The sequence below is a fragment of the Rhipicephalus sanguineus genome, chromosome 1 (genome assembly GCF_013339695.2).
Source record: "Rhipicephalus sanguineus isolate Rsan-2018 chromosome 1, BIME_Rsan_1.4, whole genome shotgun sequence".
Lineage (NCBI taxonomy): Eukaryota > Metazoa > Arthropoda > Arachnida > Ixodida > Ixodidae > Rhipicephalus > Rhipicephalus sanguineus.
Window position 1 is genome coordinate 260,825,811 of NC_051176.1, and position 144,179 is coordinate 260,969,989.

General features: G+C 45.4%; 1 protein-coding gene, 1 long non-coding RNA gene and 1 pseudogene across 2 annotated transcripts; 1 reads left to right on the plus strand and 2 right to left on the minus strand.

Moving 5' to 3' along the window:
- Positions 1-21,381: 21,381 nt before the first annotated feature.
- Positions 21,382-22,772, minus strand: LOC125757335 (exonuclease V-like; annotated as a pseudogene).
- Positions 22,773-23,138: 366 nt separating this feature from the next.
- On the plus strand, positions 23,139-101,356 carry LOC119388045 (uncharacterized). The gene is made up of 2 exons (XR_007414673.1): positions 23,139-23,256; positions 101,144-101,356. It is a non-coding gene; the product is annotated as an uncharacterized LOC119388045 (long non-coding RNA).
- On the minus strand, positions 97,879-99,048 carry LOC119378840 (exonuclease V). Its single transcript, XM_037647868.2, has one exon. It carries the CDS (start codon positions 98,921-98,923, stop codon positions 97,895-97,897), a length of 1,029 nt encoding a protein of 342 aa, XP_037503796.1. The 5' UTR covers positions 98,924-99,048; the 3' UTR covers positions 97,879-97,894.
- Positions 101,357-144,179: the final 42,823 nt, after the last annotated feature.

The window sequence follows — 144,179 nt, forward strand, 5'->3', positions numbered from 1 at the left end:
CTCACTGAGATGCACTTGTAATCTTTCTAAGAGTTTCTGTGCGAAAATTACTTGCGGAGTCGGTAATCTGGGTCACTGGTGTTTAAAAAGTGATGTCTGCTGATTAATAAAAGCATACCACGACCTTCTCTGTGGTGATGCATATATTTTTAGGGAGGTTCGTACTGTTTCGGGTGTGGAACCATGCAAGAAGGGAAGGCAACCGTCGTCAGAACAAAACTGAGCGCCATGCACTTTCTTTTCCTTCTCTTTTGTATACTTTTGTGTGCTACGTTACACGTCTGATCTTTCACAATCTGCTTTAATTCTCGCTCTGATACTGCAAGTAGGGCAGTGTGCGTGCGTGTGTGTTTCCTTGTGGAAGATGCACGTGATGGACTTGTCGAAACTGCTCTTAACGCAGTAGCGTGACAACCCATGCGACACGGTCATCGGGCGCTCACCCCTCGGTTTGCCGCTTACAAGCAAAATGAAGTTTGCCCTAATTGATTTTTTCTATTTCTTTCTTTCCTTCTTTCTTTGTTTCTTTCAATTTGTTCAATGCACTTTTATCGCCCGGGCATCGAACCTGCGACATTGACGTCGACGTCACTGCCGCAGCGGTCCCTAACACCGGTCCCCGCCGGTGCGGTCATGCGAGCGGGTCCCCCCGTCTGCAGCATCTTGCTCTTGGTGCTCACCCTACAGCGTGTTCTTGTCGCCGATCGTGGCGCAATTTGAAGGCCCTTCGCTGAGACCTGCCTTTCGCAACGGACCTATCTCCCAGATCAGCCCAAATCACCGGCGCAACGCGGCAGACAGACACAGCATCAGCCAATGCGAAGATCACAGAAGAAAAAAAGGTAGGTTTGTCTCCCTTCGGCTACGGACGGCCAGCGGTGTGGCTTGCTGCACGAAAGAGAACGAAGGAGCAAGGGACACGTCGGGGCAGAGACCGAACGCTGGTCGGAACGAGGTGTCGCCACTGCGCGGCCGTGGCAAATAGCTGCGCACCCCGAGAAAAAAAAAAAAAAAAAAAAAAAAAAACGAGACAGCCGAGTAGGTGCTGCGGCTCGGGGCCTGAGCCGCGGGCATGGAATCGTGTTGCGCCTCCGGCGGGCGAGCGGGATCCGGTTCGATCGGGCCGCGATCATTCAATCAGCGTTAAAATAAGAACTCTTATTGCACCGCTTATTTTTCTTCATTGCGTCGCCGGTTTCGGAGTGTGTGGCTTTGCTTAATACCCGCATTTGGGGAGGCACTCGTGGACGCGGGAGTGGAGGCGGACCGCGAAGCAGCCGGAGCGCTCGTGCAAAATTGAGATGGATCCCTTCGCTGCGAGAGCTAACGGTGCGGCGTCCTGGCACAAATCCGTGTACATAAGATATGTTCGAGAGAAGATTCCTTTCGCGCTCACAGTGATCGCTCCGCGTGTTCTGACATCGCGGTCAGGTGAACGACACTCCAAGGAGAGCAATCGGGATGAAAGAATCATTTCTTGCGGTAATCTAGGCTATAAAATATATTCAGTCGTTCGTTTATTCACTTTTCTTGCCTTCGTTCCCTATTACTTTTTTTTAGTGCAAACTGTCATCTTGCACTGCGAGAAGTGGCAGAATTTGGTGAGTACAGGTTCCAGGCAAGCACAAAACAGAGAATGTGCAGAATTGGTATGCTCCATTGCTATAATAATAAGGAAAAATTACGTCATGAAATGTGATTCGGTAAAATTTTTATACAAACGCATAAAGTGCTGAGCCATGAAAAGAATCTCGTACGTTTTTCAATCGTTCGATGACGGTTTGTTTATACAAAAAAGTGCAGTTTGAAGATTGCCAAAGCGGTAAGATGTTCAAAGGGCGGGTACATCGAGTATGTACATTGCAAATGGTTCACAAAATAAACAGACGAGCAATTTAACCAAGGCAAATGATTCACCCGTATATTTTCCGTTCTTTAGGGTAGAGCAGGAAGCGACCGTTTACAGATATCGTATACATGATGAGGGCCGCCATGCAGAAACAAAAGAACTTAAGATAACTTGCCATGTCATTTTCTTTCTGTTTTATGTACTTACACATAGGCACCAAAGAAATGAATAGTAAATGTACTTTAGGACATTTTTTTGTACGTGCATTCTCAGATCGGACCGCGTTTTGAACAAAGCGAATTATGCCTCTCAAGAGAGTCGGTGTCCTTAGGCCACTTCCAAAGAACTCCAATTTGTCCTCTCCTGCGCCAGCTGATTACATTTAATGCCTGCAAATTTCTTAATTTCATCGTTCCACCGAACCCTCTGCCCTCCTTGGCGGCGTTTCTCATCCCCTGGTGTTCATTCCATCGCTTTAAATGATCTCCGGTTATCTGTCCTTCACCTTTCGTGGCCAGCCCATCTCCATTTCTTTTTCTTTTTTTTTCGCTTAATGTCATCTAGGTTATCAGCTACCCCTGTTTGCTCTCTGATCCGCTCTTACGCCTGTCATCCAAACGCATTTTATGCTACGCCACCTCTTTGGGACAGAATAGAACGCCAGGACAGGACGAGCGTTTTGTCCTGTCCCAAGTTTTTTTTTTCTTTAATTTGTTCGCGCTACTAATTACCGTATTTACACGAATGTAGGTCGACCCCCCTAAAGTCGAACGAAAATAAAAAAAGAAGCTCGAGCACATTTCTTAGAGAAAATTCATTTACGATGTCGCTGAAGAAAACAAACTCCTCTGTGGAGAGATGGCTTCACGGCAGTGCCTAAAAGCTATGCAGAAAAGCAAGCTTCGCGACAACTCACGGGAATCATTAAAAAAAAAAAAATCCGCGAATCGTTGCTGAGGGTGCGGGTTATAGACCTTTGCATCGGGCGAGGAGGACCGGTCTAGCAACCAGTGCTTTCCTCCTTTCTGGCTCGTGGGCGACGGCTAGGAGTACTGTGCGGGCTGGTGCTTGGATGAGTGGCGTTGGCGAACATTTTTTGCGTGTTTTAGGTCGACCTGCGGATTTTCTTCTCATTTATGTCGATGTCAGCCAACGAAAGGTCAACGGGAAGCCACTGTGCCGTTTGTGATTGTTCTAACAGCTGCAGAAAAAAAAGAAAGAAACTGCTGTGTGAATGAGTATGCGACGCGCATCGCCAAACGCGGAGTGTTTTCAGTTGCGGACTCTTCAAGGTACGTAGATCGTTTGCGTTACGTTACAGGTTCTAAATCGGCAAGCGCCGCAATATACCCAAAATGCCCAGTGTTCCGCGCAGTCAAATGACAACCGGTTATGGCCAGATTGGCGAACAAACATAAGCGGTGAAGTACGGCCTTGTCCGCTAAAGTGTGAAACATCTAAGCACTACTCCCTACTCGTGAACTAACATTCCTGAGTAGCCACCTGTGTTGTTTTCGCTTCCGTTTATTATTATATTTTAATATGGCGTGTTTGTTCTAACAATTAGCCTCGTAGATCGGCTCAACACGGTGATCGCTGCAGTTGATGCAACGGTATTAGCACGGACGAGAAACCCCTCGCTTCGCAGCAGGGTAACCGGCATCGTATACGTTTAATTTGTGCTCCGCACCGGCCTTGTAAATCCCGAACATTTAATGAACACTACATGAAAAGGACGTGACGAGATCTTTGTCGTGCGGTTACAACTTCCGTAAGACAGCGGGGCGAAAGCCGAAAAGCGATAAGAAAGCCGAAAAGCCGACAGCGATAAGAAAGCCGAAAAGCAAAAAAAAAAAAAAAAATGTGCCGCTTCGTGAGTAGAGCAACATTTTCTCACTACCTCAGGAATACAATTTTAGGGGCGAAGCTCCTTATGCCGTGGGTCTGTCCATTCTCCGTTTGTAGCGTTGTAGTAGCCACCTCTAGCTCGTGAGAAGCGCGCGTTCTGGTATGCAGTAGAAGAAGAAGACGACGTTGACGAGTGAGACTCTCGTACGTGTTCGCCTGTGTGGCATTCTTTCTTCTTTACTTCGCGCGTTCTGGTATGCAGTAGAAGAAGAAGACGACGTTGACGAGTGCCCAACAACAAATGGCTGCGCAGCCACGCACTGCCCGGTCCTAGACAGTCCGTGGTCCTGCCCTGAGCTTCCTTATCCAAGTCGTGTTCACCCTCAGCGGTTCCTTCAAGGGTGTCTACGTGCATCCTACTGCGGGGGTGCGGCCGAATCGGGCGGTGCTCTTAGACATTGCAACCTAATGTCTCTTTCGTCTCCCGGCCAGGCATATATTGCCTGGTCGGCTACCCTTGCTAACAATGACCTGCCAATCGATCTTTTTTTGCGCAGTGGTCTGAACAGCGTTCCTGTGGCCCTGGTTCCAACCAATGGGGAATCCATTCGCATGAAAAACCCGAGAATAATTCAGGAAGAGCTCCGGAAGATAACTGATCATTTCCAACTGATCACCGAGGTGCGTCAGTTTGGACGTGGTGGCATTCTGTGCTGCTCGCCGGACCAGGCCTGCATCACAGATCTTCTGAAATGCACAACGTTTGCCTCTCATCCGGTGGGCTGTTTCGTGCCGGCCCATTTGGCCTGTGTGAAGGGTCTAGTTCGTGGCGTGGACTCGAGCCTTACACCACTAGAGATACTAGAAATGTTTGCCGTAGCAGGAGCAGTGTCCGTATTCCGGTGCTCGCGTAACGTTGAGAACAAGAAGGTCCCTACAGAGTCGGTGATCGTGACCGACTCTGTATGGCCGGCACGACTCGTCCGACCGAAATTAAAGCATGGCCTTTGATTTATCGTGTTGAAGCGCTATCCCCTCGCCCACTTCAGTGTAGAAAATGCTGGAGGTACGGACATACCTTCAAGGGATGCAGATCGGAGGTGAGGTGCCGTACATGCGCTGAACAACACAATACTAATGATTGCTCAACCCAAGAAGTGAGATGTTGTTTATGTAGTGGACTTCACGCAGCTGATGATGAAGGTTGCCCTATGAGGACACAGGAGTTGCAACTCCTAGAGATAATTGAACAGAAACGATGCTCCCGGCGTGAGGCCCGATCTGTTCTTCAGAGCGCTCACGTGGCTATGCCACCGCTGCCAACCGGGCCAATCAGACGCTCGACTCGTCGCTGACGGATATAATAGCATCAACGGTGGAAAGATCGATGACGAAGTTGATGGAAACTTTATTTGTGAGCCTAACCGAATCATTGGCACAAGTAGTGAATACTCAATTGACACAAATCTTGCAGGGAGGTAATCGATATGCTGAGAATCCTTTACTACCTTCTCCAGGTGAGATTACTGAGGTTTCATCTGAACCAGGCCCTTCGAAACCAAAGCCAAGCACGTCGAACACAGGCCGTAAACTAATTGTACCTACTGAACACGAGGTAGATTAGAGCTCTGACTCCGGATCCCATGACTCGATGCCGGAAAAAATGGACCTTGATTCAAGAAAAATGAAAAGACGTGCTTCCCCTGAAGCACAGGGGTCTTCACAGAACTCCAAAGCAAAGAGTAAGAAGTACCAGAAGGAAACCTCATCAAAAAAAGGATTTCTTGAAGGATAGCATTCTGGAGAAAGCAGTGAGTGCTGCTGGTATTTCACCAAAATAGGCAGTCTAAAAGTATTACAGTGGAATTGCCGTTCTATTTTTTCAGCAACTACCGACTTATTCCATCTTTGTGATCATTATTCCCCCGATGTTATTGTTTTACAAGAAACTTGGCTTTCAGATAAAAAGTGCTTTAAAATTAAAATTACCGCTCATTTAGATTAGACCGGCCCTCTCGCGGTGGCGGTTTGGCAATTTTTATATCCTCCAAAATTGCTCATAGAGCGAAAATTACATATCAGATAATGACTTCAGATAGCGAGGTTCTAGCATTAGACATTACTATTCCGGGATACCTCCCATTTTCGTTAATTAATTCATATTTTCCAGCGGGTGTTCAAAATCTGCCGTTCTAGATACCGTAGTTTCAAATTGCCGCAAAGATATTATATAAGTGGGGGACTTCAATTCTCACCATATTTCGTGGGTTTTAAAACTGACTTGAATGGGAAGCGTCTGTGGGATTGGGCTAATAAGAGTAACTTGATGTGTATCAACACCAGAACTCCCACGTTTGGGTATAATCAGTCTTATTCTGTGCTTGACCTGACTTTTTCTGTGTAATTTGTCATCTCAACATGGTCTGCTATTAATTCTGGCACAGTAGCGACCATATGCCTATATTTTTAGATGGTATGCCCAGTAACTTCCATGATTCGACCATCGGTTTACGCATGTAAATTTCAGTACATTTGGAAAATTACTACGAGCGGCTATATCTAACCGAGCAGATGATAGGGAACCAGACGCTATCAGATAAGCGACATCCTAAAAGAATCGTTGAATAAGTCCAAATTCACCATACACAGCTCCAAAAGCGCTTCGACCAACCCTTGGTGGAATGCGGACTGTTCGCGGGCGTGTATATTAAGAAAGCTGCATGGAAAAAATTACTTTTCAACCAGTGCCCTCGCAACTGGAGTGACTATAAGTATGCCACCGCGAGTTTTAAAAGAACCGTTGCCCATTGCGAAGGACAAATTTGACAGTGAACGTTCTGAGTTTCATCTCAAGACAGCAAACAGAAAAGCACTATTTCGCTTTCTGAGAACCAAGAAAGTTCTTCCAGTACTGAAAACCGTATAATCTGTAATATCAACACCAAGTGAACTGAAGTCCTTTCTCGAAGACATCGCTCAGGGCCTAGAGAGTCGCTTTACGACTGTTCTCTTATACCACCCAGACCCCTAAGAGGGGTGAGGATTTTGAGGAGGTCACAGCTGCTGAGATAGTAAATGTGGTAAGAACGCTGCCTAATTCCGCTCCAGGTCCTGATGGTATCACGACGTCGGTAATAAAAGCAGTACATAAAATATACCCCCTTGGCCTACTCGAAATTGTGAATCACTCAATTAGAAATTCTTGGATCCCAGCTGATTGGAGAGTTGCAAAAGTTATTCCATTATTAAAAAAGCAAGGCGCGGGGTTTACCTTAGATAATATCAGGCCTATAGCACTCACATCAAATCTAGTAAAACTCGTCGAGAGAATTTTACATAGCCGGGTAGATCGCTGGATGTCAGAAAAAATGACACTGAGCCCATGTCAAATTGGTTTCAGGCGTGGTTGTTCCATTTGGTGTGCACATGTTGATCTAGAAAGTAGAATACAGCTTGCTCGATATCAGAAACAATATTCAGCTTTAGTAACCTTAGATATCACCAAAGCCTATGACAGTGTGGAGCATGTGAAACTGATAAATTCGCTTCAGAACTTAGGACTGCCAGAATACTTTGTGGCATGGGTCTATGCTTTCTTGAGGGATAGAGAATTTTATTGCTCGCAATCTGGTGTCAGTTCTTCAAAATATAAGCAAACGAGAGGCCTCCCGCAGGGTTCAGTGTTATCACCCTTGTTATTTAATATTCTACTATGGCGCTGCTGACGTCCGCGAACCCTGAGGACCAGCTCCGGTTGGTGGACAGGGCTCGAGCGTCAGCTGCAAGCCATGGCTACCTGGAATGAGGAAGTCACCCACCTCTGGGCGAAGAGCACGCGCGCCTGGTCCCTCAATAAAGTTTAATTCTCTCTCTCTACTATGTTCTATTCCCATACAGCAGAACGTGCAGGTGTATGTGTATGCCGATGATATCGCTTTTTTCGCTACGTCAGCAGACATTCACACTCTTTACCAAACCCTGCAGAAATACATGAATAGCCTGGAAACGTGGCTAGAGGGTATTAATTTATCGCTAAATATTAATAAAAGTGCAATTGTGGTTTTCGCACAAAATGTACCAGTGCAAATTTCATTACTCTACCGACAAGCCGTGATACCTCAGGTCGAGTCAGTTAGGTATTAGGAGTAACCTATACCGACAAACTTGACTGGAGACCCCATATAGAAAACATGGCTACTAGGGAGCACGCGCAGTAGGGATGCTGCGTAGGCTCAGCAATAAACGTGCCGGTTTGCGCAGAGACGTGCTCGTCATGATTTATTGCATGTACATTCGACCAATTCTAGAATTCGGCTGCGTTTTGTTTTCTGGCGCTCCGGCTTATAAAGTTCGACCATTGGTTTGTTAGAACGTGAATCATTACGATTATGTCTGGGGCTACCAAAATTTGTTGCAAACAATATTCTATACGAAGAATCACGCCTGCCGTCTCTTATCAAAAGATTTCATATTTTAACAGTACGTACATTCCTAAAAATCTATGCTTCTCCACAGAGGAGGTCACAGTATGTCTTCATTAACCAGCAAGCCTCATTTTTTAACCACCAATGGTCTAGATTACGTTGCCCCCAGGTTATTTTTACACAGAGACTTTTGGACCCATTAAAAGTTCACCTCTGGGAAGTCCAGATACTCAGCACTGTAGAAACAATTAGGATTGAATTTGATGATATATATCCCAAGAACACGAAAAATTTACCACATAAATATCTAAATTGCATTTTGGAAGATCATCTGGCCACTTTAGAAACAAACACTGTGATAGCGACTGATGCGTCCGTTTGTGAAGAGAAGGCAGGTGTGGGAATTGTATCATTCTCTCTAGACTGGTCATTCTCGATTCGGTTACCGGACTTCACCCCTATTTACCAGGCTGAATTGCTGGCAATAGTCCTAGCATTGAGTAAATTGCCCCAGTGTCTATCAGCAGTGGTTGTACTAACAGACTGCCTCTCTGTCTGTTCTGCGTTAAGTGCACCTAATTTATCGAGTACCATACAGACGTTCTATTCGATGATTCCCAGGCATGTACGGCTGGTTCGATTAGTGTGGGTACCAGGCCATAGAGGGCTAGCACTCAATGAATATGCGGATGCACTGGCAATATCATCCCATGATGGCCCTATTTTGTCTGTATTGCCCACGTCAGCATATGTCACAGCAGCGAGATTTGAAAAGCGTACCACGGCCAATAACTTCGATAAATCTCCTTTGTTTTCATCAGATTTCCCACAGCTAAAGTTTCCTTGGAAGAGCAGATGGTGTTCATCTAGGAAGGAAGAAATACTAATTACAAGGCTACGCTGTCGAGTCCCCCCACTGAACTTTTACCTTCACAGGTCGGGTCTGGCTCAGTCACCGTTATGCCTCCACTGTAATGAGAGGGAATCTCTGGAGCACTTCTTTTTGACGTGCCGAAGATTTAAAACACAAAGAAAAAGACTACTAGAAGAACCCCTGCGGAAGTTGGGCTTGAATTTGTCACTTCCGGTGATTCTTTCATTTGGGGCAACCATATTTGGTTTTAGCCACAGGAGCGTTTTCAACGCTGTCTCTAATTTTTTACGAGAATCCAAAAGAATTGAATGTTGAGTGTAGCCTCAGTTGTCTTATATGCAACTGTATATATATTTTTTTATTGTTCTTGTTGTTGTTTCCATATAGGCGTTTTTTTTTCTTTCTTTTTTTCTCTTCTGTAAATCTTGCGAGTTTATATGTAAAGGCTAAACATTTCATTTCAGCTTTTTCCTTCACGAAGTGAATTAGTTTCCTAAGCAAAGCACCGTCCGCTTCATGGCCTATCCCCCGCAGTGGGTTGAGCCAAAGTACTGAGGAACCAACCAACCAACCAACCGACACTCTTGGCACGCTTTCTCTTTAGCTCGGAGTCGCCAGATGGAAGACAAGGCTGCGGAGCGGAGGGCACGGAAGGCGGCGGCAGCGCGCGCTCGCAGACAGAATCTTGAGGTGACTCGTGAGAGCCCGCGAGGCCGAAGCTGCACGTCGACGCCGCGAAGCAGATTCCGCCGTTCGAGCTCGCGAAGCCGCAGCTGCTCGACAAGCTGCACGGCTGCGGCGAGAAGACCCCACCGTTCAAGCCCGCGAGGCCGAAGCTGCTCGACAAGCTGCAGGGCTGCGGCGCGAAGACCCCGCCGTTCGAGCCCGCGAGGCCGAAGCGGCTCGAAAAGCTGCACGGCTGCGGCGCGGAAGACCCGCCGTTCGAGCCCGCGAGGCCGAAGCTGCACGGCTGCGGCGCGAATCGGATCTTCAAAATGTGAAGGACCGTGAAGTTGCGAGAAAGCGCGCGTACCGGCAGGCAGAGCCCGAGGCTGTGCGAGCATGTGAAGTGGCTGCAAAACGCATCAGGCGGGCTCTGCCCGAAGGCGCCGACGCGCGCTTCCAGCGGGACTTCCTTGATAACAGTTTCGGCCATAATTGCGGTGTGTGCAACAGATTGTGGTTCTCAAACAATCTAGTCACAATATCTTCCATCAAGAAGGACCACGCTCGCGCCAATGCCATCGCCGTGCTGCAGCGCGAGTTCGCTTCGTCCCACTCATCATCATTCACCACGTGGATATGCCGTGGTTTTTTTTACGTGGTCAAGAACCGTGTCCGACAATTCGTGCAATTATATACAACATAGTTAATTCTCTTCTAAGCAACAAAACAAAAGCCACGTTGTTACGCTTCTCTAGTGTTTTTTGAACTGCTAATTTTGCTGCTTAGCTTTGCGAGCAACAGCAACAATTTCGCAAGAATAGTCCATCTGGTAGATGAAGTTATTACAAAAATGATAAACGCGAATCACCTCCGATGACGATCATATGCTCCAGTCCGCGCGCTTCGTGCCTTTACGGGCAGAAGAAACTTTCTAAATATCTTCATATTATCGCCGCCAAAAGCCAGTCAAATATCGCGACTCTAAAAAAAAAAAAAAAGGAAGGAAGGAAGAAAGAGAAGCGCGACGGCATGACAACATCAGCATCGTTTTATGTACCAGCATCTGCCTCTAAAAACAGCTATAGTTTCGTCCACATCTGCGGACAATAAACTAGCGAGTAATAAGCGGTCACTTAGAAGTTGAGAAACAAGACAGACAACAATTTGTGAGCAGCAAAGTCGAAATATTGGCGCGTTCTTTCAACACAAAGGCAGTGCCGAAAATATATGACATCGACCACTTGCGACACGTTCACGCCGCCGTATATCATTGACCCTCAACGGATCAAACCTTTTCAGGACGTCTCACAGACTCATTTCCTGCCGAGACTGCATCAATTGGTACTAAATTCAGCGCACCAGAACGAATAGCTTGCACGTGACCAGGGGCGTAGCCAGGTGGTGGGGGGTTCAACCCCCCCCCCCCCCCGAAATTTTTCAGTTTTGCTTGCGTATATATACGCGCACACATACAAACGCACGCACGAACATACATAAAGTATGGTTGAACCCCCCCCCCCCCGAAAAAAACATGGCTGATCCCTCTGTCATAGGAATCGGTATAACACGAAAGTGAAACCTGTCTTCACAGACGTAGTTGAGCGTTTGTAGCGCATTTTTTCGCCCCAAGCAATGAATGCTACAGCAACAAATTGTAATGTCACGCGAAGAACGGCAAGCAGCTCGAAACTTGCAACGCGCTGCTCAAGCAGAAAGGAGCACGGAACGAACATACACAGGATGAGAGCGAACTAACTGTCACATTTGTAACTTATTTCTGCGTGAGCACCGTGCTCCTTTCGCAAAAGCGGCCGCTGCAGTGAGCCAAGTGACCTTCGTGCTCTCAACGCGAGACGTACAAACCACCGCGATCACGAGATAAGCGCACGCACAAGCGACCACGCCCTGTAGAAGCGGGCGCCCGTCGCAACGGCGACGACCTTTCAAGCGCGCTCTTCTAGAGTCACTGTATATGCTACCTTTAGGTAGTAGCATATACAGTAACTCTACGCTCTTCGAGCCCTTCGTGCCATCTCGCTAGTGATAACAAAAACACGCTGTAACACAGATCTCTGAGTACAGCCACCGGCAAATGGTGTATATAAATAGCTCGCCGTTAGCATTGCGAAGAACATGCTGTCCGTGGCCGAATCGTTTCGCGCTGCGGAGCGGGGTCGTAAGTTCGATTCCCGATGACGGAACTTTTTTTTTCTGGTTTTTTTTCTTTGCCCACTGTTAGTCTTTATATTTTATAACGTCATATCCGTGACGGAAATACGTCAATGGAGCTGTGATGGACCCCGGAATAAAACACTTTCGTGTTAAAAAATTTCTAGCTACGCCCCTGCACGTGACGTCAAGACCCAATGGGCATTGAAACTCCCTCGGACATCCGAATAAAATCCGAACGTCCACGTCCTAAGCAGTTGTCCAGGGGACATCCGATGGATATCAATGTCGGATTAAATGTATAAGTCCGTTTGCTTTTCTCCATCGGACGTCCTCGGGACATAATGTGCAGGATATATCGCCAGTCGCGTACGCTTTTAACTTGTTTCGGGCTTTATTTGCGAACTTCTGATTTTCGGTACTTATGAATCAAGGATGTGTCTTCGAGGGTCATCATGCGCGCGATAGGTCGAATTTTCAACAGAAAATGTGATGTACATAATTCACTACCCCTTTCAAGTACTTAATTACAGCAGCCAAACCTATATATCGCTTTCAAAAACTCCTGGGTCATTTCTTACAGCGCAGAAAGCGCGCCACGCCCGAGAAAACCCGCATGCTGCCAGTATGGCCACCACGGGTGTTTATTGAATCGCCGCATCTGGCTCAGCGTCGAATTTTCAGCACAGCACAAAAAACACTAGCATTTTCAGCGCAGCCTCAGAAACACTACGGTCTTTAGAATTATGTATCGATATATTTTCTATTAAAGGAACGCACCATCTAATACATACGTATTCATGTTGTGCCTCAGATATGCGTAATATTTGCTTTTTGATCGAGAATGTTCACAAATATGAACCCCGCTACCAGTTCAAGATGGCTGGGCATTCAGAAAGTAGTTAAACTTTAGCAGGGTGGCTGAATATCGGTTGATAGACGGACACCAAAGTATCTGCGTTTAAGACTATCGTCTTTAATATTTGACGATATGGCGTGCAAATTAAGTCACGCTGAGGTGGCGACGCCCTTTAAAACAAATTACACATATTTTGAAGCCGCAAATCTTACTCGATCGTTGCAAGCGACGAAGCGACTACGGTTGATCTGCGGTTACCACGCGCATATTTTCCCCTCCATGGCAATGGAAATATAAATACGATAAAAAAGAGCTCCTGCGTCCGTTGAACCTCCGAATATCCGACCTAGACACCCGTGGGACACCCGCTGGATTGCCAATTAGTGTGCGCCTTATAGTCCAGCGGATGTCCGCTGTACGTCTATCGGCTATTCGCGGATGTCCACTGGACGACCAAGACATCCAAAAGTGGACATCCACTGGACGCCCGCCGGAGTTTAAATGCCCATTGGGGACTAACTTGCAACTGACGACGGAGTTCCCCGAGAATAACAAGCTTAGGTTCTTAGACCTAGAGATTATGCTCCTGCCAGAACATGTGTGTTGGCAATACGCTCCCAGAAAGCCCTGCTTCCTTTTAGTTCCGCACACTCCAAGCTTGTAAAGCGAGGAATTGCAAAAGCATGCATGATGGCATCACTGTCAAGGTCCTGCCATCACCAGGTTAACAGCAGTTTTGGTAATCAAGTTAACCGACTTAAGACAGCAGGCTTTCCTGACCATTTGCTCTCAGGCATAGCGGAGTCACTTCTTAAAGACTTGAAGCACGGAAAGAATGCAAAACACGCAACTCAGGATGAGCCTAAGCCGAAAGTTTCTGCCATACCTTACGTGCACAAAGTATCGCACTGCCTAAAAAGAATTGTTGAAAAAGCAGGGGTGAGGGTTGTGTTCACGGCAAGAAACAAGCTTGGGTCCCTATGCAAAAGAGTGAACTCTGAAGGCTCTTCAAGTGTTGGGTGTAATAAGAAGCATGCAAAAATGTTTGTAGAATGTATTATAGCAGTTGTATATTGCATTTCCTTATCCTGTGGTCGATGCTACATCGGACAGACGGGGCGCTGTCTGAACGATCGCCTCAGGGAGCACGCAAATCTCATGCGCGGATCAGTGGGCAGTCACTTGGCAAGTCACTGTGCCAAGTGTGGGTGCACCCCCATGTTAGATGATTGCAAGGTAATGGCAAGATATAGGGACAAGAGGGCACGTGAAATTCACGAAGCTTTTTTGATTCGCAAGGCAGGAACTGATTGTGTGAGTGCCCCGTCTATCAACTTGTTGGACAATGAATATGAGTATATTCTTAGTTGAAATATGATTTCAAGATGTGAAAAGATTTTTTGCACGTGCGCCATCACTTTCCCTTTCTCTCTGTGTCATCTCCTCGCCCTCACGAGTGTATATATTTTCGCGCCATCTGAGCAATAAAATGGTTGTAAGTGTGCGCTCTGTCCTATCATTCTTCTTTTCTGAAACGTTTTGCGCACAAAGAACGTATTTTTCCTTTTAGAATGCAGTACCAACCAGCCCAAGTAGCCACCCTGTTGTTTCTTTATGGCTTTTCTATATATATATATATATATATATATATATATATATATATATATATGTATATATATATATATATATATATATATATATATATATATATATATATATATATATATATATATATATATATATATATACTTATACATATGCGGTGAATGACGGCGACGGGGACGGACATTTTCCAGCCGAGACTGTCCATATAATTGCTATCGCAATAAGCAATCTTGAAACCGTCTATTCGCAATGCCCATAGACTGTCGCGCCGCCAAGCGGAATTCAGGAGCGTCCTCTCGAGGAGGGTTAGTAGACGATAAAATGGCAGCACTACGCAGTCGCTCCTTTGTTCGGCTGTGCTAACCTAAGTGTTAACGAGTTGGCAGTACGACTTTGCATGTTCACTGCATCAGTGAAGAAACCGGGCCCTCCGTGACACGAGAAATCTGATTCGTTCTTGCGGGACGCGAAGTTTTCGTGAAAATACGTGGCAACTCGCGCTTTCAATGCTAGCCCACAGCGTACGCATACTATATCAGCGTCGCGAGGCTTTCTGTAGCCACGTAGGTTAGTTAAATGTTATTGTCTGACATATTCAGTTGAAGCTCACCCTGTTTTACTTGCATATAGCATTGGTCAGTGTTTCTTGTAGTGCATGAATCCCATAACACTGTATGCGGGAGGTCGCGCGGGCTCGCGATGTGCTCTTGTAAAACTGAGCGATCCCAAGTTGTCGATACATTAAAATAGGGCCTCTATCTTTTGTCAGCAAAGCGCTGTTACTAATCGTGCGAGCAACGTTTCGATCATTCGAGGACGCGTCTGCTCCACGCCTTTCGTGGAGCGAACGATTCCACGCCGTCCTTCGCCAGTGTGTCGGTTTCGTAGCCACCGCTGCGCCGCTTGTTTTTGTACGTTTGTTGATAGTGGCAGCACACTGCAAGCGATTTGCTTGTTGACCGGTCTGAGAGCAAAATGTTCTCCGCACCCAGACGTCTCTCTAATTGTAAACGTGGTGATGCATAGTGGTCGAAGTCGTTCGGCGGAGGAAATTCATCAGATTGCTTTCAGCTGTGATGTTGAAAGAAACCATCTCGACGACGAGGATTTTCCACTGGACGTAGAAGACTGTGAAAGAACCAAGAGTGACAGCGACGATGAACGATCAGCTGCTAACTCGAAGAGCGAGTTGCACTTCACATCCCCTCGTGTGTTAATGTTCTTTCACGCTCGTAAGTCACTTTGATTGTATTTAATGTATAATATCCTTGAGCGAGATCAAAATAAAAGCATAGTTCCTCTAGTGCATGTATCACAATTATTGTGGATATTATGGAGCGCCGCATGCCGCCAACACGCCCAAGCTCGACCAGCGAAGCGAAATGGTTAGAGCGATGGAACGTGCAGTCACGGCCACAATCCATGCCTCTCGGCTAACTTCGTCGACGTTGCGAAAAAAATATGTGTGCATTCTCTTCGATATTCATGTTTCGATCGTGCTGATCGAGCCTGCAACATGCTAGTGAAGTGAATTGCACACGGCTAGAGTCTCAGCATGGCTGTGACACAACTACTGAATGGGATGTTAAATGCTCGTGTTCCGTTGTAGACGTAACTCCGCGTTCCCGACTGTGCAAGTAATGACGACGGCGTATTATGTTTGCAAACTATCACCACGTTAAACGTGCGGTCCCGTGCAGTGCAGCGATGGCGCTACTCGCTGGCGGCCTACTACTGCGGCAAATCCGTCAGGCAGGCTCGGTACGTAATACTTCGGAGTGCCGTTCAGCTCATACGTCAATTTTAGTTCATGCAATTTTATGTAGCACGCACAGGATTTCGCAAAGCATCGTTATGCACGGTAACGGAGCTGAAATATAACCTTTCACACCGCAGCAAATAATTAGGTGGCGAGTACTTAGCACTTTCCATGGTTTGGGAAAGTATTTCAGTCCCATATCCAATTCAGCGCAGCTCATGACTTCATCCGGTGAAAGTGGCACGGGCCATACGTCCGCACGTACTATCTGTTCCTATGCTAACAAACGGGTTGACCCTCCTCCTGGCGCCATCTTGAAAAGCACGGCGCGCCACCTATAGTTCGTGGGCATTGCGAATAAGTGTAAATGCCCACAGTCTTTTCAATAGAATGTATGAACTGAAAACTGTCCTCCAGACTTCCTTTTTGGACATGGCATAGTTCATACATACACTTATACTTTCTGAACTGCTTTCACAAAGCTGCAATACTATCAGGGTCGTAGCGAGAAATTTTTTTCGGGGGGGGGGGGGGTTCAACCATACCTTATGTATGTTCGTGCGTGAGTTTATATGTGCGCGTGTATATATACACAAGCAAAACTGAAAAATTTCGGGGGGGTGGGGGGGTTTGAACCCTCCAAACCCCCCCTTCTGGCTACGCCCCTGAATACTATAAGTGTTCTGCAACACTTTTCGAGCATGCTCAAAAAGCGCTGCCGATCGGTAGTCGAGGCTCCCGAGAACACGCGAGCCAAATATTATAGCGATGCGCACGGCCTGGAATTTACAATAAATTCTCAAAGTCAGCTGAAAATCGCTCCCTCTTCTCTCGACAAATGATGTATTAGTCCGCAAAATATGACGCGATTGTCGGCAGTTCCACCATTGGCTGATGTTATAATCACGATAACACCCTCATTATTACTTTCGTTGTTAATTTTGAGTTCAATAAGTAGATAATATGTATGTTTATATTCTGTTATCGCGTTAAAACACCGAACAAACATTAATATTAGCACTTCCGGTCTCACCGACAGCTCGTCTGCTCGTAGTTGCGTGGTTCCGTTTTCTTCGCCATGCGCAGTGCCGAAAACGTGAATATTTCTGTGCTTTTGACCATCGCCGGTTGCCGTTGAGAGTGGCAGCCGTTCGAGTGTTGCCTCGTCAGCTGGGAACTGCATCGTCGGCACGTTCTCACGACCGACCGAGGCAGCCGTGCAGCATGTCTCCGATAACAATGCTGGCGTCCGGTAATGGCGGCGCTTCGGGGTCGTCTGCCAGTGCCGTCTTACGAGGCGGTGTATCGGAGTATGGGCCGAAACCGATCTCGGCTGTCATTCATTCCAAACGAGCGCGCAGGTTTGCTTCCATGGTTGGCAAAGCGATGAAAACACTACGGCGTTCGAGGTGCACACCCAACATTACCAAACCGACGCGCAGTTTTCAAGCACGCGCGATACGGCGGCTCCGCTCGACGAGAACGACGCAAGCCGAACGGAAGTGACGGCACAGACCACGTGGTTGCGCCCAGACGTCAGAGAGAAAAAAATGAAGAAAAAATTTCCGCCGGCGCTCTTGGGCGGAGCCTCGCTCGTCTGCGCTCCCTCCCTCGACTCGCTGCCTAGCTCTCCGCGCGCTCGCTGCGTTGAGTTGAGGGAGAAAGCTGCGGAACGTGATCTCTATAATTTGGTGACACCACTTAGACTTGACGGATTCGAAAAATTTTTGCGGCATATGACTCGTGAAGAGTCATACGTCAATAATGAGACTATTCCAATATAACTAAGAAAGGTGTTGCAGGGCCCCTTTCATGTCTCCACTGTAGGCTGTAGCTCTTACATCCATTTCATTGCACTTTGACAAACTAGTCCGTCTTACCATATTGCAGAAATAAGTTGATGCAGCAAGTGACAGAAAATGAAGTTCAAGAGGAGGGCAGACCATAAGGCGTCAGTTTGGTGCAAATATATGTGAACGATGAAGGTGGTTCCCATTAAACTGGCTCAAACATAAGAGTAGCAGAAGTATTCAATGATAAATCAGCAGCAATTGGCAAAAAGAGAGCCATTCACCATTTCTGAATTCAGTTACTATGCAGTGGAACTCGTCCCCAAATTCCTTTGAGCAGGATGCGTCGAACGCATGAGAGAAGTGTAATCAGCCTGAACAGGAATTAGCAAGGCTGCTATACTCAGTGATCACAATGCAAGCTCTGCCAATTAAACTATGCCAAATGTTGCCAAAGCAAGGGCAAAATGAGAACTGTGAAGAAAAAAAGAGAAATTTTTTTAGAAATGTAAACGTTTGGAAATTGTTTGTTCCAGTAGTAGATGTCATTTTAGCTTTTTTTTTTCCCAGTCTTACTGATATTTATTTTGTATTTGGTAGCTATATGTGGCCCTTTCATTGTGCTTACAAAAAATGACCACTGACAGCCAAATTTTTGTGACCTAAAATTCACCGTAAGTGCTCTAACATGGCATAACTAATGGTAGACTAATTAATTATGATCAGTCGTGGCATCACTTCAAAAACGCTCGCCACAAATCATGATAAACTGGTGCACACCAGGCAGTTGTAACTGACCGACATGGAGTCGCATGCGCTCAAACTTCAATGACATTGAAGGGTGTGCTTTTGAACTGCATCCGAGAAGGAATGAAAACATATGGATGCCACTGCTGTGAACCAAGGAGTAACCTATCAGGCTGGAGCCCCTCCCTAAGTCTGTCTGCCATAGTACACCTAACAGAAAACGACATGCAAGACATCCACCTGCCCAGCTCCCACTTACCAGTGGAAGGCTCGTCCCCTCTATAAAACGAAAGGTTGCTGGCTACACCACTTAAAATGTTATTGGCATGAGCAGCCAGAAAAACCTAAGGGCAGAGTGAGTGAGTGGAAGAATGAAGGAGCTCATGAAGCTTATGCACTATGCTGTAATGTGCCCCGCAAAACTATCTGTGACGTTAACAATGCTCACACAACAGATGAAATGTTTAGAGAGAGTGGTGAACAGCCACTCAACCCACCGTAGTGATGTTGCTGCCAGATCAGATAAGCACTGGTGCCTAATTTAAATACATAAAGTATGTCCAAGGCAATGTTCACCATTAATAGTTGGTCAGGGCACCTATATGCACAAACAGAATCGAACACAGATGTCTCGAGTTTGAAATTTTGGTCTCTGTGGTCCTAAAAGTGCTGCATCAGAACTTGAATGTTCACTAAGCAGTAGCGCAGTGTGCGAATAGTGAAATTTCATCTCGAATCGAAATAGTGCCAAATAGTGGCCAAAAATATCGGATATCGAATACCAAAGATTTTATTGAAAATTGAAAGCCAGAACAACGGTAATGTTGTGCTTCATCGTCATGAGTGCTCCGGGCTCAAAAATCTTTGGACACTTATTCACAGCAGCGTTTTAACTGCGCGTCGGAACGATGGGAGTTTCTGGACAAGTGGTGTTGTGCGGCAGCGACGCAGCATGAACAACGTTTTTGCATGTGGAGACATTCACCAAAGGTTTCACGGCCAAAGTCAGGACGTTTTACGGCGTTTGCGGCCTACGCGACCGAAGTACGCAAGAAGTCCGTGCTTTCGTCTCAGAAGCAAAGTTGCAATGGGCTTGACAGTTTTCTTGTGTTTTTTTTATGTGCTGAAATGACATGATTGATCTCCTTTAAAGTAAACATGCGCTCTCCTTTGAACCAGGATATCAGTCAAAGTTTTAGCGAAAGGCCGACTATAACGACGTCACTGTTACTTTTAGCCACCTTCCCCTAACCAAGTTGCACCATTTGACCTTTGTCACGTTTAAATATTCGCCTGTCGAATTATTCTATATTAGCTATTCGAAAGTCGAATCAAAGTATTTGATTCGAATTCGAAACTCGAATATTTGCATACCCCTACTAAGCAGTACACTTGTGGATTAACTATCTCCAACAACTCTGTCTTATAATGAACAACATAATAGAATGTTTTAAAAGCATGGCATGCTCGAAATGTTTTACATCTAAGGCTTAACAAAGGAAGCTTTTCTGGAGCAGTTTTGGTATGTGCCATTTTGAAATGTAATATACTCCACATAAAGCTTTGTCTTCTGCATTGCATATGTGTTGGTACAGTACAAACTCACACAGACTTTTTACACTTAGCTTTACCGTGTTAAATAAATTTGTCACTACTTTTTAGGTCACTTTTCATGGTGAAATTAAGTACAATTTCAAAAATACGTTTCCTGACATTTTAGACAACCTAATCAATAAAGTTGCTTGTGTGGAAAAAAAAAGGGGAAATTTTGAGCCCGGCAGTGAGGAAAACCAATGCAACATTCTGGCAACACTGAATCCACCATAGCTGCACCACCATGGTCAAAAACATAGCCCCCCAAAGACACTAATATTGGGTCGAAATTTACCTTTGTGGCAACATCACAGAAATGGCACATCTATACAATTTTCAAGTCAGACTATGTTGTATTTGCAACTTAGGTAGTCCTTGCTGTGCTGACACACAGCAAGATTTTTAATGAAGACATGAAACAACATGTGAAAATACTGTAATTTTAAGTAGTGTTTGCCAACCACATTTATAGCAGGTACGAAGAACTAATGCCCGAGCAAATGTGTGGTAACATAATTCAAATTAGCTTTCCACACTTTATCAACACAGTTGAAGTCCAATGACATAGGCACATTCCAACAGTAGCACAAAATAAACTGAAATAGCAAATTTTGTGGCCTGGGGGATCTCAAAAAGCTGCGATGACATATGTTTGCCCTGTCTGCAATAAAATCCACAGAAATAAAAATGACTCTCGCCATTTTTTGTGAGTGCAGCAAACAGTCCAGCAGTAGGCACGTCAGTCCACTACTTCAACAGAGATGTACCTCGCCAGCTTGATGCTCCCAGTGAAACAATGTTAATGAGACAGATGAAATGCTAACGAGACAGACGAGATGCTTTCTTGCCTCTGTATTCATGTGCAGGAACCTTAATCAGAGAGACGGAACAAGTATGGCCACAATTACACAATTGCTTTTCATTCATTTCAATTGCATGTGTAATGCAACAACAAACTTATCAACACACAATTTTATCCACATTTTCTTAAGAACATCCTGTTGCTGGTCGACTCTGTCACATCTGTTGTTTGTTTCCCTCACCTTCTAGGCGAACTTCTCTGCACTACTTTGTAGCTTTCAATTAGCTACGGGTGCCACTCCACAAAAAAAGAGAATTTCAGTTGTGCGATTTCCTGCGCATGAGAGTTCATCCATCCATCCACAAGGGCTTATTATTTGAGATTTGACTGTTTTTGCTTTTGCTTTTTGCACGGTTGGGTGAAGCATGGGCACACTCTCAGCAGGTTAATACATAGCATAATGCTCAGCAAACCAAGGTACTTTTTCCGGTGAGGCCAACTCTACAGCACTATAACAGCATAGCTCAATGCCAAGGGCAGTGACTTTTACACTCAACCAACTTCTTCACTCGCCAGTAGGGCGCATTCCCCTACTTTGCACTTTTATGACCACTTGATAAAACTCTACTAGACAAAATTAATGAATGAGAAACATGATGGTACAAATAATAGGCGGTACAAATAAAGAAAGGTTGACATGCAGCTGCAACCATTTCATTTTGTTTGCACAAAGCATCTTGAGTTGCGCTTAATGCATTCGGCTTTGGCCTGACGCCATTCACATATATTTTGAAATGGGCAACATTTACACTTCCATGCATCTTCAATGTCATGAACTCCTTCCGCAGGCCTCTCGCCAGTCCAGAATGGAAACAACATCTGCAGAGTGCCCATCAACCACTTCTGATCATACTCGACACCTTCAAAACACAGCGTGTTGTTGGTTTCCTGACTGAAATACTCCACAAGCAATTGGCTGGGGAGAGGCAACGCTTGAACAGCACTCAATACGAATGGCACCACATGACGCAAGGTGTTCATATGCCGCTCATCCAGCGGCAATAGCTCAAGCACCACAGAGCTCAACTGCACATCCAGAGTCACCCGAAAGCCTTTTCAATGTCGTTCACGTCCACCTTTCCTTGAACAAGGTTACTCAACAGATGGTGGACAACATGACTTGTAACCGATGCGAGCGGCGAACCGGTGTGCTTGGCAGTCTGGTGCTCCTTATCGTTTTCAATTCAACGATGTCGACTTGAAGTGTATCTCTATCGCAACGCAGTTCATCTACGACTCCGTTGACAAAGATGTCGCCGCCAAAGGCTCTTCCAAACACGGGCACTTCTCTGGCAATAGGTTCACCACACAGCAAAGAGCGAACAGATTGCAGTAAATTCAGGAATAGGACGGCAATGTTATCCTCGCGCGTCTCTGTGTCCACCGTAACCACATCTTGAACTTCAAGCTGCCTTGCCATGTGGATATCTGAACCACGAGTGACTTGCGGGCTCTCACCTTCTTCAACGTCGTAGCCCATTTCCTTCAAACGAGGTACTCCGATGAGCGAGTACATAGTTCTGCTCGCAGTACATTTGACTGGACAAATCCGACACGTAAATCCGACCATTTCGACTTATAAAGAGGAGGTCTTGGGTCGGGGGCACCGTCACACTGAAGTTTTGCGATGAGATCGTCACCTTCGGGGTCGTCCCAAGCACTGCTGCATCCATCACTACGGTTTCAGCAGTCTGCAAAGCGCACTGTAAAGGCCGATCGGCTGTCATATCAAATATTACGGGACAACACAAAGCAAAATTTCGTACTAACGCTACAGCAACGCTACACTAACGCGCATTATGGAGCGCGCGCACCACAACTTGTTCAAACTTGTTGTTCCATAGTGGCCAGCTGGTCAAATATTATTGTCGGAGTTGTCCACGCCCGGTGATCCAAAGCTGCATTTTTTTTACGCTCCCGCTATATCACACAATAAAATTGCAAAATAAACACAAATATAATAAAGTTATACAACAAAATAATGAATATATAGTGTGAAGTATTTAAAAACCTTGAACCCTAGGCAGTGTGCTGCGGCGCTGTCGTAAGTAGTCAGTAGCGTGGGCGTGGCGCTTATTTTTTGACTCAACGAAGCATGGAGGAAAGAAACAAAGAGGTTTACAATTTCATTTCTCATTACATAGTGCACTTATCGATGCCTGATGTTGTGAGAAAATACCCCGTACGCCTCAGCAAAGCTTGCCGAACCAGGTATTTCAAACAATAGGAAACTCTATGTTTCAAACTATATTTAAGCGCATATGTATGGCGCCGGAAGCAAACTGCCTGTTGACGAACACCTCGAGCACTCTGTCTACAGCTACCTAAACATGTGTTAGCATTTTTGCAAATGTCAACGTCGGGACCACTGATTTAGGGGAAAATGGCATAGATATATGTGGCATGGGATGTTTTCCATGGCGTCAAATGCATAAACCGCAAACATGCCTAAATTCCGACATCAAAAAATAAAAGAAGCATATCCCAGCTAGAAATTATCCGACTGGTTTTAAGTGGGTCTGTCTGGTTTGTTGGTTCCAGTTGCAAACTTCAATGGCTTTGCAGCGAGATCCAAGTGGTAGTTGCAGCGGTTGCAGCAAGCGAAATAAAAGCATGAAACTAACAAGGGAAATAAGTGCATCTGACCACGAGCATGCACTATGAGAAAATGATTAAGCATGCGAAATAAAAAAAAGAAAACTACTTGAATGTGCACAACCACCGATATCCACACGTTCTTTCTGGCTGATTCTCTATCCAAACAATATGCACGTAATCCAATGATTAACAAAACCGAATGCATGTACACGCAAAACATGACGACAGTTAGATAGGGAGAACGGCGAATCCTTTATGTTGTGGGCCGACGAGCAGGCTAGTGTTGTGTGCGACACAACACTAGCCTGCTGACCAAAAGGACGCGGGTTCGATGGCTGCGGCGGTCGCATCCCAATGGAGGCGAAATGCTAGAGGCCCGTGTACTTAGATTTAGGTACGCGTTAAAGAACCCCAGGTGGCATTTCCAGAGCCCACAGCTACGGCATGCCTCATCATATTGTGGTTTTGGTACGTTAAACCCGAGCAATTTACAAGTGTTAGTTTTATGCCAGTAAACTAATACAAAGACCATATGACATGATGAAAAATTCGTGGACACAGGGCGCCGCAGGAGCCGACGTTTCGACAAGCGTACTTGTCTTCTTCGAGGCTGCAACTGAAAAGGCAAGTCTGCTTGTCAAAACATTGGCTCCAGCGACAACGCCATCTTCACGAATTTGTTATCTCTTCTATCTTCCGTCTTCCCCTGATGTTCTGCCTTTTAAAATGACATGACATGTATGTTGAATAAAGAAAGGGAATTTCGAGGGCTCGTTTGTTTTGGTGGCACAACCTTAATGAAAACCTGCTGGTTTTTCATTAAGGACATGTTATGTCGTGTGTAATGATATACCCTGCTGTGTACTGCTCGCACCGTTGCCTAGGTGAAAAGGCAGGGCGATGAACTCGGAAGAGCATTGAAGGGTTGCAAACTTGTCATAGCCGTGCAAAGGGCGGCAGCCAGAATTGCCTGCCAATCGGCAGGTGATTCCGATTGAATGCAACATGGCGCCCACTACTCTCGGTACAGGGGCGCTACAGCGCCACGCCCTGTGGAGTACGCAACATGTCCCATGTAAAGAAATGACTGCAATGACAGTTTGTCTTTTATGCCACTCATGACATACCATTCCTGCAATGTCATACCATTCATGTCATGACATTGCCATTCACTGCAGCATCTTTGTGAAACAGTGTAGGCGCACTGCGGTATACTTTCACAACTCTGGTTGAGAGCTGGCGATTGCATACTAAGTTCATGCATTTTGTACTGGTGCAGGATCTCGAGAAGCTGCGGTATCTGCCAGTTCCTGTGGTGTTTCCAACCCTGACGTAGCAGAAGCAGAAGAATGCAGCAGTCACTTTTATTTGTGATGGTCTCATTCTTCATGTTTTCCAAGTGAAAAGCAACTTTGCTAAAGTTTTAATGTACATTTAAGCTCCTAGTCAATTGCAAAACAACAAGTGTTTTTTCGAAATAAATTGTTCAGCATGTTCACATACCATCTCAGAGGTTGTCTGTTTTTGAAGACTGCATGCTTTTGAAGTTGCAGAATTTGTTTTGTATTTTCTTGCTTTAACATTTTCTCTTGCATTCGACATCCATATCGCTGCTCATAAAAGTGTGCTTGACCATTTGCAGTAAAATTTAGTGTGTGTGTATGCTGACCGACTGTGTTCTTGATTATTTCAAATTCCTAAATGTTTTACAATACATACTTGAATTTTGCCATATACTAATATATACAGTTGTAGTCATGCAACTTTTGAATTAAAGAAATAATTTGTCTATGGCATTGTGCCAGTCTGTGAAATTGCTCTGACACAGCTATCAGGTGTGTTGTTGGCTGATCTATAGCTAAACATTTCCAGAAATCGCACTTTATTGTGCTACATTATCTGCTGAAAACAATTTCCAAGCCCATGATGTCGAAAATTATGTAAAATAAGTCTATAGAGTACATGCATTTTCAGTCTTGCATCATTGAAAATTGCAGCACAACATAGGACCGAAAGGGGAATAGCACAAGTGCTTACAGTCAACTGATGGCTTCGTTATGTCAGAAAGAACATATATATCCAAACACTTGTACTCACCACTTATGTGCACCATTCGTAAGTGCAAACACAGTCCAGTACCTCGCACCACATCTTTTACTTAGCCCTTTCCTTAAGAAGGGCACTTCCTTGATAAGGGGACTCAACTTTATCAGTCAATTGTCAATAAACATTTCAGGCAACGTGTCACTCAACAAAAGGGGCTATATAAAAGATGTGGTATGTGGCATTGGCCTGTGCTTGCACTTAGGAACGGTGCACATGTGCAGCAGGTACATGTGCCCTGGTTCAATATGTATGTTCTTTCTGACATAATAAAGCTCTCAATTGATTGTAAGCACTGATGTCATTCCCTCTTCTTGTCCGGTTTGTGCCTTAAAGGCAAACTCCGGCGGTTTTTTGGCCATGTCAAAGTAATGGTGCTTTTATGTTCCTGAGACGCTCCTGTTACGGGCCCGATCGCAGAAATACTCGGCAAATTGGAGAATAATTTAAATAAGCAAAAAAGCGCAACACCGAAACCGAAACCCTACCGAGGTACTGTCTACGTATGACGTAGACGTTGTTATGACCGAACCGGAAGTCGGGCAAGGCATGCGGTCACGCCGGCGCGGAGTATGAAAACTATGACAGCCGGGACGGACCAGCGAAACGCCGGCCAAACCAACGCTGTCTGTCGCCTTGTGCACAGCAGACGCTCGCTGTATCGGCCTAAGCGCGAAGTTAGCAGTGCCCTCGGCTGTGTCACTTCCGCCGCCTTGCCAATACTGAACGTCACAGACGCAATGTTGCCAATACTTGTGGGAAGCCAGGAGGGCGTTTGCAGACAATCTTTAAAATTCATTTGCAAACAATCTGCCCATGTCTCAAGCCTGTAATTTGGGCATAAATGACGGAAACGTGCAAAGGACGTACCCAGCGAATTTCACTGAGATCCATCGACCTCGAAAAATCGCCGGAGTTGCCCTTAATGTTTAATAATAAGCCAGAACTCGTTCAAGCACTAGATTTCTACACACCATCTAAAACATAGTTGCCAAGACTTCTATAGCACCAAATGGCGGGAGCATTAGCTGAGCTATCAGCCAGCTTGCCGACGTCTAAGGCTAGAATACGGCAAGAAAGCTGCAAGACTTAGCCGTAGCTTGATCAAGCCAAAAAGTAGACGTTACTAGCTGACTTTGCGTTACCTGGGTTGCGACCAAGCACCTGATGTTGCATTCAAAGAACCATTTACTTCCTATATTTACCCCCGGAAGGTGAGTACAAATGGCAGGCCGTTTGTTGAGAAGCGCGTCATTGCTTCATTTTCATTTTTGCATCCATTGCAGAGCTTGTTTTCTTTCGTGACTCTACCAATTTGGGAGGAGCTGCAGGTGACAACTTCGGACCCCCCTAACGGAGAACCCTTGCGCATGCTATGTCTACAGGTAACCTACTACGACTGCAGCTGCAATAAAGGAAGATAACAAAAAGAAGCTGTCCTAGCACTAAAATTGGGAATAAATGTACGTGCAGTCATCATAACCAGAATTTTTTAGGGGTGAGGTTCAACTATCCTTATGTGTGCAAAATTGAAATTTCAGGCGGTTTCAACACCTCCTCTGGCTATGCCATGGGTGGTCATTGTTTATGTAGCCATCACCAGTGTGAAGTCTGCGGTCTTTGTGCAACAGAAACCTGTCACGTTACAGTGACCCGTTTCATGCAGAAGCACATACAATGGGGTGCAGTGTTTTGGTGCACATGCGATGCATTGTGACATCACCGTTGCATTGGCATTAACTGATATTTTTCTACTGCTGGTGCATGTGAATGAGTGAGTTTGCATGACGACAGTGCAGTGTGCATAGTGTAGTGTTGTGGTGTCGCAAGTGGCGGCATGATGCGGTGGGTGGTGGGTGGACACGACAGCAGCACCGCGCAACAGACACGTTCGTCGGACAGAAGAGCACGCTGTTGGCGGGGACTGGTACGAGTGAGCAGATGAGGTAGAAAAGAGCCACGACCAATTAGAAGGTGGCACGTCTTGTGTAGAGGCCCTCGGGCTCCCACGACATTTACCAGTTGCTGCCTCCCTCGCCAAGGCCCGTGCCTGGCCGCTGTCGCCCTTGATGCTGCGGCAAGCATTACACCATGTGGATCGACCGCATGGGGACTGCAGTGGGGCAAGCATCCCCCAGAGGTTGCGGAGTCATCTGGCCTCGCGTATGGGCAATATCTGTTCTCCGTACGAGGATTTGGTACCTCAGCACCCTAGAACAGTGCAGCCTCCACCAACAGGCATTGGACATACAGTTACAGTTGGAGAGGCTAACCAAGAAGCTGTTGCTGACGTGTGGGCATTAACTTTGATGCAAGGATATGTGCTCCCCGTAACCAGTACTCCTCATCATGGCAGCGTTGTAACCACGTCCAACCGTATGTGCTTGCATCCATCTTACCAACACACTTGTTTAGTTGGTAAGCAAGTGTTTACTGCAATGTGTACCACGCACATAACTGTGAGCCTTACCTTGTGTACCATTGAGATACTTTTCCACTTGCTGCGTCAGTCTGCTTGCCCTTCAGGTGACTTGTACTTCAAGCTATTCATCCATCCTATAACCTCCGTCTTTTTCCTTCCCCCCTTCTTTTTCGCACTCTGAGCAAATCGAAGCAAAGCCATTTTTCAAGGGTGCATCACTGCTGGTTCTGATGACACCTCATCTGGGCAGCTAGCAGCATGTTCTGGCATCCCTGGAACAAGGCAACCAAGCAGTGTCCTGCACTCCTCACTCTACGAAGATGACTTCGCTGAAACCACCAGTAAGCAGAGTACAAACCAAAGATTTCAAACAAAAAATCAGCCACACTGTATGCACTGTATACGTTTGTACATGCACATTGCCAGTCAGCAACTGGTTGTCAAGAAACTATTCTTTAATTTGAAGACAGGAAAATTCTTGAATGCATTACAAAAATGACTTCGTAAAGGGCTTGATTGATCTAGTTGATAGTCCATGATAGTATGTCTTAGCAAAAACTTTTGGACAAAGACAAAGCGAAGTGCCTCCAGCAACATCCTGTGTTCAAGAATTTTCACTTTTCAAGCTTCCCCATCTTCCCCTGAACTTATGCTTTTTTACAGTGAAAGCTGTTATGAGATCAGAACAGCCAATTTTGGTGGCATAGTTGTCTGCCGCCACTGCCACCACTGGTGTCTGTAACTGCTCTGCATGCAATGAAAAAAAAAAAAAATACAGGATTGAGCATTTGAACAAGGCCCACTGCGTGGCAGTTGAGTATTCTACCACAGAGCCACACGGGGCTTGAAACTCCTTTGCAAAAAGACCCTATATGTACAGGCATCATTCAGGTCAAGGAATCGTGTTAGCAGATGTAATATAGCATGGTAGAAGAGTGAAATAACAACCAGGCGCCACACAATGGGATTGCGTAACAAGTGGGGAGTTTAAACTTCCTACCCATTACAAAGTGCTCAGCCATAATTCATCGTCATCGCACAGATGGCACACAATGCCTTACATATGTGTATTGGGTACCTCGCTTCTACACAGAATGAATAATGGCATAGTTGGTGCTTCCCTACTTCACAAAATTATGACAATTTATGGCATAGTGGGTGCCTTGCAGCTGTACCCCAAGAGAGCTTAAAACGGGCTCTAGAAAAGTTGTGTGTTGTGCTTGAGTAGAAGTGGAGCAACGCCGGCACACAATTTTCTTTGTATATATATATACGTCCCAATAATAAATTAATAATTCACCTGGAAGTTCGACACTTGTATGTGTCATCTTCGTTTTGTTCCTCGTCCAAAAGCTTTTGTGCCAAGACATACAATGTGTCTTCTGTTGTAGCTTTCATCATCATCATCATCAGCCTGACTGTGCCCACTGCAGGGCCAAGGCCTCTCCCATGTTTTCGTGAATCAACCCAGTCCTGTGCTTGCTGCGGCACGTTATCCCCGCAAACTTCTTAGTCTCATCTGCCCACCGAACTTTCTGCCTCCTCTTTGCACGCTTGCCTTCTCTTGGAATTCAGTCTGTGACTCGATCTTAATGGCCAGCGGTTATCTTGGCCTATGCGTTACATGCCCTGTCCATGCCCATTTCTTCTTAAACTTTTTCAATTACGGCTTTACTCAACGTGAAAACCTAACAAGAGATAGACATTCGCCACCTATACAGGTGGCAATCGTCACTGCACAAATGACATCAACTGGGAGAATACGTCGTGCTTATATCTTGCCGTAAACATCCGGCAGAGGGCCACGATTGCTATTGCATGCAGTTTGATTACGGTGAATGAACCATGATTCAATCAATTTTCTTGGTCCCCATCGTTGCTCCCGCATCAACGTCGTCGCATTATCGAGATCAAAAACGTGTCCTTTCGTCAGGCAGTGGTCAACTAATTCAGTCTTGGCACGTGTTGCATGTGTGGCTTTGTGACGTCCCTTGCATGTTCCTTGAGACGAGTGACGGCGTCGTCGCCCCCCTCGCCGATGTAGCTGGCATCACAGTCCATGCAGTCCACCTTATATATAACTTACTTTCACTTTGTTCGTCCGGGGGGGGGGGGGGGGGGGTGGGGGGGGGTGCGGTTTTTTTGGTTTTGGGAACAACATTGCTAGCATGCGCATGAGTTTGAAAACAGTTCGAACACCCAAAGGCTGTTAGGCCCTACGCACTGCTTTGACACACCGCGAACATACGGGATGCACAGAGAAGAAGTTGCCTTAGTGGTCCTACTCTCGCGAGGTCTTCGCATGCGGCGTCACGTATCGTCGACAAACCTCTGAGGGTAGCTACGTTTATTCAGGACACTGGCAACATTTCTTTCTTCACGCTTCCTCAGGGTCTGCGTCGACGACAGCGCGTCGCATTGTGACCAAAGTGTATGCACAACAGCATGCTTGTGTTCGGCAGGATAGTGCGAGTCAAAACTCAGCACACTGCCGCTATCGCAAAATTTTCGGTATACGGCTGTCTCCAATGAACCGCCCTCGCTCCGACATACCAGAACATCTAAAAGGGATAGAGTGCCACCATCCTCCATTTCGTAAGTGAATTGGATGGCCGACCATGAAATTATTTAGCGGCACATGCATAGCATGAGATTTTGCTTTTCCACAATGACGAAAGTGTCATCTACATAGCGACAGTACGTTTTTACAAGAAAGGCTAAGGTCGACAAAATGTAGTTTCCACGTGTTTGCATTACAGGTCTGCCACGATTACCGACACGGGACTGCCCATCGGTGCACCTTCTATTTGATGGTATACAATTCCCGCAAAAAGTGAAATCTGTTTGCTTCAAACAGAACCTCAGCAAATGATGACGTCATCTACAGTCAGAGAAGTGCGGCCTTGACAATGTGCAATCATCGTGTGCAGTCGTCTCTCAATTATATCTCTAGCCACTTTTATTGCCACATTGGTGAATAAGACACGACATCGAAAGATACCATACACATCTTTCATCACCAAGCTGCTGCTGACGTATCGCAGTAACAAATTCTTTGAATTCTTAGCCGCAAGCGCATTTCCTTCCGCAAGTGGCTTCAAATTTTCAACTAAAAACTTCGACAAGTTGTATGTCAGGGATCCAACAAAAGAAACAATACACCGCAGGGAGCAGCCATCTTTGTGAACTTTCGGCAGTCCGTAAGCTCTCGGCATCGCCCGTCAGACGAAAAAAGACAACGGTTATAAGACTGGTCAACCATTCCTTTCGTTTTTAGCCTGCGCAAATATTCAACCAACTGCCTTTCACAACTTAAAGTGGGATCCTGCTGCATCTTTTGAAAATGCAAAGGTCATCTAAAATGAGTTGCATTTTGCTTCATAGTCCTTTCGGTGTTTGGGATCACGACAGATGGATCAGACCTCAAGTCTTCTAGCGCAGCACGTTCACCAAAAGTGAGATTCGACCGAGGCGTTCGAGAACTAGCCAAAATGTTAACAATGCGGCTACGAGCAAGGCTTACAGCCGCAGTGTCTTACATGTGACGAAAACACTCCTCAGTCTCTGACGATGTCGTGTTTTGTAATCACCTGCAGGGCTTTAGCCAAAGTTCATCCCCTTTGAAAGAACACTCACTTGGTCCGGGTGACAGTAGTTTCTGAGACAGGTTATGTACGCTTGTGGCCTCAGAATGTCCTTGCGGAAGATTGGGTAGCAGCATAGCCTTTACCCACGAGCACGGCTAGCGTGTTCCCAAAACCAAAGGACCGCACCCCCCGGACGAACCAAAGTGGAGTTATATATAAGGTGGACTGCATGGACTGTAATGCCAGCTACATCAGCGAGACGGGCGACGACGCCGTACTCGTCTCAAGGAACACGCAAGGGAAGTTCGAAGGCCACACATGCAACACGCGCCAAGATAGAATTCGTTGACCACTGGCTGACGAAAGGACACGTTTTTGATCTCGATAATGCAACGACATTGGTGCGAGAGCAACGATGGGGCCCCAAGAAAATGTATTGAATCATGTTCCTTCACCGTAATCAAACTGCATGCAATAGTAATCATGGCCCCCTGCTGGATGTTTACGGCAAGATATATGCACGATGTATTCTCCCCATTTGATGTCATTTGTGTACTTACGATACCACTTGTACAGGTGGTGAAACGTGTATCTCTTGTTATGTTTTCATCTTGAGTAAAGCCGGTGATTGAAAAAGTTTAAGATGAATTCCCCTGGCTTTGGAACCATTTCTTCTTGATTTCGACTAAAATTTCCTTAATACCTCTTTGTTCCCTGAACCACTCTGCTCTCTTGTTCTTTAAGGTTGCCCCCTATCGTGTTCCTTTCCGTGGCTCGCTGCATCGTCTTCAATTCAAGTTGAATCCTTGTTGTAAGCTGCCAGGCTTCTGCCCTGTAGGTAAGTACCGGTAAGATGCAGCTGTTATGTATGTTTCTCTTGAAGGGATAGTGGTAAACTACCATTCATGATTTGAGAATGCCTGCCAAATGCGCTCCATGGTCACTACATGTCCTAAGTTGACGTATTCCTTTACCACTTCCAGTGCCTGCTGCCTATCGTAAAGCGCTGTTCTCTTCCAAAACTATTGAACATTACTTTAGTTTCTGCATATGAATTTTCCGACTTGCCGTTCTGCTTTCCTTGTCCAATTCAGTTATCATGATTTGCAATTCATCCCTGAGTTACTGATCAAGGAAATGTCATCAGTGAATCACAGGTTACTAAGGTGCTCTCCATTAACTTGTATTCCTGACTGTTCCCAATCTAGGGCCCTGAAAACGTCTTGTAAGCACGCGGTGAATAGCATTGGGAAGATGTGTCTCCCTGCCTTACACCCTTCTTTATTGGAATTTTGTCACTTTCTTTATGGAGGACTATGGTAGCTGAGAAGTCGCTGTAGATTTCTTCCAGTATTTTTATACATGGTTCACCGACACCCTGATTCCATAGAGCCTGCATGATTGCTGAGATTTTGACCGAATAAAATGCTTTTTCGTAATCTATGAAGGCTATATATAGGGGTTCGTTATGTTCCACGCATTTCTCTATCACCCGTTTGATAGTGTGAATATGGTCTATTGTGTTGTGGAGAAGTGGACGGACACAGGCGCACAATTTTCTTTGTATATCTGTATGGCCCAATAATAAAGTAAAAATTCACCTGGAAGTTCAGCACATGTGCGTGTCACCATCGTGTCGCCTGTACGAAATCCTGCTTGGTCGTTTAGGTGATTAAATTCTCAGGTGGTCCTAAATGTATTAGCTATTACCTTTGTAAATAGCCTGTAGACAACGCGATTTGCACATAGCTTGTAAGCTGATCGGCCTGTAATTTTTCCAGCCCTTGACGGCCCCTATCTTATGGATTAAGATGATGTTAGCATTCGTCCAAGATTTTGGTACCCTCACTGTCAAGAGACACTTCGTATACAGAGTGGCCAGTTTTTCTAGCATAATCTGTCCACAGTCTTTCAACAGAGCTCATGTTACCTGATCCTCACCAGCGGCTTCGCCTCTTTGCATTCCCTCCAAGGCTTTCTTTACTTTCCCTGTTGTTATTGGTGGGGTGTCTAATTCCTCTGGGATACTACTACTTCTTACATTATTGTCCTCGTTGTCCTGGCTACTGTACAGACCTCTGTAGAACTCCTCAGCTACTTTAACTATCTTATCCATATTGGTGGTGAAGTTGCTTTCCTTGTCTCTTAGTGCATACATCTGGTTTTTGCCTGTGCCCAGTTTTCTCTTCACCGCTTATAGACTTTGTCCATTCTTTAGAGCATGTTGAAATCTCTCCATATTATAACTTCGTCAGCTACCTTATGCCTATTAATTAACTTCGAAAGCTCTGTCAATTCTGTTATGTCTGTTGGGTTTGAGGCTTTCATGCTTTGACATTTCTTAATGAGGTTTTTCGTCTCCTGGGAGAGTTTGCCAGTGTCATGTCTAACGACCGTAGCTCCGACTTCTGTTGCACACTCCGTAATGATATACTTGTCAAATTATCATTCATTGCGTCAATGTTAAGGTCGGCTTCCTCGGTTAGAGCCGAGTATCTGTTTCTGGAGCAAGATCCTTAATCCTGTACTTTCCCTTTCTGTGCTTACTCATTATTTGGCTTCTTAGTACCAGTTTCTCCCGTTCCTTCCTCAAGTCTAGGCGAATTTGAGACCTTACCATCCTGTGGTCACTGCATCGTATCTTGTCAAGCAGTTCTACATCGTGCATGATGCCATACTGTGCACACAGTATGAAGTCTATTTCATTCTTAGTTTCGCCATTAGGGCTCCTCCACGTCCACTTTCAGTCCTCCCGTTTTCAGCAGAAGGTATTTTAAGACCCGTAAATTATTGCATTCTGCGAACTTTAGTAACTCCCCTCTGGTATTTCTAGAACGGATGCCTTATTCCCTCACTGCCTGGTCTCCGGCCTGCTTCTTGCCTACCTTGACATTGAAGTCGCCCATTAGTGCAGTATTACAGTGAAATCTTGTTGATACGATTCTGCATAATACGTTTTTCAGTATAATACGGTTTTCTTTTTGCTCCCGGCCAACATTATTCCTGGCCAACCTCTTTGGTTAGTACGATTTTTGCATAATGTTTTATTTTCTGGTTCCCGTGAAAAACATATCAATGAGATTCCACTGTACTGTGTTTTTACCGTATTCATTGCTGATTTGACGTCCTCATAGGAGCTTTCAACGAACTGGTCATCATGGCTGGATATAGGCGCGCAGGCCTCTTGTACCTCTTTATTAAGTTTAATTACAAAACTTGCCGCCCTCTCATTAATTCTATGGTATTCCTCTATTTTGCTAGCTCTATTTTCATGGATAAGGAACCCTACTTCCACTTCTCCTCTGTCAACTAAGCCACGATAGCATAGGACGTGCCCATTTTTAAAGCAGTGTATAGGCCTCATATGTTGTAGCTGTAGTCATCCAAAAGTGACTGCTGCGCATTTCAGGCCACTTGAGCTCTGGCACCTAGAGGCAGAAAATAACAAAGAGCTGAGCTAGTTGGTAAGTATTCATATTAAAGAGACAGGGCGTGCAAACACGGGCACAAGGGAGAAGTCAAGACACCACAAATGCAGGGATCGAAACCGGGATTAATGTTTTTTTGGTGTGGTCGCTCTACCAGTTGAGCTAACCAGGAAGCTAGCAATTGGCAGCGCGAGGGCTAATTAATCGAAAAACTCGAAATGCACGGACACAGAATATTGCGAATCGGTTCTATGGAATCCCGCAATGTGGCAGAAGGGTCAAGAAATGGTAATTGACAACCATCTGTCTGTAGCATGAAGCCATGAGGAAATCCATGCGGATTTCTCAGAAAGAAAGCTTCTTAGTGGAAACTCCCTTTTCAGCTACCTTGCAAGATTCCGCAGAACCAATTCGCAATAGTATTCTCTGTTCGTGTGTTTCGAGTTTTTGATTAATTAGCCCTCGCGCTGGAAATTGCTAGCTTCCTGGTTAACTCAATTGGTAGAGCGACCACACTGGAAAAACATTCATCCCGGTTTCGACCTCTGGTCCAGGACAAATTTTTTGGCTACTAAGAAGCTTTCTTTCTGAGCAATCCGTATAGATTGTCAGAAAGATTTTCTTGTGGCTTCATGCTATATAAACAGGTAGTTGTCAATTTTCCTTTCCTAACCATTCCAGCACCTTGCAGGATTTCGCAGAAACAGTTCGCAATTGAATTGTTTGTTGGCTATGTCCAGGAACCTGCACACAAAAGGCATAGAGAAGTGAAAAAACTTCGTGGACGCTTGAGCTTCGCTTTCAAGGGTAGAATGCGATAGCGTAATCGGACTGTGTTCGTATCTCCTTCCCAATTGCAAGCCTGGCTTCACTTCTCAGTGGACACCTAAACTGTGCTGCAAGGAAAGCCATAGTGCGTACGCCCTGCGGTTCCTATATCCATGCATGCGGTGCGACGAAACATGGTGGCACAATGCCGTTTAAAGTGCACCTATGGGCCCCTTGCGCCATCTCGCGTGTGATAGTCAAGCCTCTGCCACTCTGAAGCACCTTTGAGATGTGTGTACCACTATCGGTAAATGGTGTATATAAATAGCTCGCCGTTAGTATGCTAGAGGATGTATGCGTGGTGGCCGAGCGGCTAAACGCACCGTGCCACGGAGCAAGGGATCGCAGGTTTGAATCACCGGTCCCACTCAAACCGAAGATTTTTTGTTATTTTTTATTTGCATCCACCTCGAATTTTCACTCACAGACAACGATGCCATCGCCGACACTGACGCCGAGACAGACACCGGAATTTCTGTGAAATGAGCTCTTTAACACTATCGCATTAAAATGTTTTTATCTAACAGACACATGTACGAGTTCACCAACAATCAGAATGCTGGCCTGGCCAATACGGAGACACAGGAGGCATGATGCACACCATGATATTTGGCTTGATGTCATTCCATCATGTCATGGGCAGGAAATCTAAAGGAAACAAGATGATACCACAATGGGAACATCAAATCCCATAGAAAATTTTTAGATTATCTCACAATAAACAGGAAATAAATAAATAGGAAACAAATCCACAATGCCTGTGAAATAGCTAGTTTATATGTGATTGTGTTTATGAGTAATATATTAGTTCCTTAGCACGGTTTACATTAGTATAACTTAGTTATATATTAATACTGCAGCATGGTTGAAGTAATACAGTTAAAACTCGATCTAACGAAACCTGATATGAAGTTTCTGATCTAACTAAGCAATTTCCATCCCCAGCAGGTACCCATGGGGATCAATGTTGTTATCAACCCGAATATAAACGAGTATAACTTGGCACCAAACCTGATTTAATGAAGTTCCTGAAGTAGATGAGTGAAATAGCAGTGGTTTCTAATTTTGACACAGACGGGTTTTTCCTCGAGTGTGCACTGTAACATTATCCCGTTAAAGCATCTAGCTGCCCTAGTCACGACCCTAGTATTATATCATTGAAGCTGCACACCACGCCAATGTACGAAACAGTGGATTTGGCAGTCGGTACCACTCTTATATATCATGATGCAAGGTGCTGTGGTGGTTTATTGTCCCTGTAAATGCTCCTATAAGAACACTACGGTGGGTGCTCTCATTAATTTCTGGGTGCTCTCGATGGCACTGATCACCTCCTCGCAACTTTCTTGCTTGGCCACCTTGCACGATCACCGCATTCATTCTCTCTGCCTTTGCATATTGCCAGCTTGTAGCTTCACATGACCCGTGTGAAAAGTCCTTGAGGGCAGCCCAGATGTGGAGCTTCCCATGTCTGGGCAATCCAGGCCTGCCCTGGCCTGGGCTGGATTGCCTGGACGTGGGAGGCTCCACATCCGGGCCGCTCTCTGGGACTTTTCACATGCGCAGGCGAGGGTTAGCGGCAAATAAAATGCAGCGGTAGCTTTTGGGCGTCGCTCCTAGGTGTGCGCACAGGGGGGAGCAGGGGTGGCGCAATGTCTGCCTCATACATCGACTTTGTAGGGAATGGAGGGGCACTGTGATAAACCTTCACCCCCCCCCGATGAAGAACCCATGCTTACAAATGCAGGTTTCAAAAGACCAAAGAATCCCTTTCTCGATTTTACGAACTTCACAATTTTACGATGTAATTCTAGTGGGGACATCACTTTGTTAAATTGGGTTTTAACTGTATTACAGTTAAAACCCAATTTAACAAGTTACAGTGTAACTTAAATAATAATGCCACCATTTCGAAAGAGCATTTGAACTTGGTTGAATAACTAAAAAATACACCATTTCAGCTGTCCAGAAGCACTTAAAAAATGCGATGCCTTATAATTGCTACTTTATTTGAGCATTCTCGGACATTATTGGTATGATTATGTTCTTTTATGCAGCATCAAATAAACCAACAAGAACTTGCGGAGAACTAGGAATTGAATAGAAAATCTCCAATGGATGAAAGTGGGCTGGCATATCTGCTGCAGGTTGCTTAAAGGGATACTGAACACAAATGGGAAAAAGGACTAAAACATTGAAATTTGACTCCTAAGGCGTGTCTGTTCCGATAAACAGTGTTTATTTCACATATTTTTGAACAGATAGCTGTACTTTTGGAAGATTGTGAGCGTGCATGGAGCTGTGCGTCAACGGATGTGGCATCAAGCGTGCTGGCGGCGGAAGTAGCAGCAGCAGAGGAGGGCAGCTGGTGCATGCTTTCCAGTTCTGCTACTTCCCTATCTTAACCTCCCCTTTACATCCCACTCTCCCCCTTCCACAAAGGTGCTGAGACTGGTTCTAGGGACTGTAGTACTGGTGTACTGGTTCATACAGTTGGAGCAGAGCAGGTTCAGAGCATTTGAGACACGGGTGATGGCTGGCGATGTTCGTGGGTAAGCAATTATGCAGGGAGCACGGATGGCACGTCAGTTTCAAGCTAGTTAAAAGCCACTTTTTCTAGTTCACGGTACGGCTTTTAGGCCTGGCAGTTTATGAAAAATGCATTAAATTCATTGTTTTTCAATAGTTTCTTCCTGAAAACAAGGTTGTGTCAGCCAATTTCAGCACCCAAACTTTCAAAAATGGGCTGAAAATCTTGGCAGCAAAAGTATCCTTTAATGCTTTAAATCAGTATACCTTTAATGCTTTAAATTTAGGTACAGAAAGTTGCAGTACATCATGGTGTAACATATTCAAAGATGGACACGTGATGTTGCTGTTGTTATACTTTGTTTGGTTGGCTCGTCAGTGAAAGAGCATGTGGTTTCACCGTCACAACACTCCACAACACAAAGCGTTGACAGGCACATATAATCTATGCTTTGGAAATTTGTGCTATAACCAAAAAAGTGGCTGTCACTTTCGTGACATTGCTTCGGGATGGTCTGGCAGATAACCAGTCCAACTGCAGCATCATTTCGGTGATCTTTCTGTTGACACGATAAGGCACTGATGGCTTTTCTTTTCATTTGTTTACAGAGAAACGCACTTTCACATGGAAAGACAAAAAACTGGAGGACGCTTGAGCTTCACCTTCAAAAGTAGAACGTGATAGCGTAATTAGGCACTGTTCGCATCACCTTCTCATTTGCTAGCCTGGTTTCACTTCTTAGTGGACACCTACATGGTGCTGCAAGGAAAGAAATGTCCATGTGCCTGTAAATTTGCCCTTTCAAACTATCCTAGAATGCCTACTGCAAGTACAGTTGCGAAGTGCCCACTGCGACATAATTCTTCCTTTTGTGAGTTGGCTAGATACCCGCTATGCGTCCGTAACGCAACACACACACACCTGCGGAGCTGCACACATTGATGCTGTTGTTGATAATGATAATTAATTATGCCTGTGTGCTTTTTTATTAGTGGTCCTTTAAACCACGCACTTGCTGCGCAATTCACATGTTTTGACGCCTGGTGCGATTCTTCGATTCTGCCATGCAATATTACATGCGTTAAGGAGACTCCTCCCACTACATGACATTCTTATAGCTTTTTTTTATGAAGCAGTTTCAAGCACTGGCGTGGCTTCGAGGTAGAACACCTCCTTGCCACACAAAAGGCCTGGTTTCAATTCTCACTCGGATTGAATATTTTTTATTCTTTATTTTTTGCATCTATCTCGAATTTTTCGCTCATGGACAGTGCTGATTTTTCGCTCACTACCAATGACGCCGACACCGGAATTTCTGTGAAATGAGCTCTTTAACACTATCGCATTAATACTATTTGACATCATAATGCTTCTGGACCTGCACAGTTTGCAGAAGCAAGTTTGTTGGTGACACACGCTAACATTACAACGAAATGAGCAAGGAAGAACTTTGTAGAAAGTGTCTGTTAACCATGTGACATATTGATCTCAAGCAGAACCTCTGGTCTGGATCACTGTAATTGATGAATTGGCAAAACTGAAGGAATTTTGACACATCATGTCAGCCAAAGTAGGCTTACACGTTTTGCGTATATTCTTTTAGGATGTTGTATTAGAGCGTAAGTGCCAACTGTGGGGGGGGGGGGGGGGGTTGCGCAGTATTGCTTGTGCCGCCCCAGACTGTTGGCCATCATGCCTGGCAACTATTTCATAGGGGCCTGATTATTCCTACTTCCTTTTCCTTTCAGGCTTTTAAGTTTTGAATTTTGCCTCAGTGACAGGTCAGACATTCAGTGGGAAATGCCCCTCAGACGGATTTATATGTGTAGAATACGTTGCCTGGATGAATAACTGAGGTGCCTGCTTCAGCTATGACAGGCTAAAAAAATAGTCTTGAATCGCTTAGCGACACTTTTGTTTTTTAGACAAAAATATGTTTGTGAATAGAAAGCATTCCCAACACAATGAGTCAGTGAATGCTTTTACAGACTTGCTCACCAAGAAAAAAACACCAATTTTTTGGATGTCTGCAAATGGGTGCCCTTTCAACCTATCGATAGAAGTGCCAAGGAAAGAAGATGGTACACATTTTCGATTGGTCAGTAAAGGTTTTTACTAGTACTTCTGTCACCGAAGAGTGACTTGAATACTCATCCAGAAAACAAGTGTTGACAAAAAAATGTGTGACCCCCCCCCTTCCCCAGGAAAATAACTCTGTGCCTGTGATTTAGAAGACAAAATAAAAGTTGAGGACATTTGAGCTTCACCTTCAAGAGTAGAACATGATAGTGTGATCGGGCCCCATTCGCATCATCTTCTCATTCGCTTGCCAGGCTTTGTCTAGTGCAATTCTACGCTTCCGCCACACAATATTAGATGTGTTAATTAACGGGACTCTTCGCACTATGTGATGCCTGTATAAGTCTTTTTTTCGAAACGGTTTCAAGCACTGAAGTTTTGATGCCTGGTGTGATTCTACGACTCTGCTACACTGTGCCTGGCTCTGTGGTAAAACACCTGACTGCCATGCAGGAGGGCGGGGTTCGAATCCCATTCAAACCAAAAGATTTTTATTCTTTATTTATTTGCATCTATTTTGATTTTTCACTCACAACCAACGACGCTGATACCAAATTTCTGCAACAAGGCTCTTTAATGCTATCGCGTTAAAACCAGAGTGGTTCATTAGTCAAAATAGGTGATTCCCACAGAGTGTGCCCAGGTTTGATTCCGGTGGAAACTTGGGCCTTCATTTTTTTCTCACTATGCACGATAGCTGCGATGGACACCGGCAGTAGATGTCAGCTTGGGAAATTAGCTTATAACGACTTTCGCTGTAAAGATGAATTGCTTTTGCCACTGGTGAAGGGCTTAAAGGGGCCCTGCAACACCTTTCACAGTAATCATTGACTAACCTGCCACTATAAGGCGAGCTAAAGTCTATCATGTGTCCATGCGATAGCGAATTAACGCACGGTACTCCTTAATACATACTACTGACGAAATACCGCGTGAGCTGCATAGTTGTGTCACGACAAAATTTCGACGTGCGAGAGAAAAGGGTACCAACCGGAATGAAATCACAGCTTGTGCACGTCGGTGTTTCTCCCATGAAGGCTGGCCCCGAGGGAAAAACCTCAGTAAAATACATTTTTACATTCCCAGCTCTCATACCTCTCGCTCTTTGTATGCATACATGAGGGGTATATGCGCAGACAAAACAATCAAATTAGGCACCCTAACAGCAAGTCAACAGTGCTAGCACATGTCACATGTAGACACATATCAAGTAGTACTACAGCAGTGCAGCATGTCTTGATGTGCGATGCTGAGGTGAAGTTGACGGTTTGGGGGGTCTGAGTATGACCGCGTATGAGTCGGCCCGCAGCATCCGAGCCACAGTGAATGATCCACCTATGCCCAAAGAACATCTATCTGTGGCGCTGTGGTTATCTTTCCCAGTGGATGGGTCGTACTCGAGGCGCAATGCTTAGTGCAAATGTAGGCTTTAGTCTAGCCATGATCGCTCCTGCGCTGGACAGCCATGCTGTCTGGTGAGTCACCCTGCACACGATCACTGCACTCTTCAGACTTTAGCCCGCAGAGTGCAGTGATCAAGTGAGTAAAATTGTGTTGTGACTTGAACAGTGAAAAGCAGAGTTTTAATCTCACGGTCAGGCATGGAATGACAGACAAGGACAGCTTGCACGAGGAGGGTGAGCGAAGGTCAGCCGGCAAGAAAGAACATTGGGGCAGACGAGCAAGGATCGGCTACGGGGTGGATGTCGGCAGGTCGTGATCGGTCGAGCCGCAATGCATGAAAGGACTTTCGAGAGACATTAACGTCTGATAGTTCTTCCGCTCCCACTGACCAGTGATGACCTCCTGCCGTTCACTGCCAAATACTGTGTTATGCGACACAGCCACGTCAGCTTTGAGGGTCAACACCGCCGAGCCTTGAGATTTATGTGCTTCTTTACCCCAGCACCATGGGTACTGTAACATATTGAGCTGCCAGTGTTTCAATACTTGTGTGCTCTGGCGCAGCTGTACTGAGGGCTCCTGGAGACGCACTTCTAGCACAGACTGTGCATGGCCCTGGAGTCACCGGCATGAAACGTGCAGCTCGGGCCTGTGTACCAGTCCGCTCGCTGTACAGAGTGCCGCAGCCTGGAAGCTAGGACGCTTCTGAAGTGCAGACCAGCCAGATGCCCTTGGTGATGACGATGTCACCAAGCCACCCTGCCAATGGCTCGCCTCCATTTCCCTTTAATCTTCAACTGGACCGCCACCAATGCGCAAGGCAATGGGTTTGATTCCCAGTGTTGCCACGTGCTCATCAGTATTCCTACAGGTGAGAGAGATGCCCAACCTAGCGCTCGGTAGTTGAGCACTTATCACATGAATGTGGCCTTTCCTCCCTCCTCTCCCCATGACCGTATGCTGTGCTCCTTTATAGGCTGCAGGAAGTGGTGTCCTTACTAACATCAAGCTACGGTCTCTTGTCAGTCACTTCCGGGCTCCGTGTCATCACTGACAAACTGTGCGACCGTCTGTCATGTTTAGTTGTGCAACTGGCAGTGCACCAAATACATACGTAGGGCTCATACGCGCAGTGACAGAGCATGCTAACCATATCGATACTTGAATGGATTTGAAAAATATCGACTTCACAGAGATCACTCCTTCTCAGATTTAGCTTTGTCATCAGCAGGCCTTGTTTAAATTACATGAAAATATATGTTTTTCAATTACTTGATACCACCAAGAGCAACGCTTCTCCATGAATTTAGTCAGGTAGTAAATGAACTGAGCTATATGCCACCAGCAACTATTTTAATATGTTAAGCAAGGGAGTAGCCGCGATTGTGTAAGGGGGGCAGGGAGAGGGAGGGTCCGACCGTGTGCACAAGTACGTGTATGTTTGGGTGCACAGTTTCTCGTAGACAAAATACTTTGAGGGATTTGCAAAATACTGTGGAAAGATATGCAGCTGCACCGTGACCAGCCCTTCGCCATTGTTGAGGGGAAGCGCTACTTAAATTGGGTCTTTGCAAAATACTGTAAAAAGACATCTAGTTGCACCGCGAGCACCACTTCACCACTAATGTTGCGGGGAACCGCTGCTTGAATATGATCATTCAGTGTATAGTGTGCACCGCGAGCAGCCTTTTACCGCCAGTGTTGCGAAGAAGCGCTGCTTGAATTTGGTCATGCAGAACATAGTTTGCATTAACTCGGGTGTGCACCACGAGCAGCGCTACACTGCCTAAGTTGCGGAGAAGCAATACTTGAAGTTTATCATGTGGTATGTAGTGTACACAGTACAGTGCTCACGGATTGAAACGGGACAATTTAAGGCTAAGTAACGCACATACTTTCATTTCGACCATCTTCAGTTCAGGTCGTATCGGCATAATTTCGAGTCGGACGCATAGATCACAACCAACGTTATCTTTAGAGACCAGGTTCGTCGTGACATGACGTGGTTATCTCGAGCAATTGCCGTTGTTATACTAAACATTTTGATGTCGTGTTTGAATCCGTGAGTACTGTACACTGATTTGAGTCTGCACCAAGCGCCACTGTTGTGAAGAAGCGCTGATTGGATTTTCTTGTGTGTCATATAGTGTACTAGTATAAGCGTCGAGAAGACACTTTGTTAATGGATCACATTATTCACACTGGTCTTCACTGAGAGCAGGGCTTCTCCGACCATGTTCTGAAGTGCTGCTTGATGGTAATTATAATGAACTCTTGGTATAAACGATATTAAGATACGTTTAAAAGCTTATTTGCCGCTAAAAGGACGCACACAGAAGAACACGAGGATGTCAATATGCTTTCAAACACACACCAATTAGGCCAAGAACAAGTTTTCCTCAATATATTTTAAGATATGTTGTAATTGATGGTATTAGTGACTTTGATCTTCACTAAGCAAAGTGGTTCCTTGTGCATTCATTCTTGTCATTGACCAAATGTGATGACATAAATAGATGTGTTGTTCTAAATTGATCTCATTGTGTATTTGAAGTTTTGTTGAGAGTTGTTTTCACAAATTTAGTCTTGTCATTAATGAGCTGCGTTATATGCTCTGAACTGATATCGTGTTAATGGATTTAGTCATTAACTTTGGTCTTCATCGAGAACAATGCCTCTCCATGAACTTTGTCTTGCCATTAATGGAATATACCGGGTGTCCCAGCTATTTTAGCTAAGGGTTAGAAAATACAATATTAGAGGCAGGCGAGTGAAATCAGTTGCAAATTGCTCACAGTCACCTTGCGCACTACAGACAATTCTTTGCTTTGTAATTAATTTGTTAATTAGGATTATTTAACTAAATTGCTAAATATTGACTTTAGGCAAGAAATGCGACTTGCAAAGTTTGAGAGCATTTTCAGAAACCCCCATTGCATTATGTGCGATAAAGAAAGTCTCACGTATACCATTTTTTCCAAGCTGCAAAGAAAGCCCGCGAAATACAAAAAGAACCACGTGACTAGCACATTCGCGTGCAGCGTACATGCTGCTCTCAGCCGTGGTTTGAACGAACGAAATCAGCAGCAGCCGCGACTCACCGGTTCCGTTGCAGCAGTAGGTCGATAAGTTGGCGATGGTTTCTTGGCCCACGTCAGCCAGTTGGCATGCGTGACAGTGCAAGTTGTAGCAAGCAATCTTATTTAACAAATTAATTAATTACAAAAAATATATCTGTAGTGTGCAAGGTGACTGTCAGCAATTTGCAACTGATTTCACTCGCCTGTCTCTAATATTATATTTTTAACCCTTGGCTAAAGATAGCTGGGACACCTGGTGTATGCTGTGGAATTGGATATGATGCTAAACATTTTTGTTGTCCACTGTTGTCTTTGAAGTTGTGAATAATGGACTATATTTCATTTCACTAACATGCTGCTTATTGGATTTGGACATTGGCTAATGAATGGGGTTATGCAGTAAGGGATTCACTGATTGGTGTACTTTTTCCTGTCATTATGTTAAGGGGGGACACTGCTCTTAAAAATGTTTCTTTATTTCTTGATCGATTTTGATGAAACTTGGCGACTTTATATATATTTGTGTGCTGATTTCAAATATGCAATTACTTTTCCAGTTATACTGTGTAGTTTTTAAAATACAAAATATTTCATGTGCCTTTTGGGGAGCAAGATAATTTCTAAACTGACTGCATTACAAATTAAATCAGCATGTCACGATAATCTGCAATCGGAACTGTGTGCAGTGCAACAAAAATGGATGTTATAAACCCATTTGAACAAATGTTATGGCATGTTGAACATTTGCGAGTGAGTAAATTTCAAGCTAGAATTTCACTCGTGAATGTTCAGCACATCATAACTTTTGTTCTAATGGATTTAGAACATCCATTTTTGTTGCACTGCACACAGTTGCGATTGCAGATTATCATGATATGGCTGATTTACTTTGTAACTAACTCAGTTTATAAGAAATCTTGCTCCCCAAAAGGCACATGAAATATTTTGTATTTTAAAATCTACACATCATACTAGGAAAATAATTGCATATTTGAAATTAGCACACAAATATACATAAACTCAGGAAGTTTAATCAAAATCAATCAAGAAATAAAAAACTTTTTTTCAAGTGCCATGTCTCCCCTTAAATGGGGTGCACTTTTTGGACTCAGATGAGTTAAAACAGGACTACATTGTGCGTGGTGGTCTCCTGGCCTTATTGAAAGCATTTTTTTATCAGTGAAATGCAGAACAAATTTCTCACTGATGCACAGGAAAAATGTTTGGCTTGGTAAACTGTGTGCTTGCTATGTATGTGTGCATTGTAGAAAAGTAGAGATATTTAAAAGAAAGCTTAAGTGATCACCGATCATTTATAGCTACCTCTCTATATTAAATCCTTAGAAGAGTTAGTGAACTTGTATATGCTGGTCATCTTGTATGTGGCAAACTTTCATAATAAAGCAGTTGTACCTCAGGCAGTTTGCTTGTCATGGTCCTTTGCCTAACCTCCTAGCTATGGCATAGCTAGTGCTGCTAGCTGCTTTTGGGCGGAAAGGGGCAGGACTCTTGGCACATATATAGCGTTCAGTGGTGGTGTGTACAATTGTATACATAAACTGTAGAGGCCTCTTATGCAGTGCATGTCAATTCAACCGGCTTGAAAATTTACCTGTACATTTATTTGTACATGCTTCCCAAGTGGACAAGTAACACTCATTTAACTTCTTTTTGCTGCGTGGTGCTGCAGAGGATCACTTTGCTGAACACACTACCATGTTCTGCGAGCCGTTGGACGTGCTGCTTTAAAGGAGGCATGCCAAAAGCAGTTTTACAGCGAAAGGTGTTATAAAATCACAACAGCCGATTTTGGTGCCATAGTTGTCCACCTCCGCCGCCGCCAGTGTCCGTACCACCGTCGTGTGAAATGAGAAAAAAATATCCAGGATTGAGTGGGATTTGAACCCAGGCCCTCTGCGTGGCAGGCGAGTATTCTACCACAGAGCCACGCTGGTGCTTGAAACTCCTTCACAAAAGACCCTATACAGGTGTCATGTCAGGCAAGGAATAGCATTAACAGATCTAAAATAGCGTGGTAGAAGAGTAAAATAACAACCAGGCATCACACAATGCGAATTGAATAACAAGTCGGTGGTTTAAACCTTCCCACTCGTAACAAAGGGCTCAGCCATGATTTTTGTCGTCATGAGCCACAGCATCGACAAAGTTAAGTCAAGTCAGGCGCGGTTTGCGCAAGGCAGCAGCTACAATGCAATGAGCCCCACTGGTTAAGCAGAAAGAAAGGAGCGTGTGTGGCAATCTGATACACTGGTTAAACAAGTAGTGAAACATACAGAAAAGCATGTTGTTGGATGAATCGACGTTTACTGGTTGGGTGAGTTGGTGAGTTGGTAAGTGAGCAGCAAGCGTAATGAGGAGCAACCAATTCGCCGTTCTTTCTTTCTTTCTTTCTTTCTTTCTTTCTTTCTTTCTTTCTTTCTTTCTTTCTTTCTTTCTTTCTTTCTTTCTTTCTTTCTTTCTTTCTTTCTTTCTTTCTTTCTTTCTTTCTTTCTTTCTTTCTTTCTTTCTTTCTTTCAAAGAGAAGCTGCATATGGCCAGGGTTCTATGTCTATTTCTTGTCCGTGCGTTAACAATAAAAGAGCTGACCGTGGGCCCATCAAGAAATACAGATATATACTCATAGGCGTGCGCAGGGTTCTCCTATAGGGGGGAGGGGGCGAAGGTTCATCGCGCCTCCCCTCCCTATTAAGTCAGTGTATGGGGCAGACTTTGCGCCCCTCTCTTCATAGGTGACTAGGGGGGCGGTCGCCCCCCTGCTCCTCCCCTCCCCCCCCCCCCCCCCCCCCCCGTCCTCTGCGCACGCCTATGTATATACTCCGCTTCATACATCAGGTGCAATGCTATGGAAGCCAGTGAGACTTGCAATAGATGCATTCGAACGAAGAAATAGTAAAATGATTTTACTACCTGTAATGCAGCTTTTTTTCACGCTCTCGCATTTAAATTACCAATGTCTGTTCTTGCCGCTTCTGCGTAGATATAAACTGTCAATCTCCTGTGGCGCACACCCGTACACCGCGGCCTGTGGTAGACGGGTATGTGCCACACATGTCTGGAGGAAAGGGTTTCACGACGTACGCGACAGGATTTTCACGTTATTCATGCGATGACCAGACAGTCATATTCGTTAGATCCTCTTACTCTCCCGTGCCAATTTTAGTTTACATCAAGTTAATGAGGCGATCATGAGAGCATCCAGACGTAAGCGGCTAGATAGATAGATGGATGCGTAGATAGAAATGCTCAAAGTGCCTTGGGTTCGCTAAGAAATGATTCGCTTTAAATATTATTTATTCTATAGCAGTCCAGAGCTTTTGACCTTTCAGTATGTAAATACTGCCAAAATCCAGCTATTTCTTTTTCAATCCCTGTAGGGGTTACAAGCAACATTTACCATGGATATGAAGAAGAAGAAGCAACCTCGACGGCGCGTGAATGCTTTTCGGAACAAGGGCTGCTAAGACCATGGGTGCAGAGCTTGTTTCCGAGACTATTGCGAAGCTGTCACGGGGCTGTGACGTCTGCATGGCGGTGATCACGCGGGACACCTCAGAGAGATGCCTCCTGAGAATGACTCACGCACTCAGTGGACACGTCCTAAACTTCGTCCATCTGCTCACCTTGCCGATCCACCTGGGCCCGGTGAGCGCGGCCACCCATCCATCGTGTGAGTGCGGGGTTCTAGTTATTGAAGCTCGCCAGCGGCTGCATCTGAGCATCGGCTTGGGCCATACGCTTCACTACTCATATGACGCGAAAAATGGCCACCTGCTGCTCCTGGACAGCGTCTTCACCCACGAACTGACCACCATTGCTTCTGTCCGTGATCCAAGCAATGCCGGATGTCACCCACTCAACTGGCACGCACTAAACGCCATCCATTTTCTCGCCCCGTCATCCCTCCTGTGCCTGGTGGGCGTGGTCATACACCAACTGTGTGAATGCGTGGTCCTGGCCACTGAAGATCGCCAGCGGCTGCATCTGAGCATCGGCTTGGACCACACGCGTCACTACTCGGATGGTACGACCCCTATCCCACTTACTACCACTGGACAGTGTCATCACTCACGAGCTACTGATGCCGCCTATTGCTCCTGTTCATAATGCTGTCCCGGGTGTCATGGTTACGTGAGTGCCGCTGTCTTCGGAGAAGAGGTTTTCTTGCCAAATTCCATGGTCGAGCAGACCCACTTTTCGTCGTTGCTGGCATTCTCGTGCATCTTCTTGACGACCGGTGTGATCCGCAGCTGTGTTGAAGACGAAAAGAATGTTTACATCATCCTGGAACTGTGCGTAGCAGACGGTCGCTGATTGATATGCCCAGGCGTCGCAAGATGCTGTCAGAGGGGGCAGCGTGCTGGTTCTTTCACCAGCTGCGCCTCACCTGCTGATGTCTGGTGAAACAGTGCCATCCAGCGAGACTTACAGTGTGAAAAGATACCTGGATGGCTTGGAAGCGCAAGCAACGCGAATCATGGCCTACCTTGTGTTATACAAGCTTAGCGAGCGGGACTCAATTTGCGCTATTGTTTTTAGAGCAACGCTCACATACAGCGCTTCCTCAAGATTTATGATTGCCTTCAGGAATTTCGCAGTCGTGTGCTTCACAAGACGCACGATAGCCGAGATTAATAAAATCCATATTATGAACGTAGACCATGGAGTGTGCTCTGTTTAACTCTTCTGAAACCCCTGTGTCAGTAGCGCGTGTTATTGCAGAAATAGCTTTTAGAGCGCAGCTCTTAGGCGCCCGTTCCTACGTTGAGCGGCGTCGCCGTTGTCGGCGGCGTAACCGATAGAGCGAACGAGGACAAGAGTAGCATAAGAGAGACTGGCCCAAGGAGTTTTCCACCATGAGAGCCAGCGAGACTCTGTGTTAGCGCCTGCAATGCCTCACGCCTGCTCGCGCTTCTTGTGACAGCCCAACGCATGTCTCTCGCGCACGGGCACGAGAAAGTGACTTGACCTGTGAGGCTTGGAAGAAGAAGACGTGCGTTGGTCGAAGGGGCACTTTGTGTGTGGAACGCTCTAGCGGACTCTTAAGGATCCTTTATACTCCGGCGCAGCGTTCGCGTCAGCCAGAGGCGGCGGAAGTTGGCGACGCCAGGTTCACCACGTTACGGTGGCGCGAAAACCGAGCATGCTATACTCCCACTCGCGCCGCGCGGCGTCTCCTTGACGTATGCGCATTTGCTCAACTTACCGCAAAATGAAAACACCTAACAGCTGCGCTCAGAATTCGCATTAGGCAGTGTCGTAATTGTCGGTGAATTGCGATACCAATTATATAGACACTCTCGGCTGGTTTTTGTCTAAGGCAGCGCGCTGCCTTAGACAATTACACCATGCGTCATTCGTTCTCCAGGATACTAACGGTAGAATACAAATGCGCGCGGCGTTGGGTAAAACGCACGAGACGCCACACGTGGCGAAATTAAAATTATGCGAGACACGGGCCATGCTGCATCGTTGCCCGCGCTAAGTTTGCGTCGTGTCGCTGGCGACCCACGCTAGTTTTTCATTTTGGGGTTGTAGCGCCGCGCCACAGGCCAGGAAAAAAGAAGAGCGTCCCGTGGCTCGTGATGGCGCGAGCTAGTGGGAAGGCCTTGGCTCTTGTAGGCTTATGCCACAGGAGGGAAGAAACGAGATGGTTGAACCAGAATCACTGGGTATCTGATACACCGTGACCAGAATCCCGAAGCTACAATTACAGCGCAAACGCACAAGACAACCACGAAGAAAAGAAACGTACGACAGAAGCGCTTACTATAACAACTGCTTTATTCTTTCATTCGCCAATGCATATATAAGCCCAAGGCAACCTTACCGCACATGCGTACACAACAATAGCTCTAAACCAAAACGTGTAACAAGGATGATAGTGCATTACATACGCGAAGACATGAGGTCATATTCAGATGGGTGCAGGGACAAAGAAGTAAAGAAGAAGTAAGAATGACAAAGAAGTGTGTTCGCGCTGTAATTTTAGCCTCAGTAATAGACCCAAATGAAGTTTTACCTTAGTGGCCAGAATCGATGCCAGCAGGGAACGCGGGCCGTGACTTCACGTGCCACTGCCAAGCGACGTCTTTATTTTCATCTCTTGAGGTCGCGCGCTCTCCTGTTTTCTTCGCCGCCCAAAGGAGGGCACTCAGGGTCTTGGCACAACGCGAGCGCAAGAGTCCGAGAGTGACTTGCGTTCTGCGCTTGCGCCCTGGCGGCTCGCAAATTTCTTGGGTCCCCAATTCTAAATCTTTCTAGTGTTTCGCCGGAGTTGGGATGTGCGCCTCCGATTTGTACTTTGACATACAGGGCGTGGACGATCATGCTGGCGCGCTTATCTCTTGAGGGAGATTTTGTACGTCTTGTGCCTTCACCACAAAGTTTACGTTGAAGCTATAGACCGCAGGAAGGTCACTTTGCTCGCTGCAGCGTGCTGCATTTGCAAAACGAGTGAGCTGCCAGCTAGAAGAGCCAAAGTAGGGGCTAGTTGAAGTAGCAGCTGCGACAGTTCGCGCTCGTCCTGTGTATACGTGTGCGTTCTTTTCGTGCGTCCTTCTCGTTTGAGCAGCGCGCTGCAAGTGTCGAGTTGTGACAGTTGTTAGTGCGCACTCGCCTTGTGTGTTTTCTTTCCTGCGCCCTTTGTGCTTGAGCAGCGCGCATCAAGTTTCTAGCTGCTTGCCGTTCTTCCTGCAACATTCCAATTTCTTGCTATCGCATTCATTGATTCGCCCTTGAGGCAAAATTGTGACTTTTTTTTATTTCGGCTATCTCATAGGGTGCATTTTAACGCGATAGCGTTAAACAGCCCGTATCGCAGAAAATGTGGTGTTGACGTCGGTGGCGTTTCACGGGCGCGAGAAATCCTGGTGGATGCAAAGAATAAAAATAAGGGTTCGTGTCCGAATCGAATACAGACATTGTGCGTGGCAGTCAAGTGTTCTATCACGGAGCCACAGCAGTGCTTGAAACTGATTTGGCAGGAGACCCTGTACTGGCCTCATGTCGGAATAGGATTCTCCTTAATAGACCTAATACTGCGTGACAGAAGTGTAGAATCGCTTCGGGCTTCAAACCATGTGAATTCCTTAACGAGTAAATTATTCAAAGCTGCCCACCCATTACAAAGGGCTCAGCCATAGTTTGACATAATCATCATCAGCCACAGCATCAAGAAATAGCAGGTGCGCTTATTGCGTAAGCTTTATCTTACATTGCGTAAACGTCTATTTGCATCATATGTCTGTTTCCCTGTGCAATACCCCTTTGGGGGCCTTTAGGGGTATGATAAAATAAATAAATTGCCTTAGAGCTGCGTATTGGGTGCTTCGCTACTTCGAAAAATGGTGAATTATGACGCGGTGGTTACCTCGCAACTGTACTTGCAGTAGGCTCGCTGGGAGAGTTTAAAGTTACACTTGTCGCGGCAACAAAGGTCCCTTGCTTCACGGTGCGGTCGAGGTATCCACGAGAAGCGAACATGACAATTCGAATGAGAAGGCGATGCGAACGGGGCACGAAACGCTGTCGCGTTCCACTCTTAACGCAAGGCTAAGCGTCCTCCAAACATTTTGTCATCAATATCTAGTGACGAAGATATGACCCAGTACGGAGAAATCTCCAAAAGTGGACGCGTGTTTGCATTCAGAGCTTTCAGCCATAGCGATTACGTTCCCGTTAAGCAAGACGGCTACAGATGTGTACACTGGAGCGGGCCGCGGCAGTCTGGGGTACTCCGACTAGAGTGGGCCGATCCTGGAGACGTGCTATAATCAAAGGCACTTTACTGGTAAGGAAGAGGCGGAGGAATAACTTTACCAGTGAGGCAGTGAAAGTTGGGCGGGACTATCCCCTCCCCCCCCCTCGTGCTTTTCCCGCCTAAACGACGGCCAGTAACCCTTGGTTTCCGGCGGCGTCTGTACGGTGAGCTGGACGTTTCATGGTTGATCTTCGAGGGCCGGGCTCAGCCGCATGGTCTTCCACTGCCCCCCATACATTGCACTCCTGAAGGGACGCCCGGTGGCAGACCCACAGGATGCGACGCAGATCTATCCTTTTATTGCGTGCTTCACACAGGGGCGTAGCCAGGGGAGGGGTTGTGGGGGGGGGGGGCAGTCTGTGGGGGGGGGGGGCAGGTTGAATCCCGCCCGAAATTTTTCAGTTTTGCTTTTACATATATACACACGTACACACACAAACGCACGCACGAACATACATAAAGTATGGTTGAAACCCCCCCCCTCGAAAAAAATTTCTGGCTACGACCCTGGCTTCACAGGTGGATGAGCATTGGCTAGAGCAGCAGCGATCAAGAGCCACTGAGTTCGAGTTTGTTTAAAGGAGGCGGCGGGCCACCACTTGCGGCTTGTTTAATGACGAGTGGGCAGGGGAGTATGGAGCTCTCTCCGACCTGTATTGATTAGTGATTTCCTTAGCGCTAATCATGCTGTCACTGTTCGACTCCAGCTGAGTCAGCTCGTTGGCTCGGCGAGTAACCTGTACTGCAGGTGGAGACCAAAGACGCAGGGTCTGGAAACTACAATTTTGGGAAAGGAGGCATACATAAATTCGTTCTGTTAAATGAACGGGCTCTTTAGCCCGTATATATTCTATATTAAGCATATTCGCGTACTGCCTGTCGTCTGACTCGGTAGCGAAGATTATTCAACCAACACACCATTAAAGATACACTTAAAATGGGGTAACATGTAAGCCGATTCAAGTGGTGCCGTATAAATCGCGCCACGGCTTTTGCGTTATGCGAAACACAAACTATGGTCCATTTATCAAAGAAATGTGCGAAATAGCGTCAGAGACATCTGCATACAGCTGTCTCAAAGTAGGGTACAAAGTACTCTAAGTTGTTTCCTTTTTTTCTTTCTCTAACCAAAACACGAAACTCGAAAACATTGGTCCTGGCGGCCTCGCAAGTCCTTGAGATGCGCATTAAAAAAAAATTAACTCTCACTTTTTTTCTCGCGTTTGGAACTTCTCTAGTGCCTCTATTTACAGTGCTATTTTTGCGTTCTGTCGGTTGAATTTTATTCAGGAACGACGATACCATGAGCGAGAAGAGCAATGGGATCGGAGGGATTCGATTTTTTTTTCCTGCCGCAAGCTTACCCGTAAAAACAGATAAATATCACTACAGAAGAGCAACAGTGCCGTCAATCCCGTGCACTAATGCATTTAAAAAAAAAGCAAGAGAAAGGACGGAAATGATCCTTGCTTTTACCGCATGTGTGCATATTCAAACAGTGCATTCGAAATACTCCGCCTGCCTTTATACTCAGCGCTTCGCATGTCGCATGATAGACGGAGGCGCTAAAAAAAAATGAACCAAGAAACAATTCTGCTGATTCCTATCAGATCAATAACCCGCGACCATTAATGCGAAAATAAAGAAGGCTGTGGTTGTTGCTATATACGTATAGAGCAATTCGATACTCCTGTTTCATTAGCTTAAATTTTCTAAGTGCATTTAAGTCTATAGATTGAAACGAAAAAGAAAGAAAAAGAGGAGAAAAGCACGCTGCTGCTGCAGATTTGGCGGTGGTTTCATTAACTTTGAGATGTAAAGAGCACAAGTAAGCTCAGAAAGGCCGGCGCAGCTTTCACTCTGACCGGATATCCTACACTATACAGTGGATGAGAAGCAGATACAACACTAATTGACTGTTTGTGACCAACACAACTGGTCCCGTTCATTACGATCGGTTGTTAATGGACCGATCTTACGGTCATCCTGTATGAACATTATCCACTCCCCTGTACTACCAGAATTCAATAGTTTTTTGTTTCTTTTCTTTTTTTTTTTTTTACTCTGTAACGAGTACGCAGTAATGTACGCTGAATAAATTACAATAACTTAAACTCCTGATAACACAGACAGTATGCCACTTTTTCTCTCCCTATGAATGAGGAAATTCGTTACAGCTTGTGTTAATTTCTTTTCTTTGCCTATGACAGTCCTTCTGAAAACTTCTATTTTTTCTTCGTGACCTTTTCTGAGCTTATATCAGTGGAGCGTCAGTGGAGCTTGGTAGTGGGCGCAATAGCTACAGTGGTTGCAAAGGTTGCAAAGTTGATGGCGTTTGTAAGTCATTTTTCGAAGTCCCGAAAATATCTCGGTGGCATGGCGAGTGACCGGACTCTAGTGGCCTCACCGCCATCTTGCACGCATTCGCAAGTCACACTGCGCCAGGGGCATAGACAGTGTCTTATTTCAAGGGAGAGGGTGCAGGAGGCGAGGGTTCTGACCCCTCTATATCCAACCAACCATCCTTCGTTGTTTGGACATCAGACTTTCTTTCCCACCGTTCAAAATATGTACGTTTCAACTCCACTAACTCAACCTCGATGCCTGCTTCATCGGAAGTTCAGCAGGGTCCAAAAGGGGTGCTTTTTATACCTGATTTATATTAATGATCTGTCCATGCACACCTCAGTTAAAATACGCCTCTTCGCAGATGATTGCGTTTTATATAATTCTAATAAATCTCCAACTGAGCGTGATATCCTCAATAATTACCTCACTGACTCCTGTAACTGGTCCAAAGCGTGACAAATGAATACCGCCTCCATGTCATTTAAACGATGTTCATGCCCTTTCTTCTTTGTCTATGCTTTTATTCATGTTACGTTAGAAAGAACGTTCGAATTCAAATATTTGGGTATCCTGCTAACACACGATTTGCCGTGGTCAGAATACACTGACGTCACTTGTAACTAGGTCCTTAAAAGACTAGGTTACAGCGCTCTGCAAGTGTCGAGCCGTGACAGTTGTTACGTCGCACTCGCCTTTGTTTTCTTTTCCTGCGTCCTTTGTGCTTGAGCAGCGCGCAGCAAGTTTCTAGCTGCTTGCCGTTCTTTCTGCGACATTCAAATTTCTTGCTATCGCATTCATTGCTTCGCCCTTGAGTCGAAACTGTGCCTTTTTATAACGAACAAAGCTAATTGCAGACTTGGATATCCCCGCAGAAACATTTCGCTTGCACCGTCATTGCTTAAACAATTGTTATACTTGACATATGTCAGACCACAGTTGAAATATGCCTCATCGGTATTTGACCCACATCATGCCTCTTTATTAACTGCCTTGAAAGCGTCCAGAGTCGCTCCGCTCGGTGTATATACTAACAAATTATCATCGTATACGGCAAGCCTAACCCAAATGAAGGCGACACTTAACACTCAATCATGTTTATGCCTATTTCATAAGACTTACTACGAGAACACAGAGCTTCATTCAGCATGGGTTAATCCAGCACAGTGGCGTACCCACTTGTTCGCGAGTGGGGGGGCGAACAAGTTTGTACGCCAGAGAGAGAAGAAAATCTGCTTAGCTATGTTCAATAATATCATAGAAGAAGTACAGTCAGTCTTACATAGAATATACCGGGACAACCATACATGTGATATGCGTGTTATGCATGTAATAGTATTACAAGCATCACTTTTTATACATAAGCCACACAACTTTATGTATGAATACAATTATGTCCATGGCGGCCTGCTCAGTAGTATAGATTTGTATCTATACTACTGAACCACAAGTTTCCCTTAAAATGTAACAATTTGTGGTATTAGAGGCGTAAGATATTCTTTGTCCTCAACGTATTTTCATTTGCGACCTTTGCATTTGCGACTTGCAGGGCCCTCCAAGTAATTGCGCCTATGCTGACAGTGTAAGCACAAATTTTCGTTGAAAAAATGTGGACGATTAAAACGTTAAACTACCCCGCATTATTTCCTTCTGCATTGGTCGTTAGCTGTTTATGAATGGTCGAAATTTTCTGGCTCATGCACCCAACACCTGCTCGTAACGCGATGCAACAAATGACGCGAAAATGATCAGTCGCGTTGTGGCCACTTATGCACGACTGCGCAAAAAATAAGAGGACAAACTGTATTCAATGCAGCACATTTTTGACCATTGGTTCTTGGCCATTCGTCAAAAAGTTTTTAGTGTGCCATAAAATCGCCTGCTTGTTACGGTACGTCACAAATCTGTGAAATCTCGCGGCATTAAAATGACGTATGCTCATTAAACATCGCATTACTATGCTTAACTGTCGCTAAACTTTTTCGGAATAGCCGGAAAGTGTCTCATTCTGAACGACAGGCTGCCCGCTGCTCACGCAGGCAGAGGCTAATTATAGCAGCAAGCGAGATGAATTCCTATAAGTACAATAAATATTTTCCGTTGTAGTATAACGATGTTGAGCTGTTTCTGCGCTTATGCAATTCTGTCAACGCAGCTTTGGTGAGAGAGTGGGAGAGAGCGAAATAAACAGCGCTGGTCGTGTGTGCTTCTTTGCCATCCGAGTTGTATATTACGCTGTACAAGACAATCCAAGATGAATCAAGACCAGCTAACCCGGCTGTCAATTCAGTCTCCTTAGTCCAGAAAACCGTGGACCTTGACGACCTTCCTGGTCCGGCAGAACAAGTTGCGGGCATGCTTGAAAGCTGGTCTTCCCAATGTGCTCGAGCCCATGCACGGCCTCATTCGTCGTCGATTTGTTGCAAACCGCCACAATCGCTGTAAGCTACCATATGATAAGCAAAGCGAAGCAGGTTGATTGGAGACTAAAGCGGAAACCTTTTTTAGCTCTCCCAGTTCGGTCCAGCAAAAACACTTATCACTTGTGCACTCTCATCGACACAGAGCAGCTTGTATATAGAGCAGCGGTGGTGCTATTCCTTTTTGATGAAAGAAGATGAATATCCTGTAAGAGGAAGAGCGTTTCATCAGTCCATAAAGCGTTTACTGGTGCCCGCCCGTGTTTGCGTTGTCGATGATGTAAATTTCAGGCAAGGTAATGCAGAATAAAAGCATGATAGAGTGTTCTAACGCTATATAGCCCCTGATTAGCGGTAGCCTCCTTTAGAATGCTGGAGCGCAAGGCGCGAAAGAGTCGCATAGGCGGCCTGCACAGCAGAGAGCCTACAGTGCGTGGTCATGAGACGTGGCAGACAATTTTCACAGCAGAAGCGCAGGACAAATTTCTTTACATAATGACGTGATTACTGTGTTGACGGAAAACTTCGCCAGTGTGCAGCCGACAGTGACCACTTTCGGAAGTAGGGGGGGGGGGGGCTCCGCACCCTTGACTTTTTTCAGTGCGGGGGCTGCGCCCCCCTTGTGTATAACGTATTATGCCATTCTTTTATGAGTACAAGCCCAATATCTAAAAGTAATGCACATATCCGGTTGCCATTACTTACTTGTGTATTGCAAAAGTGTTGTTATAAAATGTAATTAGTGAACTAAGATAACTTTTAATTGTTACTTATAATGTGCTTGTTTTGTATAATCCAACTTGAACTCTTTTTATATTGTCTCTCCCCTCTATAATGTATATTTACTCTGAGGGTACTGTAAATAAATAAAAAGAGGAGCAGCTGAATCGTTGTGGTTGTTGTTGTTGTTGTTTTCAATAATGCGCAGTTACCTTTTAGGGAGCGATCTGAAAAAGTCTTGAGTGTGTTTTTCAGTGATAACTTCAAGTTCAGCATGAATACATGCATAATTGGCTTCGCTGCAATCCTTTGTCACTTTTTCGCATGTTTTGGCTGCAATACTAAAGTTGAGTGTACAATGCGATGCACTAAGTCTAGGTAAGTAATAATAATAATAATAATGATAATAATAATAATAATAATAATAATAATAATAATAATAATAATAATAATAATAATAATAATAATAATAATAATAATAATAATAATACATGACAATAATAGTAGAGCCGGGGCTGAAAACTAAATCTAATGTATTGCAAGATGAAGCGGTTGCGTGCGTGAGGTCGACAACGTCGCGGTATCGCATCCCGGCCGCGGCGGCTGCATTTCGATGAAGGCGAAAATGCTAGAGGTCCGTGTATTTAGGTTTAGGTGCACGTTAAAGGCCACCAGATGGACGAAATTTCCGGAGACCTTCACTACGGCGTCCCTCATAATAATATAGTGGTTTTGGGATGTAAAAACCCGACAATTATTATTGTTGCGTGGGTTCGACATCAACCTTGCCTAAATTCAAATCATAAGCAAATAAGCAAAACCTCTGCTTAGATCTGTATGGCATACAACCATTTCTCCCCGACTATCAAAACGGATGTCAATATTGTGTTTACATACTTAGTACATTTAATAACCTTTGATGTAGCTGCTTTTAATTTCTTTATGACTTTCGTCTTACTTATTTGAAGTGCAAGGCGCGACGACGACAACGGACAAAAGGGAGAGCACCCGCACACGAAGCGCAAGAAAGGCGCCCCGTGTGCGTGTACTCTCCCTTTTGTCCGATGTCATCGTCGCGCCTTGCACTTAAAATATGCTGAACCAACACGCCCAGTCTGCCATTCGTACACATTCTTTTGCTTCTACTATAGTAACCATGTGAAACCACAGCCACGTACCAACGCATTCTTGATGCAGCGCTAAAAGACAGAGACTAAGAAGGAACATTCACACAGCACGAACGCTGACTCGCAAATAAAAAATTTTCTTAAAAAGATCATTTAAGAAAACAAGAAGAGGGAACAAAGAAAGACAAGTAAAGCCGTGTACAAAACCAAAAAAAAAAAGATATTCTTACGTGGGGCAAACAGGCAGATGTTTAAATGTACGTTTAAAGGAGCATAACCAGTCGTTAAAGAAATCGGATGCTTCACATCTCGCGTCGCACTGTTGCACGTGTGGTTTTCTCCAGTGTTTTCAGATACGAAAGTCTTGTCGTCACACAAATGCAAGGTCACTCGAGAGGTGATAGAAGCCTTCCATGTCAAAAGAATGGGTGACGCATGCGTCAACCAGGCATCATTGTCACTGACGGAAAAGAAGTTTTTTTTTTTCTGCTGAGCACGTGTTCTTTGAAGTAATGCTTATGTTAGCGACTAGATTACCCCCTTTTTTGTTTTGTTTTTTTTTGTTTTTTGCTTTTGCACACGGTTTTACTTGTCTTTGTTTGTTCTTTTTGTTTTATCGGATGATATTTTCAAATAAATTTTTCAGTTGCGAGTCAGCGTTCGTCCTGTGTGAATGTTCCTCTGTCTTTTAGCGCGGCATCAAGAATGCATTTGTACCAACTAGTCCAACTTTCTATCCCGTTGCACGTACCAACCATCTGTGGATTTTCCAAGCATACATTTTAGCAACCCTGCAGCACTGTTTTGAATTGTCATGCGAACCTGTATATGAAGATTTGACCTCGACGCGAAAACAGGACAAAAGCAGGAAAACAGAGACGGACAAGACCGGGCACAGTTCTTTCGTTCATATCTTGTTCGTTTAATACTATGGGGCCGAATTCACAAAACTTATTTTTGTAAGTGCGTGTTCCCATTGGTCAGCCGGCTTCGCCAATGATATTTCCTGCATCGTGATTGGCTGAAGTGTTAACGCGATAGCGTTAAAAAGCTCGTTTCGCAGAAATTCCAGTGTCGGCGTCGTTGGTTGTGAGCGAAAAATCAGCGTTGTCCGTGAGCGAAAATTCGAGATAGACGCAAATAAATAACTAATAAAAAAATATTCGTTTCGAGTAGGAATCGAACACAGGACTTCGGCGCGGCAAGCAGGTGTTCTCCCACAGCGCCAAGCCCGCGCTTGAGACTGTTTAGGGGAAAAAAAAACCTGTACGAATGTCATCTAGTGGAAGGAGTAATCCTTAACGCATGTAATATTGCGTGGCAGAAGCGTGGAATCGCACTAGACCTCAAAACATGTGAATTTCGTAACTAGTGGTTGGTTCAAAGGCCCACCAATTACAAAGCGCACAGGCATAATTGATCATCATTATCAGCAACAGCATCAACAAAGTGAGCAGCTGCGCAATTGCGCGTGTTGCCTTGCGGACGTCTAGTGGGTACTTCGCCCATTCGCAAAAGGAATAATTATGGCGTAGTGGGCACTCCGCAACTGTACTTGCAGCAGGCATTAAAGGATAGCTTGAAACGGCCAATGTTACGTGCACAGACGTTCCTTTCCTGGCGGCACGGTTGAGGAGTCCACCGAGATGCGAAGCCAGGCTGTAGCGATTGAGAAGGGGGCCCGATTACGCTATAGCGTTCTACTCTTGAAGGCGAAGCTCAAGCGTCCTCCGACTTTTTTTTTTTCCCTCTTACGAAATATTTTAGCGCAAGACGTTTTTGCGAGTACGCGCCCTGGAGAATGGGTTTAATAATTCTGTTATACAATCCGCAAACTGCACGCTCCCGTTTCTCCCCTTTCATACTCGTGTCTTCGCCCACCGCTTTAACCTTGGTAAGCTAAAACCAACCAGAACGCGAGAATGTTCTTAACGACACATGCCACTTGGTTGGCTCGTGCGCTAGTATGTCGTAAATGCCGGAGGCATGTGCGCGTTTTCTCGCTTGCGCTGGCCGGCGCTCTCACAGCCAATGATACAGATGCCGCGCCATCTGTCGACACGTAGTGAAGACGGTGGCTCTGGAGTTGATTGCTCGTCAAATGAGCGGCAAAGTCGCAAAGTGACTGCACTTAGCGTGCAGGCGTGGTCGCAATGCTGCGGTGACCGGAGGGGGTAGTCACTCACCACTCATGGTATTCACCACTTTTATTGTTATTCTTATTTTATTTTACCTTTTTTCTTTTTTTGCTTCCAGATGCATAGCGTGACACCAGTTATCGTTGTGATCAAAACAAATCGGTCTGCTCTTCCTGATTTCTTTTTATGGTCGTTGTTTAATTGGCTGGTTTCTTCCACTTTGTCCAATAGTACTTTACTCGCATAGGCACTCCTCGACTCCTTTTTTTTTTCTATATCCTTTCTTGGCTGTCTTGTCAGCTTTTCTTTTATAGAGGTCCTTTCCTCTTAACATCACTCTTTGCTGGGACAGTTGGTTTATATTCTTGTGATATTTATCATTTCCTCTCTTCACGAGAGTGGATCGTCATTGGCTTCGTGCCGACGTAGCTCTCGTCCCATTTCATTTCGTGGCTGAGATGTTCGCGACTTTAAGCATCCTTCTGGTGCAGTTCTTTTCGTTCAGTCGGGTGCTTCAGCGCAGAAATTCTGAAGAACAGTAGTTCAGGGACAGCTGTGTGTGTGCGTGTGTGTTTTTCCTTTCCTGCGACACGTTATGCGCTAGGCTATATACAAAAAAAAAAGAACGCTACAGGAAAAAAAATCAGGAATTGTAGTTCTGACTGTGTTTGTAAACCGCGCTTTCTATCTCCTTTATAGCTATCAAAACTTTAAGGTATACTCGAGATGTAGACAGCGCCAGCTACTCTTTTTCTTCCTCCAGTGACGTGATGGTTGTGCACCTCCTGTAATGAGGACATTTTCAACTCAGATAAATAAACTAACCCTCTTTGGAGATCCGGTAGCTCGTTTTGTTTAAAAAAATTATGGAAGCTTCGCACTGGCGCTGTCATGTCTGGTTGGCAGCTGGGTGGCCTTCCTTGTTTCTCTTTATTTTTTCTTTGTTTCTTCTCTTTCTTTCTCTTTCTCTCTGTTTCTTGTATGTCTTTATTGTATTTGTTTCTTTATATTTCTTTTTCTCTCTCTCTATCTATTTCTTTCTCTTTCTGTCTTGCTCTCTGTTTTTTATATCTCTTTTTCGTGCCTGTTTCTTTCTATGTATTTCTCTGTCTTTCAATCTTTTTATGTCTTTATTCCCTTTATTTCTCTCTATTTTTCTCTTCTTCTCTCTCTCTCTCTCATTTCCTCTTTCTTTCTCTCTATTTTCTATCTCTTCCTATCTATCTCTTCCTTTCTCTCTCTTTTTTTCACGTGTTCGTTTTCCTTTGACACTCGCACCTGCTGTACACGGTAGTGGGGCTTGCCCAATTCCTGTGGCGCATACCCACCTGAGGAGTTTTGCACGACGGAGCACAACTTGCCGATAGCTTGAACAGCTTCATTGTAAAGAGAACGAAGAGAGCGCGTGCCGGTTCATGATGATGATGTTTTTTTTTTTACGACGGAGCGCAAGGTACCGACAGCTTAAAAAGCTTCGCTGTTAAAACAAGAAACGCGCATCAGTAGCTGGCTGAAGTAGGAGACTGCATCACATTAGTACGATTAGGGAGCCCTCACATAAGCAGTAACTTATCTTGCCATGTCCAGGAATTCGGGACATCGACAACTAGCGCCATCTGTTGTCTTGGCTGCTAAGTGGCACCGTTACTCAATGGGAAACGACCTTTGAACATTTATTGTAGTGTAACGCTTCAATGTACGCTTAAATCACTTCGTCCATATAATATGGGAGTCATTATGCCACATTGCGAGAAGTTTTGCTTTATTCCCATTAACTTCCTGGGTTCGAGAGCCACTTTTATGTGCTATGTGAAACTCCATAGGAGATAATTTAAAAATTTATATAAAAACAATGCGCCCTCACCTGCTTAAATCACTGAAGGGATCCAATCTCGATGATTCAGTATTCGTACCTGTGAAGTTTGGCGGACGTCGGCGAAGTTTCTGAGGTTCGACGGGAACTTTTGTCTATGGTGCATTGCAGCGAAACCGCCTTACAGGGGTGCATACGCTTCAAAGTGTTTACGGTTGCCCTAAAACAGGTGAAAATGTCAGTGTTTTTATATAATCTTGTTTTTCTTGAAGCTGCTAAAGATGTGGAGGGTATGAATACTGTGGAGGTCTTAAGTTGTTAATTAGCAATGAGAAGTCTTAGGTTAATTAGAGCAGATGGTAAAAAATAGCTCCTCGTAATTCAAAGTAAGTAAGAATTGACAAGATATATTGATACGGATACGAATTTTGCTCCACTGCGTGTAAGTAATCAAGGGTACTAATGAATTTAACAATTTACTTAAAACTTATTGGTGAAAGCGGTTAGTATAGAAGGACATGTATATTATATATATATTTAGATATAGTATTGCAATGCACGCCATTAATATTAGATGGCTCTCGCATGCAAGTAACTAGCAGTAGATACTGTTATAGCTAATTAGTAATCAAAGGTATAAGAGATATGGTAATTGTACTCTGTCATTATTAATACTTACGCCTTGAAGTAAATAGAAAAGGGGTCAATAAGAATCAACTAATCCGAGGATTGCGTTGTAATGTATCACATGGAAGTGGAGACGAAGAGGATCAAAGATATAAGAATCTTAGGTTGCTATAATTAGTGATTAGGGGTCTTTTAGCTTAATTACTATGAAAAATTAACAGAGTTGACAATGACCCCCAAGAATTCACACTGAGTGAGATTTACTCAGCAACAATATGCACATTTGCACCCTGACCATATAAGTAATCACTTGTAATGAATTCACCAATTTTAAGGTTATAATAAAAATCTTTCAGTATATAAGGATATGTACATGATATATATAGGGTATTCAATGTATGAAATTAACATCCGAGATAGATAGTAACATGCAATTATCTTTAGTGATAGTTATCGATAATTAGTATTCAGGGATAATTTGGGGAAAATCTATGGAACCTAGCAATTAAAGATGACGATTATAGCTTATTAGTGATCGTTGTAGGCAGTTGCCAAGTGCGGGTATATAGTCAATAAATTAATAGGTCGACAACATAGTAATGCATCAAATGAAAGCATATAGGAAGAGGCTGAATACATTTGGAATGTGTGCTAATTGGCATTTAGGGGCTCTGCAGCGTAAATAATATTAATATTTTTTACACCAGAGTTATGCCCACGCTTTGTACTACTCGCGATGTAGACAAAACACAATCATCATTATGCCGGCGCACTCAGCATAGCTGTGCCTAGTTAAGCCATGTTAATCATAGCCAATTGTAATTAAGTTTAGTTGAGCACGATGAAAACTAATTAGCCAAGCATAATACAGCCAGAAGGCTAATTAGCCCTAATTAAGCCGAGTTGAGATTCTAGTCTGCGTAGTCATGCCGAGCTCGGCAAGAGATGCCGAGCGATACCGATATATTAATTATGATTGAGTCTATTTAGCATTAATTACGCTAATTAACTCATTAGGTCTAGATTGACTTGTGGTGAAAGCTCGTCGAGATGAAGCCTCGAGTATGTAGATTATACTAATTAAGCTCATTAGCATGATTAATCTAATTTAAATATTACTGCTAGCTTGACTAGGGATGCAAGTTAAGACAGACCAAGTTCCAAATGTGCAAATTAGACCTATTACGCTAATTATTCCAATATCTCATTAAGCTAATTAACCTATTCGGTGTTGTGACTGCCGAGCGATACCCAATCGAACCCGATCAACGCCTAGTCTATACTCGTGATTACCAATGTGACCCCGTGAAGACTTCGTGCATCGTCGGGTGAATGCACGTATGTCTAGTCAAGCCAAGACCAGCCAAGTAACGACCAGCTCTGCTCTAGCCAAGGTTTGCGCGACTCAGTGCAATAATAATACCTGGGGTTTAACGTCCCAAAACCACGATATGATTATGAGAGACGCCGTAGTGGAGGGCTCCGGAAAATTCGACCACCTGGGGTTCTTTAACGTGCACCTAAATCTGAGTACACGGACCTCAAACATTTTCGCCTCCATCGAAGATGCAGCCGCCGCGGCAGGGATTCGATCCCGCGACCTTCGGGTCAGCAGTCGAGTGCCATAACCACTAGACCACCGTGGCGGGGCGCTCGACTCAGTGCAAGCTGCGCAAATTTTTGAAAATTAGGTCAGCTAAGCAGAATTCACGGTAAGAGTATCTTACTAATGTTGATCTACATTCGCACCTTGGTACACAGTGCATTACTAATGAATGGTGACAATGAATTCAACATATGTTCAATTTAGGGGTGAAAGCTGTCAGTGTAGGACATCAGTAAAATAGATAGATAGTATCTAATCTATGCAGCTATAGATCTCAATGTATGCAGTTACAGTACAGTGGTGGGAAGTAGTAGAATATCATTCATTATTAGCAGTCATAAATATCATTCTTTCGTAATCAATTATAATTATTCGTTTATTATAGATACCATCTATCACCGACAAGTGTCAAGAGAAATGTTTACGAGAGATGACGATTTAAAGGAGTACTGCGTTGACAACGGCGCGAAAATTGGACGAAGGCTATAAGGAAAAAACAACAACACAAGCGCTCGCACATTGATGAGTTATGCAAAACACTGGGTGCAAAAGAGCCTGATGTAAGAGAAACAATATGCAGAAGGGTGTCTTCAAGGGCCAGTTGCTCCATGTTACTGCACTCAAAACCGCGCGACAACGGCAGGAAGGCTAACGAACAAAGGAACAGCGCTTCTGTTGTTTGTTCCTAAGCCTTCGCCCCGTTTTTGCGCTGTTTGAAACGCAGTAACATGTACCAACTGACCCTTCAAGACACCCTTCTGCAATTTAAAGGAGTAATTAAATCTACTGATAGTTTTAGGAAATTAATAATTAAGTGCAGATATATGATAAAAATAAATTGAGGCATATGATTGCAAAGCATCAGATGATAGTGTAAAGAGAGAGGGTGAATGCATTGCGAGATTCTCTTGCTAATGAACCTTTTCAAGCAATCCCAGAAAGCCCCGCGGGAGCGTGGCGCACTACGGGAAACGTTTGTACACCGAGCGAGCCGGCCGTTCTGTCGCCCGCGGCTCGTTGGTGCCGTGGGAGCACGAAACGAAAGGAACGTACACGTCGTGACTTGTTGAATATTTTTACATCGTAAAAGACTACACTTATCCAAACGCATCTGCCTGTATATCTACGCATGAAATGTGAAAGGAATAACACAGTCAGTGTAGGTATTGCCGAGCGTATGTATATCGGACGTAGCAGTTAATCGATATGTGCGTTATCGCGTGCCGATGCCGTCACGACGTTCGTTTGTCAATAATGTGAGCGGAACACCGAATTCATGTTTAGTGTATGAATACTTGGAAGGTACAAATGCGAATGTGCCGTATTGAAATGCCATAGAATTTTCCGCCTCAGCATTTGGTGTCATGAACACTTTTGCGCTTGCTCACTGCGTTTAGCCGTTATGGCGTATTTCAAAGATAATTTCAGTGTTAGAGACTCACCTTGCGCACGACTACACATATCTACTGCATCATTCACCTGCGAGCAAACACGTGAAAGTACAACCAGCGTTTCTAAAATGCAACAACTGCAGTTAGTATCAACGAAGGGCGCTAGAATCTTATCATTTTTATATACATGTATATGCGGTGCGAGCGATGCGCACGCTGTCTAATCAGTCTCTCGAGTGCTCTGTAAATATCACCGCCTCACCTTGCGCTCGTCGACAGTGCCGATGGACGTTGATTCCAAGTGGATGCGCGAATTGTATAGACCGCTCCTGGACTTCATCTAGAAAGCCACGTGGTATCGTTTTATTTAATTTTTGCTGCAGGGCTGGGGTCTCAAACGTGACTCGCACGTGACTGACTTCGTCCCATCCTTTTATCGGTCATCTCTAGAACGGACGAAGCCTCAAAGGGGTCAAGAGGAAACTGCGCACAGGCAAAAACCGGACGTATGCACTAAGGGATGAGGAAGGCAAAGTCACTGTCAATATGGATAGGAAAGTTAAAATAGCTGAGGAGCTTTACAAATATCTGTACAGTAGCCAGGACAACGAGGACGATAACGTAAGAAGTATATTAGTAGGCCAGAGGAATCGGACAACCCACCAGTAATGACATGGGAAGTAAAGAAATCCTTAAGGGAACGCAAAGAGGCAATTGCCGCTGGTTAGGATCAGGTAACATCAGATCTGTTGAAGGACGGTGGGCATATTGTTTTAGAAAAACTGGCCACCATGTATAGAAAGTATCTCTTGACGATGAAGGTACGAGAATCTTGGAATAATTTTAAAATCACCTTAATTCATAACAAAGACGACGTCAAGGGCTTGAAATATTAAATACCGATCTGCTTACTGTCCGTTGTCTACAAGCGATTTAAAAATATAGCAAGATTCCGTACAGGCTACTCGACAATAAACAGATTCACACGATCAATCAAGTGATAGAGAAATGCGCGGAATATAACCAACCCCTACATATAGCCGTCAGAAATTACGAGAAGGTATTTGATTCGGACGAGATGGCAGCAGGCATTCAGGCGCAACGGAATCAGGGCGTCGACGAACCGTATATAAAAATACCGGAAGAAATCTTAGATTTAGGTGCACGTTAAAGAACCCTAAGTGGTCAATAATTCTGCAGCACTCCAATACGGCGTCCCACGTAATCATATCGTGGTTTTGGGACATGAAACGCCACTAGTACTACTACTACTAATAACAATAATAACAATTATTATTATTAATAACATTGTTATAATAATAATAATAATAATAATAATAATAATAATAATAATAATAATAATAATAATTAGTAGTAGTAGTAGTAGTAGTAGTAGTAGTAGTAGTAGTAGTAGTAGTACTAAGGCGTGAAACTGGTAGAGTGTTGGTTTATGTAAATTGCATTACCACAAATGAAAGCTTGAAGCATTCATATTCAAACTGTTTTATTGTTTTCTCCACGGTGCATCGGTTTAAACCGCACTCGTATTAATTCGTCTAGTCGGGTTGTGGATATCACAACTTGCAATCTCACTGCAAAAAATATATATATACAGAGACCAGGAGGAGCCATTTCTTTACTTGTACACCGCCAAAATACAGACACACTGCGCTGTAGCTTTTCGGATGCGACAGCAGCCCCAGAAGATGGCCTAGCGAATAAAGCAAGCAAGACTAGAGGAATATCATAGCCTTCTCCCTTTATATCTCGATATTTTTAAAGACGATAGTCTTTCTTGGGGAACTTAAACGCAGAAATTTTGGTCTGTCTTTCTGTCTTTCTGTTTGTCGGCACGTCCCTCGATTCAGCCACTCGGCCAAAGTTGAACCACTTGCCCAAGGGCCAGCCGTCTTGAACTGGTATGGCTGTTCATACTTGTGAACGTTGTCGATCAAAAAGTAAATACCATGCATATCTGAGGTGCAACATCACTAGGTAAGTATTAGGTGGCGTGTTCCTTTAGTAGAAAATGCATACATACGTAATTTTAAGGGACCCTAGTTTCTTAAGCTGCGCTGAAAATGCATAAGAATGGAAGCTTGAGCGGGTTGGTATGCGTTCATCTTTGTTGAAACAGCGCTCACTAGACGACGACGAAGTAAAAGAAGGCACAGGCGCTGCCTGTCCTGTGCCTTCTTTTACTTCGTCGTCGTCTAGTGAGCGCTGTTTCAACAAAGCTGAAAATGCGACTGCGCTGAAATTTGCCTTCCTCCGTGCCCTTCGCACGAGCTCATTGTTGTGTTTCGGTTTCGGTTCTGTATTGCACTGTACGAATGCCATGGGTTGGTGTTGAAAAACTTTAGTTTTGAGAAGGCCAAGAAGGTGAAAAAAATATCTAAAAAATGAAAAAGCAGCGTTGTGGGCGGCCTTCAGGCTGCCGGTTGTGGGCGCCGCTCTGGCGTTCCTGTTTTACCCAGGCGACGTGTAAATAAAAGAGTGTGTGGAGAGTACTCGTTGACTGCGGACGTTTCTCTGCTTCAGCGCTTCACGCCAAACTGCGTTTTCGGGCTGGCTGGCGTCCCCGCCGGTCGCGTTGGTCACCGCCGGTCTTCGCCTGCTGCTGCGCCGGGACTACCAGCACGCAACACAGCACTCATATTTCCCGACGTATTGCCAGATGGCGTCCATATCTCACACAGCGCCTCTCCTATCGTCTTTACACGACATTTGCAGCGAAGCACGCAGATACGCGGCCAATTTTTATCCTGCGGCAAGAGCATGCGTAATTCCGAAGTATCCGATGTGCGCATTCACATGGATACTTCCGAATTATTGATAAGCAGATGCTTGTGATGGAACATGCAGAATATTAATTTAGGCAGAACTCTGTGCGTGACACTCCTGCATTATTGATGACGCGTGTGTACGAGGTTGTTTTTCATGCATTATTTTTGTTGCCCCCAAGCGGCCTACGTAAACAATAATACTTTAAGGGTCTTTACGTTCCATAACCCCATTGTCATTATCGCCAAGCCGCAGTGGGAGATTCTGTGATAGGTTTAAACACCCGGGGGTCTAGAACGTGCATCTAACAGACCTAAGTAAGCATGTGTTCTTGCATTTCGTCCCCGCCGGAATACGACCGCCGTGGCAGGGAATAGAACACACGACCTCACTAGAGTACTGTATATGCTACCTTTAGGTAGCAGAGTTGCGCATCTGTTTTCCAACGCCGCTAGCAACCATGCATTGCGGAGAAGCTGACGCTCGGGCCAATTTTTGTATTTCTCGACGCCGCCGCTGCAGCTCACTCAATTAACTCTAGTCATCGACAGCCAATGTTTATCGCCAGCCTTCGACACGCCAGACATGTTTATCGGCGACGCGGTAGGCATGTCGCCTGCAAAAATGGAGTGCGACTTCACCGCACAGCTGTGGTTGCTAGCCGGACCTATGCGCTACTCTGCTACCTAAAGGTAGCATATACAGTGACTCTAGACCTCGCTACTCAGCAGCGCCACACTTTATCAGCCAATTGCTTCCACGGCATTGGCGGCGTCAACAAAAAATCATCACGTGATGACATCACGATGGGACGTTATTATGGCGTCACACATTCCCAAGATCACGTAATTATGACGGCATGATGACGTCACATAACGTGACTTCATCACATGACATTGTCGCATTGCACTGCCTCTGTGATCGGTTGGCCAATCACAGAGGCAGTGCAAAACTACGTTAGGTGCAGAAAGCTTTTGCACGAGGGTGGGGCAGAACAGACACATCGAATGACGACAAGAAGAAAACTTTCACCTTCGAGTCGTCTTAGTCTAATGCATAAGGAGCCCAGAGCGTTTCTTTTTATACGAATGATAGGCCTTGTCTACGAGAAGTTCTTCTCGCAAACGTAGTCACGAGGCGTGCGCTTTCGATCTTTCCTTGGCATGGCACGAGCCCACGCTTCCAAGCTCACCGGGTCACTAGGAGCTTTGAAAATCACAAGCCATACAACACTGCCCTCTTAATTAATGATATTACTTAGCACCCTCTAGTGTTTATTGGCATTACTGTACGATTGAGACGATGGCAATGAGTGATGCGAGGAAACTGAAGAATTTGATCATATAAGATTTCTGACAAATTCGGTCCGTCACTTAGCAGGCAAATATCGTGTCTACTAAGTACGAAAATAATCAAAAAGTAGGCCATACCTTTAAGAGGGGGGTCACACTTTCTGCGAGATGTGAGTCGCGCACTGCAACACACTGCTTTCAGCGTCATTGACTGCAGCACGAGGCTTCAGTTAAGCTCCCATTGCGAGAAGCTCAATGCGGCCACTCTAGAAGCGCCACGAACCAACACAGAAAAAAAGTGGGGCTCATCACGTAAGAAAAACAGAGTATGTACATTGCCTACGGTACGTAACGAAATGCAGGGAAAGAACTCCGCTTGCAGACTTGCAGACCATCGCCGTTGTATAGGTAAGGCCTGCGTTAATAATATCCGGGATTTAACGTCCCAAAACCACGATATGATTATGACGCCGTAGTGCAATGCTCCGGAATACTTGACCATCCGGTGTTCTTTAACGTGCACTAACATCGCACAATACACGGGCCCCTAGCATTTCGCATTCATCGAAATGAGACCGCCGCGGCCAGGATCGAACTCGGGGCCTTCCGGTAAGCAGCCGAGCACCATATTTACTGCTCCACCGAGGCGGACAAGGCCTGTGTTGACAGGAATGTTTACCTTCTGGCAGCACGGTAACAGGGCAGTTCAATGCCTTGCAACTGTTATAATAGTGGATACACCCCGCTATTGTAAGAGTTGCACACACACTAGCGATGTGTATGTGTGCTTCTTTTCGTTTTCTGTCCCCTCTCGGCGCGCTTTTTCACGCTCAACAGTGAACTAATTGACTAAAAAAAAAGAAAGATATTCGTGGAAGGTTGCTCAGCTTGCCTTTAACAACTTTCAGTGTAATCCACTATTTGAGAAACATCGCCTCATGAGGTGCTACGTTGTCTATCGGTAAACAAAGTCACGACACAGAGAATAAACATAAAACGGCTTTTCGAGAACCTTCCACGTCACTTGCGAACATAAGCAAAAGATTTCAACTCGTAATGAAAATATTAAATGGGTCCTGACGAGAGACTTTTTAACGAACTTTACCATGTAAAAATAGAAACAAGCTATTTTGTCCAGAATAAAACTGGCCGCAAGAACCGGGTTTCAAGCCGCGACCTCCTGCAATTCTACAGACCAGCACAATATAATAATAATAATTGTTGGGGTTTAGCGTCCCAAAACCCCGATATGATTATGAGAGACGCCGTAGTGGAGGGCTCCGGAAATTTCGACCAACTGGGGTTCGTTAACATACACCTAAATCTAAGTACACGGGCCTCTAGCGTTTTCTCCTCCATCGAAAATATGGCCGCCGCGGCCGGTATTCGATCCCGCGACCTGCGGGTCAGCAGTCGAGCACCTTATTTACTAGGCCACCCTGAAGGGTTGCAGATCAGCATAGGCAGTCAAACAAGGCGAGTTCCACGATAATTTATATCAGTCTAATCTGTTTCATCCCTCTTTCACCAACACTTAGCGGAGAGGAAAACGCGGCCTGGGTAGCATGTCATGAGCATAATGAAGTCGGTGATTTCCGGCGTCTTTAGTTCTCGACTAAAACGCGTTCTTGGGCTAGTTGGTGCATGGTCTGACAAAAATTTGGAGGCACAAAGGAACGAGGACAAGAAATGACAGGACTGGTGCCAAACTAAAAACTGTTTTATTGGAAAGAACATTGCGTTCCAGGTAGCTTCACGCGCATGGGCGAGTCACATTGACAATCACGGTAACAGAATGACAACCTACTTTGAGTTATCAAGACTTGTCTAAAAAGTGCAATTCGTTGCGATATAAATTCAAGGAAGGCACACTAACACATTGGGCACCCTTCTTATTTATGCAAAAAGCCTCCAACAATTCTCTGGCCACTTGGTTTCGAATTTTCCCAAGCACCCTGGTTTCCGAAAACCGGGGCGCGCATGCGCAGGACTTGCAGTGCGAAGGCAAGTGTAAACCAGATACATTGTTAAGGGAGGCTTCATGTTCCATTAATCGGATATTTAAACATCGACCAGTGTGGCCGATGTATGTCCTACCACAGCTGAGGGGTATTTCGTAAACCACCCCAACTACGCATGGGCAATACGGTTTTACATGTTGTATGTCACAGGCGGCCTTATTGTTTTTCTCAGACACACGGGCGCGTAGCCGCGAGAGCTTGTTAGGGGCGCTGTTGAAACTAAGGTGACTTTATTAAAATGATTCTTTTTGAGAAGATCATTGAACAATATTGTACTTGCAAAGGTATTGTTGCTTTACCTCTGCTGGTAATTGAGCTTTAAAGAAAAATGTCTGTGGGCAGCGAATATAACACGGCAAGTCGTCTTGTAAAAGCGCAAAATATTGAATTCATAAATTGAGACCAACTGAAATTAGGGACGGCAAGCGTCTGTCTACACATTTTGAAACCCGCGATCGTCATCACCGCCTCACAAGCTTGTATTATTTTCTGGAAGTTAGGTTTTTTCACACTACAAAAACAGCAGTGCTAAAGGACGTTCTTGCTTTAGAACTTTTAAGAAACCCGTGGGAGCCAACAACAATATAATCGGACGAAATATATTGAAGAGGCAGGGGATGCGAATAAGGGCAGCACGCTCTTTCGAGAGCTCGTCGTTATCAAGCGCAGCCAAGCGACACGTAAGCCTCCTTTCATTGCAACAGAACTGCTGATTCATGGTCGAGCTGCCCAACCGGCCGCTCGTTGCATGCGCTGCGGTTATCAGTCGTCGATTTAGGTTCACGCTCGCTGCTTGTAGCGGATATCGTCGTCGTGCTTTTTTTTTATGTATTGTGGTTTTCTCGATTCGCGCGACTACGGCAAGCGTCATCGCGCGAATTTTGAACGTTGAAGGTCCGTACGCCACGTGGTGTGAAAAAAGGTGAACTAAAAGCGATGTCCCGAATTCCTGGGTATGAACGTCGTGATGACTGTATTATGATGTTATGAGAAATCCTCCTTGATACAGTACAACTAACATACTGTTAGCTTTTATCAAATTGACTTCCGTTGAGAACAAAGTTTGTGCATTGACCATTGCCCGTTAAAGGGAGCCCGAACGTTAGCGTAAAATTTGTGACATGAAGCTAGAAAGCGTTTTTTTAATAACTATATAGAGACAGGATTATAAGCAAATGCCTGCTTCTATAAAAAGAATTAATGGCTTTTTACGTGCAAGAACCACGATGTGACCATGAGGTACGCCGCACTTGAGGCTCCGGATTATTATTTTATTAACATTTTTTTTTGAGATCACGTCCTTATTTACGCAAGATCTGACAGCATTAACAGGCGTGGTTGCTAATGGCAGCGCATTTTACTGTGCGAAGCCCATTTCCCTGACACATGTGCGTCTGCTGCACTGGACGCGTATAGTTCCACGTTACAGTGCAGTCGCCGATTCGAGAGAAAGAGCCACAGTACACTCTAAGAAAAAAAGGTGTTTTTCGACTATTTTTTGCTACACGTGTTACTCTCGCATGTATAACTCTCCTTAGAGAGACAAGTAGACTCCATATAGGGGAGTCGTGGGATGTATAACTCCCTTTAAAGAGACACGCTAACTCTCTTTTGGAAAGTGGCGCGTCCCACGACTCTCCTAAAGGGAGTCAACGTGTCTCTCTAAAGAGAGTTATACACGTCTAGCAAAAAAACAGCCAAAGGACACTATTTTTTTTTTATCAGAGTGTAGTTTGCGAAAGGTGTACTGAAATTTGAAAGAGTGCTGACTATATAGTGCGTTGTGCTCATTTTTGGCCGGAATCGCGCAACTGCGCTGGAAGCACTGTCGAGTGTGGTTATGCTGTACTTTTTTTTTTTTTTGTGCCGCCGCTTCTTTGTGGTTGTACGTACAAAGACCATGCACCCCATGGAACTTCATCTAAATAAAAAAAAGGTAGACTCTTCCCCTCGCCCAGCCAGATTCCGCTCGCTTTGTTTAAATAAGGGGTATGTAAGGTGAGGTTTACAATATGCACGCGTACTCCAATGTGTCGCAAAAAAAAAAAAAACTTTTTGTGAAATATAAAGCTACAGAAATATACGAAAATCGTGCACGGAAGGGTGCTTGCAAACGGTTCACGAGCCGTGACGCAGCTACTACTCCGTAACGCAAGTTCCCTGGGTGGTGCCGCAGTAGTTGAAAATGTTTGTGCGCAACTGCAGTCTATTATCAGACAGTAAACATGAATAGCCTTGCAAAAAGAAATTGACGAGGTTCTTACAGACGAACACTCAAGAATAAAAGAGTGCGTAATGTCGTCAAACCTCAGTAAATACAAAAGTGTGGGAGTTTCGGTGAGTTGGTACATTTTAACTTTAAGTACGTATAGAGCCGTCGCATCAACAAAGTGCGCATAATGCCTTACAGATGCCACCTCGCTTCTCCGCAGAATAACGAATAATGGCGTAGCGGGTGCTTCCCAACTTCACAAAAATTGCGATTTGTGCCGTATTGGGTACGTTGCTAGCGTATACTTGTATTAGTAGCCCCAAGAAAGTTTACAACGGGATCTAGAAATGCCGCACTTCCAGCTTTCGCTGTGACTGTGCTGCGCTTTCCGCGCAGGCCTGGCGTTTCTTGTAGTTCCAATTAAATATGGACAGGAATTTTTGGCTGGCGCCGTGAGAATACCTGTAGTATGCACCGGCCGTAACATGAATTCGCCTTTGCCGATAACGGAATCCAGAAGTTATACATATTACTGGACGCGCGCTCTTTATCCGACGCAGTAGGTGACTAAGGGTCATGCTACTGACCTCAAGGTCGCAGGTTCGATCCCCTACGCGGTCGTTACAAATCAAAAAGCGAACTTTGATTTACGCACGAACGTTTGATAGATTTGATTTATGTACTCATTGCGTGCCTCCTAATCACACCGTAGTTTTCGCACGCGAAACGGCAGAAATCGCGATTTCTCATAATTTTGATATATCAGAGTTTTCAAAGGGAAATTTTATTTTCTTAATAAATTTTAAAATTTGAACAAAAAGAGCACACTATATCCGGATTGATAATCACGGGAACAAGGAGGAGCTTGGTTTGCGCAATTCCCTACTGTTCAACTCATTTTTATATTCTATTCTCTTGTCAAGACTCACAAATATTGATGAACAAGAGACAGTATTTTATTATGTTGATTGGTTGGTTGTTCCTCACTAACCTGGCGCAGCCCACCGCGGGGGATCGGCCATGAAATGGGCGGTACCTTATTTTAGAAATTAAATTGTTTTATATTCTAAATACGTTTAGAAAGAGATAGTTTACAAAATAACTCATTAATATAACCAAGGAAAATAAATAATGATAACAAATCAATGTTGTTGAAAAAGCATACTTGGAAAAACCAGCGCACACTCGACGGAGATGCAAGATCGTTTCCATGTCACCCACATCTCTACCTTACTGCAGGTTAAAAAAAAGCTGAAATTAGGTAACCTTGACATTCAATTAGTTTTGTCTCACGTAGGAAAGAACCACCGGAAGTGACAAGTTTAAGTCCATCTTTCGGAGGGGTCCTTCTAGTGATCTTTTCCTTTCATTTGTAAACCTTTTGCATGTTAGAAAGGAATGATGCCGAGATTCACTCTCGTTGCAAAAAAACATAAAGGTGACCGCACCAGACCAGACCAGACCTGTGAAGGTAAAAGTACAGTGGGAGGAGGGGGGGGGGAGGGATCCCGTAGTCATGGTAATTGATATTTCTGCCCTTCTAGTGGAGCACCATCGATTTTTCCAGTGATAATTAAGATGGGAAAACTCAGATGCTGGCAGAGGAGATTTAGCGAAGTTATCAAACGTGGCAAACTTTTCGAGTCGCGCCGCAGAGACAAACGCCAACGTCGGGCGTTGGTGTTGGCGATGGGGCCATCGTGTGATGCTACTGCGAGTGCATCTGCATGTTCACTGAGGGTTAAACCTTTGTGACCTGGTACCCACACCAAGCGAATGAGACGTAAATGTTTTGGGATGAGAGAATAAAATACTTCTAAGATAGTTGACAAATTATGTGCAGTTAAGGAAGAACACATAGACAGACATTCTATCAAAGTGACTGCTGCTGATATACAGAGTGTCTTTTTTTTTTGACAATGCAGAATTTTAATGAAAATGCTATGATAGTCACACTCCAGTGGTTTTCGCACACGTACTCTCTATATATGTCGAGGCGAAAATACATTGCCGCGACTAAAATGACATTGACGAGAATAATTAACAAAATCTCCTTCATTAACTTTTTGATTATTGACTTGGGGGCAGTTCTTTATATTAAAAAGTTGTAGTGCGTGCCTAATTATGGCATACCATTTTTTTTAATCACGAAATTTGCACGCAACTGGAGATCTTCATCGTCGAATTTTAAGGTCGAAATCGAGGCTGATCGCGCCCGGCGCGCAGAAAACGCGGCCTCTCTAATACGTCAGACCGGAACTACCCGTGACAAGGAACTGACGAAACTTGAATGAAGGCGCATCGTGGCCGTGGCTATTCGTGAAAAGCGGCAAGTAATCTCACTCGCGCCAGCGGATACCGCCTTACATTTGCGTATTGTGTTTGGTGGTTATCTGTTTCTCACGAGCTGTGCACAAATAAAAAAATGCTATATGAACCTTTTCCTTCTCTGTGAAGCATAAAACTCAGGGGCAGCCGCTGCTGCGCTTCGTCTTGCAGACAGGCGAAATAGTTTTTCGCTCCTGTTTATAGATTAAGAAAGATACTGATAAACACCACGCATCGCACCCAAAGAATAAGCTGTCTACTTGTGTATTTCAGAATGCTTGCTGATTTTGCCGACAATAATCTGCTTCGGCACGCCTTCATTCAAATAACGTCACTTCCTTGTCACGTGTAGATCCGGGCTTACGTAACCGCGAGGCCGCGTTTTCTGCGCGCCGGGCGCGATCAGTTTCGACTTCGCCCTTAAAATTTGATTACGAATATCTCAAATTACGTGCAACTTTCGCAATTTCTAAAAAATTGGTATGCCATAAATTGTCCGACACTACAACTTTCTAATATAAACAACTGCCCTCAGGTCACTAATTAAAAAGTAATTAACGGGCTTTTGTTAATAATTGTCTCGTTAGTGTAATTTAAGTTGCGGAAAAGTATTTCCGCCTCGACGTAGAGTACGTGGGCGAAAACGACTGGAGCGTGACTGTCATAGAATTTTTTTATGAAAAATCTGTATTGTCTTAAAAAAACACCCTGCAGATAGGGGAAATTTGCGCAAAGCTAGGATAATGGCAAGTAATTCCGCTTGGAAAGTAGGTGTAAAGTCAGGTAAGCGAATCGAGAAAGACCACTTCAGAGATAATGATGCAATTTCCACTCCTGCCTTTTCTTCACAAACTGTAGTATCTGTCGCTGTCACGATGTTTGTTTCTAAATGTGACAAATGGTCTTCCAAAATGCCATTCAAGTGTCTATTGGGAAAATCTTTCAAATTCTTGGAAAATATGTAGTCAAATTATATTCTAATTGTTTGTACAGACCTATTTAGTATAAGTACCTCACTGAGATGCACTTGTAATCTTTCTAAGAGTTTCTGTGCGAAAATTACTTGCGGAGTCGGTAATCTGGGTCACTGGTGTTTAAAAAGTGATGTCTGCTGATTAATAAAAGCATACCACGACCTTCTCTGTGGTGATGCATATATTTTTAGGGAGGTTCGTACTGTTTGGGGTGTGGAACCATGCAAGAAGGGAAGGCAACCGTCGTCAGAACAAAACTGAGCGCCATGCACTTTCTTTTCCTTCTCTTTTGTATACTTTTGTGTGCTACGTTACACGTCTGATCTTTCACAATCTGCTTTAATTCTCGCTCTGATACTGCAAGTAGGGCAGTGTGCGTGCGTGTGTGTTTCCTTGTGGAAGATGCACGTGATGGACTTGTCGAAACTGCTCTTAACGCAGTAGCGTGACAACTCATGCGACACGATCATCGGGCGCTCACCCCTCGGTTTGCCGCTTACAAGCAAAATGAAGTTTGCCCTAATTGATTTTTTCTATTTCTTTCCTTCTTTCTTTGTTTCTTTCAATTTGTTCAATGCACTTTTATCGCCCGGGCATCCAACCTGCGACATTGACGTCGACGTCACTGCCGCAGCGGTCCCTAACACCGGTCCCCGCCGGTGCGGTCATGCGAGCGGGTCCCCCCGTCTGCAGCATCTTGCTCTTGGTGCTCACCCTACAGCGTGTTCTTGTCGCCGATCGTGGCGCAATTTGAAGGCCCTTCGCTGAGACCTGCCTTTCGCAACGGACCTATCTCCCAGATCAGCCAAAATCACCGGCGCAACGCGGCAGACAGACACAGCATCAGCCAATGCGAAGATCACAGAAGAAAAAAAGGGAGGTTTGTCTCCCTTCGGCTACGGACGGCCAGCGGTGTGGCTTGCTGCACGAAAGAGAACGAAGGAGCAAGGGACACGTCGGGGCAGAGACCGAACGCTGGTCGGAACGAGGTGTCGCCACTGCGCGGCCGTGGCAAATAGCTGCGCACCCCGAGAAAAAAAAAAAAAAAAAAAAAAAAAAAAAAAAAAAAAAAAAAAAAAAACGAGACAGCCGAGTAGGTGCTGCGGCTCGGGGCCTGAGCCGCGGGCATGGAATCGTGTTGCGCCTCCGGCGGGCGAGCGGGATCCGGTTCGATCGGGCCGCGATCATTCAATCAGCGTTAAAATAAGAACTCTTATTGCACCGCTTATTTTTCTTCATTGCGTCGCCGGTTTCGGAGTGTGTGGCTTTGCTTAATACCCGCATTTGGGGAGGCACTCGTGGACGCGGGAGTGGAGGCGGACCGCGAAGCAGCCGGAGCGCTCGTGCAAAATTGAGATGGATCCCTTCGCTGCGAGAGCTAACGGTGCAGCGTCCTGGCACAAATCCGTGTACATCAGATATGTTCGAGAGAAGATTCCTTTCGCGCTCACAGTGATCGCTCCGCGTGTTCTGACATCGCGGTCAGGTGAACGACACTCCAAGGAGAGCAATCGGGATGAAAGAATCATTTCTTGCGGTAATCTAGGCTATAAAATATATTCAGTCGTTCGTTTATTCACTTTTCTTGCCTTCGTTCCCTATTACTTTTTTTTAGTGCAAACTGTCATCTTGCACTGCGAGAAGTGGCAGAATTTGGTGAGTACAGGTTCCAGGCAAGCACAAAACAGAGAATGTGCAGAATTGGTATGCTCCATTGCTATAATAATAAGGAAAAATTACGTCATGCAATGTGATTCGGTAAAATTTTTATACAAACGCATAAAGTGCTGAGCCATGAAAAGAATCTCGTACGTTTTTCAATCGTTCGATGACGGTTTGTTTATACAAAAAAGTGCAGTTTGAAGATTGCCAAAGCGGTAAGATGTTCAAAGGGCGGGTACATCGAGTATGTACATTGCAAAATGGTTCACAAAATAAACAGACGAGCAATTTAACCAAGGCAAATGATTCACCCGTATATTTTCCGTTCTTTAGGGTAGAGCAGGAAGCGACCGTTTTTAGATATCGTATACATGATGAGGGCCGCCATGCAGAAACAAAAGAACTTAAGATAACTTGCCATGTCATTTTCTTTCTGTTTTATGTACTTACACATAGGCACCAAAGAAATGAATAGTAAATGTACTTTAGGACATTTTTTTGTACGTGCATTCTCAGATCGGACCGCGTTTTGAACAAAGCGAATTATGCCTCTGAAGAGAGTCGGTGTCCTTAGGCCACTTCCAAAGAACTCCAATTTGTCCTCTCCTGCGCCAGCTGATTACATTTAATGCCTGCAAATTTCTTAATTTCATCGTTCCACCGAACCCTCTGCCGTCCTTGGCAGCGTTTCTCATTCCCTGGTGTTCATTCCATCGCTTTAAATGATCTCCGGTTATCTGTCCTTCACCTTTCGTGGCCAGCCCATCTCCATTTCTTTTTTCTTTTTTTTTCGCTTAATGTCATCTAGGTTATCAGCTACCCCTGTTTGCTCTCTGATCCGCTCTTACGCCTGTCATCCAAACGCATTTTATGCTACGCCACGTCTTTGGGACAGAACAGAACGCCAGGACAGGACGAGCGTTTTGTCCTGTCCCAAGTTTTTTTTTCTTTAATTTGTTCGCGCTACTAATTACCGTATTTACACGAATGTAGGTCGACCCCCCTAAAGTCGAACGAAAATAAAAAAAGAAGCTCGAGCACATTTCTTAGAGAAAATTCATTTACGATGTCGCTGAAGAAAACAAACTCCTCTGTGGAGAGATGGCTTCACGGCAGTGCCTAAAAGCTATGCAGAAAAGCAAGCTTCGCGACAACTCACGGGAATCATTAAAAAAAAAAAAATCCGCGAATCGTTGCTGAGGGTGCGGGTTATAGACCTTTGCATCGGGCGAGGAGGACCGGTCTAGCAACCAGTGCTTTCCTCCTTTCTGGCTCGTGGGCGACGGCGAGGAGTACTGTGCGGGCTGGTGCTTGGATGAGTGGCGTTGGCGAACATTTTTTGCGTGTTTTAGGTCGACCTGCGGATTTTCTTCTCATTTATGTCGATGTCAGCCAACGAAAGGTCAACGGGAAGCCATTGTGCCGTTTGTGATTGTTCTAACAGCTGCAGAAAAAAAAGAAAGAAACTGCTGTGTGAATGAGTATGCGACGCGCATCGCCAAACGCGGAGTGTTTTCAGTTGCGGACTCTTCAAGGTACGTAGATCGTTTGCGTTACGTTACAGGTTCTAAATCGGCAAGCGCCGCAATATACCCAAAATGCCCAGTGTTCCGCGCAGTCAAATGACAACCGGTTATGGCCAGATTGGCGAACAAACATAAGCGGTGAAGTACGGCCTTGTCCGCTAAAGTGTGAAACATCTAAGCACTACTCCCTACTCGTGAACTAACATTCCTGAGTAGCCACCTGTGTTGTTTTCGCTTCCGTTTATTATTATATTTTAATATGGCGTGTTTGTTCTAACAATTAGCCTCGTAGATCGGCTCAACACGGTGATCGCTGCAGTTGATGCAACGGTATTAGCACGGACGAGAAACCCCTCGCTTCGCAGCAGGGTAACCGGCATCGTATACGTTTAATTTGTGCTCCGCACCGGCCTTGTAAATCCCGAACATTTAATGAACACTACATGAAAAGGACGTGGCGAGATCTTTGTCGTGCGGTTACAACTTCCGTAAGACAGCGGGGCGAAAGCCGAAAAGCGATAAGAAAGCCGAAAAGCCGACAGCGATAAGAAAGCCGAAAAGCAAAAAAAAAAATGTGCCGCTTCGTGAGTAGAGCAACATTTTCTCACTACCTCAGGAATACAATTTTAGGGGCGAAGCTCCTTATGCCGTGGGTCTGTCCATCCTCCGTTTGTAGCGTTGTAGTAGCCACCTCTAGCTCGTGAGAAGCGCGCGTTCTGGTATGCAGTAGAAGAAGAAGACGACGTTGACGAGTGAGACTTTCGTACGTGTTCGCCTGTGTGGCATTCTTTCTTCTTTACTTCGCGCGTTCTGGTATGCAGTAGAAGAAGAAGACGACGTTGACGAGTGACACTCTTGGCACGCTTTCTCTTTAGCTCGGAGTCGCCAGATGGAAGACAAGGCTGCGGAGCGGAGGGCACGGAAGGCGGCGGCAGCGCGCGCTCGCAGACAGAATCTTGAGGTGACTCGTGAGAGCCCGCGAGGCCGAAGCTGCACGTCGACGCCGCGAAGCAGATTCCGCCGTTCGAGCTCGCGAAGCCGCAGCTGCTCGACAAGCTGCACGGCTGCGGCGAGAAGACCCCACCGTTCAAGCCCGCGAGGCCGAAGCTGCTCGACAAGCTGCAGGGCTTCGGCGCGAAGACCCCGCCGTTCGAGCCCGCGAGGCCGAAGCGGCTCGAAAAGCTGCACGGCTGCGGCGCGAAGACCCCGCCGTTCGAGCCCGCGAGGCCGAAGCTGCACGGCTGCGGCGCGAATCGGATCTTCAAAATGTGAAGGACCGTGAAGTTGCGAGAAAGCGCGCGTACCGGCAGGCAGAGCCCGAGGCTGTTCGAGCATGTGAAGTGGCTGCAAAACGCATCAGGCGGGCTCTGCCCGAAGGCGCCGACGCGCGCTTCAAGCGGGACTTCCTTGATAACAGTTTCGGCCATAATTGCGGTGTGTGCAACAGATTGTGGTTCTCAAACAATCTAGTCACAATATCTTCCATCAAGAAGGACCACGCTCGCGCCAATGCCATCGCCGTGCTGCAGCGCGAGTTCGCTTCGTCCCACTCATCATCATTCACCACGTGGATATGCCGTGGTTTTTTTTACGTGGTCAAGAACCGTGTCCGACAATTCGTGCAATTATATACAACATAGGTAATTCTCTTCTAAGCAACAAAACAAAAGCCACGTTGTTACGCTTCTCTAGTGTTTTTTGAACTGCTAATTTTGCTGCTTAGCTTTGCGAGCAACAGCAACAATTTCGCAAGAATAGTCCATCTGGTAGGTGAAGTTATTAAAAAAATGATAAACGCGAATCACCTCCGATGACGATCATATGCTCCAGTCCGCGCGCTTCGTGCCTTTACGGGCAGAAGAAACTTTCTAAATATCTTCATATTATCGCCGCCAAAAGCCAGTCAAATATCGCGACTCTAAAAAAAAAAAGGAAGGAAGGAAGAAAGAGAAGCGCGACGGCATGACAACATCAGCATCGTTTTATGTACCAGCACCTGCCTCTAAAAACAGCTATAGTTTCGTCCAGATCTGCGGACAATGAACTAGCGAGTAATAAGCGGTCACTTAGAAGTTGAGAAACAAGACAGACAACAATTTGTGAGCAGCAAAGTCGAAATATTTGCGCGTTCTTTCAACACAAAGGCAGTGCCGAAAATATATGACATCGACCACTTGCGACACGTTCGCGCCGCCGTATATCATTGACCCTCAACGGATCAAACCTTTTCAGGACGTCTCACAGACTCATTTCCTGCCGAGACTGCATCAATTGGTACGAAATTCAGCGCACCAGAACGAATAGCTTGCACGTGACCAGGGGCGTAGCCAGGGGGTGGGGGTTCAACCCCCACCCCCCCGAAATTTTTCAGTTTTGCTTGCGTATATATACGCGCACACATACAAACGCACGCACGAACATACATAAAGTATGGTTGAACACCCCCCCCCCCCCCCCCCGAAAAAAACATGGCTGATCCCTCTGTCATAGGAATCGGTATAACACGAAAGTGAAACGTGTCTTCACAGACGTAGTTGAGCGTTTGTAGCGCATTTTTTCGCCCCAAGCAATGAATGCTACAGCAACAAATTGTAATGTCACGCGAAGAACGGCAAGCAGCTCGAAACTTGCAACGCGCTGCTCAAGCAGAAAGGAGCACGGAACGAACATACACAGGATGAGAGCGAACTAACTGTCACATTTGTAACTTATTTCTGCGTGAGCACCGTGCTCCTTTCGCAAAAGCGGCCGCTGCAGTGAGCCAAGTGACCTTCGTGCTCTCAACGCGAGACGTACAAACCACCGCGATCACGAAATAAGCGCACGCACAAGCGACCACGCCCTGTAGAAGCGGGCGCCCGTCGCAACGGCGACGACCTTTCAAGCGCGCTCTTCTAGAGTCACTGTATATGCTACCTTTAGGTAGCAGAGTAGCGCATAGGTCCGGCTAGCAACCACAGCTATGCGGTGAAGTCGCACTTCGTTTTTGCAGGCGACATGCCTACCGTGTCGCCGATTAACCTGTCTGGCGTGTCGAAGACCGGCGATAAGCATTAGCTGTCGATGACAAATGTTAATTCAGTTCGCTGCAGCGGCGGCGTCGAGAAATAAAGAAATTGGCCCAAGCGGCAGCTTCTCCGCAATGCATGGTTGCTAGCGGCGTTGGAAGACAGATGCGCAACTCTGCTACCTAAAGGTAGCATATACAGTAACCCTACGCTCTTCGAGCCCTTCGCGCCATCTCGCTAGTGATAACAAAAACACGCTGTAACACAGATCTCTGAGTACAGCCACCGGAAAATGGTGTATATAAATAGCTCCCCGTTAGCATTGCGAAGAACATGCTGTCCGTGGCCGAATCGTTTCGCGCTGCGGAGCGGGGTCGTAAGTTCGATTCCCGATGACGGAACTTTTTTTTTCTGGTTTTTTTTTTCTTTGCCCACTGTTAGTCTTTATATTTTATAACGTCATATCCGTGACGGAAATACGTCACTGGAGCCGTGATGGACCCCGGAATAAAACACTTTCGTGTTAAAAAATTTCTGGCTACGCCCCTGCACGTGACGTCAAGAGCGCAGCTCCTGAACGTGCTGGCACTCCACGATGGTGGTTTTGGTGGCAAACAAGTTGCATAAGTGTGAAAATGACCTGGCAGGAGCGTCTCTGTGCGTGATCGAATGGACCGGCATGTGATGTGTTGATAGCATTAATGGGACATCGCAAACGACCTGTCCCCACATGCTGGTGCTCCAACATGGTGGTTTCAGTGACGTCAATGCAAGTCCTTCAATACCTGTCCATCTACACCTGCCATACAAACGCGGAGCTTCACACAAGCCAGTGGGTTGCCAGATCAAAGACGGCGGCGCCCACATAAAATGGCCTATACACGAGAAAATACAGTATATGTTACAGGTAGAGCCGGAACGTCAACATAATGTCGTAACCATGCTCCAGCGTGCCTGATTTCTTCTTTGTTTGGGTTTTGGTTCTAAGTCGACCCTCCAACGTCGGATTTCAAATTTGGATGAAATGGGTCGACCTATAATCATGTAAATACGTACGTCGCAGCAAATGCATGAGCACGAACTAGCTCAGCTTCTTTCGTTAATTACCTTGTCCACCTTATTGCCACTATCTAGCACTCTGCCCTGTCTCAAGTTTCTTCCGTTAATTTGTTCGCGCCCGTCCTGTTTCCGTGTATCTTCCTTGTGTCCTTTATTCTTTGCGCTTGTTAAGATGTATAAGTCCTGACCAGGTTCTGCTGCGATGCGCCTTCGTTCAAAGTTCGTAACTTGTCGTAACGGGAAGTTCCCATCGGACGAAACAGGGCGGCCGCTTTTTCTACGTGACCGGAACCCTCGGTTTCGATATTGCCTGGATCGAAGTCTTGAAATTATATTATGTTTATCTCAATTTACGTGCAGTTTTTTCGGATTTCGAAAAAAACGGTGATGCCATATCCCAATGGGCATTGAAACTCCCTCGGACAACCGAATAAAATCCGAACGTCCACGTCCTAAGCAGTTGTCCAGTGGACATCCGATGGATACCAATGTCGGATAAAATTTTTACATCCGTTTGATTTTCTCCAGCGGACGTCCTCAGGACATATCGTGCAGGACATATCGCCAGTCGCGTACTAGTATAACTTGTTTCGGGTTTTATTTGCGAACTTCTGGTTTTCGGTACTTATGAATCAAGCGTATGTCTTTGAGGGCCATCATGCGCGCGATAGGTCGACTTTTCAACAGAAAATGTGATGTGTATAATTCACGGCGCTTTTCAAGTATTGATAATTACCACAGCCAAGCATATATATCGCTTTCAAAAACACCTCGGTCATCTCTTACGGCGCAGAAAGCGCGCCACACCCGAGAAAACCCGCACGCGGCCAGTATGGCCACCACGGGTGTTTATTGGAAGCTGCAATTAATGTCGGTATTTGCATTATGCTTTAAATCATTTTTAATGGCGCGGATCAAGGGAACAAAGGTGGCAAATCCGCCTCCTCTGTAATATATTGTGAGGATCCAAGCTCATGGAGCGCTTAATGATTTTATTCTGGAAGTATTAAAGAAAATAAATTTTAAGTAAATGTCTTTTCCTTTATAAAAAATTGGCCGCGTATCTGCGTGCTTCGCTGCAAATGTCGCCGAAAGACGATAGTCTTCTGGCGGCCGTACTACATGAGTCCGTTGAATCGCCGCATCTGGCTCATCGCATCGCATTTTCAGCACAACACAAAAAACACTAGAATTTTCAGCGCAGCCTAAGAAATACTAGGGTCTTTAGAATTACGTATCTATGTATTGTATGCTAAAGGAACACTCCATCTAATACTTACGTATTGATGTTGCGCCTCAGATATGCGTAATATTTGCTTTTTGATCGACAGTGTTCACAAGTATGAACCCCGCTACCAGTTCAAGATGGCTGGGCGTTCAGTAAGTAGTTCAGTAACTTTGGCCGGGTGGCTGAATCGGGTGACAGACAGACCAAAATATCTGCGTTTAAGTTCTATCGTCTTTAATAATTGACGATATGGCGTGCAAAGTCACGCTGAGGCGGCGACGCCCTTTAAAACAAATTACACATATTTTGAAGCCACAAATCCTACTCGATCGTTGCAAGCGACGAAGCGACTACGGTTGATCTGCGGTTGCCACGCCCATTTTTTCCCCTCCATGGCAACGAAAACATAAATACAATAAAAGAGCTCTTGCGTCCGTTAAACGTCCGCATATCCGCCGTAGACACCCGCAGGACACCTGCTGGATTGCCAATTAGTATGCGCCTTACAGTCCTGCGGATGTCTGCTGTACGCCTATCGGCAATTTGCGGATGACCACTGGACGGCCAAGACATCCAGAAGTGGTTATCCAGTGGACGCCCATCGGTGTTTAAATGCCCAATGCGCCGTCGTCCCTGATAGGTTGACGGTCCGCGCGCACGGTTCTTTCGCTCGGAGCACGGTAGCGCATGAGCGCAGCCTTTTATTTCATATTTCGTGCGCTTTCTTTAAACGCCGGAAGAAATCGTCACGCCGCATGGACTGTCACGATCCCGTCACATGGAACACGGGAGCGCGTGGCCTCACAAGCTCGAAAGATTGCACATAGCTTCAAGTTGCCCTTATTTCCACAACTAAATGATATTTTCTTATTCGGAATACCAAGTGACAGAATATTGTTTAGTTGTGGAAATAAAGGCCAGTGGAAGCCATACGCAATCTTTGAGCTCGTGAGGCCACGAGCTCCCGCGTTGCATCCATGAGTGTCGGAAGGATTTTGTCTTCGGGGGTGCAAACCCGTGTCGCATCGCGCGTGGGGCAGAGCGCTGGTGTAGCTTGGATGGGCGCAAGCGCTGGTGTGGCTTCAGGAGGGCAGGTGCCCCTTTTGCACCCCACTGCCGATGCCCATAACTCATATTGAGCGCGATCTGTACGTTGCCACAAAAAATTCGATCGGTCGTTTTGCAATGCCCTCTACAACGCAACAAAATGCACTCGGCCCTAAAGTAAATGCACTCGGCCCTAAGTAAATACTCGGCCCTAAAGTATTGCTATCGCATTCATTGCTTCGCCGCAACGGCGAAGCAATGAATGCGATAGCAATAAATTGTAATGCACCGCGAAGAACGGAAAGCAGCTCGAAATTGCCAGCGCGTCGCTCGAGCCCAAAGGACGCACACGCACACAAGAACGCACACAGGACGAGCGCGAATTAATGCGTCACAGCTCGACACTTGAAGCGCACTGCTCAAACATAAAGCAGGACGCACGAAACGAACGAACAGGTACACACAAGACGAGCGCGAACTAATTGTCACAGTTGTTACTTATTTCTGTTTGAACAGCGCGTTCCTTTCGCAAACGCGGCCGCTGCAGCGAGCGAAGCGAAGCACCCCACTGGCCGCCCCTTCTTTCCTCGAGATAAGCGTACGAAAGCGACCACGCCCTGTAGAGCGAAGAGCAACGAGGTTCGCAGGAGCGGGGCGACGATCTTTAAAGTGCGCCACACGCGCGCACGTCGCGCCATCTATGTGGCCAATAAGAAAGCATGCCGAATTACATGGTGTATATAAATAGCTCGCCGTTAGCAGGCTGAAAGACGGTGCTGTCGTGGCCTAACGTCTAACGCGGCGGGCAGCAAAGCGGGAGGTCGCCCGTTCGATTCCGCGCGTCGGAAAGTATTTCAGAATTATTTTTCTTTCTGGCTTTTCTATATATATATATATATATATATATATATATATATATATATATATACATACTTATACATATGCGGTGAATGACGGCGACGCGGACGGACATTTTCCAGCCGAGACTGTCCATATAATTGCTATCGCAATAAGCAATCTTGAAACCGTCTATTCGCAATGCCCATAGACTGTCGCGCCGCCAAGCGGAATTCAGGAGCGTCCTCTCGAGGAGGGTTAGTAGACGATAAAATGGCAGCACTACGCAGTCGCTCCTTTGTTCGGCTGTGCTAACCTAAGTGTTAACGCGTTGGCAGTACGGCTTTGCATGTTCCCTGCGTCAGTGAAGAAACCGGGCCCTCCGTGACACGAGAAATCTGATTCGTTCTTGCGGGACGCGAAGTTTTCGTGAAAATACGTGGCAACTCGCGCTTTCAATGCTAGCCCACAGCGTACGCATACTATATCAGCGTCGCGAGGCTTTCTGTAGCCACGTAGGTTAGTTAAATGTTATTGTCTGACATATTCAGTTGAAGCTCACCCTGTTTTACTTGCATATAGCATTGGTCAGTGTTTCTTGTAGTGCATGAATCCCATAACACTGTATGCGGGAGGTCGCGCAGGCTCGCGATGTGCTCTTGTAAAACTGAGCGATCCCAAGTTGTCGATACATTAAAATAGGGCCTCTATCTTTTGTCAGCAAAGCGCTGTTACTAATCGTGCGAGCAACGTTTCAATCATTCGAGGACGCGTCTGCTCCACGCCTTTCGTGGAGCGAACGATTCCACGCCGTCCTTCGCCAGTGTGTCGGTTTCGTAGCCACCGCTGCGCCGCTTGTTTTTGTACGTTTGTTGATAGTGGCAGCACACTGCAAGCGATTTGCTTGTTGAGCGGTCTGAGAGCAAAATGTTCTCCGCACCCAGACGTCTCTCTAATTGTAAACGTGGTGATGCATAGTGGTCGAAGTCGTTCGGCGGAGGAAATTCATCGATTGCTTTCAGCTGTGATGTTGAAAGAAACCATCTTGACGACGAGGATTTTCCACTGGACGTAGAAGACTGTGAAAGAACCAAGAGTGACAGCGACGATGAACGATCAGCTGCTAACTCGAAGAGCGAGTTGCACTTCACATCCCCTCGTGTGTTAATGTTCTTTCACGCTCGTAAGTCACTTTGATTGTATTTAATGTATAATATCCTTGAGCGAGATCAAAATAAAAGCATAGTTCCTCTAGTGCATGTATCACAATTATTGTGGATATTATGGAGCGCCGCATGCCGCCAACACGCCCAAGCTCGACCAGCGAAGCGAAATGGTTAGAGCGATGGAACGTGCAGTTGGTGCAGTCAAGGCCACAATCCATGCCTCTCGGCTAACTTCGTCGACGTTGCGAAAAAAAATATGTGTGCATTCTCTTCGATATTCATGTTTCGATCGTGCTGATCGAGCCTGCAACATGCTAGTGAAGTGAATTGCACACGGCTAGAGTCTCAGCATGGCTGTGACACAACTACTGAATGGGATGTTAAATGCTCGTGTTCCGTTGTAGACGTAACTCCGCGTTCCCGACTGTGCAAGTAATGACGACGGCGTATTATGTTTGCAAACTATCACCACGTTAAACGTGCGGTCCCGTGCAGTGCAGCGATGGCGCTACTCGCTGGCGGCCTACTACTGCGGCGAATCCGTCAGGCAGGCTCGGTACGTAATACTTCGGAGTGCCGTTCAGCTCATACGTCAATTTTAGTTCATGCAATTTTATGTAGCACGCACAGGATTTCGCAAAGCATCGTTATGCACGGTAACGGAGCTGAAATATAACCTTTCACACCGCAGCAAATAATTAGCTGGCGAGTACTTAGCACTTTCCATGGTTTGGGAAAGTATTTCAGTCCCATATCCAATTCAGCGCAGCTCATGACTTCATCCGGTGAAAGTGGCACGGGCCATACGTCCGCACGTACTATCTGTTCCTATGCTAACAAACGGGTTGACCCTCCTCCTGGCGCCATCTTGAAAAGCACGGCGCGCCACCTATAGACCAGAACACAGCGAATTCCATGCGCATCGCCATATTTGCATCGCGCGTCGCGCCATCTATCGCACACGCGAGGAAACAACGTGCGCGGGCTGCCACGCTAGCAGACGCCGCACAGAGCAAACGTGAAACTCCCGAAACTCAGCCCGTCGGAGAGCGTGTTTCGCGTCTTTTCTGGCCTGGACATTTTCGCTGATTTTATTGGAACATCAAGAACATCTTGCTCATGCAAGTCCACAATGTATACAGTACGTGCTGAGTGGGCTGCGGAAGCAACCTCGTCGGATACGTACGCTGTTACATTTGTAAAAAAACGTTCTCGCTGTAGTACGCGTGAATCGTAATCGCAGTGCAGCTCGCGAAAGAGTGAAACGATGTTTTGTTGCCCCATATTACAAGTTGTGCACAAAGTTTTGTGAAAGCTCATCATTTCAGCATTCATCGCGTAATAATTAGAGTACGCTTTACGGGTAGTTTCGCGGAACGTAATTTTTGTTTCACGAGCGCTCTTACAATAATGCGTCTTGCTCACAAAAGCGTGCTATCAGAGAGTATCACCTGCAGTGACGTTCATCGATCCCTTTTGGAAGCTATCTGCGCGATTTTATTCTTGTAACGATGGTGTTTTACAAGCGAAACTGTGCTACTATTAGTTAAGCCGGTTAGCTACGTCTGCGACGTAAAGGACACTGGCGCGAGTACTCTTTACTTACGTGCCAATATATGTATTATGTGCAGCTGGATGCGTCGTGTCCAAATAAATTTGGGGACATCGAACACTGCAGTGAAAGCACGAAATTCTGGCCAGCTGTTGAGGAGCACCGTGCCATTTATTACCTTTCGAAGACGAAATCTCGAAGGCGTGGATGCCATCAAAAGCACTAAAGCTTAATACTACGTTGAAAGTGGCAAAGCATGCTGATTTCTTGTGCTTGAAAGCACTACCTTGCACTACATTTTCGTCAAAGGAAACGCTCGAAGGTATGAAGTGCACCCCCACACAAAGCTCGCGCCTGCCTTCAACCCAGCTGCGTGTCACGCAAATTAGGTTCGCAAAACGAAATAGGTGGGCACCACACTGCAGAATACACGCATTTAGTGTACTTACTCGAGCATTTTCACTCGGCTCCTAGTTTTTTTGCTTGAATCACAGTTATCCACTCGCGGCGAAGCTGAAAATACCGCACCGGCATAATCGTCGCAGACAACGCTATTATCCTCTTGTTGCGCTGCTTGTTTTGGCATCCAAAGACGACGCAGTAGTGCCCAGACGAGCTCTTATACGCTGAAGCGGCGTGAACGGGTACTTTTTTGCACTTTAAAGCTTCAGAACTGCAGCTTGCCCTGTTTACTTAGTGCAGCCGGCGCGCGCCTCGGCAGCCCGGTCAGCCCGGCGTCTGGGTGCGAGAGTATCCGCTCGGCTCGCCAGCAGCCTGGGTGCGAGACAGGCGTGCTCTGGTGTATAGTTCGTGGGCATTGCGAATAAGTGTAAATGCCCACAGTCTTTTCAATAGAATGTATGAACTGAAAACTGTCCTCCAGACTTCCTTTTTGGACATGGCATAGTTCATACATACACTTATACTTTCTGAACTGCTTTCACAAAGCTGCAATACTATCAGGGTCGTAGCGAGAAATTTTTTTCGGGGGGGGGGGGGGGGTTCAACCATACCTTATGTATGTTCATGCGTGAGTTTGTATGTGCGCGTGTATATATACACAAGCAAAACTGAAAATTTTCGGGGGGGGGTGGGGGGGGTTTGAACCCTCCAAACCCCCCCTTCTGGCTACGCCCCTGAATACTATAAGTGTTCTTAAGGGGCCCTGCAACACTTTTCGAGCATGCTCAAAAAGCGCTGCCGATCGGTAGTCGAGGCTCCCGAGAACACGCGAGCCAAATATTATAGCGATGCGCACGGCCTGGAATTTACAATAAATTCTCAAAGTCAGCTGAAAATCGCTCCCTCTTCTCTCGACAAATGATGTATTAGTCCGCAAAATATGACGCGATTGTCGGCAGTTCCACCATTGGCTGGTGTTATAATCACGATAACACCCTCATTATTACTTTCGTTGTTAATTTTGAGTTCAATAAGTAGATAATATGTATGTTTATATTCTGTTATCGCGTTAAAAACACCGAACAAACATTAATATTAGCACTTCCGGTCTCACCGACAGCTCGTCTGCTCGTAGTTGCGTGGTTCCGTTTTCTTCGCCATGCGCAGTGCCGAAAACGTGAATATTTCTGTGCTTTTGACCATCGCCGGTTGCCGTTGAGAGTGGCAGCCGTTCGAGTGTTGCCTCGTCAGCTGGGAACTGCATCGTCGGCACGTTCTCACGACCGACCGAGGCAGCCGTGCAGCATGTCTCCGATAACAATGCTGGCGTCCGGTAATGGCGGCGCTTCGGGGTCGTCTGCCAGTGCCGTCTTACGAGGCGGTGTATCGGAGTATGGCCGAAACCGATCTCAGCTGTCATTCATTCCAAACGAGCGCGCAGGTTTGCTTCCATGGTTGGCAAAGCGATGAAAACACTACGGCGTTCGAGGTGCACACCCAACATTACCAAACCGACGCGCAGTTTTCAAGCACGCGCGATACGGCTCCGCTCGACGAGAACGACGCAAGCCGACCGGAAGTGGCGGCACAGACCACGTGTTTGCGCCCAGACGTCAGAGAGAAAAAAATGAAGAAAAAATTTCCGCCGGCGCTCTTGGGCGGAGCCTCGCTCGTCTGCGCTCCCTCCCTCGACTCGCTGCCTAGCTCTCCGCGCGCTCGCTGCGTTGAGTTGAGGGAGAAAGCTGCGGAACGTGATCTCTATAATTTGGTAACACCACTTAGACTTGACGGATTCGAAAAATTTTTGCGGCATATGACTCGTGAAGAGTCATACGTCAATAATGAGACTATTCCAATATAACTAAGAAAGGTGTTGCAGGGCCCCTTTCATGTCTCCACTGTAGCTCTTACATCCATTTCATTGCACTTTGACAAACTAGTCCGTCTTACCATATTGCAGAAATAAGTTGATGCAGCAAGTGACAGAAAATGAAGTTCAAGAGGAGGGCAGACCATAAGGCGTCAGTTTGGTGCAAATATATGTGAACGATGAAGGTGGTTCCCATTAAACTGGCTCAAACATAAGAGTTGCAGAAGTATTCAATGATAAATCAGCAGCAATTGGCAAAAAGAGAGCCATTCACCATTTCTGAATTCAGTTACTATGCAGTGGAACTCGTCCCCAAATTCCTTTGAGCAGGATGCGTCGAACGCATGAGAGAAGTGTAATCAGCCTGAACAGGAATTAGCAAGGCTGCTATACTCAGTGATCACAATGCAAGCTCTGCCAACTAAACTATGCCAAATGTTGCCAAAGCAAGGGCAAAATGAGAACTGTGAAGAAAAAAAGAGAAATTTTTTAGAAATGTAAACGTTTGGAAATTGTTTGTTCCAGTAGTAGATGTCATTTTAGCTTTTTTTTTCCCAGTCTTACTGATATTTATTTTGTATTGGTAGCTATATGTGGCCCTTTCATTGTGCTTACAAAAAATGACCACTGACAGCCAAATTTTTGTGACCTAAAATTTCACCGTAAGTGCTCTAACATGGCATTAACTAATGGTAGACTAATTAATTATGATCAGTCGTGGCATCACTTCAAAACGCTCGCCACAAATCATGATAAACTGGTGCACCACCATGGCAGTTGTAACTGACCGAACATGGAGTCGCATGCGCTCAAACTTCAATGAGATTGAAGGGTGTGCTTTTTGAACTGCATCCGAGAAGGAATGAAAACATATGGATGCACTGCTGTGAACCAAGGAGTAACCTATCAGGCTGGAGCCCCTCCCTAAGTCTGTCTGCCATAGTACACCTAACAGAAAACGACATGCAAGACATCCACCTGCCCAGCTCCCACTTCCCAGTGGAAGGCTCGTCCCCTCTATAAAACGAAAGGTTGCTGGCTACACCACTTAAAATGTTATTGGCATGAGCAGCCAGAAACACCTAAAGGGCAGAGTGAGTGAGTGGAAGAATGAAGGAGCTCATGAAGCTTATGCACTATGCTGTAATGTGCCCCGCAAAACTATCTGTGACGTTAACAATGCTCACACAACAGATGAAATGTTAGAGAGAGTGTGAACAGCCACTCAACCCACCATAGTGATGTTGCTGCCAGATCAGATAAGCACTGGTGCCTAATTTAAATACATAAAGTATGTCCAAGGCAATGTTCACCATTAATAGTTGGTCAGGGGCACCTATATGCACAACAGAATCGAACACAGATGTCTCGAGTTTGAAATTTTGGTCTCTGTGGTCCTAAAAGTGCTGCATCAGAACTTGAATGTTCACTAAGCAGTAGCAGCGGTGTGCGAATAGTGAAATTTCATCTCGAATCGAATAGTGCCAAATAGTGGCCAAAAATATCGGATATCGAATACCAAAGATTTTATTGAAAATTGAAAGCCAGAACAACGGTAATGTTGTGCTTCATCGTCATGAGTGCTCCGGGCTCAAAAATCTTTGGACACTTATTCACAGCAGCGTTTTAACTGCGCGTCGGAACGATGGGAGTTTCTGGACAAGTGGTGTTGTGCGGCAGCGACGCAGCATGAACAAATTTTTGCATGTGGAGACATTCACCAAAGGTTTCGCGGGCCAAAGTCAGGACGTTTTACGGCGTTTGCGGCATACGCGACCGAAGTACGCAAGAAGTCCGTGCTTTCGTCTCAGAAGCAAAGTTGCAATAGGCTTGACAGTTTTCTTGTGTTTTTTTTATGTGCTGAAATGACATGATGATCTCCTTTAAAGTAAACATGCGCTCTCCTTTGAACCAGGATATCAGTCAAAGTTTTAGCGAAAGGCCGACTATAACGACGTCACTGTTACTTTTAGCCACCTTCCCCTAACCAAGTTGCACCATTGACCTTTGTCACGTTTAAATATTCGTCCTGTCGAATTATTCATATATTAGCTATTCGAAAGTCGAATCAAAGTATTTGATTCGAATTCGAAACTCGAATATTTGCATACCCCTACTAAGCAGTACACTTGTGGATTAACTATCTCCAACAACTCTGTCTTATAATGAACAACATAATAGAAGGTTTAAAAGCATGGCATGCTCGAAATGTTTTACATCTAAGGCTTAACAAAGGAAGCTTTTCTGGAGCAGTTTTGGTATGTGCCATTTTGAATGTAATATACTCCACATAAAGCTTTGTCTTCTGCATTGCATATGTGTTGGTACAGTACAAACTCACACAGACTTTTACACTTAGCTTTTACCGTGTTAAATAAATTTGTCACTACTTTTTAGGTCACTTTTCATGGTGAAATTAAGTACAAATTTCAAAAATACGTTTCCTGACATTTTAGACAACCTAATCAATAAAGTTGCTTGTGTGGAAAAAAAAAGGGGAAATTTTGAGCCCGGCAGTGAGGAAAACCAATGCAACATTCTGGCAACACTGAATCCACCATAGCTGCACCACCATGGTCAAAAACATAGCCCCCCAAAGACACTAATATTGGGTCGAAATTTACCTTTGTGGCAACATCACAGAAATGGCACATCTATACAAATTTTCAAGTCAGACTATGTTGTATTTGCAACTTAGGTAGTCTTGCTGTGCTGACACACAGCAAGATTTTTAATGAAGACATGAAACAACATGTGAAAATACTGTAATTTTAAGTTAGTGTTTGCCAACCACATTTATAGCAGGTACGAAGAACTAATGCCCGAGCAAAATGTGTGGTACATAATTCAAATTAGCTTTCCCACACTTTATCAACACAGTTGAAGTCCACATGACATAGGCACAATTCCAACAGTAGCACAAAATAAACTGAAATGAGCAAATTTGTGGCCTGGGGGATCTCAAAAAGCTTGCGATGACATATGTTTGCCCTGTCTGCAATAAAATCCACAGAAATAAAAATGCCTCTCGCCATTTTTTGTGAGTGCAGCAAACAGTCCAGCAGTAGGCACGTCAGTCCACATACGTCAACAAGAGATTAACTCGCCAGCTTGATGCTCCCATGAAACAATGTTAATGAGACAGATGAAATGCTAACGAGACAGACGAGATGCTTTCTTGCCTCTGTATTCATGTGCAGGAACCTTAATCAGAGAGACGGAACAATATGGCCACAATTACACAATTTGCTTTTCATTCATTTCAATTGCAATGTGTAATGCAACAACAAACTTATCAACACACAATTTTTATCCACATTTTCTTAAGAACATCCTGTTGCTGGTCGACTCTGTCACATCTGTTGTTTGTTTCCCTCACCTTCTAGGCGAACTTCTCTGCACTACTTTGTAGCTTTCAATTAGCTACGGGTGCCACTCCACAAAAAAAGAGAATTTCAGTTGTGCGATTTCCTGCGCATGAGAGTTCATCCATCCATCCACAAGGGCTTATTATTTGAGATTTGACTGTATTTTTGCTTTTGCTTTTTGCACGGTTGGGTGAAGCATGGGCACACTCTCAGCAGGTTAATACATAGCATAATGCTCAGCAAACCAAGGTACTTTTTCCGGTGAGGCCAACTCTACAGCACTATAACAGCATAGCTCAATGCCAAGGGCAGTGACTTTTACACTCAACCAACTTCTTCACTCGCCAGTAGGGCGCATTCCCCTACTTTGCACTTTTATGACCACTTGATAAAACTCTACTAGACAAAATTAATGAATGAGAAACATGATGGTACAAATAATAGGCGGTACAAATAAAGAAAGGTTGACATGCAGCTGCAACCATTTCATTTTGTTTGCACAAAGCATCTTGAGTTGCGCTTAATGCATTCGGCCTCTTTGGCCTGACGCCATTCACATATATTTTGAAATGGGCAACATTTACACTTCCATGCATCTTCAATGTCATGAACTCCTTCCGCAGGCCTCTCGCCAGTCCAGAATGGAAACAACATCTGCAGAGTGCCCATCAACCACTTCTGATCATACTCGACACCTTCAAAACACAGCGTGTTGTTGGTTTCCTGACTGAAATACTCCACAAGCAATTGGCTGGGGAGAGGCAACGCTTGAACAGCACTCAATACGAATGGCACCACATGACGCAAGGTGTTCATATGCCGCTCATCCAGCGGCAATAGCTCAAGCACCACAGAGCTCAACTGCACATCCAGAGTCACCCGAAAGCCTTTTTCAATGTCGTTCACGTCCACCTTTCCTTGAACAAGGTTACTCAACAGATGGTGGTACAACATGACTTGTAACCGATGCGAGCGGCGAACCGGTGTGCTTGGCAGTCTGGTGCTCCTTATCGTTTTCAATTCAACGATGTCGACTTGAAGTGTATCTCTATCGCAACGCAGTTCATCTACGACTCCGTTGACAAAGATGTCGCCGCCAAAGGCTCTTCCAAACACGGGCACTTCTCTGGCAATAGGTTCACCACACAGCAAAGAGCGAACAGATTGCAGTAAATTCAGGAATAGGACGGCAATGTTATCCTCGCGCGTCTCTGTGTCCACCGTAACCACATCTTGAACTTCAAGCTGCCTTGCCATGTGGATATCTGAACCACGAGTGACTTGCGGGCTCTCACCTTCTTCAACGTCGTAGCCCATTTCCTTCAAACGAGGTACTCCGATGAGCGAGTACAATAGTTTCTGCTCGCAGTACATTTGACTGGACAAATCCGACACGTAAATCCGACCATTTCGATACTTATAAAGAGGAGGTCTTGGGTCGGGGGCACCGTCACACTGAAGTTTTGCGATGAGATCGTCACCTTCGGGGTCGTCCCAAGCACTGCTGTCATCCATCACTACGGTTTCAGCAGTCTGCAAAGCGCACTGTAAAAGGCCGATCGGCTGTCATATCAAATATTACGGGACAACACAAAGCAAAATTTCGTACTAACGCTACAGCAACGCTACACTAACGCGCATTATGGAGCGCGCGCACCACAACTTGTTCAAACTTGTTGTTCCATAGTGGCCAGCTGGTCAAATATTATTGTCGGAGTTGTCCAACGCCCGGTGATCCAAAGCTGCATTTTTTTTTACGCTCCCGCTATATCACACAATAAAATTGCAAAATAAAACACAAATATAATAAAGTTATACAACAAAATAATGAATATATAGTGTGAAGTATTTAAAAACCTTGAACCCTAGGCAGTGTGCTGCGGCGCTGTCGTAAGTAGTCAGTAGCGTGGGCGTGGCGCTTATTTTTTGACTCAACGAAGCATGGAGGAAAGAAACAAAGAGGTTTACAATTTCATTTCTCATTACATAGTGCACTTATCGATGCCTGATGTTGTGAGAAAATACCCCGTACGCCTCAGCAAAGCTTGCCGAACCAGGTATTTCAAACAATAGGAAACTCTATGTTTCAAACTATATTTAAGCGCATATGTATGGCGCCGGAAGCAAACTGCCTGTTGACGAACACCTCGAGCACTCTGTCTACAGCTACCTAAACATGTGTTAGCAATTTTTGCAAATGTCAACGTCGGGACCACTGATTTAGGGGAAAATGGCATAGATATATGTGGCATGGGATGTTTTCCATGGCGTCAAATTGCATAAACCGCAAACATGCCTAAATTCCGACATCAAAAAATAAAAGAAGCATATCCCAGCTAGAAATTATCCGACTGGTTTTAAGTGGGTCTGTCTGGTTTGTTGGTTCCAGTTGCAAACTTCAATGGCTTTGCAGCGAGATCCAAGTGGTAGTTGCAGCGGTTGCAGCAAGCGAAATAAAAGCATGAAACTAACAAGGGAAATAAGTGCATCTGACCACGAGCATGCACTATGAGAAAATGATTAAGCATGCGAAATAAAAAAAAAAGAAAACTACTCTGAATGTGCACAACCACCGATATCCACACGTTCTTTCTGGCTGATTCTCTATCCAAACAATATGCACGTAATCCAATGATTAACAAAACCGAATGCATGTACACGCAAAACATGACGACAGTTAGATAGGGAGAACGGCGAATCCTTTATGTTGTGGGCCGACGAGCAGGCTAGTGTTGTGTGCGACACAACACTAGCCTGCTGACCAAAAGGACGCGGGTTCGATCCTGGCTGCGGCGGTCGCATCCCAATGGAGGCGAAATGCTAGAGGCCCGTGTACTTAGATTTAGGTACGCGTTAAAGAACCCCAGGTGGCATTTCCAGAGCCCACAGCTACGGCATGCCTCAATCATATTGTGGTTTTGGTACGTTAAACCCGAGCAATTTACAAGTGTTAGTTTTATGCCAGTAAACATAATACAAAGACCATATGACATGATGAAAAATTCGTGGACACAGGGCGCCGCAGGAGCCGACGTTTCGACAAGCGTACTTGTCTTCTTCGAGGCTGCAACTGAAAAGGCAAGTCTGCTTGTCAAAACATTGGCTCCAGCGACAACGCCATCTTCACGAATTTGTTATCTCTTCTATCTTCCGTCTTCCCCTGATGTTCTGCCTTTTAAAATGACATGACATGTATGTTGAATAAAGAAAGGGAATTTCGAGGGCTCGTTTGTTTTGGCTGGCACAACCTTAATGAAAACCTGCTGGTTTTCATTAAGGACATGTTATGTCGTGTGTAATGATATACCCTGCTGTGTACTGCTCGCACCGTTGCCTAGGTGAAAAGGCAGGGCGATGAACTCGGAAGAGCATTGAAGGGTCTTGCAAACTTGTCATAGCCGTGCAAAGGGCGGCAGCCAGAATTGCCTGCCAATCGGCAGGTGATTCCGATTGAATGCAACATGGCGCCCACTACTCTCGGTACAGGGGGCGCTACAGCGCCACGCCCTGTGGAGTACGCAACATGTCCCATGTAAAGAAATGACTGCAATGACAGTTTGTCTTTTATGCCACTCATGACATACCATTCCTGCAATGTCATACCATTCATGTCATGACATGCCATTCACTGCAGCATCTTTGTGAAACAGTGTAGGCGCACTGCGGTATACTTTCACAACTCTGGTTGAGAGCTGGCGATTGCATACTAAGTTCATGCATTTTGTACTGGTGCAGGATCTCGAGAAGCTGCGGTATCTGCCAGTTCCTGTGGTGTTTCCAACCCTGACATAGCAGAAGAATGCAGCAGTCACTTTTATTTGTGATGGTCTCATTCTTCATGTTTTCCAAGTGAAAAGCAACTTTGCTAAAGTTTTAATGTACATTTAAGCTCCTAGTCAATTGCAAAACTAGCAACATTTTTTCGAAATAAATTGTTCAGCATGTTCACATACCATCTCAGAGGTTGTCTGTTTTTGAAGACTGCATGCTTTTGAAGTTGCAGAATTTGTTTTGTATTTTCTTGCTTTAACATTTTCTCTTGCATTCGACATCCATATCGCTGCTCATAAAAGTGTGCTTGACCATTTGCAGTAAAATTTAGTGTGTGTGTATGCTGACCGACTGTGTTCTTGATTATTTCAAATTCCTAAATGTTTTACAATACATACTTGAATTTTGCCATATACATAATATATACAGTTGTAGTCCATGCAACTTTTGAATTAAAGAAATAATTTGCCTATGGCATTGTGCCAGTCTGTGAAATTGCTCTGACACAGCTATCAGGTGTGTTGTTGGCTGATCTATAGCTAAACATTTCCAGAAATCGCACTTTATTGTGCTACATTATCTGCTGAAAACAATTTCCAAGCCCATGATGTCGAAAATTATGTAAAATAAGTCTATAGAGTACATGCATTTTCAGTCTTGCATCATTGAAAATTGCAGCACAAACTAGGACCAGAAAGGGGAATAGCACAAGTGCTTACAGTCAACTGATGGCTTCGTTATGTCAGAAAGAACATATATATCCAAACACTTGTACTCACCACTTATGTGCACCATTCGTAAGTGCAAACACAGTCCAGTACCTCGCACCACATCTTTTACTTAGCCCCTTTCCTTAAGAAGGGGCACTTCCTTGATAAGGGGACTCAACTTTATCAGTCAATTGTCAATAAACATTTCAGGCAAAGTGTCACTCAACAAAAGGGGCTATATAAAAGATGTGGTATGTGGCATTGGCCTGTGCTTGCACTTAGGAACGGTGCACATGTGCAGCAGGTACATGTGCCCTGGTTCAATATGTATGTTCTTTCTGACATAATAAAGCTCTCAATTGATTGTAAGCACTGATGTCATTCCCTCTTCTTGCCCGTGTTTGTGCCTTAAAGGCCAACTCCGGCGGTTTTTTGGCCATGTCAAAGTAATGGTGCTTTTATGTTCCTGAGACGCTCCTGTTACGGGCCCGATAGCAGAAATACTCGGCAAATTGGAGAATAATTTTAAATAAGCAAAAAAGCGCAACACCGAAACCGAAACCCTACCGAGTGTACTGTCTACGTATGACGTAGACGTTGTTATGACCGAACCGGAAGTCGGGCAAGGCATGCCGGTCACGCCGGCGCGGAGTATGAAAACTATGACAGCCGGGACGACCAGCGAAACGCCGGCCAAACCAACGCTGTCTGTCGCCTTGTGCACAGCAGACGCTCGCTGTATCGGCCTAAGCGCAAAGTTAGCAGTGCCCTCGGCTGTGTCACTTCCGCCGCCTTGCCAATACTGACGTCACAGACGCAATGTTGCCAATAATTGTGGGAAGCCAGGAGGGCGTTTGCAGACAATCTTTAAAATTCATTTGCAAACAATCTGCCCATGTCTCAAGCCTGTAATTTGGCATAAATGACGGAAACGTGCAAAGGAACGTACCCAGCGAATTTCACTGAGATCCATCGACCTCGAAAAATCGCCGGAGTTGCCCTTAATGTTTAATAATAAGCCAGAACTCGTTCAAGCACTAGATGTCTACACACCATCTACAACATAGTTTGCCAAGACTTCTAATAGCACCAAATGGAGGGAGCATTAGCTGAGCTATCAGCCAGCTTGCAGACGTCTAAGGCTAGAATACGGCAAGAAAGCTGCAAGACTTAGCCGTAGCTTGATCAAGCCAAAAAGTAGACGTCTACTAGCTGACTTTGCGTTACCTGGGTTGCGACCAAGCCACCTGATGTTGCATTCAAAGAACCATTTACTTCCTATATTTACCCCCGGAAAGGTGAGTACAAATGGCAGGCCGTTGTGAGAAGCGCGTCATTGCTTCATTTTCATTTTTGCATCCATTGCAGAGCTTGTTTTCTTTCGGACTCTACCAATTTGGGGAGGAGCTGCAGTGAAACTTCGACCCCCCTAACGGAGAACCCTGCGCATGCTATGTCTACAGGTAACCTACTACGACTGCAGCTGCTATAAAGGAAGATAACAAAAAGAAGCTGTCTAGCACTAAAATTGGGAATAAATGTACGTGCAGTCATCATAACCAGAAATTTTTTTAGGGGTGAGGTTCAACTATCCTTTATGTGTGCAAAATTGAAAATTTTCAGGCGGTTTCAACCCCTCCTCTGGCTATGCCATGGGTGGTCATTGTTTATGTAGCCATCACCAGCGTGTAAGTCTGGCGGTCTTTGTGCACAGAAACCTGTCACGTTACAGTGACCCGTTTCATGCAGAAGCACATACAATGGGGTGCAGTGTTTTGGTGCACATGCGATGCCATTGTGACATCACCGTTGCATTGGCATTAACTGATATTTTCTACTGCTGGGGCATGTGATGAGTGAGTTTGCATGACGACAGTGCAGTGTGCATAGTGTAGTGTTGTGGTGTCGCAAGTGGCGCATGATGCGGTGGTGTGGTGTGGACACGACAGCAGCACCGCGCAACAGACACGTTCGTCGGACAGAAGAGCACGATGTTGGCGGGGACTGGTACGAGTGAGCAGATGAGGTAGAAAAGAGCCACGACCAATTAGAAGGTGGCACGTCTTGTGGTAGAGGCCCTCGGGCTCTCACGACATTTACCAGTTGCTGCCTCCCTCGCCAAGGCCCGTGCCTGGCCGCTGTCGCCCTTGATGCTGCGGCAAGCATTACACCATGTGGATCGACCGCATGGGGACTGCAGTGGGGCAAGCATCCCCCAGAGGTTGCGGAGTAATCTGGCCTCGCGTATGGGCAATATCTGTTCTCCGTACGAGGATTTGGTACCTCAGCACCCTAGAACAGTGCAGCCTCCACCAACAGGCATTGGACATACAGTTACAGTTGGAGAGGCTAACCAAGAAGCTGTTGCTGACGTGTGGGCATTAACTTTGATGCAAGGATATGTGCTCCCCGTGACCAGTACTCCTCATCATGGCAGCGTTGTAACCACGTCCAACCGTATGTGCTTGCATCCATCTTACCAACACACTTGTTTAGTTGGTAAGCAAGTGTTTACTGCAATGTGTACCACGCACATAACTGTGAGCCTTACCTTGTGTACCATTTGAATACTTTTCCACTGCTGGTCAGTGCTTTGCCCTTCAGGTGACTTGTACTTTCAAGCTATTCATACATCCTAATAACACTCCGTTCTTTTCCTTCCCCCCTTCTTTTTTTCAGCACTCTGAGCAAATCTGAAGCAAAGCCATTTCAAGGGTGCATCACTGCTGGTTCTGATGACACCTCATCTGGGCAGCTAGCAGCATGTTCTGGCATCCCTGGAACAAGGCAACCAGCAGTGTCTGCACTCCTCACTCTACGAAGATGACTTCGCTGAAAACCACAGTAAGCAGAGTACAAACCAAAGATTATCAAACAAAAAATCAGCCACACTGTATGCACTGTATAAGTTTGTACATGCACATTGCCAGTCAGCAACTGGTTGTCAAGAAACTATTCTTTAATTTGAAGACAGGAAAAATTCTTGAATGCATTACAAAATAATGACTTCGTAAAGGGCTTGATTGATCTAGTTGATAGTCCATGATAGTATGTCTTAGCATAAAAACTTTTGGACAAAAGACAAAGCGAAGTGCCTCCAGCAACATCCTGTGTTCAAGAATTTTTCATCTTTTCAAGCTTCCCCATCTTCCCCTGAACTTATGCTTTTTTACAGTGAAAGCTGTTATGAGATCAGAACAGCCAATTTTGGTGGCATAGTTGTCTGCCGCCGCTGCCACCACTGGTGTCTGTAACTGCTCTAGCATGCAATGAAAAAAAAAAAAAATACAGGATTGAGCAGGTTTGAACACAGGCCCACTGCGTGGCAGTTGAGTATTCTACCACAGAGCCACACGGGGCTTGAAACTCCTTTGCAAAAAGACCCTATATGTACAGGCATCATTCAGGTCAAGGAATCGTGTTAGCAGATGTAATATAGCATGGTAGAAGAGTGAAATAACAACCAGGCGCCACACAATGGGATTTGCGTAACAAGTGGGGAGTTTAAACCTTCCTACCCATTACAAAGTGCTCAGCCATAATTCATCGTCATCAGCCACAGATGTGCACACAATGCCTTACATATGTGTATTGGGTACCTCGCTTCTACACAGAATGAATAATGGCATAGTTGGTGCTTCCCTACTTCACAAAATTATGACAATTTATGGCATAGTGGGTGCCTTGCAGCTGTACCCCAAGAGAGCTTAAAACGGGCTCTAGAAAAGTTGTGTGTTGTGCTTGAGTAGAAGTGGAGCAACGCCGGCACACAATTTTCTTTGTATATATATATACGTCCCAATAATAAATTAATAATTCACCTGGAAGTTCGACACTTGTATGTGTCATCTTGTATGCGTTTTGTTCCTCGTCCAAAAGCTTTTGTGCCAAGACATACAATGTGTCTTCTGTTGTAGCTTTCATCATCATCATCATCAGCCTGACTGTGCCCACTGCAGGGCCAAGGCCTCTCCCATGTTTTCGTGAATCAACCCGGTCCTGTGCTTGCTGCGGCCACGTTATCCCCGCAAACTTCTTAGTCTCATCTGCCCACCTAACTTTCTGCCTCCTCTTTGCACGCTTGCCTTCTCTTGGAATTCAGTCTGTGACTCGATCTTAATGGCCAGCGGTTATCTTGGCCTATGCGTTACATGCCCTGTCCATGCCCATTTCTTCTTAAACTTTTTCAATTACCGGCTTTACTCAACGTGAAAACCTAACAAGAGATAGACATTTCGCCACCTATACAGGTGGCATCGTCACTGCACAAATGACATCAACTGGGAGAATACGTCGTGCTTATATCTTGCCGTAAACATCCGGCAGAGGGCCACGATTGCTATTGCATGCAGTTTGATTACGGTGAATGAACCATGATTCAATCAATTTTCTTGGTCCCCATCGTTGCTCCCGCATCAATGTCGTCGCATTATCGAGATCAAAAACGTGTCCTTTCGTCAGGCAGTGGTCAACTAATTCAGTCTTGGCACGTGTTGCATGTGTGGCTTTTGTGACGTCCCTTGCATGTTCCTTGAGACGAGTACGGCGTCGTCGCCCCATCTCGCCGATGTAGCTGGCATCACAGTCCATGCAGTCCACCTTATATATAACTTTACTTTCACTTTGTTCGTCCGGGGGGGGGGTGCGGTTTTTTGGTTTTGGGAACACATTTGCTAGCATGCGCATGAGTTTGAAAACAGTTCGAACACCCAAAGGCTGTTAGGCCCTACGCACTGCTTTTGACACACCGCGAACATACGGGATGCACAGAGAAGAAGTTGCCTTAGTGGTCCTACTCTCGCGAGGTCTTCGCATGCGGCATCACGTATCGTCGACAAACCTCTGAGGGTAGCTACGTTTATTCAGGACACTGGCAACATTTCTTTCTTCACGCTTCCTCAGGGTCTGCGTCAACGACAGCGCGTCGCATTGTGACAAAAGTGTATGCACAACAGCATGCTTGTGTTCGGCAGGATAGTGCGAGTCAAAACTCAGCACACTGCCGCTATCGCAAAATTTTCGGTATACGGCTGTCTCCAATGAACCGCCCTCGCTCCGACATACCAGAACATCTAAAAGGGATAGAGTGCCACCATCCTCCATTTCGTAAGTGAATTGGATGGCCGAATGAACATTATTTAGCGGCACATGCATAGCATGCAGATTTTGCTTTTCCACAATGACGAAAGTGTCATCTACATAGCGACAGTACGTTTTTACAAGAAAGGCTAAGGTCGACAAAAATGTAGTTTCCACGTGTTGCATTAACAGGTCTGCCACGATTACCGACACGGGACTGCCCATCGGTGCACCTTCTATTTGATGGTATACAATTCCCGCAAAAGTGAAATATGTTTGCTTCAAACAGAACCTCAGCAAAATGATGACGTCATCTACAGTCAGAGAAGTGCGGCTTGACAATGTGCAATCATCGTGCAGTCGTCTCTCAATTATATCTCTAGCCACTTTTATTGCCACATTGGTGAATAAAGACACGACATCGAAAGATACCATAACATCTTCATCACCAAGCTGCTGCTGACGTATCGCAGTAACAAATTCTTTTGAATTCTTAGCCGCAAGCGCATTTCCTTCCGCAAGTGGCTTCAAATTTTCAACTAAAAACTTCGACAAGTTGTATGTCAGGGATCCAACAAAAGAAACAATAGGCCGCAGGGAGCAGCCATCTTTGTGAACTTTCGGCAGTCCGTAAGCTCTCGGCATCGCCCCGTCAGACGAAAAAAGACAACGGTATAACGACTGGTCAACCATTCCTTTCGTTTTTAGCCTGCGCAAATATTCAACCAACTGCCTTTCACAACTTAAAGTGGGATCCTGCTGCATCTTTTGAAAATGCAAAGGGTCATCTAAAATGAGTTGCATTTTGCTTTCAAAGTCCTTTCGGTGTTTGGGATCACGACAGATGGATCAGACCTCAAGTCTTCTAGCGCAGCACGTTCACCAAAAGTGAGATTCGACCGAGGCATTCGAGAACTAGCCAAAATGTTAACAATGCGGCTACGAGCAAGGCTTACAGCCGCAGTGTCTTACATGTGACGAAAACACTCCTCAGTCTCTGACGATGTCGTGTTTTGGAGTCACCTGCGGGGCTTTAGCAAAGTTCATCCCCTTTGAAAGAACACTCACTTGGTCCGGTGACAGTAGTTTCTGAGACAGGTTATGTACGCTTGTGGCCTCAGAATGTCCTTGCGGAAGATTGGGTAGCAGCAGAGCCTTTACCCACGAGCACGCTAGCGTGTTCCCAAAACCAAAGGACCGCACCCCCCCGGACGAACAAAGTGGAGTTATATATAAGGTGGACTGCATGGACTGTAATGCCAGCTACATCAGCGAGACGGGCGACGACGCCGTACTCGTCTCAAGGAACACGCAAGGGAAGTTCGAAGGCCACACATGCAACACGCGCCAAGATAGAATTCGTTGACCACTGGCTGACGAAAGGACACGTTTTTGATCTCGATAATGCAACGACATTGGTGCGAGAGCAACGATGGGGCCCAAGAAAATGTATTGAATCATGGTTCCTTCACCGTAATCAAACTGCATGCAATAGTAATCATGGCCCCCTGCTGGATGTTTACGGCAAGATATATGCACGATGTATTCTCCCATTTGATGTCATTTGTGTACTTACGATACCACTTGTACAGGTGGTGAAACGTGTATCTCTTGTTATGTTTTCATCTTGAGTAAAGCCGGTGATTGAAAAAGTTTAAGATGAATTCCCCTGGCTTTTGGAACCATTTCTTCTTGATTTCGACTAAAATTTCCTTAATACCTCTTTGTTCCCTGAACCACTCTGCTCTCTTGTTCTTTAAGGTTGCCCCCTATCGTGTTCCTTTCCGTGGCTCGCTGCATCGTCTTCAATTCAAGTTGAATCCTTGTTGTAAGCCGCCAGGCTTCTGCCCTGTAGGTAAGTACCGGTAAGATGCAGCTGTTATGTATGTTTCTCTTGAAGGGATAGTGGTAAACTACCATTCATGATTTGAGAATGCCTGCCAAATGCGCTCCATGGTCACTACATGTCCTAAGTTGACGTATTCCTTTACCACTTCCAGTGCCTTGCTGCCTATCGTAAAGCGCTGTTCTCTTCCAAAACTATTGAACATTGCTTTAGTTTTCTGCATATAAATTTTCCGACTTGCCGTTCTGCTTTCCTTGTCCAATTCAGTTATCATGATTTGCAATTCATCCCCTGAGTTACTGATCAAGGAAATGTCATCAGTGAATCACAGGTTACTAAGGTGCTCTCCATTAACTTGTATTCCTGACTGTTCCCAATCTAGGGCCCTGAAAACGTCTTGTAAGCACGCGGTGAATAGCATTGGGAAGATGTGTCTCCCTGCCTTACACCCTTCTTTATTGGAATTTTGTCACTTTCTTTATGGAGGACTATGGTAGCTGAGAAGTCGCTGTAGATTTCTTCCAGTATTTTTATACATGGTTCACCGACACCCTGATTCCATAGAGCCTGCATGATTGCTGAGATTTTGACCGAATAAAATGCTTTTTCGTAATCTATGAAGGCTATATAGGGGTTCGTTATGTTCCACGCATTTCTCTATCACCCGTTTGATAGTGTGAATATGGTCTATTGTGTTGTGGAGAAGTGGACGGACACAGGCGCACAATTTTCTTTGTATATCTGTATGGCCCAATAATAAAGTAAAAATTCACCTGGAAGTTCAGCACATGTGCGTGTCACCATCGTGTCGCCTGTACTAAATCCTGCTTGGTCGTTTAGGTGATTAAATTCTCAGGTGGTCCTAAAGTGTATTAGCTATTACCTTTGTAAATAGCCTGTAGACAACGCGATTTGCACATAGCTTGTAAGCTGATCGGCCTGTAATTTTTCCAGCCCTTGACGGCCCCTATCTTATGGATTAAGATGATGTTAGCATTCGTCCAAGATTTTGGTACCCTCACTGTCAAGAGACACTTCGTATACAGAGTGGCCAGTTTTTCTAGCATAATCTGTCCACAGTCTTTCAACAGAGCTCATGTTACCTGATCCTCACCAGCGGCTTCGCCTCTTTGCATTCCCTCCAAGGCTTTCTTTACTTTCCCTGTTGTTATTGGTGGGGTGTCTAATTCCTCTGGGATACTACTACTTCTTACATTATTGTCCTCGTTGTCCTGGCTACTGTACAGACCTCTGTAGAACTCCTCAGCTACTTTAACTATCTTATCCATATTGGTGGTGAAGTTGCTTTCCTTGTCTCTTAGTGCATACATCTGGTTTTTGCCTGTGCCCAGTTTTCTCTTCACCGCTTATAGACTTTGTCCATTCTTTAGAGCATGTTGAAATCTCTCCATATTATAACTTCGTCAGCTACCTTATGCCTATTAATTAACTTCGAAAGCTCTGTCAATTCTGTTATGTCTGTTGGGTTTGAGGCTTTCATGCTTTGACATTTCTTAATGAGGTTTTTCGTCTCCTGGGAGAGTTTGCCAGTGTCATGTCTAACGACCGTAGCTCCGACTTCTGTTGCACACTCCGTAATGATATACTTGTCAAATTATCATTCATTGCGTCAATGTTAAGGTCGGCTTCCTCGGTTAGAGCCGAGTATCTGTTCTGGAGCAAGATCCTTAATTCCTGTACTTTCCCTTTCTGTGCTTACTCATTATTTGGCTTCTTAGTACCAGTTTCTCCCGTTCCTTCCTCAAGTCTAGGCGAATTGGAGACCTTACCATCCTGTGGTCACTGCATCGTATCTTGTCAAGCAGTTCTGCATCGTGCATGATGCCATACTGTGCACACAGTATGAAGTCTATTTCATTCTTAGTTTCGCCATTAGGGCTCCTCCACGTCCACTTTCGGTCCTCCCGTTTTCAGCAGAAGGTATTTTAAGACCCGTAAATTATTGCATTCTGCGAACTTTAGTAACTCCCCTCTGGTATTTCTAGAACGAATGCCTTATTCCCCGCACTGCTGGTCTCCGGCCTGCTTCTTGCCTACCTTGACATTAAAGTCGCCCATTAGTGCAGTATTACAGTGAAATCTGTTGATACGATTCTGCATAATACGTTTTTCGGTATAATACGGTTTTCTTTTTTGCTCCCGGCCAACATTATTCCTGGCCAAACCTCTTTGGTTAGTACGATTTTTGCATAATGTTTTATTTTCTGGTTCCCGTGAAAAACATATCAATGAGATTCCACTGTACTGTGTTTTTACCGTATTCATTGCTGATTTGACGTCCTCATAGGAGCTTTCAACGAACTGGTCATCATGGCTGGTATAGGCGCGCAGGCCTCTTGTACCTCTTATTAAGTTTAATTACAAAACTTGCCGCCCTCTCATTAATTCTATGGTATTCCTCTATTTTGCTAGCTCTATTTTCATGGATAAGGAACCCTACTTCCACTTCTCCTCTGTCAACAAGCCACGATAGCATAGGACGTGCCCATTTTTAAAGCAGTGTATAGGCTCATATGTTGTAGCTGTAGTCATCCAAAAGTGACTGCTGCGCATTTCAGGCCACTTGAGCTCTGGCACCTAGAGGCAGAAAATAACAAAGAGCTGAGCTAGTTGGTAAGTATTCATATTAAAGAGACAGGGCGTGCAACACGGGCACAAGGGAGAAGTCAAGACACCACAAATGCAGGGATCGAAACCGGGATTAATGTTTTTTGGTGTGGTCGCTCTAGCAGTTGAGCTAACCAGGAAGCTAGCAATTGGCAGCGCGAGGGCTAATTAATCGAAAACTCGAAATGCACGGACACAGAATATTGCGAATCGGTTCTATGGAATCCCGCAATGTGGCAGAAGGGTCAAGAAATGGTAATTGACAACCATCTGTCTGTAGCATGAAGCCATGAGGAAATCCATGCGGATTTCTCAGAAAGAAAGCTTCTTAGTGGAAACTCCCTTTTCAGCTACCTTGCAAGATTCCGCAGAACCAATTCGCAATAGTATTCTCTGTTCGTGTGTTTCGAGTTTTTGATTAATTAGCCCTCGCGCTGGAAATTGCTAGCTTCCTGGTTAACTCAATTGGTAGAGCGACCACACTGGAAAAACATTCATCCCGGTTTCGACCTCTGGTCCAGGACAAATTTTTTGGCTACTAAGAAGCTTTCTTTCTGAGCAATCCGTATAGATTGTCAGAAAGATTTTCTTGTGGCTTCATGCTATATAACAGGTAGTTGTCAATTTTCCTTTCCTAACCATTCCAGCACCTTGCAGGATTTCGCAGAAACAGTTCGCAATTGAATTGTTTGTTGGCTATGTCCAGGAACCTGCACACAAAAGGCATAGAGAAGTGAAAAAACTTCGTGGACGCTTGAGCTTCGCTTTCAAGAGTAGAATGCGATAGCGTAATCGGACTGTGTTCGTATCTCCTTCCCAATTGTAAGCCTGGCTTCACTTCTCAGTGGACACCTAAACTGTGCTGCAAGGAAAGCCATAGTGCGTACGCCCTGCGGTTCCTATATCCATGCATGCGGTGCGACGAAACATGGTGGCACAATGCCGTTTAAAGTGCACCTATGGGCCCCTTGCGCCATCTCGCGTGTGATAGTCAAGCCTCTGCCACTCTGAAGCACCTTTGAGATGTGTGTACCACTATCGATAAATGGTGTGTATAAATAGCTCGCCGTTAGTATGCTAGAGGATGTATGCGTGGTGGCCGAGCGGCTAAACGCACCGTGCCACGGAGCAAGGGATCGCAGGTTTGAATCACCGGTCCCACTCAAACCGAAGATTTTTATTATTTTTTATTTGCATCCACCTCGAATTTTCACTCACAGACAACGATGCCATCGCCGACACTGACGCCGAGACAGACACCGGAATTTCTGTGAAATGAGCTCTTTAACACTATCGCATTAAAATGTTTTATCTAACAGACACATGTACGAGTTCACCAACAATCAGAATGCTGGCCTGGCCAATACGGAGACAGGAGGCATGATGCACACCATGATATTTGGCTTGATGTCATTCCATCATGTCATGGGCAGGAAATCTAAAGGAAACAAGATGATACCACAATGGGAACATCAAATCCCATAGAAAATTTTTAGATTATCTCACAATAAACAGGAAATAAATAAATAGGAAACAAATCCACAATGCCTGTGAAATAGCTAGTTTATATGTGATTGTGTTTATGAGTAATATATTAGTTCCTTAGCACGGTTTACATTAGTATAACTTAGTTATATATTAATACTGCAGCATGGTTGAAGTAATACAGTTAAAACTCGATCTAACGAAACCTGATATGAAGTTTCTGATCTAACTAAGCAATTTCCATCCCCAGCAGGTACCCATGGGGATCAATGTTGTTATCAACCCGAATATAAACGAGTATAACTTGGCACCAAACCTGATTTAATGAAGTTCCTGAAGTAGATGAGTGAAATAGCAGTGGTTTCTAATTTTGACACAGACGGGTTTTTCCTCGAGTGTGCACTGTAACATTATCCCGTTAAAGCATCTAGCTGCCCTAGTCACGACCCTAGTATTATATCATTGAAGCTGCACACCACGCCAATGTACGAAACAGTGGATTGGCAGTCGGTACCACTCTTATATATCATGATGCAAGGTGCTGTGGTGGTTTATTGTCCCTGTAAATGCTCCTATAAGAACACTACGGTGGGTGCTCTCATTAATTTCTGGGTGCTCTCGATGGCACTGATCACCTCCTCGCAACTTTCTTGCTTGGCCACCTTGCACGATCACCGCATTCATTCTCTCTGCCTTTGCATATTGCCAGCTTGTAGCTTCACATGACCCGTGTGAAAAGTCCTTGAGGGCAGCCCAGATGTGGAGCTTCCCATGTCTGGGCAATCCAGGCCTGCCCTGGCCTGGGCTGGATTGCCTGGACGTGGGAGGCTCCACATCCGGGCCGCTCTCTGGGACTTTTCACATGCGCAGGCGAGGGTTAGCGGCAAATAAAATGCAGCGGTAGCTTTTGGGCGTCGCTCCTAGGTGTGCGCACAGGGGGGAGCAGGGGTGGCGCAATGTCTGCCTCATACATCGACTTTGTAGGGAATGGAGGGGCACTGTGATAAACCTTCACCCCCCCCGATGAAGAACCCAGCTTACAAATGCAGGTTTCAAAAGACCAAAGAATCCCTTTCTCGATTTTACGAACTTCACAATTTTACGATGTAATTCTAGTGGGGACATCACTTTGTTAAATTGGGTTTTAACTGTATTACAGTTAAAACCCAATTTAACAAGTTACAGTGTAACTTAAATAATAATGCCACCATTTCGAAAGAGCATTTGAACTTGGTTGAATAACTAAAAAATACACCATTTCAGCTGTCCAGAAGCACTTAAAAAATGCGATGCCTTATAATTGCTACTTTATTTGAGCATTCTCGGACATTATTGGTATGATTATGTTCTTTTATGCAGCATCAAATAAAACCAACAAGAACTTGCGGAGAACTAGGAAATTGAATAGAAAATCTCCAATGGATGAAAGTGGGCTGGCATATCTGCTGCAGGTTGCTTAAAGGGATACTGAACACAAATGGGAAAAAGGACTAAAACATTGAAATTTGACTCCTAAGGCGTGTCTGTTCCGATAAACAGTGTTTATTTCACATATTTTTGAACAGATAGCTGTACTTTTGGAAGATTGTGAGCGTGCATGGAGCTGTGCGTCAACGGATGTGGCATCAAGCGTGCTGGCGGCGGAAGTAGCAGCAGCAGAGGAGGGCAGCTGGTGCATGCTTTCCAGTTCTGCTACTTCCCTATCTTAACCTCCCCTTTACATCCCCTCCCCCCTCCACAAAGGTGCTGAGACTGGTTCTAGGGACTGTAGTACTGGTGTACTGGTTCATACAGTTGGAGCAGAGCAGGTTCAGAGCATTTGAGACACGGGTGATGGCTGGCGATGTTCGTGGGTAAGCAATTATGCAGGGAGCACGGATGGCACGTCAGTTTCAAGCTAGTTAAAAGCCACTTTTTCTAGTTCACGGTACGGCTTTTAGGCCTGGCAGTTTATGAAAAATGCATTAAATTCATTGTTTTTCAATAGTTTCTTCCTGAAAACAAGGTTGTGTCAGCCAATTTCAGCACCCAAACTTTCAAAAATGGGCTGAAAATCTTGGCAGCAAAAGTATCCTTTAATGCTTTAAATCAGTATACCTTTAATGCTTTAAATTTAGGTACAGAAAGTTGCAGTACATCATGGTGTAACATATTCAAAGATGGACGCGTGATGTTGCTGTTGTTATACTTTGTTTGGTTGGCTCGTCAGTGAAAGAGCATGTGGTTTCACCGTCACAACACTCCACAACACAAAGCGTTGACAGGCACATATAATCTATGCTTTGGAAATTTGTGCTATAACCAAAAAAGTGGCTGTCACTTTCGTGACATTGCTTCGGGATGGTCTGGCAGATAACCAGTCCAACTGCAGCATCATTTCGGTGATCTTTCTGTTGACACGATAAGGCACTGATGGCTTTTCTTTTCATTTGTTTACAGAGAAACGCACTTTCACATGGAAAGACAAAAAACTGGAGGACGCTTGAGCTTCACCTTCAAAAGTAGAACGTGATAGCGTAATTAGGCACTGTTCGCATCACCTTCTCATTTGCTAGCCTGGTTTCACTTCTTAGTGGACACCTACATGGTGCTGCAAGGAAAGAAATGTCCATGTGCCTGTAAATTTGCCCTTTCAAACTATCCTAGAATGCCTACTGCAAGTACAGTTGCGAAGTGCCCACTGCGACATAATTCTTCCTTTTGTGAGTTGGCTAGATACCCGCTATGCGTCCGTAACGCAACACACACACCTGCGGAGCTGCACACATTGATGCTGTTGTGTGATAATGATAATTAATTATGCCTGTGTGCTTTTTATTAGTGGTCCTTTAAACCACGCACTTGCTGCGCAATTCACATGTTTTGACGCCTGGTGCGATTCTTCGATTCTGCCATGCAATATTACATGCGTTAAGGAGACTCCTCCCACTACATGACATTCTTATAGCTTTTTTTTATGAAGCAGTTTCAAGCACTGGCGTGGCTTCGAGGTAGAACACCTCCTTGCCACACAAAAGGCCTGGTTTCAATTCTCACTCGGATTGAATATTTTTTATTCTTTATTTTTTGCATCTATCTCGAATTTTCGCTCATGGACAGTGCTGATTTTTCGCTCACTACCAATGACGCCGACACCGGAATTTCTGTGAAATGAGCTCTTTAACACTATCGCATTAATACTATTTGACATCATAATGCTTCTGGACCTGCACAGTTTGCAGAAGCAAGTTTGTTGGTGACACACGCTAACATTACAACGAAATGAGCAAGGAAGAACTTTGTAGAAAGTGTCTGTTACACATGTGACATATTGATCTCAAGCAGAACCTCTGGTCTGGATCACTGTAATTGATGAATTGGCAAAACTGAAGGAATTTTGACACATCATGTCAGCCAAAGTAGGCTTACACGTTTTGCGTATATTCTTTTAGGATGTTGTATTAGAGCGTAAGTGCCAACTGTGGGGGGGGGGGGGTTGCGCAGTATTGCTTGTGCCGCCCCAGACTGTTGGCCATCATGCCTGGCAACTATTTCATAGGGGCCTGATTATTCCTACTTCCTTTTCCTTTCAGGCTTTTAAGTTTTGAATTTTGCCTCAGTGACAGGTCAGACATTCAGTGGGAAATGCCCCTCAGACGGATTTATATGTGTAGAATACGTTGCCTGGATGAATAACTGAGGTGCCTGCTTCAGCTATGACAGGCTAAAAAAAGTCTTGAATCGCTTAGCGACACTTTTGTTTTTAGACAAAAATATGTTTGTGAATAGAAAGCATTCCCAACACAATGAGTCAGTGAATGCTTTTACAGACTTGCTCACCAAGAAAAAAACACCAATTTTTTGGATGTCTGCAAATGGGTGCCCTTTCAACCTATCGATAGAAGTGCCAAGGAAAGAAGATGGTACACATTTTCGATTGGTCAGTAAAGGTTTTTACTAGTACTTCTGTCACCGAAGAGTGACTTGAATACTCATCCAGAAAACAAGTGTTGACAAAAAATGTGTGACCCCCCCCTTCCCCAGGAAAATAACTCTGTGCCTGTGATTTAGAAGACAAAATAAAAGTTGAGGACATTTGAGCTTCACCTTCAAGAGTAGAACATGATAGTGTGATCGGGCCCCATTCGCATCATCTTCTCATTCGCTTGCCAGGCTTTGTCTAGTGCAATTCTACGCTTCCGCCACACAATATTAGATGTGTTAATTAACGGGACTCTTCGCACTATGTGATGCCTGTATAGTCTTTTTTTCGAAAGGTTTCAAGCACTGAAGTTTTGATGCCTGGTGTGATTCTACGACTCTGCTACACTGTGCCTGGCTCTGTGGTAAAACACCTGACTGCCATGCAGGAGGGCGGGGTTCGAATCCCATTCAAACCAAAAGATTTTTATTCTTTATTTATTTGCATCTATTTTGATTTTTCACTCACAACCAACGACGCTGATACCAAATTTCTGCAACAAGGCTCTTTAATGCTATCGCGTTAAAACCAGAGTGGTTCATTAGTCAAAATAGGTGATTCCCACAGAGTGTGCCCAGGTTTGATTCCGGTGGAAACTTGGGCCTTCATTTTTTTCTCACTATGCACGATAGCTGCGATGGACACCGGCAGTAGATCTCAGCTTGGGAAATTAGCTTATAACGACTTTCGCTGTAAAGATGAATTGCTTTTGCCACTGGTGAAGGGCTTAAAGGGGCCCTGCAACACCTTCACAGTAATCATTGACTAACCTGCCACTATAAGGCGAGCTAAAGTCTATCATGTGTCCATGCGATAGCGAATTAACGCACGGTACTCCTTAATACATACTACTGACGAAATACCGCGTGAGCTGCATAGTTGTGTCACGACAAAATTTCGACGTGCGAGAGAAAAGGGTACCAACCGGAATGAAATCACAGCTTGTGCACGTCGGTGTTTCTCCCATGAAGGCTGGCCCCGAGGGAAAAACCTCAGTAAAATACATTTTTACATTCCCAGCTCTCATACCTCTCGCTCTTTGTATGCATACATGAGGGGTATATGCGCAGACAAAACAATCAAATTAGGCACCCTAACAGCAAGTCAACAGTGCTAGCACATGTCACATGTAGACACATATCAAGTAGTACTACAGCAGTGCAGCATGTCTTGATGTGCGATGCTGAGGTGAAGTTGACGGTTTGGGGGTCTGAGTATGACCGCGTATGAGTCGGCCCGCAGCATCCGAGCCACAGTGAATGATCCACCTATGCCCAAAGAACATCTATCTGTGGCGCTGTGGTTATCTTTCCCAGTGGATGGGTCGTACTCGAGGCGCAATGCTTAGTGCAAATGTAGGCTTTAGTCTAGCCATGATCGCTCCTGCGCTGGACAGCCATGCTGTCTGGTGAGTCACCCTGCACACGATCACTGCACTCTTCAGACTTTGGCCCGCAGAGTGCAGTGATCAAGTGAGTAAAATTGTGTTGTGACTTGAACAGTGAAAAGCAGTTTTAATTTCACGGTCAGGCATGGAATGACAGACAAGGACAGCTTGCACGAGGAGGGTGAGCGAAGGTCAGCCGGCAAGAAAGAACATTGGGGCAGACGAGCAAGGATCGGCTACGGGGTGGATGTCGGCAGGTCGTGATCGCGGTCGAGCCGCAATGCATGAAAGGACTTTCGAGAGACATTAACGTCTGATAGTTCTTCCGCTCCCACGCCAGTGATGACCTCCTGCCGTTCACTGCCAAATACTGTGTTATGCGACACAGCCACGTCAGCTTTGAGGGTCAACACCGCCGAGCCTTGAGATTTATGTGCTTCTTTACCCCAGCACCATGGGTACTGTAACATATTGAGCTGCCAGTGTTTCAATACTTGTGTGCTCTGGCGCAGCTGTACTGAGGGCTCCTGGAGACGCACTTCTAGCACAGACTGTGCATGGCCCTGGAGTCACCGGCATGAAACGTGCAGCTCGGGCCTGTGTACCAGTCCGCTCGCTGTACAGAGTGCCGCAGCCTGGAAGCTAGGACGCTTCTGAAGTGCAGACCAGCCAGATGCCCTTGGTGATGACGATGTCACCAAGCCACCCTGCCAATGGCTCGCCTCCATTTCCCTTTAATCTTCAACTGGACCGCCACCAATGCGCAAGGCAATGGGTTTGATTCCCAGTGTTGCCACGTGCTCATCAGTATTCCTACAGGTGAGAGAGATGCCCAACCTAGCGCTCGGTAGTTGAGCACTTATCACATGAATGTGGCCTTTCCTCCCTCCTCCTCCCCATGACCGTATGCTGTGCTCCTTTATAGGCTGCAGGAAGTGGTGTCCTTACTAACATCAAGCTACGGTCTCTTGTCAGTCACTTCCGGGCTCCGTGTCATCACTGACAAACTGTGCGACCGTCTGTCAGTTTAGTTGTGCAACTGGCAGTGCACCAAATACATACGTAGGGCTCATACGCGCAGTGACAGAGCATGCTAACCATATCGATACTTGAATGGATTGAAAAATATCGACTTCACAGAGATCACTCCTTCTCAGATTTAGCTTTGTCATCAGCAGGCCTTGTTTAAATTACATGAAAATATTGTTTTTCAATTACTTGATACCACCAAGAGCAACGCTTCTCCATGAATTTAGTCAGGTAGTAAACGAACTGAGCTATATGCCACCAGCAACTATTTTAATATGTTAAGCAAGGGAGTAGGGCAATCGCGATGCATGCACGATATCAGGACTGTTTTTGTGAGCGAACGACACCCTTTCAACACGTTCTTTAGTGTACGCTGCTTTCCTGAAAAGCATAGGTATTTCATAGGGAATATTAGCCGATTACACACTGGGCCTTTGTTGCCGCAACGCCACTTCACGCCGTTCAAAGAGTAGTAAGAGGGAGTAACTAAGAGGGAAGTCATGCATGGACACATGCATGTTGTCCTAATTTACTGATGACTTTCGCTTAACAGGTACCCTGTTAGCAGCAATGTACAACAGTGGTGAATGAAAACAGCGAGGAAGAAGACTTCAAAAATAACTAAAGCGCTTTCGCTTTACAGTTCTGCTTACCGATTCAACGAGCCAAGTATTCGACGCTCCATCGCGAAGTCTTTGGGCGTTGTTTTCAATGAGCACATGAAATGGGATTATCATACAGAATTTTATACAATAAGCTCTGCAAAGTCTTAGGTGTCTTGAGAAAAGTCAGGGCCTATTGCCAGTTCCTCAAAAGCTTCTGATATTTAATGCGCTCTTTACATCACACCTGAGTTATTGCAACTAATTTGGGGTAATGAACAAAGCAATCTATTAATAATCTTATTATCTTACAGAAAAAAGCGCTACGTTCTGTTGCTAAACCTCCCTTTAATGCCCATACTTCACAAATATTCGTTAAATATAAAATAATCAAATTAAACCTGCTCTACGAATATTCCTTAGTAATCTCTTTAGATCTGATACCATAAAAGGTCGCGGCTATATACGTAGTCTAGCTAACTACAATTAAATCCTTCGACGCGCCTAAACCGACATTCCGAACATTGGCATGTGCTGAGACCGCGCACAAATTTGGTTTTGAGACATGCAATATTGCTTGCCGAATACACTAAATAAATTAGGAATTAATTGTGAAAATGTTCGTAAGCTCTCTAATACTTCTATTTTAAATTGCTTTATTAGTTATGTGTGTAGTATTATTTGCTGTTTTGTATACTTCTTTCTCCGATGTATAGCATGTGCGTTGCTGGGTGTATAAGTTTGTATAAATTCTTTGTTCCGATGCAAAGCATGTGCATTGCTGGTTTAAACTGTCTTGTGGTTTACTTTGCTTTTGCCGTTTGTGTTGTCACAGTGAACATGGGGATGTGGGGCTTTGTCAAGCTGTTTTATATACAGCTTTTTTTCCCTGTCCCGCCGCTTACTGTACAACTGTACGTGGTAAATAAACTCAACTCAACTCAACTAGATTGCCCTCCGCACTGTGTTCCGAGCCAAGCCTAATACGGTTCATCAAAACTAATGAACAGATCAAGCTCGCCTTGCTTGTTCGCCTCAGGTTTATGACTAAACGTGTCGGTAATGCACTATACACTCACACACACACACACACCACATATGTATATATATATATATATAATATATATATATATATATATATATATATATATATATATATATTGTGTGTAGTGTGTGTGTAGAATGCCTTGCGGGTAGCACTCACTAAAAAAGAAAAGATGCCTTTACTAACGTTTCAGCCGTGACACCGCCTACGTAGGTCAGTGTCTTGCGAAGCCCATGCCACAGCCCAAACGTTATGGAATGCATTTTTTTCGGGTGTTTGATGTGTGCTACCTGGAAGTTCATTCAATGTAGAAAGCGCCGCGCGCATGCGCCGTTGCTCGACATGCGTTCACAATAGTAGTCGCGAAGGCAACGCCACCTCTCAACGTCAACTCATTTTACTCTTTTATAAGCACAGAATAAATCGAGAATGCCTAATACCATGCGGATTAATTTTAAACGCATTTTTTTCTTTAGTAAATAGCAGCGGACTGCGTACAGCATTCTGCACATCTCATTCGTGCACTATGAAGGCTTGCCCGTCAGGCAACGCGACATGCCGTTGTGACTTTCAAAGCGCAATTCAACAATACAAATCCTAATCATATGGTGAAAAAAAAGCTCATTTATGTCACTGTAATTCATAGCCAGGGTCTGTGTGACAATTTCGGTTGGTTGTCAGTCCCTTTAGGAAAGCACATCGCGAATATATAAGTGATAGAGTAAGTATTTACTCTAAAAAGGCGTGACCTCACTCATGCTACCTCATGTTCCACGATCCCAAATATTTGTCCATAAGTAAATATTGAGAAGGTTATTGTGTATACATATTTCAACTTTCTCACTATCAAGGAGGTAATTTCCGCGTCACTACAAAATCAGCCCTAAATGGTGGCTCTGCGCTAGGGATGGTCGATTAAAATTTTAATCGATTAATCGTTAATCGTTAGTTGTTTTAGCCTTTAATCGATTATTGCTTTCGGTGAAATGTTTTAATCGATTAATCGATTAATCGACAGTTTTCATGGGTGCTTTAAAACCGATATCTCTTTGCGTGAGAGGCATCGTTCGTGTTTGATATGGACCCAAATCTTTTATCAGACGCGCTGACGATCGAAAATTCCCACTTTCGAAAGTGTCGACGACGGGCCCCTTGTGTCCAGTGTGCGAAAATTCCTACTTCGCACACTGGGCACAAGGGGCCCGTCGTCGTTGGTTGATGTCGTGGATTCAAGCATCTGTGGCCATCATCCCTGGACTGTTTTGGCAGCAGGTCGTATTTTCTCGAAGCCTGCCTACTCGAGCTCATCGAAAACTGGAGGCGCGTTCGGGGACCACACTGGTTGGAAAGTCGCAGCTGAAACATGCAGTGTGGCGGAGGGTGAGGAAAATCCCGAGAAAGGTAAAAGAGAGACGAGGATGAAGATTAAATAGGCTCGCTCTCGTAAGCACGCTTTTTCTCGGTTTGTCGTTTAAATTGTGGAAACCCTACATAGACATAATTGGGGACTCCGCGACTTCTTGAGGTCACTCATAGAGATACACAGAAACATATTGCACAGAGCATGGACAGGCAACTGCGGGAAATAGAGTGACGTTCGCCTCCCGTAAATAAACAGACCTTTTCAACTTTTCAGTCGTGCGTACGCGAACTGAGCGCTATTTGTTGCATTACAACATAAATTTCGGATTCCTTCTTTCTTGTCACAGCAGAAGATGGGGCCTCTAGCTGAACGTATTTTCCCTAAAATGCGACTCTATAAGAAGTGCCAGGGTCACTTTCATAGTAATGCACTGGATTAGACGCGAACCGACGCGTGAAGTTGCGGATTACATAAACGGCTATAAGACCCTTTTCACAATTCGCGAGTCCGCATTCGTGCGCTACATTTTCTCTCAACTAATGGCAGCAACTTTCGTGCTTCAAGTGGAGACGAGGTCGTAGTTGCACGTGCTGGCGTTTGTCTATTATGCGTGTTCGTGTCAAGAGAGCCGAGCCTACATTTTCGGCTTCCCAGCGCAAGCAAACCGCTCTTGAACACACTGTTTGAAGAAGTCACTAGCTGCCATTAATTGGGCTAACTGCATCGAAGGAAAGCTAGCTGAACAATTATGAAAATGGTATATACCCTATAAGACGGACAGTTGGGCTAGTTGGTACATAGCATAATAAAAAATGGTTACTTGCGTCCTTGTCTTCTTTACGCTAGCAAACGTGTCTTATTATGTATATACGGATTACCTAATGCTCTCCCCATCACCGTACTTCATCACTCGTTTTCCCCCGTTGCGTTTTCCAATGTGCAGAGTAGAAGGCAGGGGCGTGCTAGCTCAGGCCACCCTCTCTGCCTTGTAATATATTTTCTCTCTCTCTCTTTCATTGGTAAACAATATTTTATTTACTAAAGAGTATAACAGAAGGACACTAAGAACCAGTGAGTAAATAAGCAGCGCATATTACAATGCCGCACTTACACAAGAAACGAGTAAAATCTGAGGGTTGAATAAATACAAAGAAAGTTGCGACTGACACTACAGGCGACGAAAACTACTCGTTTATCAAATGTAAGGATAGATGCCTTTATGCAGCAACACGATGAAACATCGCGGCCAAAAACGAACACGAACAAAATAAGCAACAAGACGATGCGCTGGCACGTATGAAATTTACAGAAAACAATAACTTCTCTTTTGAAAGTTGGCGAATCCACGTGCTGCTTACTTTCTCAACAGTCCCCTTTGTTTTGTTTCATGGGGTCGCTGCTCCGAACCACATGCATTTTTCTACTGAGCGAAGAAATGTCAGTTGCCCGATGGTGCTTGGGAGACAACCTACACCTCCTTTGGGTCGCCATACATCCAGCATGCGATAAAAGGCGCTCGAATGCTACTGACGTTGCAGGAGAATTGCAAATACTCCATTGCAACGTCAAACACATGATCTAGGCAGTTCGCATGCTGTGGTGCGGCGATCGACTACAGGGTTAATATAGTATGTCTTTAACTGAGGAAGGCAATTGGTTCATCGGATCGTCCTCAGTGCAACTGGTGCAACGCAATTGCGTAAAAGTGCGCGTGGTGCGCGATCGACGGCAACCAGCTTAAGGGAGAGGAGGTGAAGGCAAGTAGTGGCAGTAGCAGCAGTAGACTTTGAGCCGGAGAGAAGCGGGCAAGTTCATTTCTGCCTCGATGTGGTGGAGCCTCCTCCTGCCTGGGCTTGAAGCTTGGGGGAATGCTTGGAGTTGGACGCCGTACGGGACGGAGATCAGGGCGAGTTCATATCTTTCTCTACGGGTATGGCCGCCGCCAGCTCGGGGCTCGTTCTGCTAGCGCAGAAATATGCGCTGTAGTGAAAGCAGTGAAAGAGAGGCGATGTGCACGGCATCTGCGTCTTCAGGATAGCGCGCGTCGCAGTCATGCGCTCCGGCCAAGGGGCGAGGTTAGGGGGCGGGATTGGAGGGTGCCGTAATCGATTAATCGAATAGTTTTAATCGATTAATTCGATTAATCGAGAGGCGCAAATCGTGAAGATTAATCGATTAATTGTGGACCTTTAATCGATTAATCGATAATCGTTCATCGATTTTACCACCCCTACTCTGCGCTGTACAGCACACGTGTGCGCTGTACAGCACAGAGCCACCATTTAGGGCAGATTTAGGGCCTAATCTAAGAAAAAAATAACATGTTATCAGATTGACAGGAATTGAATTCTTTGACCTATTTCCACTCAGACATACCTGAGAGGGAATACCATGTCTAGAGGGTGTTTTCTAAAACGCGTGCATCTATGATAGCACTGTGCTATCGATGCGCATTAACCAGACTTCACACCTGTGTGCAGATATCCCTATTATAAAGTCGAGGCTACATGCCAGTTATCGTGTCTTCTGAAATATTATTGATTTTTCTTAGTCGCTTTCGCGCGTATTTCTATTGCAACTTTTATGTTGCAGTAAAATTTAATATTGAATTATATATTTCTTACTATCTATTTTACTATGATTTCCTTATCTACAATAGAGACAAAACTACCCGATACAGTGGAAGGGACTTTCAAGGTGGGCCTACACGTTTGAGCCAAAAAAGAATCCCAACCAGGAATGTCTTCGCAGCTTTTGACATTCCTATCAAGCCAGAAGATTCCAGGATTCAATACGCGGCTGATGTTTTGCATCATGAAGTACAAAAAAAAGCTCCGGTTTTGAAGACCCTCGAGCGGAGCTGTAATCATTCTATTTGACATGGGTCATTTTCCGTTGGGCTTTCAGAGGAAGAAGACTACTGCTTGAAAAGCAGTATATATTATGAGAAAAAGCAGAATTTCGCTAGGCTTTACCTGGCTAAAGACTGGTATTTTTCAGTCATTGCTACGAGCGAAAAAACTACTAATCAAAATTCCTGTGCGCATAAACACCATTGTTCTCTTAAGGGAACCTCCTGGAAGAAAGGCTTAAGATTCATTTGGAACGCCTGCACATCTTCGTGGCAACAGAAGGAGCTCCACTCACAACTGAAGAAATTTTCATATGATGGGTGAACGAAAGAAGGGGGAATTAAAGGGTACGCTTTTCTCTGATGTGTCTTGTGACCCGTGGTTGAGCAAGGTCAAATGCATTTTGTTATTCTACATCAGGAGTGATACAGAATAAAGAAGTGATTCTGACAGATTGTAGGAATAGTTACTATATTATGTTGCATTAACAATCGTTGTCAGCGCAAAAAAACGCCAAAATTCGCTCTTCTGAATTTCTTTGTGCTGATCAAAGTGGACGATTGGGCCAGTAGGTGCTTCATGATCGACTTTGTGCTTGCTGTAGTGCAAGTTGAAAGAGACTGCGCCTACAGAACATGAAAGGAGAGCTTAAGGCGAACTTCCAGCCCATTAGGGTAACCTATTGGTGTATCTGCGCCAACAGGATTCAAGACAATCACCTCGAGCATATGAGTCAGTCGACCATGAGAAAAAAAGGGAAAAAAGAAAGAGAAAGAAGAAAAGAAATGCAATTAGATAGATAAGTGTCTTTTTTAGCGGGATAGACGGCCTGATCTAGAGATTATTACACCAACACGTCAGTCGTATATGTTCTACTATATGTTCATTCCTAACAAAAAAACTAACCAAGTTCACATTTTCCGGTGTACAAGATCATCCTTTCACGACTGTATCATTTTTGCACACCCGCTTTTGACGGCCCCAAGCTTGCGGTGGCAGCCACATTTCAATAAGAACTAAATGAAAACAAATAAAAACTATCTTTAACTTCCTTTTTTTTACTCTCATTCCTAGCGTTCTCAAATTTATCCAGTTCTAATTTGAGGTAACGCAAAGGAGCAAAACAGCATCACCCAAGTGGTACACCAAGGAAATTTGGTAATTATGCAACCGCAATATCCTGTTCGTACCCAAACATAATGGTTCCCGATAGCTGAAAAAAGAAACTCGGAAAGCAGCATGCTGCTTCAATATCCCACCGGTAAGGCAGCGCAAGAAACTAAACAAACAAATAAAAGCACGATTCTCTTGATGCATCGCGGGCGCGTCTATAACGGCCAGACATTTGGCGTGGCACGTCCTACAAAAACTGCCGATTCATTGCCAGTCGGCGCCGTCGAGATAAACGCCGACACACAGCGCTCTCTTTTCTGCGCACTGAGGTGAAGCGACAGTCTTGGGGCGTGCGTACTGTTTCTTTTGATTCTCTTTTATTTAGTGCCGCGGTCACTGCATACGTCATGGCGGGACTTTGAATTCTTTAAGGTCGATACGCCACGTGGTGTCGTTCACGCGAACTAGGCCGCTGGTGTCCAGAAAAGCTGCATATATCGTGTGTTCAACGCGTCTTTCAATTCCTATAACGGAGGGATCTGCAGTGTGCTTTTAAAAATTATTCCTAACGACTGCGCCTATTACTCTCAACATAAGATTGCGCAACGTATCTGCGTCAGTGACGACCTAATGCAGCATCACGGCTGAAAATTGTTCAAATAGGCAAACGGCTACGTAAACTCCATTCGTCGAGCATAACCACTGCCTGTGGAGCTTTCAGAAATGCGTCGTCTTTGAATCAGAGGCTGGGTCCGAGCTAGTTGGTACACTGAAATTATGAAACCGTTAAGCGAACGAAGACGGGAACAAGAAGACGACACACAGAGCGCTTACTTCCATCTGATATTTATTGCGACACAAAAACGCCGTATATGTAGTCTCTTCACTCATGAAATAGTTACTGCGCATGTTTGAGAACTGAGCTATCAGTTTCTCTCTTATTTCTACGCTCTCTCTCTCTTTTTTTCTTTTTCGCGCTAACGATTAGAGGCTTTTGTTAGCGCGCGCATGGAAACTGGGCGACACAGAAAGAGCACTTAATATCACGCAAGCATTTTTTTTTTTAACAAGGATCATAAAGACGCTCCCAAAGGCAAAATCAACAGGGATGAAAGGTGACGTACGAAAAATGAACAAGAGTGTAACAAAAGCTGGCCAGCATAAATGAACAGGAATGAAAAACAAATGCGGCTAAACGATGGAGGTCGTCTAAAGATAAAACGGTATAAAAACAGAAGTCGTAAGAAGGTAAAACAGTATAAAAAAAGAGTATCTTTAAAAGGTTAAACCTAAACAGTAAGAGCAAAATTAAGTAAAAGTCACTGGTTTTGCAAAAACGCCAGCTCTTTCTTCGAAAGCGATACAGAGGGCATAATAACACAACTGGGTCCGAGCTGTTCTATACATGATGCCTCATAAATTTCCCGAGCAATCTGGTCTCGGTATTTCCTGATGACGACAGTCTGGTCAAGAAAGGCAACCATTGTGCAACTGCAAGTTGCACAATGTAAGGCCATGTTGCTGCCTGACTTTTGCTTCAAAATGTTGGCATGTTCTCGTAAGCGATCATTGATGCATCGACCAGTTTGGCCGGTGTAAACACGTCCACATGAGAGCGAACCTTGTACACGACTCCGCATTTGCAGGACACAAACCGCCTGGCGTGTTTCTTGCTGCATACGTCAGGCTTTTCGTTGCTCACGTTCACATGTTTGCACAGGCCTCCAAATTTGTTGGGGGCGGAGAACACTACCCTGACACCTGCGCGTCCTGCTGCCTTCTTAATCCTATGGGTCACTTGGTGTACGTGCGGAATAAGAGCAGTTTTTGTCCTGTCAGTGTTTTTCCAAAGCACATCACTGGTTTTCTTGAGCTTGTGCAACAAGGTTTCAGCAAGATCGCATAGAAGAAACTTCGGATATTCAGCTGCTTTTAGTCGGTTGATTTGAGAGGCAAAGCTTTGGGGAATCTGGTGAGAACACGACTTCATGAGTGCGTTCTTCATGGCGGCAAAGCAACGGCACGTTTAACTTGCTTCGATGGGTTGGAGGCGTAGGGAAGTAGGCGTTTCCTCGAACGGGGGGCGTAAATCCAACAGGCATGTGCTGGGATAAAGTGAAGCTCGAGGTCGAGGAAGCGGATGCGACCATCCTCAGGAAGTTCATTAGTAAGAGTCAGTCCTGGGAACGCCTTGCAGAACCTCAAGAACAAATCTTCTATTTCGTGTGTGGCGTTCTCGGTGGTCCTCTTGAAAAGTATGCGGAAGAAAATCGTCAACGAAGCGGAAAACTTTGACGACAGTGGGCAACCCGCTGGCCTCGAGGTCTCGGTCGAACTGAGCCAAAAGGAGATCGCTCAGCACTGGAGCGACGCGAGAACCAATGCAAATGCCGGCCTTCAGCACGAAGAAGTTGTCGTTGTGGTTAATCACAGTCGATTCCAGGTACTTGAACAGCAGGTCATTGAACCTTTCAACAGAAGTGCCGACAGTGTTCTGGAACTGAACGAGCTAAAGCGCTCGATGCCTGCCTGGACGACTCTGGCAAGTGCAGTGTGAGGCAGCGAGTAGTACAAGTCTCTGATATCGACCGAGCGCTCTTGTGTGTGTCTTCTTGTTCTCGTCTTCGTCCGCTTAACTGTTTCGTAGCGTCGTCTTTGCAAGCGCATTGAACCTTAAAATAGGCCCCGCCACGGTGGTCTAGTGGCTATGGCGCTCGACTGCTGACCCGAAGGTCGCGGGATCGAATCCCGGCCGCGGCGGCTGCGTTTTCGATGGAGGCGAAAATGTTTGAAGCCCGTGTACTTAGATTTAGGTGCACGTTAAAGAACCCCAGGTGGTCGAAATTTCCGGAGCCCTCCACTACGGCGTCTCTCATAATCATATCGTGGTTTTGGGACGTTAAACCCCAGATATTATTATTATTAACCTTAAAATAACATGTGTGGTTGTACGTGCCGAAACCACGATATGATCATGAGGCACGCCGTAGTGGAGGAAATTTTGACCATTTGGTGTACAGTGCGCGGGCCTCTAGCACTTCGCCTTCATCGAAATGCATGCGACCGCCGCGGCCGGGATCGAGCCCGCGGCTTGCGGGTCAGCAGCCGAGCACCGTAACTCTACCACCGAGACGGACAGCACATTGAATCTTAAACATCTGGCAAAGCTTCAGAACACACACACCACAGATTTGGCAGCGGTTTAGAACAGCTTCAACAACTTCCTTGTATTTTTTACTCGCAGTCATTTTTTTTCATTATCTTTATATCATAACACACCGCGGAAACGTTGACTGTCGCACTTCACTTCATGTTTGTGAATTCAGGTACTTCATTTAATCCCACGTAAGGATCTAAATTGAACACTATTGTTGGGATGCTTACATACCAAAAACACGATATGATTATAAGGCACGCCGTAGTGGAGAGAATCCGGGTTAATTTTGACCGCCTGGTGTATTTATACAACTAAGCCTAAGCATATGGGTGTTCTTGCATTTCCCCCCATCGAAATTGCAAGCTATAGAATAACAATAACGTTTTCTGCCCTGAAGTTTCGTGCGTTCAGCTTCGGTGCGTTATTGAAAGTAAAATTAAGGTAGTTTTTCGTTCAGGTTGCGTGCAAACAACAACGTCCGGATGGCGTACAACGGTTATATAAAGTTTGTTGCGTGTTTCTAGTTTTCTCATCCCCCCCTCTTTCTTCATAATCGAGAATTGGTCTTGCGTTCCTCGCACTTTTATCCGACCCCTGCAATGGTCTAAGACGGTGGCCGTTTCGCAAAATAAAAACCATCGAAATCTTGCAGCCGGCTGGCATGCTTTCGCGAAAAGTTCAAGGCCTGTTCTTTCTCTTCCGCATGCAGGGCGCTAAGCGCGTTATTAATCCGCTTGTTTTGTTTGTTTTTTTCACCTCTCCGCGCACTCGCTAATGTGATACGGATCACCGAAGCTTCGTTTATCTTTCTTATTTATTCTTACCAAAAAAAAAAAAGATAACAAAGAAACGCGCATTCCGGGGAGCTGCGCTATTTTCGATCTGCGCCTATTCATAAAGAACTTTCAAGTTGGCGCAGGCCGCTCGCACCGGGGTATTTCTTAGCGCGCACGGAGCCCACGTGAGGCCGACCTTTTATATTGATCCTCGAGTGCGCCTCTGTTCATTCGGCCGGATGCGCTCTACTGCGAGCTGTCTCCGAGCGCTAAGCGGCGCGTGCCTTGCACCGTAGAATGGCACGGCCCGAGCGACAGCACTTGACGCGCAATGGACTCGGGCGCAATTACGTAAGTCGCTGTACGCAGAGGAATTAAATGTTGGTCGAGTTTCGATTGCTTCCTTTTAGGGCAGCGTGGGAGTGAGATAAAGAGAAAATGGCGCGGAAAGAAGGTCGACACGATACATTGTTGATACTTGATCGTTTTGCTTTATTCGATATAGAACGGAATACATGCAAGTATGAATTCAACGTGTGGGCGCCGATCAATGACAAAGAAAGTCAGGACCCAAGAGGCAAGCGCCACAGGCAAGCCTAATCAGCATGTATGTATTTTTGCTTGGCGTTGCATAATGCAGGGCTCACAGGCGCATCTGCTTCCATTTATATGTGATCGTTGTGGATCTATACTTAGAAAACGGAAATATATATCTTCTTCAAATTGACTTAATCATTCAGATTCTCTTTCTTATGATCTCGCATTATGTTGGGAGTCTCTTACTTGTCTCATTTATGCCTGTCAAGAGGCACTGTACGCGCGCATAAAGTGTCGCAAGCTTTTCAAAGCCAAATTCCCATCCGTTCTTTATCAAGCAGATTGTCAGTTCTACATTTTCGAGCCGCTTATTCTCTCGGCATATTTCGAAAAGCCGTTCTATTTCTTAGTTGCGTAAATACGCTTAAATGTATGCGACTGTCAGCGTTTGGCCATTACCTCCTTCGGTAATCTTGAAATACTTGATGCGACTAAGCCTCAACCACAGATATTTGACGTCATCGCCGATCCCATTTCGTGCGACCGGATGAAAACGTTAACAAAAAAAATATGGACATTCGCCGTGCCGATTACGTCGACGTCAGTGAGTGATGACACATAACACACCCATAGGGCACATTAAAAAAAGTACAGCGTGTACACAGTGCCTTTATTGTAATGTATACACGTCACCCTTCTCCCTATCCCCCCCGTCCCCCGCTGTTTTTTAACTTAGCAAATTGTTTCTTGTCCGACGAACCAAAAAAACTATCGTCATAAACGGGTATGTGCCACAGAAATTCGGTTAATCCCACTACTCACCACTGGTCCTATAAAAATGAAGAAGGCAACACTTAGCCCAACAACAAATGGTTGTGAAGCGACAGAGCCGAATACCCCGAGTACAAACAAGGAGGGAATACTCGACAACGGGAAAGGCAAAGGCGGCTCCGAGAAGACCCCGAAGAGATGGAATTGGCCTACGCCAACGACAACGTGCCCGTAAATCTACGAGAGGTGCGAAAGCTTGGTTTCCGCGCGAGTTTCTGTCTCTAGAGTTTGGACATCCGTGTCGTGTCTGTGACTGTCTGTGGTTTAACTCGAACCTCTCTGTACTGAGAATCAACGTAGAAACAACCTAGCATCACGTAGCTAATGCCTAGCAACAACCTAGAAGCAACCTAGAAAACGCCTGCATCACCTAGCTAAGGCGTAGAAACAACCTAGCAGCACCCAGATTAGTGTTCAGAATCGTCCAGTTTCGCTGTTTCAAGCCTTGCGCGGCTTAGTGCAAGCTTCGCCGTTTTTTTTTTTTTATTAAGTTTGACAACACGTGCATTTGTACTGTTAAATTCTAATATGCGGTTATCGTTGTCTGGTGTTGCCGTTCTATCCGTCCCATGTCCACGATGCGCAACGAATATTTCAAACGGGCACACGGGCGTTTGATAAACATTATGACTATGCTCATCATCATCAGCCTGACCATGGCCACTGCAGGGCAAAGGCTTCGCCCATGTTCCGCCAATCAACCCGGTCCTGTGACTGCTGCTGCCGCGTTATCCCCGCAAACTTCCTAATCTCATCTGCCCACCTAACTTTCTGCCTCCCCCTCGCGCGTTTGCCTTCTCTTAGAATCCATGACTATGCTGAAGAGTCGCAATTATTGTAATAATAATAATAATAATAATAATAATAATAATAATAATAATAATAATAATAATAATAATAATAATAATAATAATAATAATAATACTTTATTGACATTTGGCACAGTAACAATGTAATACAAATTTGGCCTGCCATAGCCTCATTGAGCTTGAAGGGCAGAGCCGACAGACAGCAGACAACAGGAATTCATTTATCTAGGACCACTCAAATGCAGACACCCTTTTTTTTATCTTTTCGCGCATACATGCAAACAATAGACGAGCGTGTACAGCAGTGCACGAAGAAATAAAACTGATGGTAAAACATATAACGTCACCTAGCCTTACACGAGTTGACCATTCGTACATGCAATGGCAAAAATACAATAATAGAACACCATCAAATTTTCGGTGAAAGAGAGAGAAAAAAGCGGGAAAACCATGAAAAATAAAAGAACACATGATAAAGCAATGTAACATCATTCTAACCTGTAGAGAAAAAAAAAGAAAACAAAAGTTCCAATGCCTTTAATACATCAATAGCTATTGGTGATAATAACAGTACATATATTATTGGTGATAACATTACAGTGGAAAGTGTGAACTTATTGTTAAATTCTGTGGTTTTACGCGCCAAAACCAAGATCTGATTATAAGGCACGCCATCGTGGGGGACTCTGTCAAAATTTTGGCAACCCGAGGCTGTTTAACGGGCATCTAAATCGAAGTGCACGGGTCTTTTAGGTCTTTCTCTCCGTGAAATTTCCACGGTCGGCAATCGAACCTGCACCCTCTTGCTTGCTATCGACACGTTGTCCGCTAAGCCACGACGGCGGGTATAGCTATCATTTTACAGCGAAGATGTCTTGGTCTACCTTGTTTCGTCTTACAACTTTTGTTGGTAATGAAGGGAAGGCTACGGGGGCGGAGCTACTGCACATGTACTGCTCCGCGAAGTAGTCCGGTTCGGCGCGTGTTTCGAATTTAGTTTTGGTTTGTGAACCTTCCGTACCTCCTGTGATGGCTATTTGATTATTCGAGTGACCGTCACAGGCTTACACAGCCATTTGTTAGTAAAATTCGCCACAAGCTCCCTCGGCGAGTCGTCGGAAAAGCTGGAGGGTGACGAGCGCTCACCTGAAGACTACGACGCCATTTTGACTGTGAAGTGCACGTAAAAGGTGCGACGCTTTCACAGGTGCAAAAGCGCGAAATGACACTGCATAAAGCAAAACAAATATAAATTTTTCCTTGGTGCGCACTGACCATCTTTTCAAACAGCGCCCCGTAGAAAATAAAGTAATGTTTTTTTTTTTTTTATTCTCACGCAGAAAACACGGACGCAATTGTAGGACTATAATCTTCACGGTAGCGCACGCAGAGTTCGGCTCTCTAGCCTTCCCTCCATTGCCAAGAAAAGTTGTCCGCGAGTATAGTAGTAGTAGTGGTAGTAGTAGGCGTCACACAGGTCACGTGACGAGAGAGGGAAGTGAATAAAGAAATAAGACGAAATGGTGATGATGGTACTCGAAATGATCATGGTGCTGATGATGCTCGGAACGTGTAAGCGCGCGTATTTCAAATCTAGCGGCGGATTTATGAGACCACGTGATCTCGCTAGCCAATCACATTCATTCACGCGCTTACAGCTTCGCTGACCGGCGGCTTCCACGGCGTGGAACTGACTGACTTCTTTTTTTGTGCGTGTGTGCAAAACCATGTCGGGTGGTTCACGCAATCGCTCTTCAAAAAGAGGACTGCATATAGGAACAGGCATTTCGACCAGCGGCTTTGTATTCATGAAGGCAAGCTCGCGAAGCCCCAATGCTTCTTTTTTTTTTTTGGAATGTCGGCAGATGACTCAGCCTCCACGGTCCACTTTGGAAGCCTGCACCTTTAGGCGATATGGCTCAGTGAGTATCACATGGTGCCACTGAGCCCGACGTTGCGTGTTGGATTCTTTGCTACAGTGGCCGAACTCATGAAAGCTGAATGAAGAACATCGCTCGCTCTTCAGCGTAGCATTAGAAAGTGGACCAATGTGTTTACGTGAAGAGAGCTATTGTGTATATGTGTGGCACGAGAGTCTGTGCGATGACAGCAGCAAGACGATGACTACGGCCGTAGTATGTATGACGGTGATGTCATGACGTCACAAGTTTCGTACTGCGGCGTAGAAGTGTTACACCTGGTGCCAGTTACGGCCTGGGTCGATCCCGAAGGTGGTATTCTATGCCGCACCACGTCTAAGTCACGTTATTGGTGCCATCTGCGGCAGGGAAAGAACAGGAAAATGTAAGCTTGTTCGAAGAGCGGCATACAGTGTAGCAACACCTAGATACCACAGCTATTATTGGGGTAAAGCGGCGTACACTAGCTTTTTATGAGCTACTCGTTGCTATGCGACGTGGCGCGCGCGGGAGTGGCAAGTTTGCCTATTATTTATGCTTTCAACGCCTGTGCCTGTGCTCAAACGAAAACTGCCACATGCAAATGCGCTCTTACATTTTCGTTTATTTGTTTTTATAAGCAGTGTGTTGCCGTCGATGTGGCGCACACGCCAACCGTTCTTCAATAAGTGGGCGTTGGCACGACCGAAGCGTGCATGCGTATGTGACTTAATGGGCAGAGCGTCGGGCTTTTGTGTTCGGCGATGTAGTTTCGGTCCGACCATCGGACATGTCATTTTTCTTTTACTTTAACGTCCAGAAACGAAGCGATACAGCAAATTATTGGCGATAAAATGTTTGCAGGCCTGTATGAGTGAACGAATTTAAGCGGGGCCAGTATAAAATGAATAGTGCCGCGCGTTACCTCGATGAACAAGCCTCGGCGCTGGGCTTCGCAGCAGTGCACGCAACATCAATGAAACGGCGCGCAGCGAGAATTGATTCGGTCGTGCTGACATCCACATGTGCCGGCGGCGCAATGCTCTGTCGTATGCACGCTCAGCAGCGGCAAGTTTCGACTTCTACCATTTTCCTGCACACAGTATAATGTTACTTTATGGCACCACTTGCGGTCATGCGGGTGCGGCTTCGCGTGATTGTACGTATATTTAGGCCCTAAACGGCGCTGCTTAGCCTAAGTGTTACCGAGAGCAGAGCGATGTTCATGATTAATGGACGTACGCTGGCGTGTTATAAAGGCAAGAGCCGTGAGGCGAAATTGCGAAGGGGCTTCATGACGACTGTGAATAAGAGCAGTAAGTAGCTTGTTCAATTACTGCTGACGAGGACATCGTGTGGGGAGCATGGCGACTACGCACGCAATGAGACGCTGTTAGAGAAGGCCTGGAAACGAAAGCGAGGCGTCACAATAGATATAGGCCTAGATTGGAAAAAAATAATAAGGGGGGGGGAGGTCTTGTCGCACAGTTGGACAGCTGACAGGCACGTAGCCAGGAATTTTTTTCGGGGGGGGCCCAAGGCCTAATTGTTCGAAAGAAAGTCTTTCCATGGCCAAAACAAAAAAAAAGTTGCCTGGGAATATAGAAGGCTGGAAACATTTCGGGGGGGGGCCCGGGCCCCCGGGCCCCCCCTTGCCTACGTGCCTGACAGCTGATAAACCAATATCCTAGGCAACGTTCAATCAGGAACCACCACTTGCAAAATACATGGCCCTAGGTCTTCCAAAGCACATCTATTTTCTCGTCAATGAAGGCTATCACTCAGCATTGTTCACATAACCAATTTTCTATCTGACCCTGTAGCTCTGTCGTGTAGGGTTCCCTCCACTGGGCTGTTTTCCTTTGAGGTGGTTGCCGTCAGGCTAATCACTTCATAAGGCCGAAACAGGCGGATGATGCAAGGTTTTAGTGGCAACTACTAATATTTATTCCACGGCGAGATCACGAAGGAAGGTACTCAATGACTATAGTTAGCGCTTACAGACTCTTCTAACCTTCTGCTACACCCAATGAATGAGTGAATGAATGTAAAGAGTATATTAAAACATGACAAAGCAAGTCATGGCTAACTGCTATACACGGAAATATCCCTTCGTTTGGTTGTTTACCCGCAAAGAAAGTTATGAGCTAGCAAATGGGCCGCTCGTATTTCACAATCACTCTTTGCTTCAGGCCCCGCTGAAAGTATACAATATAGTTTTCAAATTTTTCAGATTTCAAAACATTGTTTTATTGTTTCTTTTTACAACAAACAAAAGGATGCTGCGACTAAAGGCATAGTGCCTGGCAGAGTACTCAACACCCTTGTACACATTTCGTACAGCACTCATATTTGTACAACTATACATCAATCAATATTGATCACAAATCAGCTTTCACGGCATCCAATAGAACATTGAAAAAAGAAACAGTAGAAAAAAGAAGACACATATAGTTGTCATATTTCTTTAAATCAAGCTGTGACTGCAAAAAAGCGCTTACTAAGACATTGCAATTACCATAACTCTGGTCGAACTAAAAACGGAGTTGAACAATGTAAAACAAGTGAAAGGTAAAATTGTTACGGCTAATATAATAGATGCAATACAAATTTCCATCACCCGACTGCTATCCTTGCGTACAGGCGTATTAATTATGTTCTTCTGTGTGCTAACAGTCAAAAGGTATATTTTCGTGCATTAGGATGTTTTAGAGAGAAGATGTATACCTCTCGTTGGTCTGAAAATTTCGCGGCGTCAGCACAAAACTCTTTTAGCGCGAATGTGCCACAGAAATTGGGCAAATCCCACTACTCACCACAGACGCTCGCGCGCTCCTTGCGCTTTCACCTCGGACGCTGAGGAAGGGGATTCGGAGAGGTGGACAGACAAGCCGACGAACGCAGCGTATTGAAGGAAAGAGCGAAACTAGCAAAACGCGTGGTGATAGTGAATTCTTTATTACTTCCAAAGAGCGGGAACCAGTCCGAAGACCGGTTGCTCTGGCTTAGAGGAGGTCGGCGGGGATCCCTTGGGATACCGCAGCCTCGCAACTCCGCTAGCTTCGCTGTAGACTCGTGCACAACGGCAACGCCACAACTAAATTTCGACCTCTGGGTGGTTTAGGGGCCCTTTAACAATTAAAGGCAAATGGCATATCTTTCTTTGGAATCGGACATACAGCATAGAGCTCAATTTTCATTTCAATAAAGAAAACCACAAAACAAGCATCAAAATCTCATGTTGGATGATAAGGCACCTGTGAACAATGCGAATACCCTCCCACGCGTTCCCAGTAATGATTAGGTTGCAGCTGCTTTGCACTTCACACGAGGGCTTCGAGTGACGTCAAACGGCCCTTCCTTCTCTCCGCGTGTGTTTCCCGCTTTCATATATAAAAGGAAGCAACTCATTCAGTTCATTCTAAGAGTGCCATAGGCTCCCCAAGCATCGCTTAGTGGCGCTACTGCTCTTGACAGGCAGCGCCATCTCTGGCATAAAAATACAAACTGGGTGCAAGCAACGCGCGTTTTCGCTTCTTTCCAACGCGCTGCCGCTCGCTTCCGTGCACGTGCACAGCTCTCGCGGTGCACTTGCGGCGCCTCACAATGTACCGCTTGCAGTGCGGCTTCGAAAGGATCTTCAAGCTTGACTGGCACTTCCGTAAAGCGAACTTGATAATAGGAGAAAGGCTCGTCAATCACGTTTTCGGTGAAGAGCAGACGATCGACGACAATGACGCCCGACTCAAAGCGAAATGCATTTCCCATCTCGCGATTACACCTTAGGACGTATACCTCGAGGTAAGTCTCATTCTGTCATGTTAAAGATGAATAATGGTCCACATGCACTCCGAAATGAAGCCGTACACGCTATCGATATTCTGCGGTGTGGACTACGGATCATATGATTGTTGTTTTGATATGGCATGCTTACAGTAGCAGCCATGTACTTTCGTGAACAAACGTTTGCGGCGTGCGAAAAAAAAAAAGAAATTATACGGCCATGGCACTGTTTCCTGAGAAGGTTAGAGTCAAGTCCTCCGTGCCACTGGATAATCACCCGCCGATTAAGACGCGAGACAGCTAGCTGAGGTTTAACCACTGTGAAGCAAGATGAACTGCTCGCCTCGTTTTTTCGCCTCTCGCGTCATGCTTGCACTCTTTTTTTATGAGGATATCGACTTGACAGGCGTATAAAAACCTGCTGCGCGAACGCGGCTAGAAAATCGCACCAAGTCGGAAGGTGGTTACTTCAAGGTTGCAATTGCAAAGCATGTATTAAGTGCCAGTTATATCTAGCGGCTTAAATATATATCACCCTAATAAAGTGTCAAAAACAAAGCAAACCTGCAGAACGATGTCAAAGTTTGCTGAAAATGCACAGGCGTCCGTTCTGGCGTGATGAAGCAACCGTCCCGACGCGTGATTTGCAGGCGCCGAGCTTCTGACAATTTGCCGTGTTCAGTTGAATTCAACCAACCGTGCAACGCTGACGTTGTAACGCGAGTGTGAACGTTCAACAACGACGGGTAGGTCTCACGAACACGGGGAATCAAAACACAAAGTTGTTTCACCTACAACCGTAACTGGACTTTCTGTGGTGAAATAGTGAAGAAGACGAGGACAGCAGCGAGGAATGCGCCACGTTGCGGACAAAAATGGAGCGCGTGGTGGTGGTGGCGAAGAAAAAAAAAGGAAGAAGAAGTAGAGAGCTGGCGGGAGTGGCCACGGAGGCACAGCGTTCGAGAGGCCACGTTCGCGAGGGCTACCCGGGACAACCGCTGGGCAGCCTCCTGACGGGTCGCGCTCCTGCGGGCGCTGGTGACCAAGGTGTCCGTGTCCTGCCCGGTACCTGGCCGGTTCCTGCCTGCTTCTTTCCTGCGCTTGCTGGTTCCGGTCTGCCTGCCTGAACGCGTGGTCCACCACCACTCACCCTGCTGCTCACCTAGCCGCGCCGCTACGTCTCGTCTATCTGCTGAGACGGTCGACCGTCGGCCTGCTGTGCTGCAGATGTTTACCCGGGACGTGAGCAGGATGTCAACGAATGTGAGCGCATCACTCTAGGACATTCCACGCGTATTGACATTTTCGTTTGAAGTGTATTTGGGGATATCTCTTATGCGTGTATTGTCTTCAAAAGTTGCTTCTGCTTGATAACATATGTTGCTTGTATACCAGCCTTATCGTGCACGGCTCCTTCCTTCACCGCACCGTACATGAATCAAAGTGACGGTCCGCACCTTACTCTTTACATTTCTGGCGTCCGCGACAGGACTAAGCTCTCTTAACATCTTTTGAGAGCCTAACTTTGTTCACGTGCGGTGGTTGAAAGATGGACGCCGAAAGACTGATAGGTGTAGGTAAAGAGTTGGGACTTACAGGCAAGGCACTCCAGCAGTGGATAGAGAAGGAACGCGATAGAGAAAGCGAGGAGTACGCGCTAAAGCGTGAGGCAGCTAAAGAAGATCATGAACGAGAGTTACAGCGGCAAGCTGGAGAACGCCAGTTGCTTGAGCTTCAGCTGCGCGTGCATGAATTACAACAAGCTGGTCAAGCAGTCCTCGCCGAACCAACTGATCGTGACGCAAGCACTCAAGGGTTTCGAAGCCCGCACAAGCTCATTCCGGCGTTCAATGAAGCCCGTGACGAGCTCGATGCGTACATTCAAAGGTTCGAGCGAGTGGCCACTAACCAGGGATGGCCTAGTGACAAGTGGGGCCTCTCCTTGAGCTTGTGCTTAACGGGGGAAGCTCTGTCGGTAGTCGGACGCATGTCCGCTGAAGATGCGACTGACTTCGTGAAGCTTAAGTCGACATTGCTTCAGAGGTTCCGGTATACACAGGAGGGCTACCGAGTCAAGTTCCGAGAGGCGAAACCGGAAAATGGCGAAACAGGACGTCACTTTGCCGGCAGATTACTGGGGTATTTCGACCACTGGCAAGAGATGGCGAAAACCGAAAAAACATATGACGCCTTGCGAAACCGGATTGTCTCGGAGCAGTTCTTGCTTCAATGTGACCAGAAGCTCGCTATATTTCTGAAAGAGCGAGGTTGTAAAGACTTGGACAGTTTGGCCGAAACAGCCGATCAGTACCTCGAAGCTCAAGGCCTGACCCACCTGGCGAGAGGTAAAGATGGAACTGCGTGTACGAAGAGTGGGACACCAGCCAAAGAGCCCTCAAGCTCTCAGGGAAAGCCCCACTGCTTCATATGCAACAAGCGAGGACACAAGCCATCAGACTGCTGGTCTAGGTCTACGGGAAGCAAGACAGCGAGCGGCTGGAACGGGAAGAATCCGAAAAGCTTTCCCAAAGATACGAAGGACCGCAACGAGGCTTCGTGTTCTCTTTCACGGCCTGACCAAGCACCGAAAGAAAACAACCACTGCGAACAACACAGCGGTGTTACAAACACGGAAGGTACGAGTCGTGAAAAGATTGGTTCGGGTGCGCATACACTCTAAGAAAAAAAAGAGTATGCGTGACTCTTTTCGGAGAGTTCTGACTTGCCACGTATAGGACTCTCTTTAAATAGTCACGGTGACTCTCTTGGTGGGTCAGGGTCGGCTCGCTCTAGGAGAGTCCCCTGACCCTCTAGGAAGAGTGCAAAGACTCTCATCGGGAGGATCACGTTAACACTCATAGGGAGTCAGACGACTCTTGCCGGTAACGCTCCTAGGGGGGTCAAGGGACCCACACCGAAGCATCAAGCGACTCCACAAGTATTTTAAGCTACTCATTTGATCCTTGCTCTACTTTTGCGCGACTACTGTTGAAAATAGTGGAGTATTCATTTTAAACAAGTCCAATAATACTTGCCGTTCTGCCCAGCGACTGTAGAAAAAGAATAGTTCAGTTTTAGCATTATTTTAATAAAACTCGTCAAAACAACACATATTTTCCAACAAAGTTATATAGAAAGCGCGAAAAGATGGTCTGTGATTTCCAATTAAGAAGTTTGGGTATTCCTCATTTACATGCTTCTATGAATATATGTGTGACTGTGATGTGCACAGTGTCATATTGAGCTAAATGAACAGCAGAAATCGCCATCATGTTTCCATGTTTATTCCTTGTGATTAAGAATAAATCAAAAAGTGGTGACGGCTTGAGGCATCAGACTTGTGGCTTGCTAGGTTGTCGCTCCTGTCCAGCGTGAGCACCATGAAAAACGGTATCTGAAAAGCAGAACGTGATATTATGATGAGAAAATGAAATTGCAGTAAAGGTTTGCAAAACCTACACAATAAGTGGTTCACACAGACATAATAAAGGCTAACAACAAAACAACAAAGCACATCCTCCGGCAGCCATGGGCATGCCGTGAGCGGTTATTGACCGCACGTTTTACAAACGTAACCCATCCTTAAATACTCAGATAAACAGATGCGAGTACTAGGGCCCGAACGACACCCAGCGCGTGCGTACGCCGTCTATACGTCGAGATCAGACATGTTATATGCTAGAATTAGCGCACATAACTCCCACAATCACGTACACTCACTCGATTCTCTTATAGCGCCCAACGTCATCGCAGTGTATGCAAACCACGAAAACAGCAAACAGAAACGAGGGAAAAGAGTGCACGCCGGCGGCCGCAACAACGCGCGCCGTCAAAAGTCTAGAGCTTTTTTCACTTTACCGGCGAGGCGTGTCCAACTTGAATGACTACCGCGTACATTCTGGAAGCCACCGTACTATATCTGCACCTCAAACTACCGTCTTTAAGCCAACAAAAACCATTACATATAGTGCGTCTAAGCGTTCTGTACACAGGCTTTTTTTTTTTTCACGTTCCGTGCACGCGTGGAAGCACGCCGCACACTCAAAGTCGATGGAAATTTTATTATGAAGCAGACTAAAGGGCATCTCAAAACGACATCTTGCACCTTCAGTAGTGCAGACACGACGTGCGATCAGCAAGAAATGACCCTCGATTATTGTTTGCATCGCTCACTTTATGGGAGCTTGTACAGCAACGCGCATAACGGTGGCAACTCGTTAATTGACAGCTTTAGTTGGGCATCCGCAACAGCCCCGCGGATACAGGCTACTGTTGGAAATGGCTGGCAGATTCCGCAGCGCTGCTGCAGACGCCCAGCTAAAGCTGTAAAATTAGTACCTACGAAAGCAGTACACTCACCGTTAACTGGCGCCCGTTGTCGGTGTCCGCAGCTCCATGAATATACCGCCCTCCAAGCGTCACTTCGTGCACGGAGCCGGCGTCAGTACTCAATACCACCGAAGACGCGCAACCAACGCCACCAACGCATCCACGCAACGCATTCCAACAGACCAGGAGACTGAGAGACTGAGACCGCTGAGACGACTGAGAGAGGAGAGCGGCGCGCCACCCCGGCGCCAACCCCGTCTGCGTCGCCGAGCAAGGCGCCATCGGCGCCAAAGGGCGAGCGTGCGATATGTATGGCGTATACGGCGGCTCTTCCGTATACCGAAGCCAATCGAAACGCGCTTCAGGAGGGTCCGGTGACTCCTTCCCAAATGCGAACTCTTTTTTTCTGCCTGTACCTTCCAAAAGGGGTCAGATGGACACCCGAAGAGAGTCACGGTTCCATGACCCTCTTTTGACTCTCTTTTTTCTTAGAGTGTAGCGTCGTTGGACCGAAACGTCGACCAGAAGGAATGCCTACAGCGCAAGGGTGTCTAGAAGGGCAAACCGTAACCGTACTGAGAGATACCGGTTGTGACACTGTCGTGGTAAAGCGCGCACTCGTTCCAACCAATAAGTTCACTGGAGAAACGCGAACTGTCTATTTATTAGACAGTTCCGCCCATTATCTTCCAGAAGCAAGAGTGGAGATTGACTGCCCCTTTTTCAAGGGCACTGTACTTGCCATATGCATGGAGCAACCACTCTATGATGTGGTACTGGGCAATATTCACGGTGTTTACCCCTCTCTTGTGCTACCTGAAAACAAAGATGACACCCAGAAGTCGGCCCCGCCGGATGCAAAAGAAGGAATAAATTACGACTCGTATGAGAGGGAAAAGGATGACTACGTTCGTGACAGTGACGTGGCTGCTGTGTCGCGATCTACTTCACGAAAATCGCCAAAGTTGCCAGTAGCCGTCGCCAGCCCATTAGACATTGATCCCGAAGCATTGGCGATGCTGCAGAAGGACGATCAAAGTCTCAGCGGTTGCTTCGCGGACGTGGGCAAGACCAGAACGACGCGATCTACCACTGCCACCTTCGTCCTCATCAACGACCTTCTCTTCAGGCGGTATAAGTCCGCTACAAATAGAGAAGTGGAGCAACTGGTTGTGCCGAAGGACCTTCGAGCATCCGTTTTGAAGATCGCACACGAAGGCATCCTTTCCGGACACCAAGGGACCAAGCGGACTGCGGACAGGGTTTCGGAAGAGTTTTACTGGCCTGGCATGCAAGCTGATGTCACGCGGTACGTGAAGTCGGGCGACATTTGCCAGAGGACCATTCCCAAGCACCTGGTAGGACGCGTGCCTCTTGGGAACATGCCAATCATCAATACGCCATTCCAGCGCGTCGCAATCGATATCGTCGGTCCGCTATCGCCTAGATCGGCCAATGGCAATCGATATGTTTTAACAATGGTTGACTTTGCAACGCGTTACCCAGACGCGGTTGCTCTGCCAAGTATTGATACTGAGAGGATCGCCGAGGCGTTGCTTGAGATGTTTTCCCGCGTTGGAATCCCACGGGAAATAGTTACTGACCGAGGTACCCAATTCACCTCGCAACTGATGAAGGAGTTAAGCCGCCTGCTTTCCTTTAAACAACTACCAACGACGCCTTACCACCCAATGGCAAATGGCCTAGTGGAACGCTTTAACGGAACGTTAAAACAAATGATCCGACGAATGTGCCAAGAAAGCCCAAAAAATTGGGATCG

What these genes read in the sequence shown, in the direction of transcription:
- LOC119378840 (XM_037647868.2), bottom strand. Translation starts at nt 98,923, where the DNA reads ATGGATGACAGCAGTGCTTGGGACGACCCCGAAGGTGACGATCTCATC.